Source organism: Adiantum capillus-veneris, chromosome 27 (assembly GCF_014529385.1).
Source record: "Adiantum capillus-veneris isolate H3 chromosome 27, ASM1452938v2, whole genome shotgun sequence".
NCBI classification, from domain to species: Eukaryota; Viridiplantae; Streptophyta; class Polypodiopsida; order Polypodiales; family Pteridaceae; genus Adiantum; species Adiantum capillus-veneris.
In genome coordinates this window covers 60,244,065-60,388,243 of record NC_140957.1, presented here as the reverse complement: position 1 = coordinate 60,388,243, position 144,179 = coordinate 60,244,065, and the positions used below count along the sequence as shown (strand labels likewise).

At 41.2% G+C, this 144,179-nt stretch overlaps 1 protein-coding gene across 8 annotated transcripts; it reads left to right on the top strand.

Annotated features, from left to right (window-relative positions):
* Window positions 1–58,727: 58,727 nt before the first annotated feature.
* Window positions 58,728–122,669, top strand: LOC147422065 (ATP-dependent caseinolytic (Clp) protease/crotonase family protein). Of its 8 annotated transcripts, none has more exons than XM_086503622.1 (11): window positions 58,730–58,921; window positions 77,562–77,663; window positions 77,976–78,043; window positions 78,204–78,338; window positions 78,442–78,538; window positions 100,764–100,893; window positions 100,983–101,161; window positions 101,671–101,798; window positions 101,884–101,985; window positions 111,411–111,503; window positions 122,631–122,669. In XM_086503622.1, the coding sequence occupies exons 1-11, from the start codon at window positions 58,825–58,827 to the stop codon at window positions 122,652–122,654; spliced, it is 1,155 nt and encodes a 384-aa protein (XP_086359748.1). In that variant the 5' UTR covers window positions 58,730–58,824; the 3' UTR covers window positions 122,655–122,669. The 8 variants fall into 8 exon arrangements, 7 of the variants coding, with proteins under 7 accessions (XP_086359748.1, XP_086359746.1, XP_086359750.1 ...); XM_086503620.1 differs by lacking the exon at window positions 122,631–122,669 and adding an exon at window positions 113,658–113,928; XM_086503624.1 differs by lacking the exon at window positions 122,631–122,669 and adding an exon at window positions 113,691–113,927.
* The last annotated feature ends 21,510 nt before the right edge of the window (window positions 122,670–144,179 follow it).

The window sequence follows — 144,179 nt, the reverse complement described above, 5'->3', positions numbered from 1 at the left end:
TCCAAATGTCAAGAGAAAATTTAAAATAGTGAAGTTTATTTGTTAGCCATAGCTCGGTAGCTATTCTTAAGCCTACAGTAGCAACCATATACTTACCTTCAGAAGTAGCAATCCCAAGGTTTCATAGGCCTCTCTTTAAACAAAGAGATGTCATGTCCGACTTTATTAGTGTAAGATGCCTAATTATCCTATTGTTCATTAACCAATGGTACCTAGATGAGGGTTGTGAATACCTCCCTTTTTACAACCATAAAAAAGATAGGATAACCAGTCAACAGAGTAGCGAGAGTTCATCTTTACCAAGAGGGACCTTATATCACGAGCCATAGCTCAGTGGCTATACCAAAGCCAAAAGTGTCATCCATATACTTACCTTCAAAATCCCAAGATTTCTACAAGTCATTAGCATCATAAAGAACGGTAGTGTCTGGCCCTGTTTGAGTAAGATGCTTTACTGTTTCAACAACAAAAAAGGTACTAGATGGGATAAATAATACCCCAAACTTTTACCTCATATGAACTCTCGAGGATAGTACTATACGCATGCCCAGGTGTGGCAACATTCTAAGAGAGAATGTTTTAAACAAGTAGTTTCCAATCATGCCAATCTTGCCTCATGTTTATGTTGTTTATCAGAAAATAGATCAAGAACCATAGCTCGGTTATTATGCCAAGAACCCAAAGTAGATGTTTATATACTTACCTTCAGAAGTAATAGACCCATGATTTCATTATACCAGCTATTAGCATCCCTTCAAACAAAGAAAGGTAATATCCGACCAAGTTTGTGCAAGGTATCAGTTCATTTTTTCCATATGTGTACAATTGAAATGACTCTACTTCCTAATGAGAAAACCAGTTAAAACAGTGTCATAGCCAGTCTATATGCCGGTTTATGCAGTGTTTTGTAGTAGGTACATCGGAGCTATAAAACCCAACCAATCCTCAAATGTTGCCTCACTTTATTTAGTCGAAAAAACCAGTTCCCCGTTTAATCAGTATACGTGTCCAGATGTAGCAGATGTTCAGAACAGCCATGCTATCAAGCCAAACCATCATACTCACACACACATATACACGCACATACACACACTCACATACATACAAAAACTTATGCAAGGGTGAATTCCTGCAGCGGCTAAAAAAAGAGCCGCTTATTCCATTCTATAGCTAACCCTCGATTTATGCAATCATTCCCTTCACTAATATAATCAACAGAAAAATCACAACCAGGCTGTCCCAAGGCCAAACATAATTCCCAGGCCTAGAAAATCTTACTATGTACAGTGTTTATACACTATTTAGACTTTCAATGGAAACAAACGAGAGCTTGGTACACCACAGTACCTGAGGTGTTTGAGCGGCAAGCTCCATAGCTTTAGAAACTTCATGCAGTAACTACACAGAGCAGAACAGAAAAACTAATCCCAGGCTAAGTGAGGGCCAAGGTGTGCCCTCACCTTAGTTTATATAGATTGGTTTCCACGCATCTAGAGCAGCCAATATGAAAGGGTCAAGCCGCCCACTACTGTGTGAGCACCTCTTGTGTCAGCAGATACCATCGCCTGGGGAGAGGGCGGGGGTTCATGGTCCGCGGGTGGAAGGGGCCTCCTTCCTCGTACGATGATGGCAGAAGATTTCGACGCCCTTTTACAAGGCACTTATAATTATTGTACAAGGACATTGTCCCATTACAAGAGAGGTTTTTTATACGAGCATAGCAAGAAGCCCTTTCATGCCAATAGGGGGGGGGGGAACTGTATGGGTAAAAATTTTGACTTGTAGTAAGCATTTTCTAGTACCTTAGTGTGTGTGTGTGTGTGCGTGTGTGTGCGTGCATGTGTGTGTGCGTGTGCGTGTGCGTGTGCGTGTGTGTGTGTATGGTAAGAGAGATAGAGAAGGTGTTGAATTACATAGAATTAGAGAGAGAGAGAGACAGAGAGAGAGAGAGAGAGAGAGATTGAGGGAGAGAGCCTATTTGAGAGGTGTGTGTGTATGTGTGTGTGTGTGTGTGTGTGTGTGTGTGTGTGTGTGTGTGTGTCTGGTGTGTGTGTGGAAAGAGAGAGAGAGAGAGAGAGAGAGAGAGAGAGATGGTGAGAGAGGTGTGTGTTTGTAGAGAGAGGGAGATAGAGCTGAGCATGGCGATAATGGAGAGGGGGGGGGGAGAGAGAGAGAGAGAGAGAGAGAGAGAGAGATTATGGTCGCCTGGCTAATGAAGCACGAGAGAGAGAGAGGGTTGTTTTTCTTGATAATCAAGGAGAGAGAGAGACGGTGGCGCCAAGCTGGGGAAGAGAGAGAGAGGGTGAGCCAAGGGTGGCGGACTCTCTGTGAGTGCAAGGACAAGGAGGGTGGTGGTGGCACCTTGCGGCAACAACCAAAAAAAAACGTTTTTTTATATATTTTTTTTTAAGCTCCCCTCTTTGGGGTTAATTCTTGGGGCCAAGGCTTTTGAAATCTGGCAATCAGTACTATCGATCGTTGTTTTTGTCAATTACCATTGCGACACATCTCTATGCCGTATCTTCAACCATCTTTGTGTGGAGAGAGAGAGAGAGAGAGAGAGAGAGAGAGAGAGAGAGATAAACTATGGATGTGTGTAGGGGCGATAACTTTCCAAGACCTTGCACTATCTAAGTCTACCATAAGGGAGTTTCTCCGCCCCACCACGTCTTCCTTTTTGAGGAGAAGTATGTCAACAATCTTTGTGTGGAGAGAGAGAGAGAGAGAGAGAGAGAGATAAACTATGGATGTGTGTAGGGGCTATAACTTTCCAAGACCTTGCACTATCTAAGTCTACCATAAGGGAGTTTCTCCACCCCACCACGTCCCCCTTTTTGAGGAAAAGTATGTCAACAATCGTCATCGAAAAGTAAGCCAAGTATGGCTGCACCATGCAAGCAATCCCATCAAGATCGTGAGTGTGCCCTAAAAATGAGGAGTAATTATGAAAAAGACAAGCTGCAAGCCTGGCCAAGCCGCCAGCATCATTAGAAAGGGAAGCACCACTCGTAGAGCCTGTTGAGTGAAAGGAGGGAAGGGAAAATGGTGACAGGAAAAGCCTCGCGGCGGAGTTATGCCAGGAGGAGCCATAAAAGGAAGGGGATTTTTTTAATAAAACTTTTTACCTTTTAAGGTTAGCACCTCAAGGGATAGTTCCCACTGATTCCTTATCCTAAGGGTTAAATCCACAAGGGAAAGCTCCCACTGAGTTAGGCTTTTAATGGTACTCATTCAGCCATGCTAATCAAGATAGCATAGTAGGCCAGCAACACTGAAATCAAGTAACATTTTAGAGTTTTCCTACCCAAGGTGGAGAGCATTATTCTATGAGTAGGCTACTCATCAATACACGAGGTGTATAGTAAAGCATATGGTAAACTTCCATATGGCAACAGCTTAAGTCTAAATTGAGTGCATACAATTAGATGTCATAGTTTTTAGTCAAATAAAGTGATTCAGATCACAATCAGAACCCCTTTAGATGCTATCATGGTCAGTTATTGTGACAAAGTGTGTGTGTGTGTGTGTGTGTGTGTGTGTGTGTGTGTGTGTGTGTGTGTGTGTGTGTGTGTGTGTGTGTGTGTGTGTGTGTGTGTGTGTGTGTGTGTGTGTGTGTGTGTGTGTGTGTGTGTACCCGCCCTATCCCACGCGCCATACACAATGGGTTTTGGTAGTATATGGGCCTATTGCCTCATTAGAAAGATGAGTTTTAAAATTCCTTAGCATAGAAGAGCTAAGTAGGAGTGTCCCTGAAGAGGGAAGAAATGTATGTACTAGTACAATATCAGATATAGTCCTCAAGGAAGACATTACTCCTGTAGGATTTTTAAGGCTTTGTTAGCCAGTTTGAAACAAGTATGGTTGTCATTGAGTAGCCATTGGATGATAAACGTCAAGCTTGTCCTCTTGTTCCAAAAAGTCATTATATGAGTAATAGGTAGCATGTACCTTTAATTGTCAAAATAAAATTTTCTAAAGCATAGGTAAGTAGAATTGGATTAACCTGCTACTTAAAACCGGCTGAGCCATAAAGACTACAATAGTCGTGAATAGGAATCCAGCCTATAGTCAAGAAAAGACCACCTAACACCTGTCAACCAGTCAAGGAATTATAGATAGTGGGTCAATCCAAGCCTATATACAAGAAGAATCCAAAGCCAGCGTCCTGGTCCACCCAGTTTCCTAGGAGGGCCTGGTGTTTAGGTGTAGGTGTGTGTGTGTGTGTGTGTGTGTGTGTGTGTGTGTGTGTGTGTGTGTGTGTGTGTGTGTGTGTGTGTGTGTGTGTGTGTGTGTGTGTGTGTGTGTGTGTAGCTATTTTAATTTTAATAAATACACACCAAGGAACAAGGCGTTCAAAAGACGATTGGCTAAAGATTTTTAGGCAAAGATTAGTACAAAAAAAACTTAGTCTTTGATTCATAACTATACAGCATAATAAGAATGAAGTATCATTCCAAATGAGTTTATACAAGAGTATCAGAACTATCCGAATTGAATCATCAAGTGTTTTCAAAGTCGGACTGCAGCAAGATAAACCTTTTTAAGCCAAGATAGAGTTCTCACCTGCATCCATATAGTCAAGACAAAAGGTATGTTAAACTTGGCTACGTATGGCAGGCTTCAAAGAACCTATCAGTTGTTATCCATGTCAAACTTAAAAATTATTAGACTAGCTATTGTCCTATACATTAAAGTAGATAATATCTCGAGGTTTTTTTTTCAAAGTAATCCTACCAGGATTGCTTCAAATGTTATAAAAGTTCTTCTTTATAATAATCATTTACTGTGAGAAGAAGTCGACTACTGCATATCATTCAATGTATTTCTTTAGCTAAACATTTTATGAAAAAAACCCCGTAGGTCAGCCACCAAGAACCTGTGTTAAATGAGTACTCTTATACTTTTCAACAGGCATGTTTACTTATCAGCATCTATTAAATATCATAAAGAGTTTTTCTTTGGTAACAAAATAGCTGCTGGATTTATCAGCCTAGGAAGTATCAGCCAGAGCCAAAAAAAAAATGGAGCTCATCTTTTATGGTAAAAATACATTCAAGTCACCCCTTAATTAGTGCTTATGGTAAAAATACATTCAAGTAAAACTTCAACTCTTCAGTGCGCCAAAACCAGGTAGTAAAGTACCACCAAAAAAACAAGATCAGTACCTATATGTTTTACGTATCAAAAAAAAAGATCAGTATCAAAACCAGATTGGTAACAAAGCCAGAATATGTATAAAAGATTTAAGCTAGCCCTAAGCTAGATCTAAGCCAGATATCCAAGCAACATGCTGTAGGTTTGATTAAGGTAGTAAAGTACCAAAAAAGCCAGATCAGTGTCAATCATAATTCACGTCAACAAGAGTATGTATGTATAAAGTTTGCATACATTATAAGGTAGTACCCCAAAGAGCCAGATGATTTAGAATATTTTATGTATGAAAATAGTTTTACAAAGAAGATCAAATCTTAGCCAGATATCCAATGCCAACCAATAACCAGTCCCAGGTTGTAGGTAAATCAAAGCAAACAGGCACACTATCAATGTGTAAATATAAGTTACAAAAAAAAATCTTATTTTGTGCTTCAAGCCATTAGTGAGCATGCAGTTTCACAAGTCCTAATGTAGTAGTTAATAATACTAGCATATATCAATAGCAAAATACATTATCTCTTTGCCTTCAGCAACCAAAAGGGACAAAGAGCATCCCCCTTTTTTGGAATCAAAGTTCCAAGGTAAGAACCAGAAGTTGTACTACAGTCAAAACAGTCTCCCCATATTACAATATCAACAAAGCCAAGAAGTGAAAGATCCAGTAGAGTTAGCATGACAATGATCAAAAGGCTCGAATCAACTAGGAATATCCCAAGACCAGATATAGTCCAGACATCAAGAACCAAAAGTTTCTGAGTATTCCAGTACTCTGCAGCAGCAGGTATGCACACTCATGAACATTCCATCAAATGCCATAAAAGGGTTTCCTTTTGAGTTTTAAAATAATAGCTGAACTATCAGCCCATAGAAGTACCAGCTAGAGTCAGAGAAGCACTAGCCAGAGTCAAAGCAAGAGACAGCCATAAAGCAGGCCACCTCAAACTATACCTAGATGTAGTCAGATATGTATCCATATCTCGGTCGGATTCTATGCCAATTTTTCAATAGAGCATCAAAACCAAAATATATATGTATGTATAAAGTTTACACATAATTTATGGCAGTACCCCGAAGAGCTTAGTTGTAGTAAGATCAGGACGACCCTAAAAAGCCAACCAATAATCCGCAGCGGGGCAATATGTAAATCAAAGCAAAACAGGCCTCCCCACCTTAGTAGAGAGATAACAATACACAGTCATGGTATTATCTGCAAATTGTATGAATAATAACCAGATTAGAACCTACAATTTCCAAGCTTATATTTTAGCAGCAAATTACTTCCAATGGTTTTGTATGTAAGCCGAAATCATTTCTCAAAAGAATTCCCATGTAACTCTCTACAAGAGTATGAACCACCACATAACCATCCAGAATACAAACCAGTGTCCAGTAATTCACCCACCTTAATAGATAGATTGAGCCAGATAACAATAGATAATCATGGTATTATCAGTGAGATGTATGTATGTATTTCCAGTAAAACCACAAGTCCTTTAGAACTAGATTACCAAGTGAACAGGAGCAGGAGCAAAAAAATCAGAGTTTTATCTATGAAGAGGCAAATCAACCCCGAGGTAAGAAAGTTTTCCAATCATTCAAACCCACTAACCACTCATACAAGCAAATCACTTTCTTATGGTATTGTAACTCAAAACTTGAAATCATTTCTCAAGAAATCCATCTAATCTTCCAATACAGAGTAAGAGATTATCTAAAACATAGATTTTGAGTTTAATAAAGAAGCTGTGAGTAGAAGTAAATCAATCTCCAAAGTGGCAGGGGAAAGCCAAGCACAACTCCAATGTCTTCCTATTCTCACTTTCCCCCTTCTTTTTTTAACCCAGTACCACCAAGTCAAATGACACTATGAATTTCTTGTCATGCCATTTGGTCTGACAAATATAGAAGCCAATTTCAATCACATGATGAACATAATTTTTATTGACTCTCAATATTTTGTCATTGTATGTTTTGATGATATCCTGGTGTTCAGTAATTTTGAATAAGAACATAAAGGAACATTTAGCATGTATGTTTGAACTTCTTTCACAAAACCATCTATATTTGAATCTCAAAAAGAGCTCATTTTTCCAATCTAAAATTAAGTAAGTGCGATGCATTGTATCAAGAAATAGAATCCATATAGAACCCAAGAAAATTAAATCTATTCATGAGCTATGTCCTTTCAATGTTCTATGCAGTTACCATAGGAATTTTGTTCGTAATTTTGCTTATAAATCTCATTCTCTGACTCTTTTGTTAAAGAAAAACACTCCATATGTATGGAGTTATTTCACCAAAAAGCTCATTCACTACACTCAAGAATGTTTTAACTAATGCATATGTGTTACAAATTGCCTTATTCCGATTGACCGTTTTTTCTTGTAGTCACTGATAATAAGTAAAAGGTATTGGTGCAATTCTTATGCATGATATCCATCCTATCATATTTGAAAGTTGTAAATTTAAACTTTTTGAATCTAAGTTCAGTACATATGACAAAAGAATTGATTGTTGTAGTGCATGCTGCTTTGGAAGTGTGGAAACATTATTTAATGGGTGTTGATTTGGTAATCAAAACTGAACAACAAAGTATCAATTATTTACCTGTAGCCACATAGAATCCTTTGCCCATCATCATAGAGTGACTAACTGCAATCTTATTGAGGAGCACAATCGATTGCCAATCTTATAAACCTTGGTTTGGCATTCATTTTCTCATAAAGTATAACACCACTAATTTAGTATAGCATGCTTCCAAGCTCTCTAGAGTTATCTCAGCATTAAAGTCCATATGCATTGCAAAGTCATCCAGGTCCTTATTCTAGCTAAACATATTAACATATTTGTACACCGAGCAAAGCCAGTTTCAAAGATTTATTGTGGCTATATGCACTTGCGCAATTTACAATGGCTTGCTTTTACTCTTAGCAAAGAACACAAACCCTTGATTTGTTGGAGTTGATGCACTGGAATCTCCTTGATGCTACGCATCTTCATGTTGCTCAGAAGCTCCATACATTCCTTGCTCTAACTTCCATCCCGTTGTAAGAGTTGACTCATTTTTTAGTGAAGAAACCTTGCCCCAATAGGCACCCTTCATCAATCTCCATTCTCAACTAGACATGCAAACAACTACTTAAGTTGAGAGCACCGGAGAACAAAGACAAAGGGAATATCAATATTTTCAATTGAGATGCTCCAATTTAGACAAGTACTTGGATATTCTCTTGGGTAAACAAAGACCTTGGATATGAAGAAAATGAGCCTATGCTAGCAAACGACAAGTTCACTTGGTGCTTTGAAAGGATTTTTTCAACAAATGCTTTGAAGAATGAATATATTACTACCTGTGAGCCTAACAATTTTGTTTTTAAAAGGCGCAAGCATGCACAATGTCAGTGCATGACACTGAAATAGAACCTAAGAGGCAGTCAACAAACAATTAACGTATTAACAGTCAACATGGTGTCCACTTCTATAGACTATAATCAAAGAAACAATGGGAGGCAATAAAAAAGATTATGTACTATTGATCGTTGTTTCATAATAAAATTAAATACTCAACTCCACAAGAGGTGTTGTGGAGTTTGGAGGCTAGGATTTTAGGCCATTCTTGTGTAAGATTCTCCTATGTGATTTTTATGCTAAGCTATGTGTACAAAATTCATGTTTACATCTGCTTCTCTAACATGCTTTCAATATCTAGTCTATTTTGTGTGTGTGTGTGTGTGTGTGTGTGTGTGTGTGTGTGTGTGTGTGTGTGTGTGTGTGTGTGTGTGTGTCCTTGTCTAGTTATGAGTACTGGGTGTTGAGAGAGATGGTGAGAGGTTGATGGTTATGTTTGTGAGGGAAAATTAAATAGTTTAAGCTTTCATTCTCCCTAACTCCCAACAGCCACATGTAGTAGAGAGGCAACCAAAATCCTTCAACGATCAACATCTTGCTCAACCTTCCAACAACAGTAAAAAGGTGAAATGTTTTAAATGTTTTCAATTTGGCCACTATGAAAATAAGTATCCAAACAACGTAGCTAAGAGCAATGATCATTCTAATGGCCAACCCAATGGAGTCATATGCAATCACAACCAAAGACCATTCAACAACAACCGCCCAAATGGTGCACAAGTTAACCTCATCAAAGATATTATTCCCGATGATAATGAAGTTGAAGTCAATTACATTGATGGCTATGATCTCAAGTATGATGCCAATGAAAACCCTTCTCCAAGTATTCCTATATCTCCACACACTTTACTCATTTAAGGGTGAAGATATCACAATTCTCTTAGATGATGGTAGTAGCAATGATTTCATCTCTGCACGATTGTCACAACAACTTTCTCTCTCTCAATTCTCTTCACTGCACAAAGTAAAGACTATTTTTAGTATTAATGTTTCAACTATAAAACTCAAGTCACAATTGAAGTTAGCATTGGTAATTTTCATATACACTTACATTTTTAGTCGCACCAATTCATGGAATTGATTTGATTTTAGTGATGCCATTTTTACATGAATTTAATCCACCATTCAATTACAAAACACGAATTTTGACTCTCACCTATGAAAACAAAACCTACTCCATCAATCCTAGAACATCAAAAATTTCCACGTCTTTCTCGCACTCAAGCCAAACAAGCAATTAGAAAGCAAGGAAAACATACCTAGTGCTTGTAAACCAACTCTCTATTAAAACTGAAACTCCACATCACTCCTCACCTGATTATTTTTTCTCATAGTTTAAAGATTGTTTCATGCATGATTTGTTGAGATGCGAAGTTTTGATGCATCTCTTGTGTGAACAAACTCTTCTACCTCATGTGTCAAACCATGTGAAGAACCTCTTCCAACCTTTGTGTAACGACTAGCCACTTGTATTTGTGCATAGGCAGCCACATCTTGTGCTCATGTGTCAAAAGGTTGTCTATTTGTATAAGCCTATATAGAGGCACATTCTTTTGAATAAATGTAAGCTTTATCATTTGCAATTATACCCTATTGTATTGTGTAATATTTTCTCTCTCTAGCTCTACACTAACCTCTCCAAAGCATGCCATTAGCATGAATGGCACATTAACACACCCACCATAACCCTACAACTGGTATCAGAGCCATAACGGAGATTAACATCTCCCTAATCACAATTAGATCCTAGGCATCCGTCTAAGCTAGATTGCATTGGCACATCTCTTAGCCAATTGCAATTCCTAATCAATTTCTTTGCACTTGCATTTAGATAAGCACTAATCTATTTGCCAATTACTCATTTTCTTGGGCACGTTCATGGCTTATGCATAGAGCCACTACCCTTGCTTAAGGAAATTGCGATAGATTTATATGTAATTATTAAGCATTCATGCCCAATTTCATGCATTTTCATAATTAGCTACTAAAATGGAGCCCTCATCGGTTCAATTTTTAGTTGATTACACTTTATTTTTCATTTTTTTTATTTTTTTTTTGCTTCACTTCATTGCATGTTTTCAATCCCCATTTCAATTTCACAATTGTGTGCTTTGAATGTGCTCTACGAGAGCTTTCAAATGCATGTTCAAGCTCTAAAATTGGAGGAGATTAGAGCCCCTAATCTCACTCACTAATTTTAGGTGTGTGTGTGGGGCTATAAGGACAAGGAGTGGATCCACCCCTAGCAATCAAAATACTAAAAAAAAAAAAACAAAAACTGGTCATTTGGAAGACGTGGAAAGTTGTCCATGTGCCTGCTCGTTCATCAAGCCCTTTCCCTCTCTACCCGTTTGCTGCCTCGTCCTCGGCTCGCTCATCCACTGATCCAGGTCTCATCTCGTCCTCATGGTGGCTAGCCCACATCACCCGGACATATGTGCTCGTTGCCTCACCCTCGGTGGCTACCTCACACCGTCGTCAGTAGCATGTTCAACAGGCCAGCACCTCGCTACCCCATCTGACGCATCACATTCTACTGCCACTATTTCCATTGAGCCCTAAACTTGCATCGATACCCCTCGGAGGACCCGCTTCCACTCCGCAGCTGCAGCTGATCAAAGCACCACTGTGATGTTTTTCTACCGCCCCTGCAACTCGGCCTCCACTGTCGGGCCAACTCACAAATTCTTGCAATCAATGCACGTACCTACTCCGAGCTGCACCTACCTCCATCCTCATCATCAACCTGCATACATTGCTCAGCTGACGCTTAGTAACATCATGCTACCTTAGTCAGTCAGAGCCCTCTGTGTTGCACCTCGCTTGTAGCCACAATACCTGCTCAACAACTTTTGGCATTGTCCACCGCTTGCTACACTACCCTCACTATCGACCTATCAATGCTTGTGCACAACCCACGTCACTACATCTTACCTTGGTGTTGAGAAAAATCTAAGTCCAAAGGGCCCCTTCATGTCTCCTTTGCTAGAGGTCAATTCACACGAATGGTGCTATTTCAACTATAAGATCTCTCTCCCACTAGTTGGTCCAATGCTCCGGCTATATTGTCAGGGGGCCTTGTCTTTTGTGTACCTTAAGGGTTCTCTTCCCACACAACAAGCATTGTTCCTAAGAACCCCTTCACAATCTATATGTTACGGCTACGCATGCATCAGTCATCTGCGATGCACTACATGTGACTAGGATAAGAACATCACTAAATCAACAACAAAAATCATCAATGAGCACCACTAGTACAATGTATGTGTATTGTACCCCATTCGCCATGGAGATTGCATCTTTGTCAGAATGAACCAACAACATGAATGATGAAGATCAACATCAACATGAAAATGATGAAGAAAGCGTTGACACACGACAAAGCTCACAACATCAAGACGAAGGGATAGCAGTTGGGGGATGTTTTCCAACGCATTCAATGTAATTTCAAAGTCCTTTTGCATAGCATAAAATAATTCGAGGGCTTTTTCCCACATGGTTTTTCCCTCCATTGTACATATATGTGCATTGTGTCTTCCTTTACATTGTGCATTGGATCAAAACATTGACGACAACAACAGCATTGTGTCTTCCTTTACATTGTGCATTGGATCAAAACATTGACGACGACGACAACAGCAACATCAAAATGTGGCAAGAATACCGACAACAAAGTACAACACCTTTTGCAGATTTGTGCGAGGGAGAAAACCCTCCAACAAACAACAACCAAAATGTGGTTAAGCATTCTCTCTTGTGTACCTTACTCTCTATTTGTGCCGGGGGAGGCATTTGTGTGCCTACACCCTGATGTTTTGTGTGCCTACATCCTTTGTCTCTAGGGGAGGAAACTTTGTGTTCAAGGGGAGCCTATTGAATTGTGTGCCTCACCCTAGTGTGTTTTGAGGGGAGGATTGTGTGAGTGATATGCAACCAAAACCCACATAGGGGAGGATTGTTGGGATGCAAGGTTTTGTTGCATCTCTTGTGTGAACAAACTCTTCCAACTCATGTGTCAAGCCATGTGACCTCTTACAACCTTTGTGTAAAGACTGGCCACTTGTATTTGTGCATAAGCATCCACATCTTGTGCTCATGTGTCAAAAGTCTGTCTATTTGCATAAGCCTATATAGAGGCACATTCTGTTGAATAAATGTAAGATTTATCATTTGCAATTATACCCTATCGTATTTGTGCAATAGTTTCTCTCTCTAGCTCTACACTAACCTCTCCCCAAAGCATGCCATTAGCATGAATGGTACACTAACACACCCACCATAACCCTACAACCCACCTGCATAACCCTACATGATTTTCCTCCTAAATATCACCACCACACCCTGAAGAGCATAAAATTGATATTATCCCAGATAGTCAACCTCTGTGGAGCACCCTACCATGTAAACCCAACCACACACAAAAAAATACAAAACCAAATAAAAGGTTTTACTTGAACGAGGACTTATTAGACCTATTAATTCACCGTATAAAGCTCAAGTAATTCGTGTGAAGAAAAAAAATAGAACCTTTCATATGTGTATTGTTTACACATCTTCAAACAAGATCACTATTCAGAATAGGTTTCCTATTCTCAAAGTTGATGATCTATTAGACAAACTGAAAGGGGAAAAATTTTCAAAAAAAGTGACCTTAAATTGGGGTATCACCAAGTCGAAATGTTTGAGAATGATGTTTACAAAACTGCATTCAGAACACAAACATGACACTATGAATTTCTTGTCATGCCATTTGGTTTGACAATGCAGAAGCCAATTTCAATCATATGATGAACATAATTTTTATTGACTATCAATATTTTGTTATTGTATGTTTTGATAATATCTTGGTGTTGAGTAAATCTAAACAAGAACATAAAGAAACATTTAACACGTATGTTTAACCTTCTTTCACAAAACCATCTATATTAGAATCTCAAAAAGAGCTCATTTTTCTAATCTCAAATTAGGTATTTGGGATGTATTGTATCAAAAAACAGAATTCATATAGACCCCAAGAAAATTAAAGCTATTCATTGTTACCATATACATGTGGTAGTGATGTGTGTGAACACACTAGGACCGTCGGGGCATTTTTTTCCTCTTTAGGAGGTTTTTTCCCCCCGTGCATTATATATACGCCCATCACTCTAAGGCTATCTATCTTTCCATTGCACACTAGGTAATATAATCTCTATTGTGTGCCTTGAGTTTCCTTCATCTTCTCCAAGCTGTGTGTGTCTCTCTTCAACCCTAATTCCAACAATTGGAACCAGAGCAGGTTGCGTCCTCCCGGGCTAGTCGCCAGCTGCTCCAGTACACGCCTGCTCACTTTCTTCGATTCCAGTGAGCTTTGGCGAGCGTTTGCAGGTCGACAAATATTTTGGGTGAGCTCATAGAGCTCGGTCTCCTCATATTTTTTATTTGGGCTCATTTCAGCCTCCGTTTCCACTACAGGTAGTACTGCACATGCTATTTCGTCATTTTGTGCAGAATTTCTGCCAGTGCCATTTTTTGCATAACAGGTGCCTCATAGTCTTCTACGGTTTGTGCTATATAGCATGTGTTGTTCCCGCTCCATTTCTCCTATTTTCGGGCAGTTTTCACATCACGTGCAGCATTTACCATGGCTGACAACAACAACACATATGTGTTCAAGATGTTTGTTGTGCTGAGGACAGGTTGGATGGGGACAACTACCCTATGCGGGCTTATATGATGCAACATGTTCTTGTGTCAAAGGGCGTCTGGAACATCGTGCAGGGCATTGATGTACGTTCTGGTTCTGAGGATGTAGGCGATGTTGAGGATGTTGCAGGTCTTGCTGCAAGGATTGCAGCTATTAGAGTTGTTTTGCCTACGGCAGAACAAGATCGTTGGGATGTTAAGGATGCGCAGGCTCATACATTGATTGCGTTGTCTGTGAAGCGCACCATTGTTCCTCACATCCGTTTAGCAAAATCTGCAAAACAAGCTTGGGATATTTTAGCAGGTCTTTATGCAAGCCGCAATGAGGCTAAAATTGCTTTGCTGCGTAAAGAGTTGGAGTCGAAGATTATGCATGAGGAAGATGATATGGACACTTTCCTTGCTAGTGTCAAGGATATCAATGAGCAGCTTATTTCTGCAGGTGAAGTCATTTCAGACAGTTCCCTTGTGCAGACTGTTCTTGATGCCTTACCAGATTCCTACCAGACTTTTGCTAGTACTTGGAGACTAATGACCCAAGGAAATCCTGAAGTTGTCAAGTTTGATGCATTATGCACATTGCTGTTGCAAGAGTCACTTTCTAGAAAAAACAGGACTAGGCAACGTGCAGTTGAATAGGCTTTTATTGCTTCTCAAAGAAAGGGTGGTAATAGTAATGCAACCACTTCTTATGGTTCTGCTGCGAGTGGCAAAAAAGCTGTTCCTAATGCTTCTGTTGGCAGTACTTCGTCTGGAAATTCTGGTGATAAGGGCAAAAAGAAGATGCGTTGCCATTATTATAAAGCCAATGATCACTTGATCAAGTCGTGTCCTAAGTTGAAGGCCAAAGAGGCTAAGAAGAAAGAGGGTGGTTCCACTGCAAATGCTGGTTCCACTACAAATGCAGCCATTGTTGAGTCTTCTGTGAAAGGAGATTATGATGCTGATGTTGATGCAGAATGGGCTTTTAGCGCAGAGTGCACTTACAATCCTGTTGTCCATGATGCATGCTTGTCAATTGCTGCAGATTCACATGTGTGGTATTTCGACAGTGGTGCTACAAAGCACATTACCTCACATCGTGTTGGAAAGATTGTGCTTACTGCTGCAAATGGTAGTTCCTTCAAACTTGTTGATGCACTTTATGTACCTGGGATCAAGAAGAATCTCTTGTCTGTATCCGCACTTGCTAGACTTGGACTTGTAGTCAAATTTGTGGATGACAGATGTATAGTTCATGATCTCAGTTTTGTGATAAAACTGTTGCATCTGGCCTTTTGTGCCGTGGGTTGTATAAGCTCACTTTATATCACAAGTGTGGAAAAAATTTTGCAAATGCTGTTGCAGATTCAAGGGCTATTTCAGATGCAAAACTTTGGCATGCACGTTTTGGTCATCTGAATTTTTCTAGTTTGCTGCGTTTGCAGAAATCTGATATGGTTGCTTCTTTGCCACCTCTTGAAGCACCTGTCAAACATGTTTGTGAAGGCTGTACTTTGGGTAAGATACAGCGTTCTAAGTTTCCAAAGAATGGTTTAGTTCTGGCCACATGCAGGTTGCAGCTTGTGCATAGTGATGTTTGTGGACCCATGCAAACTCCGTCCTTGGGCAATTATCTATACTTCGTGACTTTCATTGATGATTACTCCAGGCATGCATGGGTATTTCCGCTTAAAGCGAAGTCCGAAGTTTTTATGTGCTTCAAAACAATTTCTGGCTATGGCTGAAAATGCCTCGAAATGTTCTATGGGCACCCTCCGTTCCCATCGAGGGGGGGAGTATATGTCTCATGAATTTAATGCATTTCTAGCTAGTCGTGGGATAAAACACCAATGTGCAGTGCCTTATACACCTCAGCAAAATGGTGTTGCTGAGAGGAAAAACAGGTCACTGATGGAAATGGCACAATGTATGGTCAAAAGTCAAGCTTTGCCGCATTCTTTTTGGCTTGAGGCCATCATGTGTGCCACTTATGTACTTAACATGTGTCCTACGAAATCTTTGCAGTCTATTACTCCATATGAAGCATGGCATGATAGAAAGCATTCTATTGAGCACATGCGTGTTTTTGGATGTTTGGCATATGCTTTGGTGCCACAAGAGCAGCGCAGAAAATTGGATGATAAGGCTGTCAAATGTATTTTTGTTGGTTATAGTGCTGAAAGCAAAGGTTACAGGTTGTATCATCCGCAAACAAAACGTATTATGGTTTCACGGGATGTAGTGTTTGTGGAAGATTCTCTTCAGCCCTTGTTGTCATGTACTAGAGACAGTACTGTAAGTCACAGGACATTTATGACACTTCGTTGCCTCTTTTTAGTGGTGGAAATACGAATGTAAGTTCCAATGAGGCAAATGTACAGCCTATGGCGGTTTCTGAAAATGTTACAGATCAGCCTATTACTTATGCAGATGTACATGATGTACTTGATCAGGAAAGGGATGAAAATGAGCAGGCTAGAGGCTATAACTGATGTAGATGTACATGATGTACTTGATCAGGAAAGGGATGAAAATGAGCAGGCTAGAGGTATGCCAAAATGGCTGGTGCGCACTTTGCGTGACAGTAAATTGGATGCACCTTTGTCTAGTCGTACTCATTCAGGCTCTCGCCATGCATCTTATGCATCAAATTGTTATGCTTTGGCTGTGTCTAGTTTACATGATGTTGAGGAGCCTCTGTCTTTTGATGAAGCACAGAATTTAGAAAATTGGATGGCTGCCATGCAATCAAAATATGATGCACCTATAGAAAATGACACATGGACTTATATGATTTGCCTCCTGGAAAAAAGGCCATTGGTACGAAGTGGGTTTCCAAGTTGAAACGCAAGCGGGATGGTGAGATTGATCTCCATAAGGCTCGACATGTTGTAAAGGGTTATGCACAGCAAAAAGGCATAGATTATGAAGAAACTTTTGCTCCCACTTGTCATATGACTACTGTGCATTTTCTATGTGCATTGGCAGCTCATTTTGGTTGGGATGTACATCAATCAGACACTGTTACTGCTTTCTTGAATGGTGACATGTTTGGGAAGTTTATGTAACACAGCGTAGTGGTTTTGTCATAAAAGGACAAGAGGACAAAGTGTGCAGATGTAAGAAGGCTTTGTATGGGTTGAAGCAATCTCCTCGTGCTTCGTATGAGAAAGCTGACACTCATTTGGTTAAATGAGGCTTTCATAACAGTCCAACAGAAAGCACATTGTATGTAAAGCGTGAGGGTGATGTACTTCTCATTGTGGTTCTTTATGTTGATGATTTGCTGATCACTGGACCAAATGAGAGACATATTGTTGAATTTAAGGCTGATTTGAATGCTACTTTCAAGATGAAAGATTTGGGGCTGTTGCATCATTACTTGGGTATACAGTTTAAGCAGTGTGATGGTGGTATTGCCTTGTCTCAGAAAAGTTACACAGAGACATTTCTATGTAAGTTTGGACTTGAGGATTGCAAACCTATTGCCACTCCTGTGGAAACAGGTTTGAAATTGAGTCTACATGATGCTGGCAATCCTGCTGATGTCACTCTTTACCAAACTGTTGTTGGCTTCCTCATTTATGTATGCAACACGAGGCCAGATACTCAGTTTGCAATCTCACAGGTCAGCAAATTCATGTATAGCCCAGGGTCTAAGCATTGGCAGGCTGTCAAGAGGATTCATGCATAGCCCAGGGTCTAAGCATTGGCAGGCTGTCAAGAGGATTTTCCACTACCTTAGTGGCACTTTACACCTTGTCTTTTTTTATCCCAAGGGGGGATCATTGCCGCCAGACTTACATGCTTTTTCGGACTCAGATTGGGCTGGTTGTTTTGACACACGAGTGTCCACAAGTGGTTTTTGTTTCATGCTTGGCAGTTCATGTATATCATGGTTGAGCAAGAAGCAACCTACTCTGGCCACTTTGAGTTGTGAGGCTGAGTACAGGGCAGTCTTCACAGCTACAGTTGAGTGTGTATGGCTCAGACGCCTTATGGCTGATTTGGGTGTTGGACAGGACACTGCCAGCACTATCTACACTGACAGTCAGAGTGCATTGGCAGTTGCGAGGAACCCAGTTTTTCATGCTCGCACAAAGCACATTGAGGTGCATTACCACTATGTCAGGGAGAGGCTCTCAACAGGAGAGATCAGCTTGGCTTATGTGCCAACACAAGACAGCCTTGCAGATCTTTTCACAAAGGCATTGTCTCGTGAGAAGCTTGAAGCTTTCCGCAAAGCTTTGGGCTTACTCCCCTTTGTGGACTGATCATGTCCTCAGGGCACGGCACTTCCCTTTACTCATGTGCCAGCTCTCGTTCACCGCATCACTCGAGGGGGGATTTGTTACCATATACATGTGGTAGTGATGTGTGTGAACACATCATGTGGTAGTGAACACACATCATGTGGTAGTGATGTGTGTGAACACACTAGGACCTCCAGGGCATTTTTTTCCTCTTTAGGAGGTTTTTTCCCCCGTGCATTGTATATACACCCATCACTCTAGGGCTATCTATCTTTCCATTGCACACTAAGTAATATACTCTCTATTGTGTGCCTTGAGTTTCGTTCATCTTCTCCAAGCTGTGTGTGTCTCTCTGCAACCCTAATTCCAACATTCATGAGCTATGTTCTTTCATTGTTCTATGAAGTTATCATAGGAATTTTGTTCATAATTTTGCTTATAAATCTCATTATCTGACTCTTTTGTTAAAGAAAAACAATCCATATGTATGGCGTTATTTTACAAAAAAGCTCATTCAATGCACTCAAGAATGTTTTAACTAATGCACATGTGGTACAATTTCTTGATTCGGATGGACCGTTCTTTGTTGTAGTCACTGATGATAATGGAAAAGGCATTGGTGGAATTCTTATGCATGATAACCATCCACTCGTTTTTGAAAGTTGTAAATTTAATTTTTTTGAATCTAAGTTCGGTATATATTACCAAAGGATTGACTGTTGTAGTGCATGCTTTGGAATTGTGAAAACATTATTTAATGGGTGTTGATTTGATAATCAAAATTGATCAACAAAGTATCAATTATTTATCAGCTCAAACCTTGATAGATGATAGATATATTAAATGGGTTGCTTTTATTCAAAAGTTTTCAACCCAATATTCAATACTAACTTGACAAAGAAAATGTTGTAGCTGATGCTTTGAGTCAAAGACCCTCTCTTAATAATCTATCAATCATTATAGATACTTCATTTGATTCTATGCATGATACTTATGCACAAGATAATGATTTCAAAACCACATGGTTGCATATGCTTGACAATTCTATGTACAACAGAAATTGTGTGTCACAAAGCCATTTTGTATTTTACTCATTGAAGAATTGCATAAACCACCATATGATGGACATAGAGGATTTGCTACTACTTTTCAAAATTTTATGTTGTGATTTTTACTAGTCTACTATGAAAAGTGACGTTAAACAGTATGTTCTATCTTTCCAAATTTTATGTCATGATTTTTATTGACCTACTATGAAGAGTGATGTTAAACAGTATGTTTCATCTTTTTTGATTTGCCAAAAGATCAAAGCGGGAACAAGTAGAAAATTGGACCTTTGGCACACTCTTGTCATTCCTAAAAGACATTGAAAACACATTTCTATGGATTTTGTTACTAGTTTCTCACTTACTCTTCACAAGCATGATATAATTTGGACTGTTATTGATCGTTTTCCTAAACAATCATATTTCATTCCATGCAACAAACCTCTCACTTCACATCAAGTTTCACTTCTTTTTCTTAAATATTTCTTTTCTCATCATGGTTTGTCAAAGGTAATCATATCTAATAGAGATTTCAAAAAAATTAGTGCCTTTTGGACTACAATTTTTAAAAATCTTGGTACTACACTTCCTTTCATTTCTTCATTCCATCCTTAGTCTAATGGTCAAACAAAAGTCACTAATTGCACTATCATTAATTTATTGACAGCTTATGTTTCTTCTCAACCAATGAAATGAGATGATTACCTGTATATTTTCTTATAACAATATTACTCATTCGGCTATAAGTAAATCTCCATTTGAGATTGTATATTGTCACTCTCTTCCTACTCCTGCTTTACATCTTTCTAACATTGTGCATGTTGTGGACACTTTTACAACAAACTTTCATGATATTTATGCAAGTGTTCATTTTCCTACTAAGAATTCACAAGAATATTATATTGAGCATGCTAATAAGCACTACAAAGCACATGAGTTTAAAGAAGGCGATTATGTTATGCTTCAAATTGAAAAGCGACGAATAAAAATTGTTGATATAAATATTTTTGTAAAGTTTGCTCTTTGTTTTTGTGGTCCATTCAAGATTTTTGTTGCTATAATAAATGATGTTTCATTTTATTTAGAAGTACCTTCACATTGGCACATGCACAATGAATTTCACATTAGTCTCTTACAACCTTTTCAAGGACCCCTACCTACACATCACATTTATGAGGATCCATCTACACTTGTAGATCAAGAAGAACAACTTATCCCAAACCAAATAATTGATCATGAGATTACTACCACACGCATTGACATTGGCATTACAACTGTTATCTTTTCACTTTTAAAGGCCACCCTAAAAAAGATGCTATATGGATGCCTGAAATTTTTATTTGAAACTTTCTAGATCTCTCCACACTTTTCATCACTCATGCCACAATGCTAGGAAAATACATAAAGCTATACATGAAAGCCATGGCTCTAACATTTGTTTCATTGGTTTTGTATATATTATCAATTCTTGCTATAAGCACCACTTTTGAATTATACGTACTTGAAATTTTGCTATTAATAGAAAAATGGGATTGTCATTTGTCATATAGGTTGATGCAACGAATCAATTTTTTAAAGGCCCCTCTTGAAACATCATTGTAATGAAATGCCTTCATCATCTATGTATAGTATAGGCTGAGGTCGTGATCTCTCTCTCTCTCTCTCTCTCTCTCTCTCTCTCTCTCTCTCTCTCTCTCTCATTCTCATGGGCCATTTTGTGTGTGCAACCACTAAGTTTTGACAGCTTCTCTCTACAGAATTAGGGGTTGCTCTCAAGAGCTGATTGAGGAATATGTGTGTGTGTGTGTGTGTGTGTGTGTGTGTGTGTGTGTGTGTGTGTGTGTGTGTGTGTGTGTGTGTGTGTGTGTGTGTGTGTGTGTGTGCGTGTGTGTGTGCGTGTGCGTGTGTGTGTGTGTGTGTGTCTCTTTCTCGCAAATAGACCCGGATAACTCTGCTCTGCCTAGCTTGGCGAGGGTTTCTCTTGGAAGTAACTCACTGCTCAAACAGATTTCTATGCCTTTCGAATATTTCTTCAAAATCCTATAGATGTTTTACGTCTCTCGATTTCAGGTCTGTTTCAAGCCTTGGTTGGAGGCATGAGCGACCTCAATTGCCTCCTTCTCTCTAATAACCAAACTAGTGGGGCCTTTCCATCCTCTTGCAACTCTATGGGCAAAGATAATATTTTTTATGTTTATATATTTCCTAGTGTACTCCATACACCTTTGATAGTAATATAGTGACAATTAACTATGGGCAGGCCTGTGATTTTATCACTTGTTCTAATGTCAGAAAGGAGCTCTTTTCTCATGAGTTCTCAAAATAGGGTTCAACACCATCTGATGTTGAGCCCTATAGGCACTTTTCTCATGAGTTCTGAATATAGGGCTTAACATCATCTGATGTTGCGAGGGAGGGAGCACATGCCTAGCTAGGTGCAATTGGGGGCATGGGAGAGATGGGTACCGCACCTAGCTACCCATGTGCTCCTTCCCTCGTAATAGCTCGTGGTGGGCTTATAATGAGAATTTGTCTAAAACTTATTGCGAATGGAGAGGAGATGTGTTAGGAAATAAGACGTAGCTAAATAGATAATTGAGTAGATTACTTAATGGAGAGAGAGATAGATTTCACACACAAGAGATTATAGAGTAGAGAGAGAGAGAGAGAAAGAGAGTACACACGATATACGTGGTTCACCCAATGTAGGCTACGTCCACGGGAAAGCAGCCACTCAATGGCTTTAGCACTTCAAAAGAAGAAGTAGTTTACAAAGGGATTAAACCCTTGATAGAGCTCCCGCCTTGCTTCACTCTCACCACCTCACACTCACCTTGTTGCATCAACTTCATACTATGAAATGTGTGTAGAAATGGCCTCCTTTTATAGGCCAAAAGGGCTGCCCTCTCTTATGAGAGACAGCCATGTGTAGCCGCCCTTGTGCGAATAAGTCCAAATCGGACCCTCCAATCCGCCCATGTGTGGCCGCCCTTGAGAAGACAAGTCCGCTTTTGAATTCGGCCACTGGCCATTGAATTCGGCCACCGGCCATTGACTTCCGACCACCGGCCATCGGCTATTGACTACCGGCCACCGGCCATCGGCCATTGACTACCGGCCACCAGCCAACCGACCGGTTGTTTTCCGACCACTTTCCGGCCGCCGTCCGGCCATAATATTCCGGCGAAAAAGAATATTCCGGCGAAAAAAAAGTCTCAGGGGCCTCCGTCCCCGAGGCCTTTAAAGTTGCCCATGATTCTTGTCCGTGAAAATTTTGGTTTCCGGTGAGTGATTTTCCTTCACGCACGATGGCTTATCCTCATAATGGGGGCCTTACAAATGTGCGCTTTTACCACAGAAAATTACAAGGGTAAATCAAGCTCCATACTTAACAAGATGGATGTTCAGGAAGGAAGGGATTCTAAGATAGTAAAGAGGAATCTTCAATTGGAATTAATTTTTTAAAAGTTGTACTAGTAGGTAATACCTTTTTTATGACAACTATAATAATAACAAGTAGCCGAACTATAGCAATAATGTTAGCATGACAACACATTGTATTTCACCACACAACCTTTTTCAAGCAAAGGGTACAACAACTTGAAAGAATTGTTGGACGGATACGCCGCGACAGACGTCAGCACAGCGAGAACTCACCTAACAAGATTTGTCAGCTAAGGACGAAGCTCGACCCGCAGGCGCGTGGAAGCAAGCATAGGGTGTCAACCTACACTCGACCAACTCCTAACTAATTCCTACAGAGGTCTCTACCCAATGTCTAAGCTACAGCCTTCAAGAGTGCATAAGAGGAAACTTCCTACAACGCTTTCTAGAGCCAAATACCCATCAAACAATCTCGAAACACCACAGAACTTGAAGGAGACCCTACTAACACCAATAGGTCGCTCTCCCTAAGGTCTATGAACCAAAATCCCAACCCAAAACACACGGTGCAAAATCACGTAGGATGTCTGGTCGAAATTTGCAGGTCTTCGTTTTCGAAATCTAAAGTGCCTAATGTGTAAAATCAGACAATGTATGCTCACCAAATCACCAGATGAAGCTCGTAGAAGGAGCTCGCAAAACCAGACCGTACGCGTGCAATGTAGGTATTGGCGCGTACCCCTCGTTGGGGGCAACACGCTGCACTTCTCCGCACTCGATTCCAACCATCGGTGCGCACGTAGCGTCAAGATGAAGCTCTCACTCTCTCTCTCTCGTACACAGTACACTCACTCACAGACTTCAAACTTTTTAAAATGACAAAAAGGTTTTTTCATTAAGGTCAAAAAGTGGTATAAATACCTTACAATTCTCAAACCCTAATGTTGCATTTTAACCATCTACTCAATCTAAATGTCAAAACTGGGATACAATCTGGAAACTTCTATAAGCCCCAATATTTACAAGGTGAAATGTTGGGTTTTCTCAATAAATGAATAATTACAAAAAATAATAATCTGCCGAGCAGTCATTTTCGGTAGGGTGTGTCCAGCTTCTAACACTCCCCCCCTCCTTGCTCATGTCGTCCCTGACATGGTTGTTGAGCTACTTCTTCATCTTAGGCTTTCTCTCATCTTGAGTAGCGACTCATATCTTGCATGTTGAGCCAGGAGTGTCAAGCCGAATATGTCAGTGTTGATTGTGAAGAAGCCGATGTAGAAGGCTTCTTCAAAGGCCTGAAGGTGATAGGATGGCAAAAACATGATCCTTTGATACAATGCATGTATCACCTCCTTGGAAGGCTGACCAGACAAATCATATGCACATCTATAAGTATCTTGAAAGAAGAAGATATTGTCTGTCGCCTGGCCCGGTTTGAATGTCTCGAAGACTACCAAAAGAGTTTTGCAGATCTTTCTCATCATAATGCAAGATAGGTCAGGCGAGGCAGTGAACAATTTGATGGCGCCCATTAGGATTTTCACCATGTATTGAACACTTATTCTCTCGCCTGCCTTCAAGCCTGGCAGCTTTGGATAGTTTAGCCAAGTCGGTTGGCTTCTTTGCAGTAGCTCATGGGCCTTCCACGTCCGCATCCTTGGTAGAATTGAAAATAAAACTTAAAAGGAACTTGGAAAACTCTGCATGTGCTGACAATGCAATTCTGGCAAAATTTTATCATTTAGACATCCTACGCGTAGGATGTCTTTTTCATCAGTTTGTAGTGATACTTGACATGCTGGTGGTCCTTGGCCTGTGCAACATGGCTATGTGATTGGAATTGGGTTTGGGCAAGTGCATTTTTGGGCAGATTCAGGCTTTAGGCTCACAAATTGGTTAGGATGTCCACAACAGGTGGCAAATGATATCCAAATGGGTTGAAAATTGATATATGGGCTCCTTGCACCATGGTAATGGATCTCATGATGTCACTTTTTGCAGAGAAGGTCAAATTTAAGCTGGAGATATCCTACGCGTAGGATGTCTTTTTCCTCAAATTAGCTTGAGATTTGTTCTGTGGGTAGCTCTTGGCCTGTGGAACATGACCATCTCTTGGATTTTGATTTGGACAAGATTTGATGTTGCTAAGCCCATGTGTAGTGCTTTTGGGCTCAAAAAGTGTATCTTAGAGGTGTTGGCTTTGGAGATGAATTGCTTCATTATTTTTAGACATAATTGCCCTCTTTTGCGAGGTAATTTGTGACAAATTACATGCTAAGCACTCAAAAATGGATCTCAATTGTCAAAAAGGAATAAAGATTAGAAAATCTTGAACAATAGAGCCAAAATAGATACAAGGGTATTTTGGGAATTTCCACAAATTAGCGGGGTATTTTGGTAATTTTTCCTATTTTTTTCTTAATGCGGGCCCCATACCTACAATAAATTAATCATATATATTATATAGACTAGCTTGCGCGACCCGCCTACCGGCGGGTCTCGCTCGCTCTTACTACCGTCACATGTGTGTGTGTGCACGCACGTGCATGTATCCTTTTACATCTGTCCATCACACACACATGTGCGCGCCCAATAAACACTTTCACTAATAACCTACAAATACTTGTTTACCCATGCTCAAATGCTAGTTTGTCCCACTCCATCTTCAATGCGCGCACACACAGAGAGAAGGTTAATGTGTACATTTTCTCTTTTGTTTATCGTGTAGTTGTGTCAATACAAAAAATTGATACAAATTATTTTTTTCTCCTTACATAGATCTTTGAGTCCCCTTAGGATTACTCCTACTACATCAAACCTTTTTTGCTTCTTTCTCTTCTCCTTCCCTCTTCTGCCTTTAAGGTGAGATAGAGAGAGAGAGAGAGAGAGAGAGAGAGAGAGAGAGAGAGAGAGATCACCCCTCTTCTACCTTTAGTGCGATATAGATAGAGAAAGAGATCACCCCTCTTCTACCTTCGGCGGGTCTCACTCGCTCTTACCATATAGAACACATGGTATTTATAAGGTGTGAAAAAAAAACTTTCTTGGTCATACCTTGGTTGGACACGCCCTATGATGAGTGCAATCCAAAAGACGACATTTTGCATAGCAAGTTCATCAAGAACTTCCCACATAGAAAGTTCATCAAAAGGACACCGTGTCTTTTTTTTTTTTGTGCAAAACTCACAATTGTGAGTGAATAGTATTAAGAACAAAAATATACACCAATCCTCGAGCTCAGACCGAGCCTTGAGGGTCGAATGATTACAAGTTATCAGCTTGGTAGAGAAACCACTCTTACTCCTCGGCTTTACTTATTACAAGATGTTTTGTATTGTTCTAGACCAGTCCTCTAAGGTTCGTTTGCCTTCTATCATGTGGATCATCACTCTGCTCTCTTGCATGATTTCACAAAAGCTTGCCACAGCTAGATCCCCCTCAAACACGCGACGGTTCCTTGCTTGCCAAATATGGTGTAAGAAGTAGTACCTGATTATTTGAGTACAGACGAGAAGAGAAGGACTTCCCATCCTGTTTTACTACCAAAGAGCAGATCATTCTTGAAGAACTTAATTTTCCATGTCCTTTGAATCCACTTGCATATTTTCCCAGTCATGCCCTTGATTGCCTGGCATCCCATGGAAAGGTGGGCTAGGTCTTCACTGGCTATTTTGCACCCCAAGCAACGATCGGACCCGATGCCTCTTTCTTGTATCTTTACGCCCGTCTGCAGAGCACCCCACATCACTTTCCACAGAAATATCTTCATATACTGAGGTAGTCCTGGCTTCCAGATGTTCTCCATGACTCCCTCCCACCGTTTCTCCATCCAATGCCTCTTCCATAATTTGTTGAGGGGGCTACACCAATTAGCCTCGTGCATTAATGCATGGTAAATGCCTTTAGAGTGTGGTTTCCAAAAGAGGCTACTCCCGGGCCATCTCCAAGCGTCCCATTCAAAGTTGGATTCACAGATTGGCATCACCACCTTATCAAGCTCTTTAATCTCCCCATAGACTAGTAAGATCTCAAAGCCATTCAATTGAAATTGGATGGCTAAAGAGTCAGCAGTTTTCCAGCACTTCCTGTTGACATCCCAGAATTGCTCCATTCGAACGAGCCCCTTATTATTCACCTTCCTGGCCATTTCTATCCAGTAAGGGCTTTGCGGCGACCCCAATATTTTAGATAGCCAATGCAATATGGAGTTCTTAATGGTTACTTCCCCCCATTCCAAAACCTTAGCAGCACTTTTGCACTTCCTTATCAGCTCCCCTGAGAGTCCCCTAGATCTAATAAAAGACCACTTCGGGGCGAGAAGTTTGTCGTGCATCACAACCCCCTTCCACTTTCCCCCTTTCGATCCCAGTTTTGTTGTATCAAGCATTTCCTTGGTCATGATAGCCCAAGCTTGGTCCTTTTAGCCAATGAGACCATAATTTGGCACAAAGGGCCTCAGCATGAGATACAGGGTTTAGAATGTCGAGTCCTCCTTGGTCTACTGGGCGAGCAACTACCTCCCATCTAGCCCGCTGCCATGGTCGGGTGGTTTTCGTGTTGTTCTTCCAAAGAAATCTTTTCACTGGTTTTAAGAATTCTTTCCAGTTACACTTAGCCATCTTGAGCACGGGACTGAGGAAAGCAATATACGGGATCATAAAAGCATTGATCACTCTAATCAGGCTTTGGAAGGGTAGGAGAACAAACTCCCACCTTCTCATTTTGGCGCTTATTTTTTCAATGACCCGTTGAAATCTTTGACTGTGGGTTACACCCACCCATACGGGGGCTCCAATGTGTCTAAATATACACCCTTTTGAGATTATCTCTCTTGTCCAGACTGCAAGGTCAAAAGAATCATTCTCCAACAGGGAGATTAGTCTTGACTTCTCTATATTGCACTTGGATCCGGAGGCCAAGGCAAATGTTTGCACAATCTCCAAAGCTCTCCTGACAACTTGAGGGCACGCCTTCAAGAATAGGAGCCAATCATCTGCGAACATTTTGGCCACTAGCTGGTTGTTGTCCGGCAATGACAGACCTTGAATCTCTCCCCGCGCTACACTGGCTTCGAGCATTGTAATGAGAGGATGTGACCCAATGGCGAACAGCAAGGGAGCCAGGGGACATCCTTGCTTAATAGACCTTTTGACCTAAAAAGATCCCACAATCCTGTCATTAAACAAGAGCTCTGATTGGCTGCCACTGCCTAGTGTGCGAATTAGGCGACAAAGGCGATGCCCAAAGCCCAAAGCTCCCATGACTTCTTCTATATAAGACCATTCTATCCTATCATAGGCTTTGTCAAGGTCCAACTGCAGCAAGATGCACTCTTGCTTGGAGAAGGATGCATACTCTATTCCTACCATTGCTGCCAAGATATTGTCATATATAGATCTCCCTTTAATGAACCCGTGTTGATGGGGAGAGATGATCCGACTCAGGAGGGGGGCAAGTCTGAGAGCTATCGCCTTGGCAATAATTTTGTATGCTACTGAAATCATCGTAATGGGACGCCAATGTTTAAGTTGAGAGCAGCAGAATTGTTTGGGGATGCGCTTGATAAGCCCTCTCTTAACACTTGCATCTAACGACTCTTCGGACACAGCTAGATTGGCCATCCGTGTGACTGGACCCTTGAGATCATCCCAAAATTCCCTGAAAAATTCAGCCATCAGTCCATCCCAGCCGGGGTACTTTTCATTGCCAAGAGCTTTAAGTGCCACTAAGAATTCCTCCTCAGAGAAAGCCTTTTCCATGCGGTTGGCTTCCTCCTGGGGAACCTTCTTTTCAACACTTCCAAGTATACATGTCAATCAAAGACTAACAATCTGATCTTGATTATATTTACCCATGTTAGCCTCTTGCATAATGCCATGTAAGGTCTCCACCTTTCTAGCTGTAGGGAATGAACTCAAGCTTTAGGAGAAAGCATTGATCAGGCATTCAGGTTAAAAACACTATCTCAAAAGCAATAAAAAATGGTATTTTTGGAATCTTAAGCTCAGCAAACCCCGAGCTAGAAATTTTCAGAACTGAATTCCGATAAATTAAATAAATAAATTGTAAGATTTTGGTAATCATTACTAAAAGACTTTTATCATAAAATCCCTAGATATTTAATTGCAGATATTTCCAAAATTAATCATGAAAAGGGTCAGATAATAGTAGAAAATTGATTTTGTGTATCTGGAAAGCTCTGTGGGGAAGTAATGAACTTGCCCCTGCTGGAATTAGCAACAGGGGGCTTGTGGAGCTGTAGGGTTGCCTTGGGATGCAAGTTATTGCCATTTCCAACCTGTGAGTGCCCAGAAACCTATAAATATGACCCCTTGCTTCACAATTTCAGACAAACTCGGAGTCCTGGCCATTTCTCTCATACCAAGAGAGAACTCTACTCAAAAATCACTAGAGAACAAAAACTCTAGTTGATTCTCCCACGGTAATTAGCTTAACCCTTTTTAATTAGCAAAATTATGCTAATTTTCCTATATTTTCCTACTTAATCCAATTAACTAACAAGATTAAACTTATTTACACTCTAAATTACTCTCTTAATTCTTAATACTCTAGTGATTACTTAGATTAAAGTTAGGGATATCAATTTAAATAATTATTAAGCCATATTAGAGTTGAAATTAATCTTTTTAGTCATAAATTAATGATAATTATACTAATTATACTTAGATTAATATAAGATAATTATCAAAGCTATATTAGACTGTCAAAATGCTAAGGAAATTGTCTCTTGATTTTTTGATTAGTTTTTGTAATTAATTAGGCAAAACTTAGCTGTATTTATTCAAAAAATTGATGAAAAATCTATTTAATTAGCTCAAAAATTCTTAAGTTAATTATCACAATTAGAAAATATTATTGAAAACATCGATAATTAATAGATAATTAATCTAAGTATTTAATTAAGCTAAAATTAATTTTTCTTAGCCATAAATTAAAGGGGGAAATTAAAAAAACATGTTAAATAATTATGTGCTATTTATTAGAGTTAGTTTACCTATTAAAAAAGCTGTGATAATTATCATAGCCACAAAAAATTGGTTTAGCTAATTATCTTAGTCAAAAAATCATGTTTTTGAAGGTAAATTAAAGGGGGAAATTAATAAATTAGATTAGATAGATTTGGGATAACTTTCAGAGCTACAATACATCATTAAAAATCCATGATAATTAGATTAACCACAGAATATTGGTTTAACTAATTATCTCAGTCAAAAAACCCTATTTTGACAGTAAATTAAAGGAGGAAATTAGTAAATTAGATTAAATAACTTTGGGATAATTTTCAGAGTTAGAATACATCATTACAAAGCTGTGATAATTAGCTTAGCCATAGAAAATTGGTTTAGATAATTATCTTAGTCAAAAATCCTTGTTTTTGAAGGTAAATTAAAGGGGAAAATTAGTAAATTAGATTAGATAGCTTTGGGATAAATTTCAAAGTTAGAATATACCATTAAGAAATTAGAATAATTATCTTAATCATAGATAGTTAGTTTAGCTAATTATCTTAGTTAATGTTGTCTAATTTTTACTAACAATTAAAAATCATGTTAGATGATTACATGCTATTTATCAGAGTTAAATTACATAATAAAGAAGCCGTGATAATTATCTCAAGGTTAGAAAATTAGTATATATATTTATCTAAGACAAATTATACTAATTCTAGCTTAAAGTTAAATGTGGAAATTAGATAATTAAGTTGAGAAATTAAAAGATATTTACCAAAGGTCAAAATTATCATTATCTACTTGTGATAATTTTACAATAGTTAATTAGTTAGTTTAGAAAATTATAATTGACCAAAAGTTCTATTTTTAGAAAAAGATTAATGAAAATAAATGTATGTTGGGATCAAAAGTTTTTACAAAAATTACAGCAAGGGTAAACCAGTGATATAAAGTTGAGGAAATGAAATCTTTAAGAGAGTAAAAAGAATAAATATTAAGCTCAAAGTAAGCAGATTCCAAACTTAAAATTCGATGGGGAAATTAGAAAAAAGATATAAAAAATTATAAGAAAACTAGGAGAGCTTATAAAACCCTTAGGAAAGCTTTGAAAAAGGTTATTATATCTATATAGGCAAATAAGAAATTATTAGGTCAAGAATTTACCAATTAAGACTACAAATTTAAATTTAACCTTGATTGGGTTAGGATTGAATACAAAGGTTAAGTTTAGCTTTAAGATAATTTACCTAATGATTAGACGTCCTTTTTTATAAGGATAAGAATTTATGGCACCCAAAAGGACCCGAGCAAATCCTACATTTGATGATGAGGACATAGCTCTAAAACGAACTAGAGCGTCGCATGACGACGGAGCGAGCCTAGTAGTAGGCCTGCAGAGGAGAGTCTTCAGACGCGAGCACAACAGCAGATGGCCGATCAATCCCAGGGGGTTTCATTATTCAATTAAGTCTTCAAACAGTTAAAGTTCTTTTACAAGTTAACATTGCATACATAAGGAGTGAGTAAGAATCAGAAAAGGAATAATTGGCCGGAAATGGAAGGTAACTTCCAAGAAACCAACGTGCATTGTTTGTGATTAGGAAAGAATTGTTTGGGCTAAGATTGGTTGAATTAGGAAAGATATGATTGATAATCCTTAAAACAGCTTGTCTCAAGACACCTCTGACTCCTTGGTATATTTTGATGAATAATGATGGCTTTCCAGCCCACAGATAAGTCGGTTACCCTCATGAACGATGAGTTTCTACTCCGTGTCATGTCTTAATGTTTCTACATAAGTTGGGATACCGTTTTCATCCTAGGGGAGCCGCCCGGTTATATGGGCAACAAGTTTGGTGTATGGGCACCCCGAACCTTGGGTGGGGGTTTATCCACCCCGGATTGTGAACAAGAAATGGGTGTCGTTTTTCACCCTTAGGTGGGGGTTTATCCACCCCGGATTGTGAACAAGAAATGGGTGTCGTTTTTCACCCTTAGGTGGGGGTTTATCCACCCCGGATTGTGAACAAGAAATGGGTGTCGTTTTTCACCCTTAGGTGGTCTTGAGACAAGAAGAGTACTGGTCATGGTTATTATGGACAATGTTTTGATTGACAGTACCCTGTCTTAAGTTTAAAGATTTCTGTTTGCTAAAAGAATGCTTTCCAATGTTGTCTTTAATACTTGATTGAAAAAATTAATGTGGCAGAAAGTTAAAAGAAACCATTATTTTAAATATTAAAACAATGTGATAGTAATTAGAAAACAAAAGAATCATGTGTGAGTGCGGGGTGGTAAGTGGGGATTGACTAAGGTTGTCAATCATGGATGGGTGGACCACATTAGTCAGGTAACTATCCATCCCTATGCACTAAAACTATTTAGAAAACTTCTCCACTGGGAAGAGGAGTCCACCAGCGACTGTGCCCTCATATCTGTTAGGGGGAAAAAACAGATGAAAAAATGGCTTCAAGAGGTAACATTGACTGCTCCTCAAGCTTAGTGCAAGGCAATCCCCGGCAGCGGCACCAAAAATGTGTGCTTTGCCGCACGTGTCAAAGGCTGGGAACTTGCCTGTGCAATGTGTGCGATCCTCTAAAGGCTATAAGCACACAACTAGAGAGTCCTAGCAACCTCAAGAAACAATGGTGTTTCACTCACCGCTTAATGCTTCCGTCGTAAAGGATCCTGTGCTGCGAAGAAGAGGGAGCCACCATCAATGCTGCTCTCAACCGCCTCGCCGCCGTCGATGCCACCGCAATGCTCAATTAAACTCTCTCTCTCTCTCTCTCTCTCTCTCTCTCTCTCTCTCTCTCTCTCTCTCTCTCTCTCTCTCTAGCATACACACACAAACATACACACGTGAGCATACGAAGGAGAAGGAGACAGAGATGGAGAAAGAGCACTTCTTAGCTTACACCTCCAAGAATGAGGATTTTTAGGTCAAATGGACCTTTTATGAGAGTTTGACCCATTCACACATGGGCGCCCACACTGGTCGATCATCGCAAAACTACTATGAAAATAAGATAAGTAGTGCGCCTCTCATCGGCGATCACCTACACACTTATTGGACCGACAAGCCCGGTCCATGACTTAATCAAATAAATAATATGCATCCGTCGAACGTGATAGGGTGTCTGCGAGGGTTAATATTGCACACATCCCACATTCCAAGAGGCGACATTATGGACAGGAAGCTCCTGAATCACTTTTTGTGCTTTCTCAAGCACACCACATTTGGCATGCATATCGACCAAGGTAGTGCCAAGCACGACATTTTTCTAGCCATGTTCCTATTGTGCGTAGAGCCACATGCCTTCAAGATGCATGCGTAGGTGATTGCATCTGCTAAAAATAGGCTAGAGCTTTCTCTTCTGGAAAATCTTGCAATCAATGCATTTGAAGAGTCCACACTCCGAACTCTTGCGTTGCTCTTGTTGAGCACATCCCGCAATCAATGCATTCCAAGAGCGACATTTCGGAGGCACTGCCAAGCACGACATCTTTCTCAAGCGCACCACATTTGGCATACATATCTGGAGAGAGGCCCTCCCTTTGCGTGCATATCGACCAAGATAGTGCCAAGCGCGACATCTTTTTTCAACAGCCTCTGACTAACAATCTAATTGTGAATTTTTGTGTCCATATCAGCATCTTGCATAGAGCCACATGCCTTCACAATGCATGCATAAGTGATTGCATCTGGAGAGAGGCCCTAGCTTCCCATTTGCTGAAAACAGACTAGAGCTTTCTAGACCTGTCGTATGGGGAAAATCTTGCAATGAGTGCATTCCAAGAGTCCACACTTCAAACAGAAAGCTCCTCAAGCATTTGCATGGAGCCACATGTCTTCAAGATGTAAGCATAGCCTTCAAGACAAAAGTATATGTGATTGAATTTGAAGAGATACACGTGCTTTGCATCCGCTGGAAACATTGTAGATGGCACTGCTCTTATTGCGCAGAGTTGCTACTGCGTTGCAACTTCTGGTGGGCTATTGTTACCCTTCATACTACTAGCTTGCGCGACCCGCCTACCAGCGGGTCTCACTCGCTCTTACTATGACACAAATTAATTTAATTTAATGATACTTGTTTACATGCTGTCAAATGCCGGTTACTCCATATTGGGTGAGAGAGAGAGAGGGATAGAGAGGGGGGGGGGGGGGGAGTAAGAAGATTATTGTGCATTTGTGTCGTGCATTTCATACGAATTGTCCTTTCTCCCTCTAGCTTCAATGAGAGAGAGAGAGAGAGAGAGAGAGAGAGAGAGAGAGAGAGAGAGAGAGATTACACAAAAGCACATCAATAAAGAGAGAGATTTCAAACCAAAAAATATTTTGTAACTTTTCAATCAAAAAGATTTCAAAAATTACATCATTGCCAAAAAGGCTCTAGAATATATCTACATAGCACTCTTAATCATGCTATTTCAACAGGATCAAGATATTGAGATGGAGCTCGACATACTTCTCTTAAATCTATTTTTTGGATCCAACTCAAGTAAATCTTGTAATGAATAATCAACCCAAGCTCTTGCTTTAAGACCATGAGCCTAAAATTGGGAAAGAAATAGGGATCAAGCAACCTAATGTAAATTGTATACAACTCTTCATCTATATGTGACCCCCATTCAGTGCAATTGTGTTCGATCACTTCCCATGCCCATTGCCATCCCCACTCAGTAGGTAACAAAATTTCTTCAAAGGCATCAATAATGAGAGTTTTTACACTTGGAAAAATATTCACAATTTCGTGAGTCATTCGTTTGGCTGCAAGAAAAGAGGACAACGTTAGTGTTCAAAGCTGAAAAGTGTGGAGAGAGAGAGAGAGAGAGAGAGAGAGAGAGAGAGAGAGAGAGAGAGAGAGAGAGAGAGAATTATTTACATGACCACTTGCAAAACATACACTTAAATACTTGGAAAAAAACATAAGCATGATGCTAAAAAGTATAAAGAGCTCCATCATGTCAATGTTTACAATTATCTCAGTGTTTATGTTTATATTGACTCATATTCTACTCTAGAGTTGGATGGTTGAGGATCACTCCAATAAATCTCATTAATAAACTTTCCAATTAATTTCAAAACTTCAAACTCTTTATCTAAAATATAAGACTTATGATTGTGATATATCTTTCAGAATGGAATATCACAACCATAAGCATTCACATAATAAACATCGACCATATGTAGTTTTTGTAGCGCTCTCATCATTTTTATCTCGCTCAAGGTTTGTGACATTACAAAGCAAAATGCTTAAGCGTCCACACTTTCCATACCATCCGTCTACATACGAATAAACCCAATGATACCACCAACACCATGCACCATTTCCTTGACAAATATACTCATCTTTAATTTTCAAATAAATAAGCATATTTATATTTATTGGAAGAATAACCAGTACATCATGACCCATGTTAACCTACATTACCAATAAGTAAAGCTCTCTCTCTCTCTCTCTCTCTCTCTCTCTCTCTCTCTCTCTCACACACACACACACACACACACACACACACACACACATGTGTGTGTGTGGATGTGTAGTAGATAAAAAACCACTTCATTAAACCAACACATTAAAAACACATTATTCTTGGAATGTAATGACAATATATACATTTGATCATTTATTGAGAGACGTTTAGCCTACAACAAACTCTACTCAGGACTCTCAAGATCCAAGGTCCCATGCGTCGAACACTCTGACCGAGGCGTTGAGGTGTGTCACCCAAAGAATAGATTCTAAAAATCCATTCATTGATTCCATATGGACCATATGAAATACGGAAATTTATAGGCCGTTGCATACCTAATTCTCGTACATTGACATGCATGTCATCTATATCAAAGTCTATATGATAATAATCTACAATACTTCTAAAATATCGTGCTTCGTACAATGCCAAAATAGAATGTCTATAGTAATACTGAAGCCTGCAATGAAGATAACAACCCATTTAGGCCTTTAAAAAAACAACTTATTTAATATCATATTGATTCAAGTTCAAGCTATACACACCACAGGATCTCAAAATCCTCAGTAATGCGCACTATGTCCTCAGCATGTATGGGACCCCTCCACAATGGAGGATCTAAAAAGAAAATTCATGCGCATAAATGCATAGAATAAAGGCCCTAACTCTATCGAGGTAAAAGTAAATGTCAAAGATCATATTTTTCGTACCTCTAATATAAGAAGTTGCATCATTGAGGGTCTATGAAACCATTGGGTATCGTTCCATTCTTTATCTGCTCTAAAAATGGAGCTTTAAAAGTTTAAGAAGGAGAGAGAAATGAAATTTGCCGATCATAACAAAGAGGCAGAGAGAGAGAGAGAGAGAGAGAAGGAGAGCGAGAGAAAATACTTTGAAATATCATATAATTTCACTAATATGCATTGATAAAATATAGAATGTAACAAAGAAAATACAAAAGATCTATCGTCCAAAGTGTAGTCTGCGAGAGACAACATTAGGTATTCTATAAGTCCAAGGACCTATCTTATATACATTCTGCAAGTACGATGGGGTGTTTCAACTTGCATGAATATTATCAATTGATATGGTGTAGTGAAGTCTCCGACAACCCCCAACCTATTGTGTATGAACTGGTCTTTCATCATTCACAAACCAAATACTAACTTGAATTTGTTGAAGCTCTTGATCTAAAGAAGTGGTTACATGGTAGTATTCGAGAACTTCCATAGCCATATTAGTATCTCTATGTAAATATAGCATTTCATAAACTCCTACAATGAAAAATCCTCGATGATAACGATCTCTACAAAGACATCCAAAATTATGTAGCGTCGTATGAAAACTTAAAACTACAATTTTGCCATATAAAAACTCTTACAATATAATACGGGTCGTATCGAATAAGATCACCAAAAACATAGTTGGAACTCTTCCCTCCACTGCGGTGGATCTTCAATAAAATAATTCAATGTGTAAACCATTCTTCTTAAGAAAATAATAGGTCACCTAGAAAAGAAAAAGAGAAATACCTCGGATAAATTCAGTGATATGACCCAATATATATGATGCACTGCGTCGAGGATCCATCTGTGGAAAATACTTTGATCTAAGTGAAAGCCAATATGTCAATATTATACTTGATATTATGAATTTTCTAGTTGCAATACTTCCTTGAATACAATGTTTGGAGTATAGCATGACTTCACTTGAGTGTCTTCAGTGTTAACAACAATTCTCACAGCAGCTACACTTCACACATGTGACATTGCAACATATAGTTGTCCATGAGAGAAGACTAATGATGCAAGATATAGACCAAGAATTTCCAGTGTTTGTCCCTGTGCTTTGTTGATGGTCATTCCAAAAGCTAGCCTAACTGGATATTGACGACGCTTCATTTGGAATGGAAGTCCCTGATGAGTTCCAGCAACAAAATCTATCCTTGGAATAAAGACTCTCTCTCCAATATTTGATCATGTTATTATCTCTGCCTCAACCTTGCGACTGAACTCTTTGCATATCATTCTGGTTCCATTACATAACCCACGTCTTGGATCTAAATTCCGCAATAGCATGATAGGAGCATTTACTTTCAAGACCAAAGCATGAGGTGGAAAACCACCACCAAGTGTAAGGCTATTCACGTATTCCATTGTATACAAACGTGTGTTTTCCTCAGACATGCAAATTGAATCTACACTAAGTTACTCTTTTGAGTCTCCATACATTTTTTGGAATGCACAGTCATTGATTGAATCAACCTTTTTGTTCCGAGGAGCAAGTATTGCTCGTTCTTTGAAAAAGCTTGCATGATCTTGTACACAATGCAAATCTCCATATATAAAGTTGAGAAGGTCTATCAAGCTATTAGTCGGAAGCATCATGTCTGAAGGTATTTTGACTCTATGGTCTCCTCCATCATCCACATCCCCCTTGCCAATGTCCAGCACCCAGTGTGAAAAAATTTGTTGAAGCAAATTTGTTCCACAGTCAAGTATATGCATGTTTATGATAAGCCTCAGTATCTGTATATTTCCATATGTGAGAATGACAAAGTGAAGCATTTACAATGTCTATACGACTACCTTTTTGTACAACAGGTAGTATTTGTCGAAAGTCACCTCCAAGCAAAAGAACTTTTCCACCAAACAAGGTGTCTTGCTGCATAATATCCGTTAAGGATCTTTTCAATGCCTCAAATGCATATCGATGTGTCATGAGAGACTCATCCCATATAATTAGAGTTGCTTTCCTTAGAACTTCATCAAGTTGACTATTTACCTTTATATTGCAAGTTGATTTAGAATGAAGCTCCAAAGGTATCTTAAACGTAGAATGAGTGGTCCTTCCATTACTCAAAAGCAAAGTTGCACTACCAAATGATGCACATGCAAGAGCAATTTCACATCTTCCTCATACTCGTGATAGAAGTGCATGTTACAAATATGTTTTGCCAGGGCCACCGGGACCATCTAAGAAGAATATCTTTCCTGAATGTGTGTCAATAGCTTGTAGCACTTGGTGATAAGCATCTCGTTGATCTTCATTTAATGAACTCCCCATATGATCTACTACATTATACTGCTCATAAACATTCAACATTGTCTCTTCAACCATAGCACCAATTCCAGTTAAACGTGCCATTGTTGGGTCTCAGGCAACACATAATCAGAAAGCCTCTTGCCATGTTGTTGTAGGAAGCATTCTATGTGAAGCAAAGCTTCATTTTTTGCCAAATCAAGTTGTACACTTGCATTAGGAATACACATCCTTAAAGCATAAACATAGTCCTCACAAAATTCGTTACAAAATCGGTCCCATAGAGCACTTGGATGTAGTGGCTCACAAAAGACCAATATGATTGCAAAGAGCTGTCTCAATTGCATTCCATTTTGAAAAAAAGAGGCCTCCTGGAGGCAAAGTAACCATTCTTCATTATCTTTCAATAATCCTTTAGCTATACGTGCCTCCTTATATGTAGCATAAAAGTGACCATCATATGTCTGCAAGTCTTCAAAGCATTTACATCCCTTGCAAATATTTGTTGGAATTAGGGTTGCAGAGAAACACACACACCTTGGAGAAGATGAAGGAAGCTCAAGGCACACAATAGAGAGTGTGTTACTTAGTGTGCAATGGAAAGATAGATAGCCCTAGAGTGATGGACGTATATATAATGCACGGGGGAAAAAACCTCCTAAAGAGGGGAAAAATGCCCCGGCGGTCCTAGTGTGTTCACACACATCACTACCACATGTATATGGTAACAAATCCCCCCTGGAGTGATGCGGTGAACGAGAGCTAGCACATGAGTAAAGGGAAGTGTCATGCCCTGAGGACAGGATCAGTCCACAAAGGCGAGTAAGCCCAAAGCTTTGCAGAAAGCTTCAAGCTTCTCACGAGACAATGCCTTTGTGAAAAGATCTGCAAGGTTGTCCTGTGTTGGCACATAAGCCAAGCTGATCTCTCCTGCTGAGAGCCTCTCCCTGACATAGTGGTAATGCACCTCAATGTGCTTTGTGCGAGCATGAAAAACTAGGTTCCTCGCAACTGCCAATGCGCTCTGACTGTCAATGTAGATAGTGTTGGCAATGTCCTGTCCAACACCCAAATCAGCCATAAGGCGTCTGAGCCATACATACTCAACTGTAGCTGTGAAGACTGCCCTGTACTCAGCCTCACAACTCGAAGTAGCCACATTAGGTTGCTTCTTGCTCAACCATGATATACATGAACTGCCAAGCATGAAACAAAAACCACTTGTGGACACTCGCGTGTCAAAACAACCAGCCCAATTTGAGTCCGAAAAAGCATGTATGTTTGGCGGCAATGATCCCCCCTTGGGATAAAACAAGCCAAGATGTAAAGTGCCACTAAGGTAGCGGAAAATCCTCTTGATAGCCTGCCAATGCTTAGACCCTGGGCTATGCATAAATTTGCTGACCTGTGAGACTGCAAACTGAATATCTGGCCTCGTGTTACATACATAAATGAGGCAGCCAAAAACAGTTTGGTAAAGAGTGGCATCAGCAAGATCACCAGCATCATGTAGACTCAACTTCAAACCTGTTTCCATGGGAGTGGCAATAGGTTTGCAATCCTCAAGTCCAAACTTACATAGCAATGTCTCTATGTAACTTTTCTAACATAAGGCAATACCACCATCACACTGCTTAAACTGTATACCCAAATAATGATGCAACAGCCCCAAATCTTTCATCTTGAAAGTAGCATTCAAATCAGCCTTAAATTCAGCAATATGTCTCTCATTTGGTCCAGTTATCAGCAAATCATCAACATAAAGAACCACAATGAGAAGTACATCACCCTCACGCTCTACATACAATGTGCTTTCTGTTGGACTGTTACGAAAGCCTTGTTTGACCAAATGAGTGTCAGTTTTCTCATACCCAGCACGAGGAGATTGCTTCAACCCATACAAAGCCTTGTTACATTTGCACACTTTGTCCTCTTGTCCTTTTATGACAAAACCGCGAGGCTGCGTTACATAAACTTCCTCAAATATGTCACCATTCAAGAAAGCAGTAACAATGTCTGATTGATGTACATCACAACCAAAATGAGCTGCCAATGCACATAGAAAACGCACAGTAGTCATACGACAAGTGGGAGCAAAAGTCTCTTCATAGTCTATCCCTTTTTGCTGTGCATAACCTTTTGCAACAAGTCGAGCCTTATGGCGATCGATCTCACCATCTAGCTTGCATTTCAACTTGTAAACCCACTTCGTACCAATGGCCTTTTTGCTGGGAGGCAAATCACATAAAGTCCATGTGTCATTTTCTATAAGTGCATCATATTTCGATTGCATGGCAGCCATCCAATTTTCTGAATTTTGTGCTTCATCAAAAGTCAGAGGCTCCTCAACATCATGTAAGCTAGACACAGCCAAATCATAACAATCTGATGCATAAGATGCATAGCGAGAGCCTGAACAAGTACGACTAGACAAAGGTGCATCCAATTTACTGTCACGCAAAGTGTGCACCAGCCATTTTGGCATACCTCTAGCCTGCTCATTTTCAGCCCTTTCCTCATCAAGTACATCATGTACATCTGCATCAGTAATAGGCTGATCTAGAACATTTTCAGAAACCCCCATAGGCTGTACATTTGCCTCATTGGAACTTACATTCGTATTTCCACCACTAAAAAGAGGCAACAAAGTGTCATAAATGTCCTGTGAGCTTACATTATTGTCTCTAGTACATGACAGCAAGGGTTGAACAGAATCTTCCACAAACACTACATCCAGTGAAACCAGAATACGTTTTGTTTGCGGATGATACAACCTGTAACCTTTGCTTTCAGCACTATAACCAACAAAAATACATTTGACAGCCTAATCATCCAATTTTCTGCGCTGCACTTGTGGCACCAAAGCATATGCCAAACAGCCAAAAACACGCATGTGCTCAATAGAAGGCTTTCTATCATGCTATGCTTCATATGGAGTAATAGACTGCAAAGCTTTCGTAGGACACCTGTTAAGTACATTAGTGGCACACATAATGGCCTCAAGCCAAAAAGAATGCGGCAAAGCTTGACTTTTGACCATACATCATGCCATTTCCGTCAGTGACCTGTTTTTCCTCTCAGCAACACCATTTTGCTGAGGTGTATAAGGCACTATACATTGGTGTTTTATCCCACGACTAGCCAGAAATGCATTAAATTCATGAGACATATACTCCCCCCCTCGATCAGAACGGAGGGTGCCCATAGTACATTTCGAGACATTTTCAGCCATAGCCAGAAATTGTTTTGAAGCACATAAAAACTTCGGGCTTCGCTTTAAGCGGAAATACCCATGCATGCCTGGAGTAATCATCAATGAAAGTCACGAAGTACAGGTAATTGCCCAAGGACGGAGTTTGCATGGGCCCACAAACATCACTATGCACAAGCTGCAACCTGCATGTGGCCCGAACTGAACCATCCTTTGGAAACTTAGAACGTTGCATCTTACCCAAAATACAGCCTTCACAAACATGTTTGACAGGTGCTTCAAGAGGTGGCAAAGAAGCAACCATATCAGATTTCTACAAACGCAGCAAACTGGCAAAATTCAGATGACCAAAACGTGCATGCCAAAGTTTTGCATCTGAAATAGTTCTTGAATCTGCAACAGCATTTGCAAAATTTTGTCCACACTTGTCATACAAAGTGAGCTTATAAAGCCCACGGCACAAAAGCCCAGATGCAACAATTTCATCACTGAAACTGAGATCATGAACTGTACATCTGTCATCCACAAATTTGACTACAAGTCCAAGTCTAGCAAGTGCGGATATAGACAAGAGATTCTTCTTTATCCCAGGTACATAAAGTGCATCAACAAGTGTGAAGGAACTACCATTAGCAGCAGTGAGCACAATCTTTCCAACTCCCTGAACTGGATAAGAGGCGTTGTTGGCACAAGTGACTGAATTCCCATGAGGGACAGACTCGAGAGAGGTAAACAATTCACGATGTGAGGTAATGTGCTTTGTAGCACCACTGTCGAAATACCACACATGTGAATCTGCAGCAACTGACAAGCATGCATCATGGACAGCAGGATTGTAAGTGCACTCTGCGCTAAAAGCCCATTCTGCATCAACATCAGCAACACAATCTCCTTTCACAGAAGACTCAACAATGGCTGCATTTGTAGTGGAACCAGCATTTGCAGTGGAACCACCCTCTTTTTTCTTAGCCTCTTTGGCCTTCAACTTAGGACACGACTTGATCAAGTGATCATTGGCTTTATAATAATGGCAACGCATCTTCTTTTTGCCCTTATCACCAGAATTGCCAGACGAAGTACTGCCAACAGAAGCATTAGGAACAGCTTTTTTGCCACTCGCAGCAGAACCATAAGAAGTGGTTGCATTACTATTACTACCCTTTCTTTGAGAAGCAATAAAAGCCTGTTCAACTGCACATTGCCTAGTCCTGTTTTTTCTAGAAAGTGACTCTTGCAACAGCAATGTGCATAATGCATCAAACTTGACAACTTCAGGATTTCCTTGGGTCATTAGTCTCCAAGTACTAGCAAAAGTCTGGTAGGAATCTGGTAAGGCATCAAGAACAGTCTGCACAAGGGAACTGTCTGAAATGACTTCACCTGCAGGAATAAGCTGCTCATTGATATCCTTGACACTAGCAAGGAAAGTGTCCATATCATCTTCCTCATGCATAATGTTCGACTCCAACTCTTTACGCAGCAAAGCAATTTTAGCCTCATTGCGGCTTGCATAAAGACCTGCTAAAATATCCCAAGCCTGTTTTGCAGATTTTGCTGAACGGATGTGAGGAACAATGGTGCGCTTCACAGACAACGCAATCAATGTATGAGCCTGCACATCCTTAACATCCCAACGATCTTGTTCTGCCGTAGGCAAAACAACTCTAGCAGCTGCAATCCTTGCAGCAAGACCTGCAACATCCTCAACATCGCCTACATCCTCAGAACCAGGACGTACATCAATGCCCTGCACAATGTTCCAGACACCCTTTGACACAAGAACATGTTGCATCATATAAGCCCACATAGGGTAGTTGTCCCCATCCAACCTGTCCTCAGCAGCAAACGAACCTGCAAACGCTCACCAAAGCTCACTGAAATCGAAGAAAGTGAGCAGGCGTGTGCTGGAGCAGCTGGCGACTAAGCCCGGGAGGACGTGACCTGCTCTGATACCAATTGTTGGAATTAGGGTTGTAGAGAAACACACACATCTTGGAGAAGACGAGGGAAGCTCAAGGCACACAATAGAGAGTGTGTTACTTAGTGTGCAATGGAAAGATAGATAGCCCTAGAGTGATGGGCGTATATATAATGCACGGGGGAAAAAACCTCCTAAAGAGGGAAAAAATGCCCCGGCGGTCCTAGTGTGTTCACACACATCACTACCACATGTATATGGTAACAATATTCAGTAGCATTCGCAGGTAATAAACTTCACCAGCAGTTGGGACGATATTATACATTCTTCCAATAGAAACTCCATGTTGTCTTGGAGATCATATCTTTTCCGTTTTATTCCAAACCCAAGCACTTGAAAAATCTGCATATGTGAGACTATTTGCTTCTGGATAGTTTTGATTTGCAACAAACCATTCTATCAAGGTAGTTTTTTTATTTTTCTCATTATTCAGCAAGTCTGATATATCATCACAATCTTGGAATGTAACATATTCTTTGATGGAAGGTGTACTTGGAATCGTTGAATAGATGGCTTTTCATTGTGCATGTCAAAGCCAAATATTCTCCACATAGCCTCGGATGCAGAAACATAACGTGCATTGAGATAACTATTGATTTCATCAATAACTCCTTCAGAATCTTGAAAAACGACAGTGGCCCGATCATGTCCCTTATAAACATACTTATAAAGGTATTTTACAATAGTGATAGTTGAGCAAATCTCAACATTAATGTGGGCTTTGTACCTCAATGATAAGAGAGGGCTATAAGGAACAACCCAACAATGATCCAAATTGTAATCTTTTGATGGAACAAACCTTCCATCATCTCGTCTTAGATACACTGGATATCCACTTTCATTTATAGTCGTAGACGTACTAAATGTACATGGAAACTTGAATTTACAGTTTGCATCAACCATGCATGGACAATTTGGGTTCAAAGGACCACATGGTCCATGAACATTACAGTGGCTCACTATATCAAATAATTCTGGAAACACATTCTTATCAGGGAGCTCATCACAAAACAATTTATCATAGTAACTTGTATCTACAGGCTTGTATTTTGATGCAAATATCAACAATATATGAGCATGAGGGAGACCTCGCTTTTGAAACTCTATCACCGAGACATGCCCAATGACCTCCCCAAATACAGTTTTCTTGATGAGTAAATGCATCATATCTTGAAACTTCTAATAAAACACACGTGCAATGACTGTTAAGTATGGAGCCTGATTTACCCTTGTAATTTTATGTGGTAAAAGCGCACATTTGTAAGGCCCCCATTATGAGGAGAAGCCATCGTGCGTGAAGGAAAATCACTCACCGGAAACCAAAATTTTCACAGACAAGAATCAGGGGCAACTTTAAAGGCCTCGGGGGCGGAGGCCCCCGAGACTTTTTTTTTCGCCGGAATATTATGGCCGGACGGCGGCCGAAAACTGGTCAGAAAACAACTGGTCGAGTGGCCGGTGGTCGGAATTCAATGGCTGGTGGCCAGTGGCCGAATTCAAAAGCGGATTTGTCTTCTCAAGGGTGGCCACACATGGGCAGATTGGAGGGTCCGATTTGGACTTATTCGCACAAGGGCGGCTACACATGGCTGTCTCTCATAAGAGAGGGCAGCCCTTTTGGCCTATAAAAGGAGGCCATTTCTACACACATTTCATTGTGTGAAGTTGATGCAACAAGGTGAGTGTTGTTAAGTATGGAGCTTGATTTACCCTTGTAATTTTCAGTGGTAAAAGCGCACATTTGTAAGGCCCCCATTATGAGGAGAAGCCATCGTGCGTGAAGCAAAATCACTCACCGGAAACCAAAATTTTCACGGACAGGAATCAAGGGCAACTTTAAAGGCCTCGGGGGCGGAGGCCCCTGAGACTTTTTTTCGCCGGAATATTATGGCCGGATGGCTGTCGGAAAGTGGTCGGAAAACAACCGGTCGGTTGGCCGGTGGCCGGTAGTCAATGGCCGATGTCCGGTGGTCGGAAGTCAATGGCCGGTGGCTGGTGGTCGGAAGTCAATGGCCGGTGGCCGGTGGCCGAATTCAAAAGCGGACTTGTCTTCTCAAGGGTGGCCACACATTGGCGGATTGGAGGATCCGATTTGGACTTATTCACACAAGGGTGGCTACACATGGCTGTCTCTCATAAGAGAGGGCAGCCCTTTTGGCCTATAAAAGGAGGCCATTTCTACACACATTTCATAGTGTGAAGTTGATGCAACAAGGTGAGTGTGAGGTGGTGAGAGTGAAGCAAGGCGGGAGCTCCATTAAGGGTATAATCCCTTTGTAAACTACTTCTTGTTTTGAAGTACTAAAGCCATTGAGTGGCTGCCTTCCCGTGGACGTAGCCCACATTGGGTGAACCACGTATATCGTGTGTACTCTCTCTCTCTCTCTCTCTCTCTCTCTCTCTCTCTCTCTCTCTCTCTCTCTCTCTCTCTACTCTATAATCTCGTGTATATAAATCTGTCTCTCTCCATTAAGTAATCTACTCAATTATCTATTTAGCTACATCTTATTTCCTAACAACTGGTATCAGAGCAAGGTTTGCTCGTAGCTAAATTATCTCAAGGAAAGGATTCCTTGAATTGAGTGGGAGTTATGGCGGAGGAAGGGAAGCTCAAGATTGAGAAGTTCAACGGCAAAAACTACCAACATTGGAAGATGCAGATTGAAGACCATCTCTACCAGAAGGACCTCTATTTGCCACTATGCGGTCTTGCGAAGAGTCCTGCAACAATGGCAGATGAAGCATGGATTGTCCTTGATCGAAAGGCACTGGGAACAATCCGGTTAAGCTTGGCGTCAACGGTGGCCTTCAATGTTTCGGAGATGAAGACCACGGAGGACTTGATGAAGTCACTTGACGACTTTTACGAGAAACCATCAGCATCCAATAAGGTATTTCTTATGAAGCGCTTGTTCAATCTAAAGATGGCACAGAATGGTTCAGTTGCAGAACACCTAAATGACTTTAACACAAACATAAGTCAACTTCGATCAGTGAAAATCAATTTCGATGACGAAGTGCTAGCTCTCCTTATACTATCATCTCTACCGGATAGTTGGGACAGCCTTGTGATGGCTGTAAGTAATTCTATCTCTGGCACAAATACTCTTAAGTTTGATGATGTTGTGGGTGTTCTCCTAAGCGAGGAAATGTGAAGGAGAAGCATAAGAGAATCATCAAGTGTTGCACTATCAGTGGAAACAAGAGGAAGGCTTAAGGAGAGGTTCAAAAACCAAAAGGGCTCAAGGCGAAGCAAGTCACGCACAAAGTCAGTTCTTGAATGTTGGAACTGCGGCAAGAAGGGCCACGTCAAGAAGGATTGCTGGTCCAAGAAGAAGAAGGAGACAGAGTCTCAAGACAACAAGCCAACATCGGAGGCCAATGTGGCAGGTAAAGTAGAGCAAGATGCTCTAATTCTCTCATTAGACAATGTGTCTAATTCCTGGATAGTAGATTCTGGGGCTTCATTCCATGTGACACCACACAAGCAACATTTCCAAGACTACACCAAAGGTAATTTTGGGTATGTATACTTGGGAGATGATGAAGCTTGTGAGATTGTCGGCAAAGGTACAATTTCTGTCAAAACTGCTAATGGAAATGAATGGAAGCTTAAAGATGTTAGGCATGTTCCTTCTCTTCGCAAAAATTTGATCTCTACAGGACAATTGGACGATGAAGGTCACAACATTGCATTCGGAAACAAACGGTGGAAGATCTCAAAGGGATCTTTGGTGGTTGCCAAGGGTGAAAAAGTCGGTACACTTTACTTGTGTACTGTTAGCACGCAACCTTCAGCTTGTGCAGCAACTACAGAAGTTGATAGTGCGGTGTGGCACTACCGACTTGGGCATATGAGTGCCAAAGGAATGCAAATCCTTCAAACAAAGAAGCTTCTACCAGGTTTGAAAGAAGTGGACTTAGAGTTCTGTGAAGATTGTGTTTATGGTAAACAAAAGAGGGTAAAATTTCAAAAATCAGGAAATGAAAAAAAAATTAAAAAACTTGAGTTGGTTCATTCTGATGTTTGGGGTCCTGCAAGTACACCATCACTTGGTGGCTCATTGTACTATGTAACATTCATAGACGATGCGACTAGAAAAACATGGGTTTATGTCATGAAGAATAAATCCGATGTATTTTCCATATTTCAAAGGTGGAAAGCCTTTGTGGAGAATGAAATAGGTACCAAGGTTAAATGCCTCAGATCCGACAATGGAGGCGAATATTGCAGCCAAGCTTTTGAAAGCTTTTGTGCTAGCAATGGCATTCGGAGGCAAAGGACAACCCCAAGGACACCTCAACAAAATGGGATTTCGGAAAGGATGAACAGGACAATCATGGAACGAGCACGAAGCATGCGGCTACATGCAGGCCTACCGCTTGAGCTTTGGGCGGAAGCTGTAAGTACGTCTGTGTACTTAATCAATCGATCACCCTCAACGGCATTGGATGGGGGAGTTCCAGAAGAGGCATGGAAAGGTAAACCGGTGAATTATGCATTTCTCAAAGTGTTTGGGTGTGAGGCTTTCATGCACATAGATAGAAGCCTAAGATCAAAGTTAGATGCAAAGTCCAAAAAGTGTTTCTTCATTGGCTATGGAGAAGGAGACTTTGGGTATCGCCTATGGAATCCTGAAGATGGTAAAATCTTAAGGAGTAGGGATGTAATTTTTAACGAACAAAATATGTACAAAGATTACTTGGAAAAAAAACAAACAAAAGAAACCGGTGATGAGTACATGGAGCTTGAGGACGGTGAAGACTCAAGGACTGCAAACGGTGACAATGTGCAACAACGTCAACCAAATGAGGAGCCTCAACCTATTCCCCGAAGATCTACAAGAGCAAGTAGACCTCCAGAAAGGTTTGTTCCTTCCTTCAACCATCTCTTGATCTCAGATTCTGGAGAGCCGGAATCATATGAAGAAGCTATGCAACATGAATTCAAAGAAGAATGGACGAAGAGCATGCAAGTGGAGATGGACTCACTACATCGCAACCAAACATGGGAGTTGGTTGAGTTGCCTAAAGGTAAGCGGGCACTTCAAAACAAATGGGTGTACAAGCTAAAGGAAGAAGAAGGTGGGAAGAAAAGGTACAAGTCTAGGCTTGTGGTAAAAGGTTTTTCTCAAAAGAAAGGTATTGACTTCAATGAAATATTTTCTCCTGTTGTAAAAATGAACTCAATTAGGCTTGTCTTAAGCCTTGTGGCTGCTCATGATCTAAATCTCGAGCAAATGGATGTAAATACGGCATTCCCTCACGGTGACTTAGAGGAGGAAATCTACATGCTTCAACCAAAGGGGTATGAAGTAAAAGGTAAGGAGAAAATGGTTTGTAGATTAAAGAAGAGCTTGTATGGTTTAAAGCAAGCATCAAAACAATGGTACTTGAAGTTTGATCAATGGATGTTGGATCATGGATTCACAAGATGCAACTCGGATCACTGCGTCTACACGGAGAATTTGGGAGATGGGAAATTCATCATCCTAATGTTGTATGTTGATGACATGTTGATTGCAAGTGCTAACATGCAGGACATCAAAGACCTAAAAGAGGGGCTGTCCAAATCTTTTTCAATGAAAGATTTAGGTGCTGCAAAGAGGATACTTGGTATGAAAATATCAAGGGGCAGGACGAAGAAGACTATAAAGCTATCTCAAGAAGATTACATCAAGAAGGTACTAGAAAGGTTTGCAATGCAAAATGCAAAACCAGTTTCTACACCTTTGGCTGGTCATTTTAAACTAACGAAGGATATGTGTCCAAAGACACAAGAGGAGATAGCCTATATGTCTAAAGTTCCATATGCTGCAGCGGTAGGTTCTCTAATGTATGCTATGGTCTGGACAAGGCCAGACATTGCACATGCAGTGGGAGTTGTGAGTAGGTTCATGGACAACCCAGGTAAATAGCATTGGCAAGCTGTGAAGTGGATACTTAGGTATCTAAAAGGGACAACAACAAATGCTTTGTATTTTGGAGGAACTGATATTTTTCTAGAAGGGTATGCTGATGCAGATATGGCAGGTGACAAAGATACTCGAAGGAGCACTACTGGCTATGTGTTCACGGTTGGAGGCACAGCAGTAAGCTGGGCTTTAAAGCTGCAGAAAGTGGTTTCACTTTCTACCACGGAAGCAGAGTATGTAGCAATGACGGAGGCAAGCAAAGAAATTTTGTGGCTTCACAGATTCTTAGAAGAGCTTGGATTCAAACAAGACAATTGTGTCTTGTACAGTGATAGCCAAAGCGCTATCCATCTTGCGAAGAACTCAGCCTTTCATTCAAGGACAACGCACATTGAGGTGAGATATCACTTCATACGCACTCTTTTGGAAGAGGGACAACTAAAGCTAGGAAAGGTGCATACAAGTGAAAATCCTGCAGACATGTTTACAAAGGTGGTCAACAAGGAGAAGTTGAGCTTTTGCTCATCTTCAATTGGCATTCAAGGATAAGAAGCCAGAATGGAAAGCAGTCACAGGTTTGGTTTGGAGATCAGTCTTCAAGTGGGAGATTGTTAAGTATGGAGCCTGATTTACCCTTCTAATTTTCTGTGGTAAAAGCGCACATTTGTAAGGCCCCCATTATGAGGAGAAGCCATCGTGCGTGCAGGAAAATCACTCACCGGAAACCAAAATTTTCACGGACAAGAATCAGGGGCAACTTTAAAGGCCTCGAGGGCGGAGGCCCCCAAGACTTTTTTTTTCGCCGGAATATTATGGCCGGACGGCGGCCGAAAAGTGGTCGGAAAACAACCAGTCGGGTGGCCAGTGGTCGGAAGTCAATGGCCGGTGGCCGAATTCAAAAGCGGACTTGTCTTCTCAAGGGCGGCCACACATGGGCGGATTGGAGGGTCCGATTTGGACTTATTCGCACAAGGGCGGCTACACATGGTTGTCTCTCATAAGAGAGGGCAGCCCTTTTGGCCTATAAAAGGAGGCCATTTCTACACACATTTCATTGTGTGAAGTTGATGCAGCAAGGTGAGTGTGAGGTGGTGAGAGTGAAGCAAGGCGGGAGCTCCATTAAGGGTATAATCCCTTTGTAAACTACTTCTTGTTTTGAAGTACTAAAGCCATTGAGTGGCTGCCTTCCCGTGGACGTAGCCCACATTGGGTGAACCACGTATATCGTGTGTACTCTCTCTCTCTCTCTCTCTCTCTCTCTCTCTCTCTCTCTCTCTCTCTCTCTCTCTCTCTCTCTCTCTCTCTACTCTATAATCTCGTGTATATAAATCTGTCTCTCTCCATTAAGTAATCTACTCAATTATCTATTTAGCTACGCCTTATTTCCTAACAATGACATCAGGACGATCAGCAACATTTTGCCCAGGTAGTATAGCATCCTCAATTTCCTTCATCATGGGTTACATGTGAATGTAATGAAGAGATCTGGTTTACCTTTACTACGAACAATTTCCATTGCATCTTGGTATAATTGACACATATACCTTGGACCTCCAACAAAAGAAGAAGGCAATACAATTCTGACATTTTGACCTTCAGCCCTCTCTAAGTCATCTCTAGCTTCAACCATCACAACCAATCCTTGGTAAACTTCAGCGCGAAGTGTTCTTTGATTATTTCTTATCCACAATAGTCGTGACTCCTCCATAGTACTAAAGGCATCAACAATATATTGTTGTAGTAGCCTATCCCCTTGAAGAAAACATTTCATTGTATCATTTCTTATTTGTAAGCGAAAACTATAATATTGCTTTTGACTCACCTTTTTTCCATCGCTAGTCCCTAAATAAGGATGCCACCATCTTCTCCACTTGGAAACAGCAAAACATATTGGAGACTCTTTTCAAGTTTCCATGTTGAAAACTCAACACAATGTCGCGATGGCCAATATTCTTATCATCCCCTTCTCCAGGCACAATGGCAGCAACTTCAGAACCCCTTGGAGCAAGATATTGCCAACCATTACATCGGTGCTATGCAATAACCATCCTAATATTGGGAGCAATAGCATCTCCATACATAGAAGCAGCACATTGTAGAGCATTGGCATAAGGATTTACTATGTGCATCATAGATTGTATACACTCTAAAACACTACGATCTAAATTTGGAACATGATGCAATCTGTTATTCAACTCATGTTCAGTATCAAAAAAGTATAATTGGGCAAAGCTAGGACCTCATTGCAACCTTCAACTGGTGCCAAAGAACCAATATTATGATAAACTGAGCGTGCACCTTAAAAGTGTATATACCTCTCCCACCATAATTAATAGTGTCATCAATATGGGCACCAAGAGAATATGCAAATGCCAATAATTTATTATATCCCCGAATATTCTGTAAAAATTGTCTACTTCTTGTTGAGGGTGAACTCATCAAATATCTCAATTCAGTTGGTGGTTCATTCAATGGAAGTAGCCTAACTCTTCCAACTGAGCAACAATATTTGCCAACAAATGTTTGGATAGTCTTTCTTTTAGCCTTCCAAGCCTTTGCTCCACACTTAGAGCAAACAAAACCTAAGCTTCCCAAGTTGCGTAACACACACTTTTTGAAAAGAACAGATGCTAAAGAATTGTGATGTAGAAGAGGCAAAGTAGGGTAATCAAAGCGGGTTGACAAACAATACTTTGTTACTTTAGAATAGTTTCCCTCTTCAAATATAAAATAGGATTTATAGTCTCCTCATTACATCGAATTGTTATGTTCTCAGTCATATCAATATCCATGGATTCAGAGTCTCTTCTATGTACATTAGGTAAGCATTGTCCTTCAATGCACCCTAGTAAAGTACCAATAGTATTTTGAAGTGAATGCCTTGTTCTCTCTCATGCTATTTGGTGTCTTGCCCTTTGAGATTCATCACATAGTCGACTGCGTCGTGCATGACCAACTGATAATATATGTGGTTCAGATACCATCTAAGAATTCACATGCAAATAGATATGTCACATAAGCTACTTTGCTTAATAATAATCTATATGTATTCTTATACATAAATCAGCAAGAAACATGGCAAACAATTAATAAACATTGGAATATCAAAGTCTCTCTTCTACATAGAATTAAATACAATAGACGCATTGCTAGCATACAAATACTTGAAAACAAAGTTTCATGAGGATACAACTTAACATTATATATTTGTGGCATTGCATGGATTAGGACGTTGAGAAACTTGATGCGGCTTATGTCGACACAATCTAGCTTAAGCACTTAATTGATCTGAAGTAGCTCGGATTTCTGAAAGTCTTGAACCTTGAACCATTGTCAAGGCACCTAACTTGTTGACAGTACTCCTAAATCCTGACATAATGTGTTGCAAAGTATTATCTTGATTTCTACCTTTTCGTCCACATTGACTTCTTGAAACCTCTCTGTGCACATTCTCAATAGATGCTAATCATCTTTTGAGTTTCTTCAACTTTAGAAAGTTTCTCTCTCATGTATGCCTCACTCTCCAATCTCTGCACATTCGCTGCTTTTGCCTCTTCTCTCAATTTTCACAGAATTCCGCTTTCAATATCCAACATAGAGCCAAGCGTTTCAATCATGCCAGAGACATTGGTTTGCATTGTCTCAACTCTAGTGTAGGAGGCTTTGATCTCCTCAAGGGCGTCGATAATCTGGCTTTTTGAAATCCTTTTTATATTTCGGGCTGCTCTTTTTGCCGCACGTACATTACAAATAGGAGGAGACAATAATATATCCTCTTCATAAGGTAATGTAGATACTGACACTATTTGAGGAGTTGGCACTCCATTGGTTGCAATAACATAAGGTATAGCATGAGCAATCTCCATTTCAATGCCTACAAAAACGTATAGTGGTTGGGCAGATAAAACCTGACAATTAAATAGAAAAGGTTTAATGCTCTTTTATTTATACATCTATAATATCTAGCCATGTAGATTAGAAGTACTCTTGATTGAAAAAATAATGAAAATAGACAATCTCTTTCTAGCTTACTATCTACAACCATACTGGAGAGACAATAAGCAATGAGGTATAGCGAGAAATTACATGGAAATTTGCCATCAACCCAAGTTACTCTTTGCATAGCTACAATCAAATGAAATAGTTTTTGATCATTACATGATCAACCCCATCTACATTTGAAAATTGGGAAAGAGCGTTTCGCACTCGGACGCTTGAAAGCACTCTTTGTGATTCCCTATCTTTTCAGAGCTACAATGCTCTTTAAAGCATTGATTTTAATGTAAGCTTCACAAATAGAGCAACAACTTAACTAGAAATCAAGGTAGAGAGCATCCGAGTACCCCAACTACTCATAACTGTAATAGATGTAGGTTACAAAACCATTGACTGGGATCATTTTGAATTCTGACAAAAACCTAGCGAAAGGGTATGCCATCTCAAGTCATAGATGTAAGATCATAGCTTATACAAGCTTCCTCTATAGTAACGCCTGGGAAAAAACCTCAAACAATGCTTTGGTAAAAATCAGCTTCCTTCTCGGAGAGTAATGGATCATTATATGATCAAATACTATCTCCATTGCTTCAAATCCATGACCAAAGCATTCAGCAGACACTTTAACTGCCATGAGGTTTCTGCTTTGCAAAAACAAGAGACAGTATAAGTTTAACTGCTCTAGGATCCTTCGCACTAAGATATTCTTTTTTAAAGCAAAACTTGACGTTAAAATTTTTCTCTTTAGTAAATGCTCAAAGCATTAGAAAACTCTCTCTCTCTCTCTCTCTCTCTCTCTCTACTATCTATCTATCTATCTATGTATCTTTTTGTATATTCATATCTTGTTTTTGATTTACCATTGTGTGGGACTAATCATCCAGGAGACCTTTGGGTTTTGTAGGGTGTGAAAGTAAGCACAGTTAACTGGCATACCCTCCCACTCATAGTAACCAAAGGATGGTAGCATAATTTTTTTATCACCCAAGAGAGGTATTTTAAATGAGAGAGAGAATGAGAGAGAGAGAGAGAGAGAGAGAGAGAGAGAGAGAGAGAGAGAGTATGAACATGAAGAGGAAAGTGTAATATCCTATCAATCACGCACGTATATCTACCTATCTGTCCCTCTCTCTTTTGGTTTTAGGATCCCAAATGTGAAATGCTGATATGTGAAATGTCCCTTAGAGTTCCAGGATATTAGAGCTTTCTAAGAATCATGCTTATAAAGTGTGTACATCTTGTCTTCCACATATCAAATAGCACACTTGCCTAGCATTGCTCGAGGGGTAACAAAGCATTGGAAATTTCTCCACCTAGCCTCTCTCTCTCCCCCCCCCCCCCCCCCCCCCCCCCCCCCCCCCAAACAGTAGCCAGAGAGAGAATAAAGCATTGGAAATTTCTCCTATAAGCCTCCTCATCTATGTTGCACTTTCTAGACATTATTGGGATGTAACTTTTAGTATCGTAAGTTATTTTGGAATAGATTCTTAGCTTGCTTCTTTGTCACTTTCTCTTTGCCTATGTGGTTCATCGTGGATGTATCCTTTTTGTCTCATAAGTTATTTTGACCATTTGAAGACTTTAATATAAAAGTTCATTTCAATTCCTCTCTCTCTCTCTCTCTCTCTCTCTCTCTCTCTCTCTCTCTCGCTCTCTCTTATATATGGCGCATTGGGCACCCATTATATCGGTGATCACACATATCCCACACAGCTACACATGGTATCAGATTCACCAAATTGTAACAGTTTGGTCTCAATTATACACACAATTTCAGTGATGACACACACCCCACATAGTTTCAATAAGTAGCAACCCTACATTAAATATAGCATCTCCTTTTTTTAAGCGCAGACATGGTATCAGATTTACCCGTATGTAACGGTTTTGTTGCATTGGGCACCCATACAATAGGTGATCACACATACCCCACACAGCTATACATGGTATCAGATTCACCATAGTGTACTCGGACTGCTCTCTCTTTGGTTTTTTATAATCTCTCTTTTTATAATCTAGATTCATTTTAGAGTCTCTTTTTGTTATACGCAAACATGGTATCAGATTCACCAAATTGTAACAGTTTGGTCTCGATTATATTGTAAAGGACGCACATTGTACCAGTGATGACACACACCCCACATAGTTCCAATAAGTAGCAACCCTACATTAAATATAACATCTCCTTTTTTTAAGCGCAGACATGGTATCAGATTTACCAGTATGTAACGGTTATGTTGCATTGGGCACCCATACAATAGGTGATCACACATACCCCACACAGCTATACATGGTATCAGATTCACCATAGTGTACTCGGGCTGCTCTCTCTTTGGTTTTTTTTTATAATCTCTCTGTTTTTAATCTAGATTCATTTTAGGGTCTCTTTTTGTTATACGCAAACATGGTATCAGATTCACCAAATTATAACAGTTTGGTCTCGATTACATTGTAAAGGACACACATTGTACCAGTGATGACACCCCCCCTACATAGTTCCAATAAGTAGCAACCCTATATTAAACAACATCTCCTTTTTTTAAGTGCAGACATGGTATCATATTTACAGTATGTAACGGTTATGTTGCACTGGGCACCCATATAGTAGGTGATCACACATACCCCACATAGCTATACATGGTATCAAATTCACCATAGTGTACTCAGGCTGCTCTCTCTTTGGTTTTTTATAATCTAGATTCATTTTAGGGTCTCTTTTTGTTATACGCAGACATGGTATCATATTTACCTCTCTCTCTCTCTCATACGACATTGGGCACACATGTATTAGTGATCACACATACCCCACACAATACCATGCATGGTTTAGGGTTCACCAGTTCGAAATGGTTTGGTTGCCTAGGCAACACCGACCTCTTTAAGATGTTAATATATCATTTCATTTCTTTCTCTCTCTTTCTCAATAAATTTTAATCTCTATTTTCAATTCTCTCTCTCTCTCTCTCATACACAACTGTTAATACGACATTTCATTTCATCTCTCTTTCTCTCTCTCTCTCTCTCTCTCTCTCTCTCTCTCTCTCTGTGTCTCTCTGAATGAGAAAAAACCTAGACATGGAATCAGATTCACAATTTTGTAACAGTTTGGTCTCATAGGTCATTTTGGCCTTTAGAAGACATTAATATAACATTTTATTTCATCTCTCTCTCTCTCTCTCTCTAGCACAAAAACCACCTCTAAAGACTAATCTAGTGCACACATTAGAGCCTAGACCAAGAGGCTTATAAGGTTACAAGATTTTGGATGGAAGTATCTTTTACTTCAACCTCACCCCCCAATATATATATATATATATATATATATATATATATATAACTCCACTACCCCCACTCCACCCCTCCCTAACCGTGCACCCTTTGGGCTTCCCTCTCTTTGTTTTTGAGGTTGCACTCTTTTTTCTCTCTAGCCTATAAATATAGAGGTTTGGTTGTCCATTTCAAGGTGACATTTTTTCACAAACTAGCTGTCAAAAAAAGAGAAATCTCACCACACCCTCTCACCACTCTACTCAAATGGAATCTTCCTCTCAGGTTTGTAGCTTACTTTTGCTTTTGATTGTTCTTTTTTAGCTTGACATCTATGACATGTAGGATCATCCTATGACACCTGCCTTCCACCATTTTTTACTAACATTTTTATGTTTGTTTTGATGGTGATGGTGACAGGTAACAGGATCTTCCTTTGGCTAAAACATTGCAATCTAGCTCAAGCTACCAAAGTTTAAGCTTTCCTCTCTCTCCATTGTTTGTAAATAAGCATTTTTTAATTATAATGGCTTCCAATAAGAGTTCTATTGAGCATTCCTAACCTCTGTGTTTTAATGGTAAAAGTGGATCTTCATTTTGTAATTTCCTAGTAACCTACTCTCTCTCTGTGAATTAAAAAAACCAAAGCAACATTTTAATAAATAAACTAAAGATGAAATATAACTTACCTGGTTGAACCGACGATGAATAGGGTAGCTGGTTGGCCTAGCTTTTGAGAGCGCGCGCATTGTTGCCTATTGCATCTGCAAGGAGCGAGAGAAAACGCTCTCTCTCTCAAACACACACACACACACACACACACACACACACACACACACACACACACACACAAACAAACAAACAGTGCTCTCTCTCTCTCTCTCTCTCTCTCTCTCTCTCTCTGGTTGCACCATTGTGGGTGAGAAGATAATTGCTCTCTCTCTCTCTCTCTCTCTCACACACACACACACACACACACAAATGCAATCTCTCTCTTCCTCTCTTTCTCTTCGTGGCTACGGAATGAGTAACGTGCGCTCTCTCTCTGGCTGCGCAATGAGAAACACTCTCTCTGGCTGCGCCATTGTGGCTGATGTGCAGTGCTCTCTCTCTCTCTCACACACACACACACAGACACACACAGACACACACAGTGCACACTCTCTCTTCCTCTCTCTCTCTCTCTCTCTCTCTCTCTCTCTCTCTCTCTCTCTCTCTCTCTGTGGCTGCAGTTGGGGATTGACGGCAAGGCAGCGTGGCCAAGGGACGGTAGCCAGGGAGCTACTGCAGTGACCAAGGGACGACGGCTGCAATTGGGAAGCCCCGGCTAGTGGATTGGGTGGACTCATGTAACCAGGCATGGAAGAGGGAGGAGGGTCTGCTTGGTCACAGCTTGTGGGCTTTGGGGAGTCGTGTTGTCGAGAACGCGGGGAGGTGACTTGGGGGCAAAGGAGAGGATCCAATCTCTGTCTGTGCAGTTGGCGTGCGTGGTAGAAGGCTCCGGCAAGGCAACGTGGCCTGCAATAACTATGTGCACGCGCACGCGCGCGCTCTTACCCACACACACACCACATATGTGTTGCTCATCTGCAAGTGTTGCCGATGGAGCTCTCTCAACTCTCTCTCTGAACTGTTTATCAAAGTTCGAACTGGCTGGAGTAGCGAAGGTTTCAGATTTGTGGGCTCCAATCGTTAAATGTTGGCGAATTGTGGGCTCCAATCATTAAACGTTGGAGAATGCTCTGACGATGATGATTTTTGGACTCTAGCCCTCCGCTCGCATTTTCCGGCAAGTGTAAAGGGAGCCCAGGATGCTTCTATAGAATACATATAGATTCAAAGAGTGAAGTTGCTAATAAAAAAAGCCAAGCTTTCGATGTTGCCGTTATAAAAACCCAGCCACATGGAGATAATCAAGTTTTGCCTGTTCCTCATGCTCGGGCGGGCAGTCTGAACCCAACCTTAGTTACGGTCACTACTTGTAATTTCAGTCGACGGAAAGCTTTCAGCTGCAGGCCCCTTTGTAATTCATTTACTGGAGCTTCGTTGGCATGGCAGCACAGCAAATGGTGCAGGCGACAGTAGCAGATAATGGGCTGGCGGTCATCACTCTGGACAGGCCCAAAGCTCTCAACGCCATGAACTTGGGTTCTCTCTCTCTCTCTCTCTCTCTCTCTCTCTCTCTCTCTCTCTCTGTGTGTGTGTGTGTGCGCGCGCGCGCGCGCGCGGGGCAACGCTTCTTTGAATAATTTGGCTCGATCTTCGAGTCACAGTTAGTCTTTTGTGTGTGTGTGTGTGTGTGAGAGAGAGAGAGGGAGAGAGGGAGAGAGCTTTGACTTCTTCGACTTCACTTTGGTCAGTTCTTCTCCATGGTGGCCACCACACTTGCACCGGGCAAGTCACGGCGACTGCGCACGCACCCTTCACTTGGACATATGACCCGATTACGGAGGACCTAGCCATTATTGAGGCGGCCACTAGACATTACCTGGGCTGGACACTAGTTGGGTGCATGGTGGGCCTCTCCCCTTTACGCGGCACAGTTTGAGAGTGGCTCCAGTCTTCCTTCGGTGGCTCCGAAGGTAGCATCTTGGAGCTCATCAAATTGGGCCATGGCATCTTTTAGGTACAGCTGTCAGACAACCGCTGTGCCTTGTCTCTCTACAAATGCTCTTCTATTGTTGTAGGGATCTGGTTGTTGGTTTTAGAGTGCTGGACACCAGACTTTGATGTTGAGGAGTTTGATTATCACCAAAGGATGCCTCGTTTTCCAGTCACTCTCTCCTTTCCATTGCTCCTAGTCCACCTTTCAGATTGTGTTGGTGTAGCCGCTAGGTGGGGCGTGGTTATGCCAGGTTCACTGGCTACAAAGATCGACACACCACAAATACATGTCTAGACACGTATTTCCTGGATATAGTACGACTTCACGATCTTACCACAGACCAGGTCGTCCGGATCAGTGTCTTAGATGCCATCAGTTTAGGAATGTCCTTCCCATCCTCCGCGTAACTCTAAGCCACATCATTCTCCACCTCAAGGCGCAATTGGTGGTTGGCAGAAGGCTCCTTGTCACCATACTTTTCGGCAGGCGCTTCCTCCAGCAACACCACATTTGAAACCCTTAATGCCTGATCTCATCCATGCTTTGCAGACAGGTTTCGTGCAGACCGGTGTATCTTAGATAACATCTTCACTTTCTATGGAGCAATCAAGTGGGCTCGTCAGACAGATTAGCCTATAACTTTCATGCTTCTTGATTTTGAGAAGGCTTATGCTAGAGTTGATTGTGGTTTCTTGGAGGGCACTATTCAGAGGATGGGTTTTTCCTTGCACTGGATCAGAGGTGCATCTGCATTATACTGTACTGCTTCGAGCACAATCACAATTAGAGGCCACATTGGATGCTGCTTTCCTCTGTCTCGTTCAGTTCTGTCTCTCATCTTCCGCCACAGAACCCCATAGTTGAGAGGTCTTGCTATACCGTTGGCTGACTTGCCAAATTTGTTGGATTAAGGATATGTTGATGACACTATGCTCTTTGTTCGATATGAATAATGACACACCTACCTTGGACAGTCTACTGGACGCTCTTTCTACCTTCTGCATGGCCAATGGTGCTCTTATAAACTGGCACAAGCCTTTTGGCTTTCTAGTAGGAGTAGACGAAGATTGTCAACGAGTGCACAAGATAGTTTCACTTGGCTACCTAAAGGGCAGACTTGTAGATATTTGCTTTTCTATGTCGGGATTGATGTGTCTGTTGAGCAGCAGTTTGCGCCCGCTACAGTCCATTAGGAAAAAACTTTGCCATTTGTCATCCTTGCATTTATCTTTGGCTGGAAGAGTTCTGGTGGTGAATTAGGTTCTTCTTGTGACAGCTTGGTTCACCACATCCTGTATGACTCTTCGCTCGGGCATCATGGCGCTTTTAAGGCGCCTTGTATGCAAATTTTTGTGGGGTGGCATGAATGGTGTAACAACTTTGGACACTCCAAGCGAGAAATCAATAGCAACACACGAATAGAAACTTCATAATCATGATCTTTAACAAAGAGAGAGTCGACACGGCCCGATGTAGTTCCGTGCCCAGAGAGATTGGCCTCAAAGACCCTTTCGGTATTTCTTTTTCATTACTCATTGCAAAGTACAACTCTTGCGGGTCCTTGGCTCTTAGGCTATGCGTCCAGATGCCTTGAAGAGGCCCTTGGGTTCCTTTGATTTTTACAAAGGGATGCCAAAAGCAGAGCCCCAAAAGTAGTTAAACGCAAAAGCAAGGGATCCCAACAGCAACCGGCTCGAAAAACTACCCAAAAAAACAGCCAGCGCTCCAAACATCCCTGCCACGTTAGCAGTCAGCATGAAACGCGGAAATCCGCACAATCTGCCACGTCAGCTTGCCAACACGTTTTGCGGGATTTTGTACTGTCGCCGCGTGGCTTGCTGTCCGTATAGGTTGCCATGTCATCAATCTGTCCGCGAGTGGTTATGCCACGTCATCAGTTTGTGACATACCCCCCTCTTGAAAGTATTGTAATCGCCCTCGATTATGCCTGCAAAATAGACAGAGGCCATAAACCAATTCAATAGACGCTGACTCTAAGTACCGATGTACTAGACACGACACATCTAGCACTTGTACAAAGACGACAGTCACATCACTTCACATCACATCACATGACATATCAAATCAATCACAGAAAAATTCATTCCAAATTTCAAGCAATGACTACCAACAACGTATTTATTAGTAATTACATTTAGATCTATCCCAGATCTCACTGATGTCAGATAACTAATCCTTAGTGCGATCATGTCTATAGAGATATTCAAGACCGAAATGCTGCAGTCATTTTGTCTTTCAGTCCTGCACTGAAACACAGCCACATGTTAGAGTGTTCATCAATCAGAATCAGTCCCAGGAATTCCCATGTCGAAATACTTCTTTCATAAAGTCATCCAACAAAATACTGTTATCCCATCAGTATCCCTGAAATCCAAAGGAAAATCAGTGACTTTATTCTTTCTAGGTAATTTGTGACAATAAAGCGGAGTAACTCCTCTCTTGTGCAGTCCTGCGTGCACGAGATTCAACTTGTTGATCTCTTGGAACTCTTGGAATATAGCACCTCATTGGAAGGAGGAGGGTCTCATAGCTGAGTTCTTGGCAGCCTTTTGGGAGAGGTTGTGGGACTCCAGACAGTCGAGGCGAGTCACTTTGTTCCAGTGGTTGGTCGCATACAGAGCTACAGCAGTTGGGAGCTGGCTTGTACATAGGTCTCTCAGCCGCATATGCAGCTTGTGACCATCTTTGCAGAGTCAGCGTCACTGTCTGTGGGACTGTCCTGTGGCACAACAGGTGTGGCTTTGTGTTCTTCGGTTGATGCCTGCTCTTTCCACGGCTCGGCAGTACACTTGGGGGGCAGCTGCTTGGTCCACTCTCGTGGGCCCGGCTCTTCAGTTTGAGCTATCTTCCACCAGCAGGATGATAGTGATTCAGGGGGAGCGACCTACACTCCAGCCTGCCACAAAGCTTACTCCACAGGAGTGATGCAGTGAGAGAGGAGTGCTAGGAGCTCATCAGTGGCCTGACACTCTGGTTCATCTGGCGGGCCCGTTGCTTCCGCATCTTTGAGGCTCGCCCTGTACCACCAGCAGAGACTGTTCGTGATCTTTGGCTAGAGCTGATCCATACTCTCAGAAGACAGCTCGAGAGACTCGAGGGCAGCTCCGACCGCATGCGGGAGCGTAGAGAGGCTTTCCTTCGACTCTGGCGTAGGCCGGCCTTTTTTCACCATGGTCCAGGGTGTACTCAGATGGCACTACCGTCCACCTGTATGGCTTTTCCCTCCTCCCATTTCTTGATTTAGCCTCATTGTACATATGCTGTTTTTTCATTGGGAGAGTCTCCCCATTATGATTGTTGTAGCCCTCTCTTGAAGAGGTGGTTGTAGCCCTATGGGCAATTTCATTAACTAATAGAATGATCTTTTTCTCGGAAAAAAAAAGTTTGGTAAGGCCAACACGAGTCCAGTAGTCAACTTTTTCTTTGAGAGTCTCAAAGGCTGCAATCTCTGTTGTTCCCAAATAAAAGGAGCTCCTTTGTGAGTCAGCATATGCAATGGAGAAACTATCTTTGCAAATTTTTGAATGAATTATCGATAATATGAGCACACGCTTAGATAAGCTTCGAACCTCATGAACATTCTTCAAATCAGGCCAATAATGTATAGTCTCAATTTTGGCCGGGTCCATCTTTTACCTCTACTGCTAAGACGATATGTCCCAGGAAGTGTATCTCAGGGAAGAAAAATTCCCTCTTTTCCACATTTATAACCAATTTATGCCTCCGCAATGCTTGTAAAACTCTCTGAAAATCCCAAAAGTTGTCTTGAAAGCTGTCTTGTAGACGTCTTCAGGAGCAATTTAGATATGATGATAACCACTCTTCATATCAATTTGGCAAGTAGAACCCTGAAGTCTGTCGAGTATATCATTGATCCTCGTAATGTGGAAATATGTTCTGGTTCATTGTTTCTTTATTTTGGCCTCAGCTAACTTTGTAAGGTGGCCGGTTTGGTGGTGTACTACCAGGAATCAATCATGTGATCTTCAGACATGAAGGAGGGAACTCTCCTTGTACGCCCTCAGAGAAACAGTCAGCCTCTATTGCAGAAAATCTTGTTCCTTTTTGAGTTTCTTAGCTCTATAGTCAACCACAGCGTTCTTCTTGTGGTACCAAAGGATTCCTAGGAGGACATCACACCCTTCCAAAGGCATGATATAAAAGTCCTCGTGCCCTAAATACCCCTGACAATGCAAATGAAGTTCGCCAATGACAGGTGTAATGGCAACATCCCGTCCGGGTGCCACTAGAACTGCCTCCGCTTGTGGCCTTAACCTATTGAGCGTAATTTAAAGTCGAGCCGCCAATAAAGTTGGCCTTGGCTCCTCCATCAAAGAAAATGAGGGCTTCCTGATCTTTCACTTGCATGGGGCAAAGTTTTGTGCTTTCCTTCATCTGATTCGGGTTGGTCCCCACGCAATGTGGTACCAATCCTGCTTTCATCTTTCATTTCTGCGCTCGGCTGCTACTCTGTAACTTTCTGGCTTATTTTTTGGTGGTCCTCTGGTTCGTCTTCTATTGAAGAGTTTGGTCCGGCTCTTCGGCGAACACAGGTTCCGCTTTTCTGCACTCGTCTGTCATTTCAACTTCCCTCCCGACCTGAGAGAAGAAGCAATGGTCTCACACCATCTCGAGTAAATCTCATTAATTGGGTAATTCTTTAGGTTTTTCGCAAGTCTCTGATCTTTGGAGTACTTGATCAATCTTTTCACACATGTATCAACCTGCAGGACGTTTGTACTCCACTTTGGCAAAATTTTCCACCAAGAATCTGTCCAAATCTTCATTCTTTTCTTCAGTTCCCGCGTCAGATTTCAACTTTTCTTTTGCATGAACACCTTAAGGTGTTATCTCTGTTAGATTCTCGAGAGAACCCATGAGTAATCTTGAATTCTTTATGGCTTCTGCCCTGTAAGAGAGAGCGATGAAGACGGGAGTGCGCCCGATGCGTGATGTACGAAGGGTGGGAGTGGCTGGTAAGTCCAAGTCTGGTACGGGTCCGGGACACGGAGATTCTTTAAAAGAAAAAAAACTATGTGTGCTGCCAAAAAAAAGGATCAGATCCTCTGTAGAAGAATCTTTCTGAGCTCTGATATCAGTGTAACAGACTTGGACACTCCTGTTAGACTTACACCACTCTGCTGCTTCACAGGTTAAGGGCATACATGTACGGCTAGTATGTCTCCGGGCCAGCCACCCATAGTCTAGATTGCTCCTGGTTCGGCCACCCGAGTTTGGGACCGGCGGCCCACCTTGTCCGGGCACCCTCATATAGATTTCTTTTCTTGTTGGGTCGTGGGGTATTTTCCAAGCATTTGCCCTACCTCCCCTTGGGCACCTATTTATGGGGCTTGGGAGGTACCCACTTCCTTCATCTGATCATTGTGTATTGGGTCTTCTGCTCATGGTAGTCATGGGGGGCTGATCGCCCCCTCTTCCACAACATCTTGCGTTTGTTCTCTCTCTCTCTCTCTCTCTCTCTCTCTCTCTCTCTCTCTCTCTCTCTCTCTCTCTCTCTCTCTCTCTCACGCTTCCACACATGCGCACTCACATGGTGTCAGTCGCTAGCGTTGAGGGCGCTTCTGCATCAGGCTCTCCTCCCAAAGGACCGGATCAGCCAACAATCTCTCTTCTGGAAGCTAGCGCTAGCATCTCTGCAACTTTCCGTCGCGGGAACATCACCAAGTTGCCTAGCGTTTTTCACATGACCTAGCGTTTTTTGCATGCTGCTGGCATTTTGCAGTTGCAAGCAAAGATCTGCATCTCCTACCCTTGGCGCCCCTCCTTGCAACAAGATCGCACCAAATCCGCACCAGATCTGCCCTGCGTTTTGGGACAGCTTGCGTATGTTGGTCCTTGCTGCGTTTTAAGCAAAATGTTGAGCTTTTGCACCTACAGGAGAGGCCTACACCGCCTAGCACTTGCAGCTCTACACTCTTGGTCAGGTATCTACACGAAATCGGCACTTTTTTGGCATTATTTACTTGGTGTTTTTTCTCTGTTTTCAGCTCTCCGATGGCTGAGAAGTGCGAGGATCCCTCACCCATAACCTCTGCGACGCTCTTGTACCGATCGGTGGCGTACATGCACGCTGAATTCTCTGTTACAGCAGCGTTTTCAGCCCCCTTTGCAGCGTTTTATGGGCGGACAGCAGGCTGATTTTTTTGCCTTTTGTGCGGTTGTTCAATCCCTTGCTTGTCAAGACACCATCCGGTGGTTGTCTGAGCGATTATCTTGGACTGCTACAACATTGGAGACGGTACCTTCTTCGGCTACTTGAGATCTTATCCATCGATCCTTGGGAGATTGATTCATTCCAACCATCATTCGGTGGTTCCGCACTGCAGAGGGGGTGGTGACTTGTGGTTTGCTATTGACACACCCATGCACTCATCAGCAGAGTTCACACGAGATATGGCCATGCTTGTGGCATTTGGGATTCCGACATTCCCAAAGAAGACACCACTATCTTGGGTGGACAGACACTTATCACTTGACCTCAACACGTCAGATCACTTGCTTACACAGGAGCATCTACATGGACTTAGGGAGAGGATCTTGGATCTCTTCTTGGACATGTTCATGCTTGGATCTACAGACTGGAGTGGTACTTCAGTGCTTTAGACTCTCTTGGAGAGTTTACCCGCGAGATGCGAGAGATCACGCATCCAGTGACTACATTTGGAGTCACCTGGAGCTTGGCTTGGATGGTAGTGCAGTTGCTCTTCTACACTCCTGATCATTTGGATTGCTACCTTCAGAGTTGCTTACACTCACCCTCAGTAACCTTACAGCAGACTTATCCCCCGACTTGGGCAGTAGGCCACTCCCGGCTCATTCACATTGAGAGCCACACCGAGTTGCGGCTTGGTGGCTTATTGCCCACTCCTAGCTCATTCACATTGAGAGCCACACCGAGTTGCGGTTTGGTGGTGTTGGTGCGGATTTTGTTTTGGTTGACACCGGAGGATTGGAGGCAAGAGATACAGGCAAGACGGCGCAAACAGATCTGTCTTGCCTTTCCTCTTCTTAAAGTATCTTCACAACGCACACTTCTTCTGTGGGGGAGCAGGAGAGAGAGCCCACTTGCTGTCCTATGCAATGAGAGTGAAGGAGAAGGGGAGAGAGGCGTTGAAGATGCTCACGCAGAGAAAACGTGAGAGAGAGAGAGAGCTCGTTAAAATCTGGGAAAAAGCCACGCTATTTTCTTTTGGGCTTCATATTTGAGTATATGAGTAAGTGACTAGGGGGCCATTCACACTTGGGCCCCCTCACTTATAAGTCTTTTTAACTTATAAGTTATAAGTACAAGGCACTTAGGCCTTTATTCCCTAACAACCTCCCACCTAAAGGCAATGTACCTTGGGAGATCAAAGAATCAGCTAACTATGATACAACAGCTGATCATGCACTTACTCATCCAACACCAATCATCTGATGGCAATATGCAAACCGCTCTGCTGGAAGACTCTTGGTCAAAAGATCTGCAGGATTGTCATCTGTGTGCACCTTGACAAGTGTAATGCTCTTGTCATCAAGCACACTCCTGATAAAATGATACTTCACCTCTATGTGCTTTGTCTTGGCATGAAAAACAGGATTCCTTGCAAGCATAATAGCACTCTGACTATCACAGTGTAGCACAGGAACCGGTGACTTAATGCCAAGCTCTTCTACCAAACGCATGAGCCACAAAGCTTCTTTGCATGCCTCAGTGGCAGCCACATACTCAGCCTCAGTGGTAGACAAAGCAACACATTTTTGCAGTCTAGAAATCCAAGAAACTGCACCTCCTGTGAATGTAAACACATATCTAGAGGTAGACTTCCTGCAATCTGGATGTCCAGCAAAATCTGCATCTGTAAAGCCATGCACAGATGTCTCACTCTTCCCAAAACAAATGCACAAGTCTTTAGTGCCTTTCAAGTATCTCAAGATACACTTCATTGCTTCCCAATGCTTTTTGCCAGGATTGCTCATGTACCTGCTTACCACTCCCACCGCAAATGCAATGTCCGGACGTGTAGCAACCATAGCATACATCAAACTGCCAACGGCTGATGCATAAGGAATCTTGGCCATTTCAGCCCGCATATCATCTGTGTTTGGGCAGTCATGTGCAGTCAGTTTTACATATGGAGGCAGCGGAGTACCAAGTGCCTTTCCCCCATCCATATGAAAACGATGTAGCACCTTATTAACATAATCTCGTTGAGATAGATACAGACGCCTGTTAGGTCTATCTCGAGAGATACGCATGCCCAAAATATGATTAGCATCACCAAGATCCTTCATGTCAAAGCGATTTTTTAAGCTTTGCTGTAATGCATCCAACTCCGTGACATTGTTACCCGCAATAAGCATGTCATCAACATACAAAATCAGCAATAGAAGAGATCCATCACTTGCCGTTTTGATATACAAACAGTGATCAGAATTACTTCTTTTGTATCCTTGAGACCTCATGAATGTATCAAACTTGTGATACCATGCACGGGGAGACTGTTTCAAACCATACAAGCTCTTCAAGAGTCTACATACTTTCTTCTCTTGCCCCTTTGACACAAAACCTTCTGGCTGCATCATATAGATCATCTCAAGCAAATCGCCATGCAAAAACGCTGTTTTGACATCCATTTGCTTTAACTCCATATCTTCAGAAGCAACCAGGCCTAAAACAAGACGTAATGTGGCAAGCTTTACAACAGGAGAAAAAATCTCATCAAAATCCACACCATGCTTTTGCTTGTACCCTTTAGCAACCAAACGTGCCTTGTACTTAGAAGAAGCATCAGATGTGACCTTGGTCTTGTAAACCCATTTACATGGCAGAGCCTTATGCCCTTTAGGCAAATCAACCAAGTCCCATGTATGGTTTTTCTCCAAAGACTGCATTTCCGAAACCATTGCTTTGAACCATTTCTTACTGTCTTCACGTTGCATAGCCTCTTTATAGCAAGACGGCTCACCACAATCAGTAAGCATGACATAGTCCAAAGACGGTTCATATCTATCGGGGGGCCTTGTCACCCGAGTAGATCTACGCACCCAATGATCCATAACAGGTGGATTTTCAGCCTGTAAACCATCAAAAACAGCAGGCTGTTCAGCCGGTTGCATCGCAACAACGGGCGGTCTAGGAGCATCAACCTGTTCCCCTACCTGTGGTGCATCAATGGCAACTTGTTGGGGTTGATTTTCAGCAGCTAATGGCTGATTTTCAGCACCATTTTCAGCATGTAAAGGCTGCTGAACATTGGGCCTTCTTGGCTGTCCATATGTAACATCTTCACGAAAAACAACCCGGCGCACTTCCTCGACCTTTGTGGGCTGTTTGTGCATGCAATCCTCATTGAAGATGACATCATTGCTGCGTATGATTTTCCGTAATGCGGGATCCCATAATCTATACCCCATTTCACCATCCTCACCATATCCTAGGAAAATGCATTTATGAGACTTTGGTTCTAGTTTGGTGCGCAGTTCACTCCGGATGTGAACATAGGCCTCACAACCAAACACTCTTAAATGTGCATATGAGGGTGGCTTGCCAGACCACACCTCCTCAGGCACCTTTCCACCCAAAGCCTTGCTAGGTGAGCGATTAATCAAGTGAATAGCTGTTTGTACAGCTTCTGCCCAAAAACCATGAGGTAATGCAGCATGTGACAGCATACTCCGAACTTTCTCTTGGATAGTCCGGTTCAACCTCTCTGCAACTCCATTCTGAGAGGGATTAAAAGGAGCCGTGAGCTCTCTTTTAATACCTTTAGTAGCACAAAAGTCAATAAATGCTTTTGATACATACTCTCCCCCATTGTCTGAGCGCAAAGACCTAAGCTTCTTGTCAGTTTGATTCTCAACAAACGCAAGAAACTTCTTGAAAGTATCCAAAACATCGCTTTTAGCACGTATTGGATACACCCACACCTTATGTGTAGCATCATCGATAAACGAGACAAAATATTTCTTTCCCCCTAAGGACAACTGTGGCATTTCACATACATCGGAATGCACTAAGTCTAACCTGTCAGACTTCAAAGAAAAAGACCTTTTGTGCGGTGTTTGACTGTGCTTACCATAAATACAGTGCTCACAATGAGAAAAATCAGCATACCTCAAACACGGCAAATAACCACAACGAGACAGAGTTTCCATTCCTCTTTTACTCATGTGTCCCAACCGGCCATGCCACAAAGAGACTCTTGGCTGCTCGGTTACGGCGACAACATGGTCACGCACACTAGATACATGCAAAGGATACAGAGTGTCCGATTTACAACCCTTGGCTACAATCCGGGCCCCTTTACAAATTTTCCACTTGCTATCACCAAAAGTGGTGTGATAGCCTGCATCATCTAGCTGCCCTGTACTAATCAAACTCTTCTTGAGTTGTGGCACATGACGCACTTTGTGCAAAACAAAAGTCATACCATCAGCAAAAGAAAACTGGACACTGCCAATACCTGCAATGTCACATGCATAGTTGTCTCCCAAATAAACAGTGCCCTGCACCTCACCTGAGTACTGTGTAAACCAATCCCTATGAGGTGTTACATGAAAGGAGGCACCTGAATCAAGAATCCAAGTATGCATGTCCACATCAGAACCCATAGCAAGGGTATGTGCATCCACAGAAGAGGCATTGAGTACATCAGTGCTGCTCTCACTGTCACAACTACTAGCAACATTGATTTCCTCAATCAACACAGCGCTCTTCTTGGCATTCCCCTTGTCCTTTGCATCAGTTTCAGCACCCTTGTTCTTCTCTTTCTTCCACTCATAGCATTCCCGTTTATAATGCCCTTTCTTTCCACAATGATGACACACAACATCTTTCCTACGAGATTTGCTGCGTGCCCTGTCCTTACTGTCAGATTTCTCCCTCTGTTGAGACCTGCCTTTCAAGTGCAATGCATTAGAAGACCCACCTGTGGTGTTCTTCCTGTTCATCTCTTCCATCAAGAGAGAACTCTCTACATCTGCATACTTAAGTGAAGCACTTGAGTTACTAAGAGCTGTCCGGAATACATCCCAACTCTCGAGCAATGTGCATAGCAGAAAAGTAGCTTTGAACTCCTCATCAATCGTGAATTTCAGCTCTGTCAGTTGGCTGAAAATAGAATTGAATTCATTGATGTGCACTGACATGTGCGTGCCCTCCTTCATGCGGAGATCCATAAGCTTCTTAAGCCAATACACTTTACTGGCAGCACTCTGTTGTGCATACAACTCGTCTAAACGCTTCCACATGCCCCATGCTGTCTGCTCATTCTCTACATTGAAGAGTAAATTGTCAGACACCGAAAGCATGATCGTGGAGCGAGCCAACTCGTCCACTTCTTCCCATTCTTCAACCTCCATATCAACCGGTTTCACACCCTGTAACTTAATAGGTTTCGCCTGTTTCTTCTGCAACATCACATTATAACATTGCTTCTTCCATATAGCAAAGTTATGGGCACCTTCAAGCTTGCGAATGTGCAACAAATTGCCACTTTCACTGCTAGAAGCCATTCTGAGTGATTGCAAACACTGAAACCCTGTTTTGCCGACCTAAACACGCCCAAATGTGCGCAATCGGGCAAAAAACAGCTTGCTGTTACAGAAAAACAGCGAGCAAATTTCACGCGAAATCACCCCAAAACGGCGTACATTCACTGCCAAACCCTTACCAAAGGTTTCCACAAGGTGTATACATCATTTGCTTGCTGAAATTCCCTGTTTTAGGGCAAAAATCAGACCTGTAAACACCTGTTTTACTGAATTTTCAGAACCTCGTTGGTGGAAACACCTGTAAGATTGACCTGTGAGACTTGCCCTAATGAAATTGCATCAAATTGACCCCGAAATTGGTCAATTTCAGCAGAAATAGGCTGCTGTTCGCCAGTTTTTGAAACCCTAATTTTGGGGAAACTGTCACCGGAGGTCGATTCTACACGGTGAGAGGATCCCTTCGCGACAAAGTTGATCGAAAACGGTTGAATATCCTTCCCGCAGCGAGCAAAAACAGAATTCTGATCTGTGTTGCGAAGATGGCTCTCTTGGAAACCCTAAAGCTCTGATACCATGTGTGGGGGAGCAGGAGAGAGAGCCCACTTGCTGTCCTATGCAATGAGAGTGAAGGAGAAGGGGAGAGAGGCGCTGAAGATGCTCACGCAGAGAAAACGTGAGAGAGAGAGAGAGCTCGTTAAAATCTGGGAAAAAGCCACGCTATTTTCTTTTGAGTATATGAGTAAGTGACTAGGGGGCCATTCACACTTGGGCCCCCTCACTTATAAGTCTTTTTAACTTATAAGTTATAAGTACAAGGCACTTAGGCCTTTATTCCCTAACATCTTCATCTGGCTTCCCTACTTCTACAGGATGATTACAGTGTAGACAGCTTTGTTTGACCACCTCTTCTCAGAGGCCCTTCACAGCATAGACTGTTGAGTCTAGCTTTCCCCTCATCTTGGATTACCCTACCTACTGACAGGACACCATCCGGTGGTGGTTCGTGCGGTCTATCGGTGACTGCTGCAACTTAAGGTAGCTTCTACAGTGCAGACTGTTTAGTCTGGCTTTCCTTGTTTCGGAGAACGTTTACGACGCAGATTGCTACATGTGGCCTTCTTGGAGTTTTACATAGCTTAGCCACCTGGCCACACTGGGTTACAGGTTCATGCATTGACAGGCTTCCGGTCATTCTCATGACAATTCTTAGGCTTCCTCATTTTCTCCGTACGGTTTGACTATAGACATCGCAGATCCTATTGGGTAGGACACTTGCAGGTCTATTGGCACTTGTTTTACAACAAGGAGTTGTTTTCACACTTAGTTCGGGACCTTTACTCACCCTGTATTGGCGGGAGTGCAAATTATAGGGAGTACAACAATTTGCTACATTGCTCGTGACGGCACTTTACCATGGAGATTTCTTAGAGGTTGTGACACCCCAAACTGCTGCAGACATCGCAACAGACATCTTCATCATTTGCCTCACATCTTCGGCTTCACGCAGCATCAGGTGTTGAGAGGGGGTGTTAGACTTACACCATTCTGTTGCTTCACAGGTCTAGGGCATACATGTACGCTAGTATGTCTCTGGGCTGGCCACCCATAGTCTAGGTTGCTCCTGGTTCGGCCGCTCGAGCTTGGGGCCGGCAACCCACCTTGTCCGGGTGCCCTTATATATATTTCTTTTCTTGTTGGGTCGTGGGGTATTTTCCAGGCATTTGCCCTACCTCCCCTTGGGCACCTATATATGGGGCCAGGGGGGTACCCACTTTCATCATCTGATCATTGTGTATTGGGTCTTCTGCTCATGGTAGTCATGGGGGGTTGATCGGCCCCTCTTCCACAATATCTTGCGTTTGTTTTCTACTCTCTCTCTCTCTCTCTCTCTCTCTCTCTCTCTCTTCCGCACACGTGCACTTACAACTCCAAGCGAGAAATCAATAGCAACACACAAACAAAAACTTTATAATTACTGATCTTTAATAGAGAGAGAGAGTCGACACGGCCCGGCGTAGTTCCCTGCTCAAAGAGATTGGCCCCAGAGACTCGCGTCCCTCTCGGTATTTCTTTTTCATTACTCATTGCAAAGTACAACTCCTGCGGGTCCTCCGCTCTCAGGCTCTGCGTCCAGATGCCGTGAAGAGTGAGGCCCTTGGTTTCCTTTTATTCTTACAAAGGGATGCCAAACGTAGAGTCTTAGAGCAGTTAAACTCAAAAGCAAGGGATCCCAAAAGCAACTGGCTCCAAAAACTGCCAAAAAAGCAGCCAAGGCAAAATACGGAATTCCATATAGCCTTGCCACGTCAGCAGCCAACGTGAAACGCGGAACTTCGTACAATCTGCCACGTCAGCCTGCCAACGCGTTTTGTGGGATTTTGTATTGTTGCCACGTGGCTTGCTGTCCGTACAGGCTGCTACATCATCAGTCTGCCGCGAGTGGTCATGCCACGTCATCAGTTTGTGACAGATGGCTCTACTAACACTCGACCACGAGTCCATTAGGACACAATCATTTTGCCTAGAAGAAGAAGAGGAAGAAGAAAAAGAACAAGAAGAAGAAGAAGAAGAAGAAGAAGAAGAAGAAGAAGAAGAAGAAGAGTATTTTAATGCCGTAGGAAACTATCCCGAGAGACCTTAAAGATTTATCCGACGAGGAGAGTGGGGATTGGGATTTTTGATCCAGAGATGCAGAGCAAGGCACTGCTTATGAAGCTCATAGTACACGGATTGTTTCTAGGGGCAGAGCCTTGGAAACAGTTTCTACATCATGTTACCTCTCCTTGTTTTGGATCTCTAGATGTTGTCGGTGTCTGGCGCCCAACCATCAGATTCTTCTTCACAGATGCACCCTTGGATACGTCCCATTCGTCACGATTTATGCGTTGCTTGTTGCGTATTTGGAAGGACTTTCGTCTTGCTTTGATCCGACACCTGTCTTTTTCTGTTGACGAGGGAGCGAGGCAGCCATTTGTATGGAATACATATGCAACAAATGCAGAAGGCCGTCAGCTAGGTGAGAGGACTCACATTGATTGGGCTAGATGGGATGACGAACTGGCAAGCTCTTTACGCGGTTGGTCAGATGCGTCCTTGGTTGGGGCACAGGTTATTGGAGCAACCGACGGGGTTGCAGAGGGCTTATTGCCCGTATGAGAGAGATATCGATGAACATACTACTTTACCTTCCTATCAAGATGGTGGGTGTAGTTCGATCCCATCTTAGGAGACCCGATTGTTGCTTAGCGGGGGTCTCTAGTCTTTAGCATCGTCGAGACTGGCCATCATGGACGTCACATTAGATTGGACTTTCAGGGTGAGGTTTCACCTGATCAGAGGTTGATTGCCCATTGGCAGTCAGTTAGAGTGGTTGGCTCTTTCCAGAGGAGATCATGTGACGATTGTGTTTTCACTGTTGAGGAGGCTCTACTTTGGAGACTTAAGATTTGGCAAGGCAAACCCCTTGTTCAGTTAGAGGCTACATGTATGATGAATTCCTGCCAATAGGCTCACAAATCCATCCACTTTTAATATTTATGCATCAGAAAAGTGTTTGGGACATGAACAATGAATACTATTTTGGGTTCTTGTGCTTGTAAGAGTTCAGAAAATAATACAAATCTCCTTCAACCCAACGTTTGTGCTTGGTGGTAGCCGGCATATAGCGAGCACGAGGGGAGGGCAGCCTCCCATGCTAGCGTTTTTGGGCAACCAGCCTTGAGCAGAGGACAGGGATGTGTGCAACAGGAGGGGTAGCCAGTCAGGCATGCGGTCGCCCTTCCACACCCTCGTTGCAGTCTTTTCCCATGCACCCGGAGCGCCTTTCTAAATCCCGTGATCCTCAAGGCATTCCTACCTTTGCCAGGAGGAGATCTATTCTTGCCGTCCTCGTGCTTACTCAGTAGTTTCCCAGTTGTTGCCAGTGGTCTTGTGTGCAGGAGCAATTGGCAGTGTTAGTAGTAGTCGTAGTTGTGTGTACCTCGAGTCTATCCAATTGGCATGCTAGTTCTATGTCGAACCACCCTTGGTCACTTGTATGAGCTGCTTGCTATCAGCATGGAGAGCCTTTCCCAAATCTCTCTCTCTCTCTCAGATGTCCTGTCTCTTTCTACCTCAGTGATCTCTCTTCTCCATAGCTGTGCCTTGTTCTTGTATGTGGCATTGCAGGTGTTCTAGATCAGAGTTGAGGTGTCCACCGGATCACGAGCCAGTTCTTTTCTTCATTGCATCTTCGGTTGCCACCTTTGACACCTTTGACATGACATTTATAAAAGTATGTAGGGCAAATTGCGAAAGAACCTATATAAGCAACCCATTGGTCCCCATTGGGAGCATCAGAAGATCAGAAGATTAGTACCCAGCAGTACTCTAGCGTTTTCCCTCATCATCCATCAGCGTTTCCATCGCCAGCACCTTCAACATCAGCAGATCAACCCTACCGTTTTTGCACTAGATCAGCCCAGCCAGCGTTTTTGCATCAGATCCGCCAGCATTTTTGCACGAGATCAGTGAGCGTTTTTGCATCAACATCATTGTCTAGAATTTTTTGCAGATCATCAATATGGAGCACTCAATATTCAGCATTTAGCCATTGTATCAGCATCTATGTAAGTAATTAAAGCAAGTACTTGCTTTGGCAACATAGTAAGGGGGCCCTTGAGGGTGGTTGAGACCCGACATGCGGTGTCCTCTCTCTCTCTCTCTCTCTCTCTCTCTGTGTGTGTGTGTGTGTGTGTGTGTGTGCCTCTCTCTCTCTCATTGTTTCAGTTCTTTCAAGTGAAGTAAAGTAACCTTGTGTTTGTGCGGAGTACTAGATCTGAGCTAAAATCCTTCCCTTCCGCTGCACCTTACACTGATACCAGTGTAATAGGAAGACACCACGTGCCAACTGAAAAGAACAGATTGAAATAGACTTTTAGCACTTCAAAACCATTGAATAGAGAGAGAGAATCCACGTGGTAGATACAGGGTGGCAGAGTTCCACTCCCAAATGCACTGGCCCGAAAACCTTAGCGCCCCCTTTCGGTATTTCTTTTGGATTGCTTCACAAAGGTACAACTATAAAGGCCCTTGTCGTAAAAGCACCTGCTTGAAAAGTCGTGCCCTTCAAAAGCTGTCCCCTCCAAAATTTGGTGCCCTCTGGGCTGTTCCAAAAACTGCGAAAAATCTGTATAAGTGACACGTCAGCAAGCTGTTCGCGATTTCTAGGATGCGTTCGAACTTCGTACATAGGCCATTTTAACAGTTTTTAGGGTTTTCTTATTGTCTAATGGCGCACCCAATGTTGGGGTCTTGTAGTGGCCCTAACCCCCTAAGGGTTGCCACGTCTCCAACCTGTGACATGTTTAGGTTATGTATTTGTGTTTACTTTTTTTGTGTTTGAACGTGTGAACATTGTGTGTATGGTAAGCATGCTGAATTAGCTCATGCAAGTTTGTCGGGTAAGAAGAAGCTTGAGACATTCTACATAGTGTAATTAGATGTGTGTGTACCTATGCGTAAGGAGCCATTGGGTGTGCTACTTATCTTCATAGATGATGCAACTTGTAAAGGTTAGGCATATCTAGTAATTTGTAAAGCACAAGGATTATGCTTTTTGTATCTCTTGGAAATGGATCTAGTACATTGAGAATTAGCAAGACAAGAAGGTTAAGTACATAAGGACTAATAAGGCAGAGAATATTTCTCCAATGACTTCTTAAGTTTTTGCGTTAGTAATGGTATCAAGAGATAGCTTATTGTTTTCCATACACTTGCCTATAGTGGAGTTGCTGCACAATTTAAGAGAGAGTTCTCAGTATTTAACTCATGCTATGCTTTCAAATGGCTTTTGGGCCAAAGCTATGAAACCATAGCTAATGTGATTAATATATCACCAATGAAAGGCACAAGTTGATGAGCATAAGCCTATAGTGGACGTAAACCTTCATATGATCATTTGAGGGTCTTGGGTTGCAAAGCCTTTCTACATGTGCCAAGGAAGCTTAGAAAGAAGCTGGAACGAAAGTCGTAGAAGTGCATTTTCATTGGCTATGGAGAAAGTGGTGAGATAGGATATTGTCTGTGGGATCTTGCATCTCATAAGGTTATTTTCTAGTGGTGATGTCCTCTTCAATGAGAACAAACTCCCTCCTAAAGAGTTCAAGATGTGTTACTTTGTAGGATGTGTCACTAGTTTCTGAGCATAGACAATAGGCTGTCTAGGTGCCACAAGGTGAAGATGTGCAAAGCGCTGCGCCTAGTAGCTTTGACCATATGTTCTTACGTTGGTAGACATTGACTGCTAAAGTTATTCTGTGATCACATGGGTGTGGTTTACTCATAGAATGTCCCGGAGATAGGTGGGGGGACCTTTTGTTGTTTGGGAGAATTCGGTTTGCAGAATGTTATTAAAAAGGAAATAAAGAAAATTGTGAAACATTGTATTGGCCAGTTAGAAGTTTTTGTATTGCTCAAAACACTGATTAATCTTGAAATAGAAAGACCAGTTTAAATGATAGAGGTGATATTTCTGGTGGTTGTGGGATGTGAAAAACTGCATGTTTTGATAAGCATAATACATTGTTTATTCCTCTTGCTAGATAGCTTGGCTTGGCCGAACTTCGTTCTCAGGCTGGGTTGCTTTCATACCTCATTTGCGTTAAAATAATTGTTCTTTCTATGCAGAGATGGACATGGCATATAAAAGCTATATAGAAGCTTGGGAAAAGAGTGCAACAGTGAAGGCTATTTTGGTGCAAAGCAGTTCACCTCGAGCATTTTCAGCGGGTATGCTTTCGGCTACTTTGGCACTTTTATTGAGAAATGTATTTCAGCAGGTCATCTATGTCAGTTTCTTATCAGCTTAAAACGACACTGTTTTGTCTGTGTCACACTGCCGATGGTTGTTTGCACCATGTTTTTCTAAATAATGCAGGAATGGACATAAAAAGTGTTGCTGCTGCTATTCAGGATGACAGGAAAACACCCTTTGTTTCAAAGGTTTTTTTCTGAACAGGCTCAGCCAGGGATGGTAACTAGGAAAATGCATTCAATTTTGATCATAAGAGGTAATAAACCATGCATTATTCAATCACGCAGGTGGGGATGTCAAGTGGATGACTACAAATGGCTACAAAGAATTTGGAATGCATGCTGTTGCATTGAAGGTTGTTTGGGGCATGGCATGGGTTCTTATTTTTTCTAATTATTGAAGTAGTATTGATCCCTGTATAGATATGAGATACAATCATATGTAGGTGGATTTACATGCATAATATGTCTGTTGCGATTTTCCAAGATTAAACTCACACAATTATGTTTTTGCAGGTGTTTGAAGCAGAATATACACTTATTTGTAAAATTGCGAGGCTGCAGAAACCTTACATTTCTATTATGGATGGTATAACTATGGGATTTGGCATTGGTCTCTCATGCCATGGTAGTTATCGTATTATAACAGAAGTAAGCCAAGAGTCTACCTTTGTATAATATGTATTCGGTTTTTTCTATTTAGTTTTAGTCTTTGTATGGGCAGCCAGTAACTTTAATAGAACTTAAACTGCAGCGCACTGTTCTTGCCATGCCTGAAAATGGAATTGGTCTATTTCCAGACGTTGGTTTTGCACATGCAGTTGCAAAAAGTCCAGGCAAAGGTGCTCTCGGTAAATTTTCTGCTCTCTTTCCTTTCTTCATGTGTATATAAAGAGTGAAGATCAGAGTATGCTAACATTTTTGGCTTCAATATCAGTTATATCTATGTCTGAAATGAATCATGATTCATTTAAGATGGATTCAAGCACTCTTAAATGATTCAAGCACTGGCATATGGTTTTCTCACACTTCTTAAACGGTTCTGCTCAATGTTGTCCTTGCACCTGTGTTCATTGCTTAATTGTTATTTTGTACTACTATGCGTGGTACTCTGTTTTTAAATGATGTGAACTCCTGCTATTTTCATTTGTTTCATTAGAGTGCTTTCTTGGCCTGGCCAAAGGGCATGGGCTATAGTGTTGAGTATCTGAAACGAACACGTGGAGAGGATCTCCCGGCTACATGGACCTCCTACAGACACGCGTCGAACTAACCACCCGACCATAGCCACCATCCGATAGCACTCTCGTGCTGGGGCAGCGTCCGAGGACGTAGGCGTGCACCTGTAGACGGAGCGTCCCATACCACTCGGCCTCACCTCCTCGAGGTGACCTCGTGCACTCCTAGCCACACGGGCTAACCCACTCGCACTCTGCCAGTGGGGGCCCGAATAAGAGAACCAATCAGTTTTCGATACTTTGTAGCATTTGCTACATCTGAGGGGTCATACCATGACAACTTCTGATTGGGATCCATAGGGGTTGAGATAGGTTTACACTCGGTCATATCAAATGCTTCCAACAACTCTTGGATATAGCGCTTCTGAGAGAGAAAGATGCCCCCCTTTTGTATGCATATCTCCAATCCAAGAAAGTAATGAAGCAAGCCAAGATTTGTCATCTCAAACTTCTTAGCCAAGGTCTCCATAGTACTGCGGATGTGCTCAACATGGTTACTTGTGATCACAAGATCGTCTGCATAGAGGATAACAAGTGTCACCAATCCTCCCTCACTGAAAATATATAAATCTGGGTTTGTAGAAGAACGTCGAAAGGAGTGTCGTAGGAAGAAAGAATCTATCTTCTGGTACCACGCACGAGGGACTTGCCTTAGGCCATCGAGAGCCTTTAATAACCGACAAACCATGTCTTTGAAATTGAGATCCTTGAGCTGTGGAGGTTGGTCCACATACACCTTCTTCTCTAAGTCATCGTTGAGAAAAACTGAAACTACATCCATCTGAAAAACCGACCACCCAAAAAAGGAAGCAAGGGCAAAAACTGTCCGAATGGTTGCCATCCTTGCAGTCTGCAAAGGTCTCGTCATAGCCCACACCTTGTCTCTGAGAGAAGCCCTTGGCAACAAGCCATGCCTTGTGCTTGTCCAAAGAACCATCAAATTTGTACTTGGTCTGACACCAATCACCTATCGCTTGGCAAGCCTCGAAATCAATTCCCAAGTGTTGTTCTTCTTGAATCAAGTTATTGTGGGAGTTACGGTTGCATGGATGCACACACAGCTTGGAGAAGATGAAGAAGCTCAAGGCACATAAAAAAGAGTGTATAGCTTAGTGCACATTAGAAAGATAAGTTAGCCCTAGAATGATGGGCATATATACAATGCATGGGGGAAAAAACCTCCTAGTGAGGGAAAAAAATACCTTGGTGATCCAAAGTGTGTTCACACACATCACTACCACATATATGGTAACAAATCCCCCCAGGAGTGATGCTGTGAACGAGAGCTGGCACATAGTGTATAGGAAGTGCCATGCCCTGAGGACATGATCAATCCACAAAGTGAAGCAAGCTTAAAGCTTTGCGGAAAACATGAGGTAATGCCTTTGTGAATAGATTTGCAAGGTTGTCCTGTGTCGGCACATAAGACAAACTGATCTCTTGCAGAGATTCTCTCTTTGACATAGTAATATTGCACCTCAATTTGCTTTGTGCGAGCATGAAAAACTGGGTTCCTCGCAAGTGCCAATGCGCTTCAACTGTCAGTGTAGATGATGTTGGCAATGTCCTGTCTACCCAAATAAGCCATAAGATGTTTGAGCCATACACACTTCACCGTAGCTGTGAAGATTGCCCTGTATTGAGCTTCACAATTGGAAGTGGCAATAGTAGGTTGCTTCTTGCTCAACCATGATATGCATGAGTTGTCGAGCATGGAACAAAAACCACTTTTGGACACTCGCGTGGCATAAGAACGAGCCCAATCTGAGTCTGAAAAAGCATGCAAATCTGGCTCCCCTTGGGATAAAACCACCCAAGATGTAAAGTGCCACTCAAGTAGCAAAAGATCCTCTTGACATCGTGCCAATGCTTAGACCCTGGGTTGTGCCTAAATCTGCTGACCTGTGAGATTGACTCAGTTTCAAACCTGTTTCCATTGGAGTAGCAATAGGTTTGCAGTCCTCTAGTCCAAACTTAGTAATGTCTCTATGTAGCTCGTTTGACACAAGGCAATACCTGCTTAAACTGTATGCCCAAGTAATGATGCAAAAGCCCCAAGTCTTTTATCTTGAAAGTAGCATTCAAATCAGCCTTGAATTCAGCAATGTGTGTCTCATTCGGACCAGCAATCAACAAATCATCTACATATAGAACGACGATGAGAAATACATCACCCTCACGCTTGACATACAAAATGCTTTCAGTTGAAATGTTACGAAAGCCTTGTTTAGCCAAACGATTGTCAGCTTTCTCATACCAAGCACGAGGAGGCTGCTTCACCCATACAAAGCTTTCTTACATTTGCACACTTTATTTTCTTGTCCTTTCTTGACAAAACCGTGAGGCTGCATTACATATACTTCCTCAAATATATCACCATTCAAGAAAGCAATAACCATGTTTGTTTGATGTACATTCCATCCAAAATGAGCTGCCAATACACATACAAAACGAACAGTAGTCATATGACAAGTGGGAGCAAAAGACTCTTGATAGTCAATGCCTTTCTGCTGTGCATAACATATTGCCAGAAGTCTAGCCTTATGGCTTACGTTTCAACTTGTAAACCCACTTCGTACCAATGGCCTTTTTGCCAGGAGGCAAATCCCATAACGTCCATGTGTCATTTTCTATAAGTGCATCATATTCCCAGTGCATGGAAGCCATCCAATTTTTTGGATTCTATGCTTCATCAAAAGAAAGAGGTTCCTCCTCATCACATAAACTAGAAACAACCAAAGTATAACAATCTGACGCATAAGATGCATGACGAGAACCTGAACGAGTAGGACTAGACAGAGGTGCATCCAATTACTGTCAGGCAAAGTATGCACCATCCATTTTGACATACCTCTAGCCTCCTTATTCTCAACCCTTTTTGCATCATGTACATCTGCATCAGTTATAGGCTGATCTGTAACATTTTTAGAAACCCCTATAGGCTGTACATTTGCCTCATTGGAAGTTACATTCAAGTTTCCACCATTAAAAAGAGGTAACAAAGTGTCATAAATGTCCTGTGAGCTTACATTACTATCTCTAGTATATGATAACAAAGGCTGAACGGAATCTTCCACAAACACATCATCTTGTGCAACCAAAATACATTTTGTTTGTGGATGGTATAAAGTGGAACCTTTGCTTCAATACTGTAACCAACAAAAACACATTTAATAGCTTTATCATCCAATTTTGTGCGTTGCGTTTGTGGCACCAATGCATAAGCAAAAACGCACGTGTGATCAATAGATGGCTTCTTATCATGCCATGCTTCAGTCATAGATTGCAAAGCTTTAGTAGGACACTTGTTAAGTACATAAGTAGCACACATGATAGCTTGAAGCCAAAACGAATGTGGCAAAGCTCGACTTTTGACCATAGATCATGCCATCTCCGTAAGCGACCCGTTTTTTCTTTCAGCAACACCATTTTGCTGAGGTGTATACGGCATTGTATATTGGTGTTTTATCCCACGATTAGCTAGAAATACATTAAACTCATGAGATGTATACTCCCCTCCTCGATCTAAACGGAGGGTGCCCATAGTACATTTAGAGACATTTTCAGCCATAGCCAAAAATTGCTTGAAGCACATGAACTCTTCGGAGTTAGCTTTAAGCGGACACACACATGCATTCATGCAGTAATCATCAATCAAAGTCATGAAGTATAGGTATTTGCCTAGGATGGAGTTTGCACAGGCCCACAAACATCACTATGCACAAGTTGCAACCTGCATGTAGCCCTTACTGAACCATCCTTTGGAAACTTCGAATGCTGCATCTTACCCAAAATACAATCTTTACAAACATGCTTAGAAGGTGCTTCAAGAGGCGGCAAAGAATCAACCGTATTAGATTTTTGCAAACGCAACAAACTGGCAAAATTCAGATGCCCAAAACGTGCATGCCAAAGTTTTGCATCTGAAACAGCCTTTGAATCCACAAGTGCATTTGTAAAATTCTGCCCACACTGTCATACAAAGGAAGCTTATACAACCCATGGCACAATTGCCTGATGCAACTATTTCATCACCAAAATTGAGATCATGAACTGTACATCTGTCAAGTTGACAGCAAGACAAGGTCTTGCAAGTGCAGATACAGACAAAAGGTTCTTTTTGATCCCTGGTACTTAAAGTGCATCAACAAGTGTGAAAGAACTGCCATTTGTAGCAGTTAGCACAATCTTTCCAACTTCCTTGTCCGGATAAGAGGCATTGTTGACACAAGTGACCGTATTCCCATGAGGGACAGACTCAAGGGAGGTAAACAAGTCAGGATGTGAACTAATGTGCTTTGTAGCACCACCAACAAAGTACCACATGTGAATCTGCAGCAATTGACATACATGCATCATGGATAGAAGGATCATAAGTACACTTCGCACTAAATTCCCACTTTGCATCTTCATCAACAATACAATTTCCATTCCCAGAAGATTCTACAACAGCTGCACCTGAAGTGGATCCAACCTCTTTCTTCCTGGCCTCTTTTACATTCAACTGAGGACATGCTTTATCAAGTGATCATTAGCCTTGCAATAATGGCATGCATCTTCTTCTTGCCTTTTTCATCAAAATACCGAGACAAGGTATTGCCAGCAGAAGCATTAGAAACAGGTGATCTATTACTCACTGAAGAACCATGAGAAGTGGCTACATTGCTAGTACCATCTCTTCTTTGAGCAGCAACAAAAGCCTGCTCAACTACACGTTGTTTAGTCGTGTTCTTTCTTGAAAGTGACTCTTGCAACAACAATGTGCATAATGCATCATATTTGACAGCTTGAGAGTTTCCTTGGGTCATAAGTCTTCAAGTACTAGCAAAAGTCTGGTAAGAATCTGACAATGCATTGATAACAGCTTTGCACAAGTGAACTGGCAGAAATGAGTTTGCCTGTCGAAATGAGTTGCTCATTTATATCCTTGATACCAGCAAGGAAAGTGTCCATGTCATCTTCCTCTTGCATAATCGTCGACTCCAACTCTTTATGCAACAATGCAATTTTAGTCTCATTGCGACTTGCATAAAGATCAACCAGAGTATCCCAAGCCTGTTTTGCTGATTTTGCTGAGCGAATGTGAGGAGTAATAGTGCGCTTCACATATAATGCAATCAATGCATGAGCTTGCACATCTCTAACATCCCAATGAGATTCAGCCGTAGGCAAAACAACCTAGCAGCAACAGACCTGCCAGAACTTGCAACATCTTCAATAGAGCATGAATCCACAGAAGGCGGACGTACATCAATGCCCTGCACAACATTCCAAACGCCCTTTGACACAAGAACATGTGTCATCATGTAAGCCCACATTAGGTAGTTATCCCCATCCAGTTTATCCTAAGTAGCAAACATCTTGAAAACATGTGTGTTGTTGTCACAACCATGGCGAGTGATTGCACCTAATGTGAAAATTGCCCGGAAAGAGGAAAAACGAAGTAGGTGTAACACATGCTATTTAGCACAACCCAAAGAGGACTCTAAGCGACCTGTTATGTGAAAAATTGTGTTGACAAAAATTTTGCACAAGAGGACGAAATTACTTACACAATATTGCCTGTAGTGAGGCCAAAATGAGCCCGAATCAAATTTTGAGCACACCATGCTCTTTGAGCTCTCCCAACCTGCTGACATTCTCACCAAAGTTCACCCAACTTCAAGAAAGTGAGCAGGCGGGTGCTGGCGACACTGACGACTATTCTCGGGCGGATGCAACGTACTCTGATACCAATTGTTGGAATTAGGGTTGTAAGAATGCACACACTGCTTGGAGAAGATGGAGAAGCTCAAGGCACACAACAAAGAGTGTATTGCTTAGTGCACAATAGACAGATAAGTTATCCCTAGAATGATGGGCGTATATACAATGCACGGGGGAAAAAACCTCGTAGTGAGGGAAAAAATGCCTTGGCGGTCCTAAGTGTGTTCACACACATATCACTATCACATATATGGTAACAATTCTTTTTGCATGGACAACTTCCACTTTGGGTGTGAAAGTGTCTCCTCAATCGTGAGAGGATCTCTGTTCTTGATCACTGTCGACATAAAAGCATAGTTCACCTGTAATAAAGTCCCATCTCCCTTAACAAATTGAAGTCACTGAGATTGTTGTGTAGTAACAGCTTCACGCCAATCTAGTGGAAAATCCGCAGTTGCTGTCACCAGCGTGTGACTACTATCTATCCTTTTTGTTGATTTCTTTCTTATTATCTATTTACTTTCACTTTTTGGAAACACCCTCGGGAAATCTAACTGCCCTGCATTGCATAGCTAGTGTGGAACTGTCCAGAGGGAGTCCAGGCCTGAGGGCAAGAGAGCACTAAGGTTGGACAAGGACTATGGTTAGCCAAGTGGGGTCATTGACTAGCCAAAGTGGAATCCTTTGCTACAGAGGCTACATTTCAGTTCTGGATGTGGCCGTAGTGTACAAAGAGGGTCGGATGACCTAGAAAGATACAATGGCAACATCTCCTAAAATTTAGGGAACTGCTATTTTGGGACCTGAAAATGTGTTGACGTCGGAGGTAATGACAAGGGGAACATTTTCTTACTCTGCCGTGAAGTCAACTGGGCAACCGATTGGGATATTTTTAGACGGCAACCCCGAAACGGGAAAATGCTTATAAATGTGCCAAGTGGCACCTTCTGGTGCACTTGCCTCATGCAACAAGAAGTGGCGCTGAATTTAGGAGGGGGAGAGCCTCATTTTCAGATTTGTCACAGGTTAAGAGCTATGGAGTGCTTGCTTTCCCTCTTATGCACAATGCGGTGTCAGGAGTGATGCCCTGCACGCTACGCACTGCCCTCTCTCTCCCCTTTGGCAGTATGTTATGCCCCTCTAGTGGGCTCTTCATTTGACCAATGTACAGTTGTGTGGGTTCATGCGCGATTGCCGAGGCAAGAGCCTCTTGCACAGGTACTGGATTAGCTAGCGGCTAATTCCCCCGCAGGTATAGGTGAATTCGGAGAGGTTTCACGCCAGAAATCTCGTCCGATTCAAAGGGCAAGTAGCCCTACAGGTGCGGGAGCTCGAGGACTTGCTACGGATGCGACCGGCACGCGAAACGGAGCCCAAAACAGTAAATTACAGCCTGCTGTGTATTTTGCAGGTTTAGGGTTTTGGCCCTAAACGGACCCTAATACCCCCAGGAGGTTCGGGGATGCAAGGGGACCGTTGTACAGGTGATCTGGCGCATTTTCAGGGCTGAAAACAGAGAATTCAGCGTGCTGCAGATTCTTGCCAGGTTTTGCAAAGTGCCTGTATGCGTCGGGAAAGTCAGTCAATGCGTGGGAATACTGACTGTGAAGGGTCCTAGTACAGTTATGTTGCCGAAATCAGGCCGGAACAGTTGAAATTCAGCCAAGTTTGTGCGGGGCAGCTTGTAGGGATCCACAACATTTATTCCCTCTTTTAAAGAATAAAGAAATACCGAAAGGGGCGCCTAAGTTAGGGGCCAATCTGGTGTCGGTCTTCTCATACAGGTGCATTCTAGCATCTGTATCCCATTCCCCTCTCTTGTGTCACTATAGCGCAGGTAAAATAGACGACTAATAATGGGTGAAAGCTAAATCAAGGTTTAAAGTAAAGTCTACCGTCCTTTTTGGATTGTACAGGCCGGTTACAGTTGCTGCGTCTCACAAGGTCTCTAACAGCCACTTCGGTAACTTGTTTGACTTGCTCCCTGAGGGAGGAGCTAATGGTATATGTGGCTCTAACTTTGCACTATGATGAGAACTAGTGTCATTTGCATCATCTGAAACGAGTACATCCTCCTCCGTAGCGGGCTGGAGAAGAGAGTTCATCAAGAGGCAAAACATAATGTGGATCTCCAAGTATCGGCAAATCAGGGGTCGTCGTGGAGGACTTGGGAGCGAAAGCCCCCTTTGAAGGTAAACACTCGTCGAATACAACATCATGGCTGAGTACAACATCCTTCTTGTCTGGATTATAAAGTCAATATCCCTTGAAAGAGAATTGTAGCCTCCAAAAAAAATTCTCCTGGACTTGGGATCAAACTTCTTGTAACAAACTTGGACACCCCATGTCAAGATTCTACTGCGACACAACAGAGATTCACTTCAAAGCAGTCCACAAAGACGACACGGTGCCCGGCGTAGTTCCGTGAGTGCCAAGAGGTATTGGCTCCAAAGATTGGCGCCCCTTTTGGTATTTTTCTTTATATTAATCTGTGTGTAGAGTACAAAGAGAGTCGGCGGGGACTCACACTCAGACTCTGCGTCTAGATGCTCTGAGTAATGAGGCCCAACCAACTTATTTATTGGTACAAGGGATGCCCAAAAGTAGAGCCCCAATAATTTTAAATTCAAAAGCAAAGTTCCCAAAAATAATTGGTCTTCCAAAAGCTTCTAATAAAAAACAGCCAGCGTAATTTCCGTATAGCGTACGGACTGCCACATCATCAACGTAATTTACGGAAAAACTATACGGACAGTCCAACGTAAATTCCAGCGGGATTTCTAGGCTGCCACGTCAGCATTCAGCCACGTCAACATTTCAGGGGCCCCTCGTCATCTGGCCATAAGGTGCCACGTCATCAGTTTGTGACACTACCTCCTCTACTCCTTTGCTACGTGGATGTATGCATCGCTCCCAATTATCCGAAAATGAGAGATGTCGGGCTTCTTACCAAAATAAGCTTCGAATGGGGTCTGCCTAGAGCTGAAGAGGTTGGAGATCAGTTTATGGTACGAATTGTCGTCGGAACTGCCTCCGCCCATAAATACTTTGATAAGCCTCGATGCTCAAGCATGGACTTTGCCATTTCCTCTCCACAACTCCATTCTCTGAAGGCGATCCGGTATTTGCAAGCTCTCACTCAATACCACTGTCCGCACAAAACTAAATGAATGCTTTGGAGGGTAAACTCCCCGCCTTTCTCCAATTGAATAGTCTTCAACACTTTATTACTCTTCTTATCCACAAGAGTGCACAAATTCTTGAAGAGGCCAAATGCCTCATACTTGTGTTGTAGAAAATATACCCAAGTAAAGCGGCTGAAATGGTCCACCAACAACATGAACTTGCTGAGGGAAAGAGTCTGCATAGGTCCACAAAGGTTGTTGTGAACTAACTCCAAAACACAATAGCTTGGCGTGTAGCAAGCCTCTTGATAGTTTCTTGAGGTTGCTTCCCAAGAATGCAAGTAATGCCTTTCCCATGCTTACTTTCAACATCTGGTAAGCCTGTAAGCATCTAGCCGAAGAGCATTATTGTTCAAATGAACAAATGTGTAATGCCAAAGATCACCTCTAGGTATCCTGATTGCTGAAGAAAGAGCATGGAGCCTATAGAGTCCGTTCTCCATTGAGCTCCCTTTGACCTCCTTACCAAGGGATGTTTCAAAAAATGGTATCTATACCTTAAAAACCAATATGGACACAAAAGTATCAAGGGGAGGAACATCCAGCAATCAAGAGGAATTTGGCAAAACAGGAGCAAAAACTGTTAACTTAAATCAGAAAATGTCTGCTATAAATTTTCGTGATGATTATAGTTCATATGACAAGAAGTTACTGAAGCTAATTTGGAGAACAAAAGGATTTAGGAGTAAAATCAAACATTTACGTCTGAAACTATTGAGGATGTCGAGGGGCAGAGTTTGGGAAGAAGAGTTTGTCAGGTCCCCATCCTACCCACTCAAAAGCCATGATGGGATCCTTGATAGGTCTCTAGGCCTAATGAAAAAAAATCCCTAAAAGCAAGGAATAGGCCCTCACCATTGACAATGGCTCGAGTCTATAGCCCTAGAAAAGACATAGTTCTATCTTGCTAGTGAAAATGGGATTAAAACCTAAGAGCTCTAAAACCTTTTTGGCCCTATGTTATATAACCTCCTCATAGGGGCCAAGGAATCCTCTTCCAATGTTTTTTTTCTGTGTGTGTGTGTGTGTGTGTCTATGTGAGAGCACAACCATTTCTGGACTCCTCTTCCAATGGAGAAGTCTTCTAGAAGTTTAATGCGGTGAAGATAGTTATCCAATTGATCGGATTCACCCGTCCGTGATTGACAACCTTAGTCGATCCCCACTTACCACTCCATACTCAAACATGATTCTTAATCTCATAATTACTACCACATTATGTTAACACTTAAAATGATGGCTTTTTCATTACATTATTTGTAAAAAAAGAAAAAACCATTCAAGTAGCATTGCAAACATTCTTTATCAAACAAACATCTTTAGACTTAAGATAAGGTACCTTCAACTAAGCCACCATGTCTAGTATTCCACTTGTCTCAAGATCATCTATATAGAGGTGAAAAATGGCACACATTTCTTTATTCAAAAAAGAAGACATCATCCAAAAGTTTGGGTGCCAATACAGCCTAACCAGTTGCTCATACAATCGAACGGCTTTCTTAGGAGAAAATCAATGGTATCCTAATATATGTAGAGACATAGACATGAATGGAGTAGAGACTCATCATACACAGGGGTGCCAATTGAAAAGTTGCCACATAGCCGTCATTGCTTAACACCTAAAGTGAAAAATATATCAAGGAATCAAAAGTGGTCTTAAAACAAGCTGTCTTAAGGATGATCAAACAATTCTTTACTAAATCATCTAGACTATTCAAAGCACTTCTTTCCTATTTATTCAAGCAATTGCATGGCATTTCTTGGAAGATATGCTTATGTTCTTGGTAAATTCTATCATTTATTAAGTATCTTTCTATTTTCTTACGTGATAACTTAAAGAACTTATACTATTATAGAATTTCAATAACTAAAGACCAAAATAGATATCGTATCCTCTGTAAAAATCACCTCCATGCCAAGTTTGCACACCTTGTGCACAGACATAAGATGAAATCCAAGCTTCGGAGCATAAAGTACCTTGGAGTTATGCATACCTCCTCTGCTGCGGCAATCAACTCAATAGATCCCTCACTGTGAATAGGAATTTCAAATTTGTCGCCAATAAAAATGGTACCACAGTATCGCCGCATGTTGGACAAAAAATCCTTCGAAGGTGTCATGTGCGATGAGGCACCACTATCCAGAATCCAATCACAACCATCTTGAATCGCAAGAGTCGACGCAACCTTTGATGTCCCTGGAGCTACTTGTGATGGTAGAATCTCCAAATGAGCAAAGGCTGGTGATTGCACCACTGTTGCCGAAGAAGTTGAAGCATCTCCAATGCGCCAATAATGGCCCTTGTCTCCACAATGATTGCAATGCCGTCCCACCTTCAAGGCTTCCTTTTCAGCATCACTCTTCTTTTCTTTGCTGTTGCTTTTCTTCTTACCCTTTTGCTTCTTGTTGTTGTTGTTGGAAGAATTGGTCAAGGCTCTTTCAAGTCTTTGAAATTCTACTTCATTTTAGAAGTAAGCTCGAAATTCTTATACATTTTAGAAGTGCAAAAATATTGACATATTGGTTTGCTACATGTTTATAGATCATAAATCCATTATGATCCATTGATTAGCATCCACGTGTCTTCTTGTGTAGAGTGTCACCCGACTCAATAAATAATGCTATGTACTGCCCAAGATCTATCTCCCTTTAACGGCGACTTTCACTCATCTTTAATGAGATAATACGAAATATGAATGTAATTTGGTATTTGTCTCATAGGCCACATAGACCTTCTGTAGAAATTAATATAATCTCTCTCTCTCTCTCTCTCTCTCTCTCTCTCTCTCTCTCTCTCTTTCCATCATGCACCACTAGAAGAGTTGATCTAATGCTTTATTAGCATTAGTTTAGCATTGAAGATAACAAAATTAGTTATTGCAAAACTTCTATTCTCTTGTATACATTTGTGCACAATTTTTATTCTATAATTGTGCACAAGTAGCACATGATTTAGCAAATGCATGAGTAGTGTACTCTTGCTGCTCCACTTTTTTAACCAAAATGTTAAGAGTACCTTGGGGAGCACCACAATTTTAGTTGAGTAGTGTACCTTGAGGCTCCACAAGGATATTTTCTTAATGTGGATAATTTCTTGATTACTTTGTACTACTTTTAGTCTTGCTCTCTAAACCACATCTCATGTAGCTAAATTTTTTTAACTTAGAAAAGGTTGTAACAATACTTTTTTTCATAATCATCTTGCCATGTTGCACATTCACTTTTAGTTCAAGAAGTGCTTCAATGGAAAATAGAAAACACATGTGATCCCTAATGCAAGGAGAATAGTTCTTTGCAGTTTGTGCTAGTAACAATTGATTTATCCACTAAACAACACCATCGCCAATACTTTTTTTCCCATCATCTTCTCTCCATGTTGGCCACTCATTGTCATTGGGCAAGCCTCCTGATTTTTTTAATTATCACGGATCGCTTGGAGCCAACATTTGAAAAAAAAAGAATGGATGACATCAAAACCACGCATTTGAAAGTAAGCATGTGAATGTATTGAGAGAATATTGAAGATCTATATCAAATTCATGGAGCATAATAACTAGGGAGTTAGAACTAGTGCACGTGCTATGATGACTTGCAAAGTGGGTATGTGCATGGCACGTCTCATGAAATTTTCAATTGTTCTATCTAAGGTATGAAAACTGGTAAACGCCTAGTCAAGACTATGCTCTACCAAAAACTTTTTTGTCCATCGCATGGCTGAAAAGGAGAAGGGGTTCTAGGCATACGTATAGAATCGTGGTGAGAGTATAGACTGGAATAGCCGGCCCCTTCGTAGGAATATGTTTATTCCTCCATAATTACAATAGTATAGGTTGAAAAGTTCAGCATGGAATCACCAACAAACAAGAGCAAACAATAAATTTTGGTTACCGCTCGCTTGCACGTGTGGTCTCACCCACACACGTGCAAGTGTTGGAATAACTCACTCGTTTGTGTGCTACCCCAAAGGCCTTCCAATGGGCGCAAAACCCATCGTCTTCTCTGACGCTTTGTACGTGCGGGAGTGGAGTCCTTTCGTGCTGAAATTTCAGCAATTAGTCTTCAATCACTTGCCTTCTCACGATCAATTTGAAAGCTCTTCGTCATTGTGCGTGTGTAGAGAGCTTCTACATTCTTCAATCCTTCATGGAAGCATGAGAGAGCAGGTAGGCACGCTATCTCTCTTTGCCAAAAAGCTAGAATGAGAGAGGAGAGCTTCTTTATATAGAGGTAAGCTCGCCATTGCTGAAAATGAAAGGCTGTGTTGTGTCCCAGTCCATATAGGGAAAGAGATGGCCTCCATGTAGCTTTCCTCTTTGGAAATAGTAAGAAGGTATTGTAACTTGAGTTTTATTGAAAATCAAGGTTCTTGCTGAGCTGTTCAGGGCGAGGAGATCTGTTGTGCATCATCACCTTACTTGAATTTTTTAAATAATTTATTTATCATCAATATTATTTTTTTGACCCTCGGGTTTTTGACCATTCTCATCTCAAATTCGGTGTTCATTTCTACAAATTTTGAATGGAAATGTGAGAAGCAAGCTGCACTAAGAATGTTGAGTTAGTGCTCAAAAATAGCGTTTTAGCGTAATGAATACTTATCTTTTTGCAAAATATAAGTTTCTTGTTAGCAAAATATAAGTTGCTTGATCAACAAGCAGCATTCGTGCATTCATTGGACGTTTTTACGCATGAATACGTAATACTCGAAGCATTTCCAAAATAGCTATCAATGCATGCCATCATGCATATTTTACTATGTGCACGTAAGGTAGATTCCATCCGTTTCATACACTTGTATCCATCTATATCTCTCTTTAATAAATTAAGAGGATATAGTCCTTCATGCTTTACAAGCATGTCAATGGCCATCCATACTTATCTACAGTAGGTCTAATCAATCATGGTTCTGTAGACACAAGAACATGTGTCCAATTATGTAATCTTTCAATCAGAAAAACAACATATATAATTGCTTTGATAGATGGGTTTCGTACACAAAGTTGATGACATACCTCTAAATTTGAGTTGTCCTCAATTGAAAGGCTTTTAGATAGGGGTTTAGTATTTTTGGATAGTTTATCAAATCATTAGCATACATCCATTTAGCATCACGAATTGAATAATTCGTAAATTTTACCAAGAATTTTCAAACGATCATGCCTTTGGGTCCTCTATTTTCTGTGAAAGACAATCTGTTTTGGTTGTAGGACTTCAATAGATTCTTCATGAAGTTGAGGTGGATCTTTCATGAAAGGAGAGGATGGCTCTTCTCTATGGTAGGGTTTCAATAAACTCAAATGAAAAGCGTCGTGAATTTTCCAATGAGGAGGCAATTGAAGTCGAACTACTACATCATTAATCATTTGTTTAATCTTGAAGGGTCCAAAATACCTATTGGAGAGATTGATGAATTGACTCTCTCTACCCTTCTCTTCTTTAGGTGTTTCTCCTCAAATTTGAAGATGACGTGGCACCCCTAAGGGGTTAGGGCCACTAAAAGGTCTCCAACTTATGGACGATCGGATTAGGACCCCAAAGATCTAAAAACTGTTGTCGTGGATGCTCTATGGACCAACCTGTGAATTGCGGAAGGTGCTAGCGTGGCACTGTACGGACACCCGCAATTTGCGGAACAGCCCAGAGTAGCTTTTGAATAAGGATCTTTTAGGAGCAAAGCTTTTCAATTAGAGTTGCTTTTCGAGGCTAGGGCCTTTGAATATGTAACTTGGGGGCTCTTTTTGGCATTCAGAGTCTGGAAGAAGCAGAGAAAAGCCTCAATAGTTGTACCTTTGTGAAGAAATACAAAAGAAATACGAGAAGGGGCGCCAAGAGTTTGGCGCTAGTGCATCTGGGAGTGGAACTCCGCCACTCCGTGTCCACCGCATGGAAAACTCTCTCTCTCTCTCTCTCGCTATGTTCAATTGTGTTTGAATTGCTAAAGTATGTTCCTGTCTGTTCTTTTCAGTTGTCACGTGGTGCCATCCCGTAACAGTGGTATTATAGCTTTACGCGTCTGCTCTTTTGAGAGCACACTGATCCCTTCTGGACAAGATGGCTTTCTTGATTCTACAGAGTATGTGCAGTTCCTCCTTGATGAACTTTGTGACATACTCTCAAAGCATCCTATGTAGAACATCCTGATTTTGTAGAGCTTCCAATGGTTTTTGAAATACATGTTGCCACCTATGTTACCTCAGACTTTTCCTCCTTCGGCACCAGAAAGTGCAAGGGTCTTCTCTCGACAACCTACGCAGTTTTCTATTCCAATTGGGGGAGTTTTCACAAACATGGTGCAACCATCCGACTTCTACCCGGTGCAACCTCCTTTACCACCGCCGTTTTGCCAAAACCTCCCCCACTGCCACCTCGGTATAACGATTGGAGCCTGTATGCCTACCCTTATTATCCACCACCACTTGGACTTGCACCACATTAGCCCAAGGACTTCAAGGATGGTGGATCTACGATAAATTTTTTTTACTTTTTCAAGAGTGTGAGATCGGAAGAAGGCTTTTCAATTCACCCAACTATATAGAAGAATAAAAAATATCTCGAGCCGTCGCTTTTCTCAAAGACAACGCCATGCAGCGGTGGAGTTTTATAGCTACCAAGCCTCACGCTCCAAGGACTTGGCAAGCTTTTAAGAATATTTTTTGGGTGGAGTAACATGACATCCTTGTCTGAAGTGCAACTTCTGGTAGAATGGGGTAACTTGAAAATTCTAGGCACAGAGACTATGGAAGACTACAATGAGAAGTTTTTAGACATCTAGCTCCCGATGTCTTTCTTCAAGCTGATAACCTTGGAGGACTGGTCTGAGCGGTATACCATAGGACTGCCATCACCATTATAGGAGTAATGCTTGTTGAAGCAAGTCTTGACAATCCAAGAACTCATGGGCCATGCTGCAGATGCCTACAAACTTATGAAGGGAAGATTGGAATTTACCACTGATGATCAATTGACAAATCCACAAAATCGTCGACAACAATGCACAAATTATTGAATTTCTCACGACAGCTATGTAATATTTTTAGATACAGCTACAGATTAATGAAAATGATTCTTTGTGCACACAGAATAGATTTATGAATATATTGATACCAATTAATTAATTTAAATGAACGGGTAAATTCTTTGGTGCAATGTGTCATCTAGAAATTTATCCGTGTCTGGAGAGTATGATAAATAGAATAGTAGCCGGACACAATGCAAAATAGATTAGAACAAGCACACGAATAAGATGGTGTCCCCAGTCAGCTCAACAAAATCATAATTTAATATGTTCACTGTGGCAACCCAAGAAAGTGGCCGGTCGAACACATTGTAAATACGTCTCAGCGGGACCAGACAGACTGAGTTGGGAGAGGCATGAAATCGGCCAAGATAATAATGGTTCAGATTGGTCAGAAACTGGAGTTCAAACGCTCGTTTTTAAGTGTAAGGTTTAAAACCTATAAAAATGAGTGGTTGGGCTGATCTGAACGTGGTCAAATTTAATAACATTAAAAAATCACCAACTAGCATGACAAAAAGAAAGAGACCAGTTTTGGGAATTGGCGAAGCTCTCATCTCCCTCTTGTAGCACCTTCTCACAACTTTTTCACATGCTATGTACAAAAGCAGGTAGCGCTACCATTTGCAAGCTCTCAACATTAGATTCACACACACACACACACACACACACACACACACACACACACAGAGCTTTCTCTCTCAACTCCCAATTCAGCCCTCTCGCTCTCTCCACTTAGTTTAGCCCTTTCTCTCCCCCACCAACAATTTCTTGCTCAGAGCTCCTTTGAGGGCCGTGTAGAACCTACGTAACTTGCAACGAAGGTTACAGACATCCATAGAAGGCTTGTGCGTTCCCGTAGGGCATAGCTGCACTCAGACAAGCGTAGTATTGGCTGTCGGCTAGATTTTTAGCACTCTGTCGAATTTGAGTCGTACATTTCAGCCAAGGTGCACCTGCTCGGGTGCCCCATAAGTGAAGAGACAGCCGTAGAGATTGCTCCCGTCAAGGAAACTGCAAAACGAAGCAGAAATAGCCGTTCTTGGCTACAAGTATGACAAAATTCAGTCAATAGGCGCATGAATACATGCATTCTTATGCATCAGAATAACCTCCGAGACAGAGAATAGTGTGAGCTTTTCCAATTTATGTGCTTGCTACTGTTCAAAACTAATAGAAAATCTCCTCAAGGGGGCAGCCGGGGGGGGGGGGGGGGGGGGGGGGGCAGCCTACCTTCTAGTCCCTAGTGCTATGTTCTTTTTTTGCATTGTTTTCTAATCATTATTCTGTGTGGAATCCTACGTGGAATAGCTAAAATTAACTCTAAAGTATCTGAGTGCACGCTTCCGTTTCTGTGACAGTGGTATCAGAGCAAGGTCTTCTCTATTCCTTTCCTAGGAAGAGACGATTCTTGGCAAAAACATACCCGTCATGGCAGTACAATCAGAAGAGCTTGAGCACCTCATGAAGCAGATGACATATCTACAGGCCGCTCTCGCTGAGCCAGAAGTGCAACAAAGTGCTTAACACCCTTGAAAAAGGAAAAGCAAAGATGGTTGAGGAGCCACCTTAGAATCCCCCAGAGCCGACTTACGATATACCAGAGACTGGGGCTCCAACACAGTCCCAGAGGGATAACCTCCTGTTAGCATGAAGAAGATCTTTCTTCCTCTCCTAGTTACTCTCTTAATTACTCCTTTATGAAGAACTTGGACAACATAGTCCCTGACAAAGAGTTGCAGCTAGATCCGGAAGAGGTTGTAGAGCAACCAAGGGAAGCAAAAGAACAAGACCCGGATTGAAGGAATAGTCGACACCGAATTTCCGTTCATAAAGATTCCAAAGATTCCGGTCACGACACCAAAAGAACGAGAAGAAGACAAAGCTCGAATGCTACAAGGAAAGGAGTGTTGTCAATAAGGCTCTAGCTTTTATCCGTCAGTTCAAAGTGGCCTTCGCAAAAGGCAACTTCCAAATTGCGCAATGTTAGCATGTATCTTAAGGATACAACTTGAAATTGGTGGCTTACTACAATTTTGGAAGGCCAAAGACAGGGAGGAGTTCAAAAAGCACTTCTATGCTCAGTTCCTTACCCTTGATCTCGACACAGATGTAAAGAAAGAATGGGAATTGCTCTCCCAAAAAGAGCATAAAGGCTGTTTTTTACTACGTCGAAAACAACTACGTCGACAAGTTTTGGGAGATTCTTCTCAAGGTCACTTCCTTTATGAAAGTCTCTTATGAAGAGAAGATGCGGAAGTTTGAAGGTGGACACCAGTTCATACTTTACAAAAGTATGAAGCTGTACCCTACCTAAGATACACTCCAAATTATGATGCAATCTGGTCTAGTTGTTGGAAATTTGCATTCGAAAGAAAGTCCTTGCAAGCAAGAGTTTAGTACCTTTCATGCAAAACTGAAGGCTCTCTCTACTGAGATAGAAACTCCCTCTTGAAAATGGCCTTCAAATCAACCCAAAGGCCAAGGGAAGTGTCACAAAGTGATGATGTGGCATGCCCAACTAGAAGAGAAATGATCGAATGGACAAGAGAAACTGAAATATTGAACCTAGAAGAACTTCTCCATCGACGGAGGGCCTAACCTTAAAAATCCCAAAGCTTGAACTATGAGAAGGATTCCCCTAAAATGCATTGACGTGGCATATTGTATGGACTGCTGACGTGGCAAAATTGTACTGAATTCCGGAATTTGCACTGCAATCATGACGTGGCAAGTTGTTCGGATTTTCGCAAATTGCGTTGGTAGTTTTAGGCTGTTTTTGGGCGCAGCTTTTGGAAACAGATGCTTTTGGGGTTTAGTGCTTTTAAGGAAATTGCTTTTGGGGCTGTGCTTTAGTGCCCCTAGGGCCTCACTCGGTAGAGCATCTGGAAGTAGAGTTTGAGAGCAGAGGACCCTCGGGAGTTGTACTTTGCTGTGAGCAATAATAAAGATATACCGAAAGGGGCCAGTCTTTGGGGCCAATGCATGTGGGTGTGGAACTTTGCCGTGCCATGTCGACTCTCTCTCTCGTAAAGCTCAACGATTTTGCGTTTTCTGTTCGTGTATTGCTATTGATTTCTCGCTTTGAGCATCCAAGCTTGGAAGAGTGGTATTAGATCTTTCTTTTACGGAGGATCGGATCCCTTATGCAGCACACAAAGATTCTCCTCGACAAAGATTCTCGAGGAGAATCTGACAGAACAGTCAAGACTTTGTCAGAGAATCTGTGTCCTTGCCTTGGACTTATGAGCCACTCCCACCCGTAGTCCATCACACATCGAGCGCGCTCCCGTCTTCATCAGTCTGTCTTGAGGGGCATAAGCCGTAAAGAACCTAAGACCACACATGGGTTCTCATGGAGAATCCGACGGAGATAATACCTCTTAGCGGGAAGGAGAAGAAAAGTTGAAATCCGGCGCGAGAATTGAAGTAAAGAATGAAGAATTGGGTAAATTTTGGGCGGGGAAGTTTGCCACAGCGGAGTACAAACGTCAACTGCAGGTTGACATGTGTGTGAAAAGATTGATCGAGTACTCCAGAGACCCGAAATTTGTGAATCACTTGAAGAATTACCGATGGATGAGATTCACTCGAGATGGCGTGAGGCCATCGATTCTCCTCTTAGGTCGGGAAGAAAGCTGAGAGACAAGCAGAGTCAGGTATTGTCTAGAACAGAAGTCTGACTCTATTCAAAAACTTATGGGACATGCTAAGCAAGGATTTGGGATGCATGTCGGCTGATCGACTTATCCTACGGACAAGACAATATCCACCTCAATAGGGCAAGAGTCTTCCAGTGAAGAGAATGAATCAGGGGAACCGGATGGACAACTCATCACATGATTCCGGAGCAATAAGAGAATTAGATGGTAGCACATCCGAGGGTTCCGACGAACTAAGGGAACCAGATGCAAGCTCAACAGAGGATTCCAAAGAAAAACAGGGATCAGATGGTAGTGCGTCTCAAGGTTCCGACGATTGAGACCGACTTGCCAGAGGACAGGGGAGGCTAGCGAGGCTACCCACAGGTCCGAGGGCACAAGGAAAGAAAGGAAAGGGAAAACTGGTAGATCAGAGAATCCACAGATCTAGATTGAGGTGCCAAAGACAAGGAGGCCAGCAGGGCTACCAACAGGTCACAAGGCACGAGAAAAGAAGAGAAAGGTAAGCCCAAGGGTACTTTTTGGCCCTTGATGCAAAGTGGATGGAGGGAGAACCTTGCAAATTCTCTTAAGAGAGACCTGTATCGTGAAGCTTTTGGGTGCTTAACAGTGCCTATGTCAGTTATCGATGAATTAGCAGGTTGAATTTGGTGCGGTGCGGACTGCACAAGAGGGAAGCCACTCCACTCCTTTGTCACAGATTTCCTAGATTGAATAAAGTCACTAATTTCTCTGTGAGATTTTGAGGTATTGATGGGCTGACAGTATTTTGCCGAATGACTTTATGAACTGTGTGCACTGAATTGGAAATTTCCTTAATTGAACTGAAGGCATGTGCTCTTTCATGTGTGTATTGTTAGAGACATGTAGAGAAAGATGAAATGTTTGCAGCATTTTGTCTGATGAATGATTTGAACTTAGTGCATCTAGAGTACTATGAACAGGCTCCCAGTTTTGTTGGACATCATCCCTAGGCTTTGCTAGACTCACCTTGGCTTTGGGGCAGTTCTATATGGCACACAGCTGGTGTGGATGTGAATGTGTACCATGCCTCAAACCTGGTAAATCTATTTAACTTGGCTATCAAAAGGAAAATATGTCATTCTTTAATAATTATCCAAATGGGAATAAAATTTTTTCTCTCGGAGAGCTTGGAGCAATAGGCCTGCACAGATGGATGTGAATGAGTCCTAGAATTTCTCTGGCTTGAAATTCAGCTTCACTTGGAAAGAGCTCTCAATGTTGCTTTCCTTTTTTCAAGCCTCATGAGTCACACGTGTTACTTGAGATAAGAGAGGTAGACTGCTCACTATGTTGTCATCCTTTGTGTGGAAGCAAAAGAGTTGATGCTCCAGTCCCATACCATAGGAGAGAGTTTATTCTTTGTCAATAACTTGAATGCAGTCACTCTATACAAATTCACAAAAGCATGCATTGAAACATCATATTGTCGTAGTGATTTGATCCACAGACAACAAGCTTCTAGACTGCTTTGGAACAAGAAAAATTTACTTTTCAGTACAAAAATCTTTCACCCAATCTAATAACTGCGGTGTTTGCTTGTAGGATATGAAGCTCTTTAATTTTCTGGTTCTGAGCTCTTGCTTTGAATTTGTCATGTGAGAGGTCTTTTTGTTTACCTTTCTGAGAGAGAGGACTTTTCTTCTTGTTGCATTCTCTCTTCTTTTTTAACGTAATTTGGAGTTGTGTGTCCCCTCTTCCTGCATAATGACAGGTTCAATCCTGGAGGCTGGCCCAGCCCTCTCTTTTCCCTAAGAAGTCTTATAGTATGTGGAGTTTTTAGCTGGTTAAGGCTAAGATTCCATAAGTTTAGACATTCAACAGATCTACAGTTTGGTTTTGGATACTGAGTTTGGCACAGGCCCCGTTTGGGTCCTTGTTAATAACATTGTAAGCTCTTATTGCAGAGTGGAGTTTCTTTTCTGTCTCTTGTTTGTAACGAGCCTTCAGTCAGAAGGCCATTCAGACCTTGCACGAATGGTCTCTCAAAATCTCCTTGATGGCCCCTTTGAGCTTCCGCACATTACTGTCACATATCACACCCACACTGGATCTTGGAACGACACTGTATTATGATGAAATATAGAAATTCTTATGATCCATGCTAATTTGAATCTTGGCTGCTTATGACTCTTGCTAATTTGGATAGTAAAAGGCTAGATTGGTGTTGTTCAAATGCCTGATAACTCAGGTTAATGGATTTTTACATTTAATGTTCTCCCTCTGAACTGTGGTTTATAGTGCTGCAGGTGCTTACCTGGCGTTAACTGGCACTAGAATCAACAATCCTGCAGATGCGCTATATTCAGGAATTGGAACACACTATGTGCCTTCAGAAAAACTGGATTTATTGAAAGAGGCTCTACTTTGCATGGACTTGTAAGAACTTACCTCCAAAGTGTTTTCTGCTGTGAAAGCAAACCTCTAGTGCATCTGACTAACTGCCATTTGTCATATTTGGTGTGAAGTGCAAGTGATGCACATGGATCTCTGCAATCTGTGCTTTCAGAGTTCTCCCCAGGTTTAATGTCCACAGCGTACTTGGAGAGACTGCTTCCATCGATTGTTTCCTCCTTTGGGGGTGGGAAGTCTGTTTCAGAATCCATAGCAGATTTGAAAGAAAAGGAGGCCTCTAGTGACCCTGAAGGTGAGAAATTTTGAGCTGTTGCCATTTCAAGCTGATCTGCCCTGTGCAGTGCTAAGTAAATATTCCAATTATCTGTATGGAAAACAATTGACACAGAATGAACTGGAAAATACCTTCTGTAGTGGTTGGTAAGTATGCCAGTATTTTATCTGCAGACCTGCAGATGTTGACGAAGAAATTCTGAAGTCTTTAATTATCCAAAGTTTTAGTCATGGTGTATGCCATCAACAATACAACAACAATTCTCTGTTAGCTTAAACACATTGGTAAAATGAGATTTAGTAGTGTCTATGTTTAATTTTGCCTGATTCAAGACACAAATGTCCAAAGTAGTCATATCAGCAGTTGAGCTCACCTCCTAGGATCTTTTTGCTTTCTTTTTGGAGACCTTCAATGTGTGTGCATTTTCATCAGCTGCTAAACGTTTTTTGTGTACATTTAATGCTTTGGAAAATTCTCCACTTGCGTCAACACGAACTCAAATGTCTCTTTTGTTTTCTTTCTTCAAGTGGCTGAGTGGGCCAAAAATGCCCTGTTGGGAATCGCAAAAGGCGCTCCCTTTACTCTTTCCGTGACACAACAGCATTTCAGTTCTGTTGCTGCTGCAGCACTCAATCTGGAAAGCGAGTTGCATGAGGCAAGTTTTCATGTCAGAAATTGATAGATAGATACGTGTTGTGCTGTCTTGCTAATGCATTCTTCTTTCATGTCTAGCTAAGCAGATTGAAAAGGTAATGAAGACAGAGTATGGCTTGGCTTTGCGAACTTGCCTTAGGGATGATTTTATTGAGGGTGTACGTGCTGTGGTTATTGACAAAGATCAGGTCTGGGTGAATTGCAAACTTGCAGTTTTTCATCAATTGTACTTTTGATTTTTCTGGTATGCAAATAAAAAGGTCAATGAATAAGTGAGCCATGGTAAGGGAAAAGTTTGGAGAATGAGGTGGTGAAGCATTCATAAGAAAAATGATGATGGATAGTACACAAGTCGGTACTGCATGGCTGCTATGTGGCAAAACTTGCTGATGACTTGGTTTTCAGGTGATTCGTTGCCTCCCCAGCAGTTAGCTCTTGTTTTTGTTTCCCTTCAGTTTTCCGCTGGCAAGTAGAGTGGTCGTGCTCAGTCAGGGACATGGCCTGGTATACAACGTCCTATTGGATGATGCATTGTCCTATTGGATGTTGTATTCAGTGAAGGGGATCGGGGAGCACCACAGACGGAGAGTGAGAGAGAGAGAAGGAGACAGACACGATGTGGGTGGGGAGACTCAAAGAGTGAGCAGCCCCCTATACGCTTATGCTATGTATAAGGTATACAAGTCAGTGGGCGCCCAGACTCTGGGCGGCCGGGCAAGGCACAGACGCCTATACCCCAACAACCTCCCACTTAAAGGCGATTGTGCCTTTAAGCAAGGGAACCTAGTCTAAAGACTACAAAAGGTGAGAGAAAACCGCTCTCAACCGATGCCCACTGGCTGGCTGTGATCGTGTGCATCCGGCTGTCCTGCTCTCGTGTAAGTCCATACACCACCAGACGTACCGCACACGTACTGCAAGTATGTACGCAATACCTGCATATCTCCCTCGTGCACTATGCCATCATCAGTCAACAAACGACTGACAACCCCAACTGCAAATGCTCCCACTGCAGCTGCGATATCCGGTCTCAAGATCAACATCTCATACATGAGACCACCGAATGCCGATGCAATGCTAGCGGGCCCTGCTAGCTCTACGGAGCATGTATCAACATATATATCCCTGGCAATAGGCATCTGTGACTGACAAGGCGTGTCAACCACATGCATCTCCTGACTGTCCACAAAAGACGCATCAACCTGTCGTGCAACCTCAGAGCAAACTAGCTGCTCTAAGTGTCTGCTGGAAGACATATCCTGCACAACTATATCCCCATGCTCACTGTCGAGCATAGAAAGGAATGATTGCATAATCGTTGACGTCTCAGTCTCCTTTGCAATCATCCACTGCAAACATGACCACTCAATCTGTTGTGACTCACTAGAGCTCTCATGCTCTAACTCCGTATGCATAGACTCTTGCACAACGTCCTCCTGTCGTGACTCACTAGAGCAAGACCGCTCTACCTGTCTATCCTGCATAGAAGTATCTCGCACAACTGACTCTCTGCTTTGCTCAATCACTAGCAAAGCATGCATGTCTGACTCTATCACCTCTCTATGTGACTGCTCAAGTCGTGCCCCAACTGTGTGCACAACGAGCTCACTACTCTGCACTCCATGCAAAGCATCCTGCAACCCACAAGCAAAAGAGACTCGCCTGCTCTCTCGCTCTCTACCTGGCTGCATGATCACAGAGACAACACCGTCTCTCCCGTGATCCACATGCAATGGGTAACCTGTACCACTCCTGGCACCTCTCGCAACCACTAGCGAACCCAAATGCATCACAAAATCTCGATCTCGAAGCGAAATCTGACATCCACTATCCCGTAACTGTCTGACTGAGATCAAATCCCGTCTCAGATCTGGCACATAACGCACATGACGCAGGGTAAGTCTCATACCACTGGGCAAGGACAAACATACGTCTCCTGTACCCTCAATGTCATACACAGCACCATCAGCCATGTGCACACAACCAAGTCTCCCACTAGAAAACGTGCTAAACCACTCACGATGCGACGTGACATGGAATGTAGCATCTGAATCTAGTAACCAATGTGAAGACAATGTGCAATCCGATATGCAATCCGTAGACATAAGATCGTCTGAAGACAAGCTAGATGTAAATGTGACATCGCCGTCACAATCATACTCAGTAACCACCGCACTGATCTCACTAGCATCTGTCATGCCCAAATCTGCATCACGCATCTGTCGCCTCCGTTGTCTCAAACGCCTGAAACATCGACGCCTAATGTGCCCTCTATGTCCACAATGCCAACATGTCAAGTCTCTATGCCGTCGAGACTTGCGTGTGGGACCAATCTCTCCCATGGACATAGAAGTGGGACTAGACTCCCCTGTAGACATGGATGTCGCGTACATAGCATGTAAACTTTGCCATAAAGCATGAGTTGTAGTCTCCCTCGAGACCTGCCAGTCAACAGACTCAACCAGATGCAAACGAATCGTAGACATTGCTAACTCATCAAGATCCTGCCAATCATCATCACGCATAGACTTGGGCTTCGCCGATAAACCACGCAAGGGTTTATCTTGCCCCAAATCCGCCAATGCAACAAGCATATGCTCCTTCCAAGCAACAAAATCTGCACCATCAAACTGTGTCAGACCATAACGCTGGAAGTCAAATGAAAAATCAGCCATAATGCTCGCAAAAGAGCAACCAACAATGAGTAGCAAATGTCAACCAAATCAGCCCTAAACTGGCTCGAATCACATCAACAAAATTCTGCAAATATGGCTCAAAACCTGATGCAAAGTTGCACCAATAACCGTGCAAAACCTTGCACAAAATCACAAGTCAATATGACTCAATCGCGCATAAATATCTGACAAAATTTTGGCAGAGTCTCCTTTGTAACTGGAGCAAAATCTCAACAGTAAACCTCAAAGAGACAATAATATATGCCACAATGGCCAATCCGGGAATAAACTCGACCGGAATCACCTCACAAAGTCATACATATGAGCATACCCGCTCTTGCCGGAGTACCACTCAACGGCACCTCAAATGACATACATGTGAGTGATGATTGTTGCCAAAATACCTTTCAATCGATGAGCAAATGTCTGCCATATAACTATAGCAACATTTCGCAAAACCTTGCAAGATCTGTCGCTATGCGCAATACGAAATACGGCACACAAGGGCATACACAAGTGACTCCAAACTCCAACCAAATGATGACTGAAAATCACTTGTCAAAGTGGGAGTAAACTCAACCACTAAACTGTCAAAGAGCAACCTACGGATACGTAGAAGCTATGGCGAGAACCTGGATAAAATCCAACAGAGTTTCTTCTATAAATTGAGCCAAATCTCAAATAATCTCAGCCATAAACAAATACACAAATCCATATATGGCATACATAAACTGCCAAGACCATGGCAACATAGCTCACTCTCGCATGAGTGGCTCTCTGGACAAATGCATATCCAAAAACCTGTGTACACCTATGAATTTGCTGGTTGCTGCAGAAAATACTCCGTGTGTGTGAGATATACCAAAAACAGTGTTTTTGGGACCCGAAAGTGCACAAATAAACTGCTGCTGTACCTGCTGTAATTCAAAGCATAATTTCAGCAAATAGACATCACCATCGCGTCCGGAGCGTGCCAAAACCCTGACCTAGACTCCTGGATCATGTAGATCTGACTCTGTATGACGGAGCTACGCAAAAAACTGCGTTTTAGAGCCCGAAAATGGCAAAAACGAGTTGCACACAGTCTTGAACCTGCTCCTGCTCCACTCTGCGTGATGCAATGTCCTCTCAATGCAAGCTCCAACACAAGAGCTCTGCCACAACAGCATCCAAGCACTCGAATGTCAAGCTCTCCTCCACCGAGCACTTCTCTAACGAGCTCCACTGAGCTCAAAAGCTCCTCTCACCAAGGAATCCGCAACCGCCTCCTCGACCAAGCTTGACCACACCAAGCTCCTAAGCTCCAAAGACAATGCTCCTCAAGCTAAAATCGCTCTCCGTGAAACTCCGCGATCGAACTCCACCGTCGAGAGCGAGCGAGCTATCGTCTCGAAGCTCTCAAAGCCGTCGTGCTCTCCGCGGTCACCATAGCTCTGATACCAATTGAAGGGGATCGGGGAGCACCACAGACGGAGAGTGAGAGAGAGAGAAGGGGACAGACACGATGTGGGTGGGGAGACTCAAAGAGTGAGCAGCCCCCTATACACTTATGCTATGTATAAGGTATACAAGTCAGTGGGCGCCCAGACTTTGGGCGGCCGGGCAAGGCACATACGCCTATACCCCAACATTCAGTAGTTCTTTCCTAGCTGAGGCATTTTAGTCTGTAACTTTCTTTAGGCTGAGTCTTCTGGTACACACATTGCTTGGGCTCGGCAGCTTTGCATATATTGATATTGCTGAGATTAGGAGAAGGATTGGAGATTATTGGTTTTGATATTGAAAGTAAAGTGTTCTTAGCCAAGCTACCATCAAAGTATGCTTTTGGCAAAGCTTTTAGTTCATGCATTTGTACTGACTCATCTCGGGTACACTTGTCTCCTTTCATGCGCTGCAGTATGGGTGTGTGCCCCCCTTGTGTCAGGGTTTGCTGTGATGCAGTGGGAGTTGGCTCTTTTGGAGGTGATTAATAGGCAGCCATCAACGTAAGAATCCCCCTGCTTGGAGATATAGAAAGTGGCCAGATTTGGGTTGGGTGATGAGCTGGGATGTGAGATGCTGCTCAAGTTTCCCTAATGGACCATGATTTGCTACCTCCAAGCATATCTTATAGTTCAGCTGTATGATAACACAGAGTCAGGTCATGTTATTCCTGAGAGTTGGGACATGTATCCACGGTGATAGGATGAAGTTACAGCTGACTTGAATAGTTGGTGGGATAAAATTGAGCTTTGTGGTTTTCCTTGTTCAGTTGATTATGGTGACGGCCTTCACATTTCACAATAGTGCACGACTTTCATATCGTCTTATGATTAATGTAGTGTTTCCTTACCTCAGTCTTTGACCTGGGAAAATGAGGCCAATATTGGCCAAGCCTCACTCAAATTCTTTTGTGAGCAGCAAGAACAACTCTGAGTGACTTAAAAGTTAATTCTAGCAATGCGGGATTTACCTCTTTGGTTAGAACTCAACAAGGTAAGCTAGTTCACCTTGCTTTTATTAGAGGGGTATTGGTGAGAAGGCTAGAAGAGCGCCCACCATTACAAGGAGAGAGAAGGAATGGAGTTGTTTTGCAGATATGCTGTAATCGCGGACGATTACTCTCTTTCAAGAAGGGGAGATGTCACAAATTGCTGACGTGTCAAAGCCCTGAACAATTAAGCCAACTTATAGATGCCGGCCGAGGGGCCTAAACCCTAAGAAGAACAAGTAACAGAAGAAGAAGTCCTACCAACTTATGGGGACCCCGTCCGATGGAGTCCCAAGTGACATAAAGGAAATAAAGCAGGACACACACACACACACACACACACACACACACACACACACACACACACACACACACACACACACACACACACACACACACAAGGAAATTGCGTAGAATTTGATGACGTGGCAGGTTGTACGGAATTCCGCGCTTTGCATTGACTGCTGAAGTGGCAGCTTTACGGGTTTCCGTGAATTATGCTGGCAGCTTTTTGGCATTGCTTTTGGACCAGAAGCTTTTGAGTTTGAAGGCTTTTCATGTAAACTGCTTTTCATAGGCCAAGGGCCTTTAAATATGTGCTAAGGGCTGATTCTCTGGCATGCTTCCTGGAGAAGGTGCAGAGTCTGGAGTTCCCGCTTGTACTGTGTTGATGCAATATAAAGAAATAACGAAAGGGGCGCCAAGGTTTGGGGCCAATACTCTCTGTGGTGGAATTCCGCCACTCCGTGTTGTGTGTGGTCTCTCTCTCTTTCAGTTTAGTTGTTATTTGAAGTGCTTAAAGTTGTTCAGTCTATTCTTTTCTATTGGCACGTGGTGCCCGTCTTGTGACTGGTCCCACGCACACTCGGTATACCTTCACGAGGGAGACGGATTCTTTGTATATGGATGAGATATACAGGCAGCTATGCACTCAGGAGCCGGGACGACCACTAGATGAACTCACTCAAATATTGACAGAGACGCTCCATGATTCAGCATTAGAGGCATACCCCCACAGCCAGCCTACATGGAAACGATCTGGGAGCATGCCCCAGAACAATTGGTATGATGAGGAGTGCAGAGAGACGAAGATCAAATTACAGAGGGAAGTGCTCATGGGTATTACCACACATAGAAAGTCATGGATTATCTTTCGCCACTAGTGCGACGAAAGAAAAGGGCTTATCTATCTCAACTAGAGCGGGATCTGTATCAGCTATTTATGAGTGAAGACTCAGGCGAAGCATGGAGGCTATTCCACGAGCATTCACCACCACCAGCGATCACCTCCACAGAGACATGGGGAGAATATGCCACATCTCTACACAGCATCAGGGCAACCACCTTTGCCGGACTGACTAGAGACATGCCCTGAGACATGTACTTTCTTTACTACGGAGAGTGTAAAGAAAGCCATTGACAGGATGAAGACAAGGAGAGCATATGATCATGATGGTCTGGTAGCAGAGCACTTCATCCATGCTAGAGATATGCTTGCAGAACTTCTTGCTATGATGTTTAATCGAGCCATGTACGAAGGCTTTCTTGAGACTTGGAGTATGTCTACGATTGTGCCTATTTTCAAGTCAGGAGATCCCATGATTTCCGGAAATTATCGCACCATCATGTTTGGTCACACGTTGGCTAGGCAGTATGCATCCGTTCTTGAGCAGGAGCTGAGTAGATGGGCAGAGAGAGTAGGTATATGAGCACTAGGGCAAGCAGGATTTAGAAGAGGTTTCTCCACTCGACCAAATTCTGACACTCAGAGCTATTATTGAGGAGGGTAGACACCATGGCAAGAGGATGTATTGTAGCTTTGTGGATTTCCGCAAAGCTTTTGACACAGTGCCGAGCATAGGTGGCTGTAGATCCCGTCTATGTATACAGAATCCGTCTCCCGTGTGAAGGTGTAGCGAGTAGGGGCTGCTACCCGTGGCCTGTGTGCTACATTGAACTGGAAGGAGATGGTCATCGACATCGGAGCATGATCCATTGCCACCCCGACCGGTCTGGGCCCAACTGTGAGATCTTGGATACTAGAGATGAGATTCGGCTGTGCCATGACATAGTCCACTGTGCTGGCTCCATGTCTGTGTGAGAAGCATGTGAAACCTCCCGCAGCAGGAAATCTCTGTAGGCCATTCAAGATGGCCAATCCATGTGCGGTGCCCATGTCTATCAGATGTCGCCCGTACTCAGTATATTCCACATCGTGTGATAGTCTGGACAGGCCTGTCTCTACAACATCTAGCTCTCTTAGCATCTCCTTTGAAGTATCATAAAACACTGTCTAGTGATGGGCAGTCCTAGCATTGAAGTCCCCTAGAATGATAATGTCACTATCTCTAGAGAACTCCCATATGTCATCATCCAAAATAGAGAAAGGGGCTGTCCTCTGGGTGATGCATAAACTGATGTACTCGGGGGAAAGTAGCAAATAGCAAGGTAGAGATATCTGCCCGTCTCTGCTTTCAATCTCACCCACATGTACCTAGCTTGCTCATCCATGCGGGCTATATGTATCAATGGCTGCAGATCCTCTCTAAACTACCACTCCCCCCGAGCCCCGTCCTCTGTGCTCTGAGCGTGTCTCCTGTCTGTAAGCTGTCTCCCACCTGTATCCATTGATGTGAGGCATGGATTGCCCCGGGGCCTGGTGTGTCTCAGAGTAAAAGATGATGTCTCTTCCAGTAAAGCTATCCTCAAAAGCACCCACATCAAGACGCATAGATCCATTACAATTCCAGGCAGCCACTTTGAGTGTGGTCCCATAAGTCTCGCACCGTCATGTGGCGTGTCGCTCTAGTATGACCACTCTTCCATCTCGGTAAAAGGCAATCTTGCCTTTTCCCCTTGCCGCTCTAATCTCCGGCATTACTTCCTGCATATGAGCGATCTGCGAGAGGGTGAGATCATCCCCGAGAAAGATGCCCGTCTCTTTAAGAGTTGGTCTTTTCTTCAAGAAGGACTTCTTCGCTTCCATGGAGGGAAAACGGAGGATGAGTGCTCTTTCTCTTGAGGTTTCCCCACTGCTTCCATTTTTCTTTATGTTGCCCACTCTCCATGCTCTTGTGTGCGTCGGCTCATGAATCCCCATCAAGGCTATGAGTTCTTTTACCTCTTCGTCCACATTGCCTTTGTCTTTAAGACGGCAAATTCTCACATGTAAAGCGCGCACCCGTCTTCTTTCCTCCTCCTCTAGTGTCTGATTAATGATAGTGGGTGTGGACGTGGGCGTTATCTCCTTGCCTTTTCCTTTCTTGGCCACCTTGATCCATTTCTCGGCTTCATCCGCCTTCTGTTGAGTTTTGGTAAGAACATCCACCCAAGAAGTCGTCATTTCTTTGTGTTGCTCTTCTCCCTCTTTGATGGCCCGTACTTGCTCTTTGATCGTGTTGATTTCTTCGATTACTGAGGGTTGCAATTCGTCCTCTTCCAGTGTGTTTCTTGATCGTGCTTCGGCGAGATCTTTCTTGAGTGACGCAATCTCTTCATCCTGAGTCGTCACTCGGTCTTCCAACGTATTTATCTTGCTCTCTTGGATCAGCACGCGTCCTTCGAGCATGTTTATTGTGCCCAAGAGATTGCGGTTCATCTTGGTAATGATCTCCCTCATTTCCTCTTCGCACTTTTGAATGGCATCCTCTAGGGGGTCGGCTTTATCATTCAGCTTTACCATGCTTGAGCGCCGTCCGAAAAAGAGCCACTAAGTGCACGTGTGCATCCACATTAGCAGCGAGCGTGGTAGCTGGGCGAGTGGGGGAACGCGAGGAGGTATGGCAAGGGAGGGGCAGCGATAGAGTACGGATGAGAGAGAGAGAGAGAGAGAGAGAGAGAGAGAGAGAGAGAGAGAGAGAGAGAGAGAGAAGCACGATAGAGTTAAAAGTTAGAAACGTTAAAAACGTTAGAGTTAAAAAAAAAATGTAGAGTTAACAAGTTAGTAGGTTAAGAAATTAAAAGGAGCGATAGATAGAGAGAGAGAGAGAGAGAGAGAGAGAGAGAGAGAGAGAGAGAGAGAGAGAGGCAGCGCGATAGAGAGAGGAAGGGAGGGGGGGGGGGGGGGGGGGGCGCGGGGTAGGGGAGGGAGATAGAGAGAGAGAGGGAGCAGGAGCACAGTGGGTGCGGGTGCGAGGCGGGAGAGATTCACCTGTGGGTGCGGGGCGAGTGGAAGCGGGAGCGCAGGGGCAGCAGCGGGGGGCGAGAGGAAGCGGGAGCGCGGGGGGCAGCAGCGCGGGGGGGGGGGAGGAGAGACCTTGCAGAGCTCTCACCAAAGCAGACCACCAGCCTCCTGTGGAGAGAGAGAGAGAGAGAGAGAGAGAGAGAGAGAGAGAGAGAGAGAGAGAGAGAGAGAGAGAGAGAGAGAGAGAGAGTTCATGGAGATCAAAGGGGCTTGCATATGATGTGAATAAAGAAAGGGGAGCGGAGGGCTTGTTTCAGTTGATGCTTATGGTTCTTCTTAATGCAGTGTCCAAAGTGGAGGCCCGCCAGCTTGGAGGCTATCGACCCTTCTGAGATTGATGAGTGCTTCAAGCCCTTGATAGGTTCTGAAGGGCTACAGGTATGATATCTCAAATTAGAGATATGCAGCCAATCACTAGAGATATGTACACTGAAGAAATTGATGTATCTGAAGAATTGTCCGCATATAGACCAAATAAAGAAATAATATTTATAATAAATAATGCAAAAATTAGCACGTTTTTACTGTTTTCAATAGCCAATTTGCAAGTAGATCGTTTTCTTCAGTGTGTAAGAAATTTTGTTAAGTTATTCTAGTCTAGATGTAGCTGTACCCCCTGAGCATATAGTTTCACATCTACTAGAGATAGAGCTCCATCCCCTCAGTATACTGGCACATGTATTACCCCACGGTCCCACCTCTTATCTGATTACTGCAGCACTGTACCACCTCACCTCTAGTCTTGTATCACTTTAGTTCAGTTCTTTTTCAGCACTTTTATCCTTTTTTGGATACCCAGAGGATACACACATGTACATGGTTTTGTCTCATAGGCCGGACTAGAAGACGTTAATAAAGCTTTCTTTCTTTCTTTCTTTACCCTTCAGAGTTTTGGTGTGGGGTCTTGGTGCCTTACCCTCATCCACATCCTCAGCTGCTCTTTCATATATATTTCTTTAGCTATTAGCTATCTAGTGGTGGCAACCGACACTAGTTAGAGGCGTATAGCCCAAAGGGTGGAATTTTAGTTCTTCAAGGTAGTAGCTACTACCAGCAGTTATTCCGCGGCTAACTATCGTGGCACACTGAAGGAGTGAAAAATTTTCATTGAAAGTCAAAATAGTGATAATACTAATTTTAGGCTCTAAATTGCATTCTATTTTAAGTTAAAAATTTTCATAGACAAGTCACCTTGTAGCTTCTCTCTCTCTCTCTCTCTCTCTCTCACACACACACACACACACACACACACACACACACACACATACACACACACACACTTTGGTCATTGATTTTCCTTAAAAATTCCTCCATTGGATTATACTAAAGAATTCTCAGGTTTTCGCCCCCCTTAGCATAATGGTTTCCCCTCCTGCTCCCTTCTCTCTCCCCTCTTACCTAGCTTACTAAGCATTAGGTCTAGCTTTTGTACTACTTGCTTTTTGTGTGGGAACCAACCTTGGTTTTTACAGATTGCTATAGTCTAGAGGGTGTTATGCTACCCACTTTTTGTGTGGGAACTAACCTTGGTAGATATTTTAATTTACTTTGTGCCCATCTGGTGGGAACTCTCTATACCACTTTCCGCATTTATAACGGGCTACTAAAACTGATTTATTGCTAGTACTATTTTCCTTCCCCCCTGCATTGCATTTGTGTCGAACCCGTCTGAGTTCGATGCCTACATAACTCTTTGTACTCAAGTGCGATGCACACATTGTCCATATCTCCTCAAAGTGTTATGAGCCCTCCCTGCATATTGATTATTTCCCCTACTGACGCAAAGGAAATACTCTATGCATCCTGCCAAAGTCTAGCTCTTGCATACTCAGTCGGAGTGCAGATTTGGTAGCTGACTTGCTAGGATATTGTGCGGATTTTGAGATCTCTAGAAGATGTTGCCCTTCTGGAGTCCTCTTACCAAGTGCTGCATATATAAATGATGAGGGATTCTTACTTTTCTCACTTAGCCTTGCATTATTGATTACTAAGAGAGGGTCGTTGAGCTTTGTGCAACATGGAAATCATGGAAAAAACTGATTCTTAGGTTATTTATTAACAGATTTTTTCGAGTGTAGATAATTACTATGACCTTCGGCTATGCATAAATGGTTTTTTGGGTGTTAAACTTGTTATGTGAACCCTTGTCTGATTGTCACATGTCTTATAACTAGTATTTTCCAATAAGGGCTTGATCATCATAGCCATGGACTGTTTCTCTAAATTTTTTTCGCTTTCAAACCTGATTAAAAAACCTAGGGTAATTGCTACTCGGTCGTTTTGGTTTACAATAAATGTAACATAATGCTTACTAGCATATTCTGAGCTTGATAGAACTTGAAACTACCCCCATAGATAAGTGTTGGTGCTCATTATGTTCAAAATTGCTGAAATTTAACTTTTTTTACGTTGACTAATGTTGAAAAGGACATGTTGAAATTACAGTTATGACGTGATTGTATGATTGGTTTTAATCTTATGCTTTGAGGCTATGTAAATAATGCTTAATAAACTGAAGGGTAGTGACTGTAGGAAATATTTTTGGATCTTGGTTGGGAACACCAGGTGTAAACTAATGGGTCTCGGATGTTCTCGGTTCGTGATTTGGACTCCTGCTCTAGCATTGGTTGAGATATGGTTTACCTATGGTATTTTTCCAGCATAATGGTTCGGCATGGCTTGGAGATGGGAATCTTGGCCCTCCCTCTTATAAGAGCTTACTAAGACTTGGGACTTGATGACAAAAAGATGAGAGCTTGCTTGCTTACTTGTTATGTTACTTTTTATCCTTCAATTAATAGGTCATTAATTAAAAAAAACATGCGTTACATGAAATTCGATTTCTAAATTAAAGGAATGAAATTTTTGACACCTTGTTCTAACTAATTCATTGTATACTTTCACTATTTGGGCTTGGTAAGAGGGTAGGCTTAGTTTATGGCTCGAAAGTACATAATATAGCTTCTCAAATCGCTTTAAAAACATAATAATGGAGGTTTTTTGCATGTATCTTATAGAAACTTCTTGGAGAATATGGGTTAATTTGGATTGAGCAAAACTTGAAACATACTTGAGAGTTGTTCACAATTTGTAAACGAAATTTACTTTATCATACAAACGAGTATAGCCACTTGCATCAGAAGATGTGACGGCCTTTTGATGATTTACAATATTATATATTCTAAACTTTTTTGGATGGTAGTTTAAGTTAGAATAATTTTAAGTAGGAAAAGTATAGCAATTGACAGGTTCGTTGCTACCAGTAATACGCATTTAAGACTAATGAATTTGTTATCTTATTTATATGGATGTAGATGGTAATGTTATCTTTACTTAAATGTGTTTTGGCTTGGTGGTTGTCCGACTTTGAAGATTTCGATTGCTTTTTTACATAAATGAGCTTCACAACTTCATTATTTTTATATAGAATTATCAAAATCATGTATTCTTATTGTATTATACAATAATGAATCTAATATTGAGTCAATTTTTCTTTTAAACATCGTCAAATTATCTAAAGCTAGCTATCTTTTGAATGTTATGTTCTTTTGTGTACATGTATAAATTTTAATACATCAACACATGTCTTAAATAGAAGGTCCTTCTAAGTAAATGGGGACCAAGACACTCGTCTAAGAGTATTTATGGTCTATAGGCCTTGATTGATCCACTGCTTATAGTTCTTTGTTAGGTTGACAGGCGTCGGGTGGTTTTTCTTTGACTATAGATTGGAATCTGCTCACGGGTGATATAGTCTTTTTGCTTTGTTGGTTTGAGTTTGCAGGTTAATGCAAATTCACTCATCCATGTGTAATCTATTTAATTCTTGTATGAAAAATATCTTACAATGTTTAGAGAAATATTCAACATAAAGCCCCTTCCTCTAGAACTAGGCCTTTTTTGGATAGAAAAGCAAAGAACAAAAAGATCACTTATTGTAACTAGCTACGTCTCTACAACTAATCCGTCACCTTTTTGATTCAAGCCTTAACCCTCTCCCAAGGGCTTGAATTGGGTTTTGAACCTATTTATGTTGTCAGCTCTCGTCCTTTGGTGTATTAGCAATTTGGAAGCTTCACATCTACTCTTCTTTATCATTAGAAAATAAATCTTCTATTTTGCATTTAATGATTGGGTCAAGATCCTTGTTGCTCTAGACAAAGAACTCGAGGATGGTTGTGTAAAGCTTTGAATTTATCTCCCAACTCTCTATTTTGACTCAATAATATAATCAAGAATTGGCCCATTTTTCCTCTTTCGTGTTGAACTTGTCAATTTTCTAAACGAGTTATTTTGTCTTGATCCGACATTTGTTAGCACGTCGTCTGCGTCCATTGTTCCACAATCACGTGGCCTCTTTTGTAGAGATAAAGCTACTTTGGCAGCTGTCAAACGATTCCAAAACAATCTTTGTACTCTCATCGATTCTACTCTTTTGGAGATGGCCCATAAGGTCTCAAAAGTGTCTTCTTTTCTCCCCATTATACAAATTGAAGTTGAGTTATTTGGTGTGAACAATCAATATTGGATTCATTCTACTAAAGCTTTTTTTTCTCCGCGCCCATACTTAGTGAAAGTTGGGTTTACCTTGCTAATTTACATGCATCCACCGTTGAGGATTGCCACTTTAAAATTCTAAAGGGGGAGCACTTTCTAGATAAAGGGGAACTCATTAAGGGTCCCTTCAACCTCAATTTCATTGATCAAGCTAATTGTGCTTCGAATGCAAGCCTCTATGTTCGCACAAAAGGGATCATGGATTTTGCCAAAAGTAATCTTGACTTCTACATAGAATCTATTTGGAATGTCTACGGGCTTCACCTAAAGTGTGCTTGCAAATTTTTTGACCCTAAGGCAACTTGTGAGTCAAGTATTATGTGGTTTGACCATGCTACATGGTACATTCTAAACCATCTTGAGCATCTTTTCCCTGGAAAACGAGTGCCCTTTCACCTTTCTCTATTTTGCTCTTGGCTTGGTGAACATGCTAGATTGGTTGTGTGATTGCACAGGTTGCATTTAATGCTTTTAGAAACACAATGCTCGATATTCTAAAAGAATTAAAATCAGATGAACCTCGTGCTTATCTTACTACATATGCCAATTATAAAGGGGTCAAAATTGCCACAGGTTTGCTTTAAGCCATGTATTGAAGAAGATAGTACTCCCTCTCTTAAAAGGCCAAATTCTCTTACTACACCCAGTAGCTCTTTTAGTTCTTTTTTAGTCCCTTGGGACTTCTACCAACCATAATAGAGGAAAGGATCGAAGTTTTACTAGAGGGAGAGGGAGGAATGCCCCTATTTGACACCTCCTTGACATGTAATTTAAACCAATATGCTGATACTTTTTGACTCGTGTGGGAGAGAGATTCTTTCCAAGAAGGCACATAAAAAAGATTTGGTTTATGTACAATGTTGCTACCACAATTAACTCCTGGATTGGTTTTTGCCTAAATCTATTTTTTGTGAATGTTTTGATGCTCTTTTTGGTCACCATGATATGCTAAACAATGTCATGATTGGATGGACTTATCATCATCCCATCAAAAATCTTATTTACAACAAGGACTTTTTACGAAATAATATTGTTCCTAAATACTTTTGCACACAATATGATATGTTCTATAAAGACTTTGATGATCTAGGCAAATATGTATGTACTTGTGACCTTAAGATTTCGACGATCCGAAAATTTGGAAAATTATTGCTTAAGGATTGAATCACATCCCAATGTTCCCAAAAAATCCATACCTTGCAATTTCAGCCTTACTTGGTTGTTTGATTGACTTGGTCAAAACTCTCGTATTGGAGATGACAATCCAACATGACTAAGCCAATCTAGTAAAAGATTCTTTTTACGAAAAACTGCTCTATTGTCACCTAAATGGTTATCCACTATAGACTCTTAGATTAGTATAGATATTGACAGATATCTACAAATGCTATCACAAAGATGGTTTATTGTGGGATTTGATAAGGCTTCTAACAATCCTACAATTTATGTAAAAAACTAGCCTAGATTGCTGTCCACATTTGACTCACTGGGCTTGAATTTACTCGCTTGAACTTATCTCCTAGTGCTATCTCCACCATTATCTTAGACTATTATGATAATATCGGATATTCTATAGAGCTGAATTAACTTCCAGTTTTATTTCCAACTTAAAATTTTCACAAACATAAGTTTAGATGGATTTCTATTGCCTTCAATGGTATTTATACAAATATTACAAAAGACATTACCGCTTGTCTTGATCTCATCCTCACCAAGTTTGAACTGGTTTGTGCTAAAAAAAAACAAAACTTTTACAAAGACTTTCTAAAGGTTCGTTACAATCCGTTTTGGCTTATCAAGAACTTCATAGAAATAACGCTTAAACTCCTAGATCAACTCTATTGCCTTTTTTCAATTGGACATCACTAAATACTATGCAAATATTCCCATTAATAGTGATTAAGAACCTTTGAAGAGAAATGATCAAATTAGCATTTGATAATGTCCTGCTACAATTCTCAAAATTTTCATTATCCCATAAACCTAGATGGATTAGAAAATCTAATGTAAATCTCCTACACACTTTGATGAATAGGACCTTTGTAGCATCATTTCATGGGTACTTAATTTATTTATTTTTGTACGATTTGGTAAACAATGTTTTAAACGATGTCTAGGCATTTTGATGGATTTTTCCTGTACACCCTATAATGTGCAATATGTGTCTTGCCTATTTTGAATACAAATGGTTTTTAAAAACTATGGCAGATAAAGAGGTTCTTCACAAGCTCTCTCTTTTTACATACTTAAAGATACATGGATGATCTCCTTAGCATCAATTATAGATCCTTTCAAATGGATTTTTTAAAGTCTACCCTAATTGTTTAAAAATAGAGCCCATGCTTGGGTTTGGATTTGATAGTCCTCTGAATTCTTTTTTTTTTACCACTATACAGTTTCTAAACTTTTCTTTTTCATTGTATAGCTCCTATAATGGAAATTTTGACCTGTGATTTGTTCGAAAAAAAAACAAATCAAAAATCACCCTTATCGAGTTTGTTAAAAATAGAAGTAATAGGCTGGCTAAAGCCGCCATTGATACTTGTCTGACCTTACTCTACATGATTTTTTACCTTCATCCAACAGTTCTATTGCATGGGAAGAAATCAATTGCCTTGTTAATAAATTTTGTCTCAATGGTTTTAAAAGATGTGAACTATTAGACACCATTATCCATGCATTTTGCACAATAATAATTGGTTTGGATTTAAATTAAATCGCACTAATCTCATCAAATAGATGAGGCAATAGGTCCATACTCAATGGGCTTACTCTGTTGACTCAGTGAGTATGGTGCGTGGGATTGGGTGGGGGCACACACACACACACACACACACACACACACACACACACACACACACACACACACAAAAGATGTCACGGGACAAAAGAAAGCTTAGCTAAATGAGCTTTACTGCTACATCTCTATTATGCCGCCCATCACATGATCACACAAACAGCTATCACAATAGAAGCAAGTATTTGGCTGCTCTGCCAAAGGCACGATACGAGTTGCCAAGGCTACCCCATACTCCCGAGTGTGGTGAGTACAGTCAAAATATCCTCGTAGCTGATGACCATAACTACGCTATAGGAAAATCTTTTGAGGAGGTAGAAATTGGGTTAGCAGATATAGCCGATCTGAAAAACCATGCTTTATGGAATGCTCGATATAATAATATTTAGGCCCTAGACCCACTGCTTCAGTAAACATTGCCAATCGGATATTATTTTTGAAATGTTCACGACCCCAAAGTGTCACTCTGGTCACTCGATCCTGATATGTCCACCACTTTGTTTGACATATCACCACTTTGTTTGAGAAACAGAAGTTCCTAGCTGCGGGAATAGATGCTGTTCATAACGGAGTAATGTTGCTCGACGTATTGATTCATTTGACATAAAGAGATGAGTTGTTGCTATGAAAAGAACTTGGTCATGACAGTTGGCCATAATACACTAAGGATGCAAAATAGATGAAGAATGCCAAACTCTGGAATGATACTCTTTACTTGGGGCTTTATATTTGACCAACCATCTCTAATAAAAAACTTTTTTAGGAAAGTGTGCCTAATATGGTGGTGTTTCTCACATTTTAAAAGGTTTTTTTTCACATTATTGTGCAGGTGGAAGCCTTACAGAGGGCATGGATAGAATGTATAAATACCTACTATATACCCGAGACCTGATACTGCTTACTAAATATGGGTCTAGTGACCTGGGTATGAATACGGGAATCTCTACTATTTAAATTTTACCTTGGGGTGATGTAGTCTGCCTGACCGGGCTTTACAAATAAATTGGTGAAAACCACTTACTTCTAAAAGTCATGCTAGGATAGCAGGTAAAAAATACCTAATGGGGTGTTTATACCCGACACCGTATTTTATCATGTCTAGTGAATAAAACCGGGCCTTTTATGGGAATATAGGCTATACCATTGTGGAGGTGACTGTCCGACTTGGCTTCACAATATTTGGTCTCAGTACTAATCCTTAAAATTTCTGTAAGCGTGGCTTATGGTCCTTCTTGCATCCTCTGCATGCCACCGCGTAGGGTTTTTTGGAAAGGCCGGCGATGACAGACTTCCTCGCCATGTTTTCTTGAGCAATAGGGCTGATATTGTGGAAACTTACCCTCTAAACCTCTGGATTCTGCCTCCGGGCCTTAGGCTATGAGGATACTGGTGGACGTGCCTGGACTGACATCCTCGGTTGGGGGCTTAACCGGTCCAACTCAACTGTCGCGTCTGCTACAGAGGAGCATCAACTATTTAAACTTGACTTCTAAGGTGAGTTATCATACTCACATAGCTGCGTCTTTGTTATCATTTTCCTGCGTGTGTTATTTCAAAAACTTTGCGTATTCCATCTACTGGTGGCTGTGGCTCAAGCATGCCAAAAAAATCAGAGAAAGCCATTGTGGAGGCGTCATCGTCTCCTAATCTTCAGGTTAACAGAAAATTTCTGTCTTGCTCTAAGGGATTTCTTTATACACTAAGTTGCTTTGCTGAGACTTTTTTCTGGAAATTTCTTAAAATAAACTTGTTAAATTATCTCCGGATATTGAGCTTTCATGTGAATGGTGTATGAGGAGATATATACGATTGGCTTGCTTTGTCATCAATGCAAGTTATGGTTTTGCTTTGACTAATGTGTATGTCCGTGAAATGAGTGGATGGGGAAAGAAAAATCTGGTTTTTTATCATTTCTTGAGTGGTTGAGTCTGACTTTGTCGGAAATGGAATTAAATGACTTGAGCGTGTCTAAAGGCATGTTTATAGAGCGGATTGCATTTGAAAATGTAAAGCTAAGCTGGGTTTGATCAACTTGTTGATGTATGTCTTGTTGGTCTTTACATAGAGCCAGATATTCACAAAGATCTAAAAAAATAAATAGGCTAAAAATGGTGGGCTTATAATGTCAAAAACTTATGTCTGCTATAAATACTAAGGAGTCGGAGTACTGTTATTTACATGAGCTGACCTCAGACTGAATAGACTCAGATTACAGGTATCAAATTTTGGAATAAAGAAACTTGGAATAAATTAAAGTATGTTTTCTGATTTGATTTCTTGTGTCAAACTGAAATTATCTCTTGAGTTTGGCATGTGTTATCCGTTTGACTGATGGTGTTTGTTTTCATAAAATAAACAAAAAAATACATAGATATAACCTAGCTCTGGAATCTGACTCTTACTGGTAAAGGAAGAAGTGTGGATGGCTCAAGTTAAACTTAGAATTACCTCCTAAATCTTCAGGTTAACAAGATTTTTTTATGATTATGATACTTTGGGTTTAAAAAAACCAGGTAGGTAGACGGCTTTTTTTGCTCCGATGACTGTTCTTAAATTCAGAGGGAGAAAAGTATACGGAATGGGGTTTTGTTTGCTTCGACTAAAGATGTTTTTTGCTTTGTAAAAGTACTGGGAGATTGGCTCCGAAACATGGCTCTTCTTGGCATGAAGAATGCGGTAAAATAAACCAGTATCTACTGGGTAATGTTTTGATGGAAATAAAATTATAAAAATGAAGGGAGACTGTCTAACTGGTTTTTTTCTGTATGTCCTATATAATTTTTTATATAGAAAAAGGCAGATTACCAGGTGTATGTCTTATCCTTTGACTGCATAAAAATGAGGATAAAGGACATGAAAGGTATATATTGTTGACTCGGGTAATATTGTTACTCGAATGGGTAAGGTACTCATGAATGGTGTACTGCAGATCTGAAAATAACATGTCTTACACTAAATGAATGAGATTTATGTAAGTGGTTGGATTAGTTTGGTGACTTTGTTGAGGTAATTTCGAAATAAGGACTTACCCGGAATTGAATCTGTTACTAAAATTTGGTGTTTTTTTAAAAAACCTACTTGAGAGGATTCAAAGGACATTCAAAACTGTTTTTTCTGGAAATAATGGCCAGGCATATTACTTTACAGTAGGGTATGATAGGTTTCGCATACCCGACTATAAAGATTAAATAAGGTTTTTTTAACTCAACTTTCTTTACCGGTAGCCTAGTGTACTGAAGCGGCTAAAAAGGTTATTCTGTGTGCTGGCTTCGGGTATGGTGCCCTTGATGCTGACTTCACATACCGGACTAATGTTAAATAAAAAGCAAGTTTTCTAACTGGTTTTTTTCAGCATTGTCATAGAGGTAGGTTTTGATTAACCTATCACTTAGTTCAAAGAAGTGACAGATTTCTGATGGCAGAAGTTCGGTCGAATCGTGGCTTCTCAATTCCTTTTTTAACGTCTTCTGCTGGCTTCTTTTTCTCATTTAAAGTATATAGGCACTTAGCCTTACCTAACATCTTACTAGTAAGTTTGATCTCAATACCACAAGGTAAAACATATAGTGACCTTAAGTGATCCTGGCTGGTTAAATCTGATGTGTTTTATTGCAAAAGTTTTTTTTGGATTTAACTAAAAGGATACTCTGAATTCACAGATTACTTTAGTGTTACTACCCTAACTTCTGATAGTTGATAGGAAGGAATGCATGATATGGTGTTGAGCATGTCATACAGTTCCCTCTTGCTGGGCATAACTTGAGATTGGTAAAAACAATTTTTCCGGACCGAGTCTAAGTTGGCTCACTATGAATAAGTAGTCCAACATATTGTTGTATACATTTGTTAGCTGGAATATGGCAGCAGTAGGAATGACATAACATAAAAATAAGGAACTTTGGGAATAAGGGTTATGTTTGAGAAAAAATAAAACAAAATTTATGGCTACTCTATGGGATTGGGTACCGTCTGTATCAGATTGGCTGAGAAGCCAAGGATCTTCACTCTTACCATGTTAAAAAAAAAAATCAATTATTCAAGTTAAGAACTATGTTTTTTTTTATGGTGACATGGATAACAACTGGGATGCCCAGCATCACCTACGTATAGTCACGTGCTAACGAACTGTTTTCTTGTGGCTATGGGTGCAGGTGAGGGCTACCTTCCTTGATTAAAACGTCCAGTTCTTAACAAATGGTGGATCTCGTAGTGTGATACATGATTTCCCAGACATTGGGTTTAAGGATACTTGAGCTGTATTTTGTTATCTTCATTACCTTGTACATAATTTATTTTCAACTGCAAATAAATTACTGTGCAAAGCCACTGTACTTTTCTAGAATTGTTGTCTGTGAACAGTTAGTGTTCGCTTGCGTATAATTTTATATATTTAGAACTGCTACACACACTCACTGCGGTCATTGATTTTCCTTAAAATTTCCTCTATTGGATTATACTTAAAGAATTCTCAAGTCTCCCCCCCCCCCCCCCCCCCCAGCATACTGCTTCCCCCTCCTACTCCTTTCTCTCTCCCCTCTTACCCTGCTTAGTAAGCATTAGGTCTAGCTTTGATAGTACCCACTTTTTGTGTGGGAATTAACGTTGGTCTTTACAAAGATTGCTATAGTCTAGACGGTGTTATGCTACCCACTTTTTGTGTGGGAATTAACCTTGGTAGATATTTTAACTTACTTTGTGCCTATCTGCTTGGAACTCTCTATACCACCTACCGCATTTATAATGGGGTACTAAAATTGATTTACTACTATTACTATTTTCCTTCCCCCCTGCATTGCATCTATGCCAAACCTCTCTGAGTTTGATGCTTATATAACTCTTTGTACCCAAGTGTGATGCACACTATCCATATCTCCTCAAAGTGTTATAAACCCTCCTTTCATATTGATTTTATTTCCCCTATGCCTACACAAAGGCAATACTCTCGATGCATCGTGCCAAAATCTACATACCATCAGCTCTTGCATATTCAATCGCACTGCGGATTTTGTAGCTGACTTGCTAGGATATCATGCGGATTTTCAAAATTGGTAAAAAAAAACTATGGTAATTGCTACTCAGTCGTTTTGATTTATAGTAAACAAAAGGCTAGGGTAATTAATGCTCAATTATTCTGGTTTATAATAAATGTAACATAATGCTTACTAGCATATTTTGACCTTGATAAAACTTTAAACTACTCCCCCCCCCCCCCCCCCCGAGATAAGTGTTAGTTCTCATTGTGCTGAAAATTACTGAAATTTAACTTTTTCACGTTGACTATGTCTTGAAATACTTGAGAATATTGATGGATGTTGAAAAGAACATGTTGAAATTATAGATATGTTGTGATTGTATAACTGGTTTTATCCTCATGCTTTGAGGCTAAGTGTAAATAATGCTTAATAAATTGAAGGGTAGTGACTTTCCGAACGATGGTCTGTAGAATATGGAAATTTTTTTGGATCTTGGCTGGGAACACCATGTGTAGACTAACAAGTCTCAGATGATTGACTACGTATTGAATGGTTAATTGATGTTACCTCACTTAGATGCTCTGAAAATATCTTAGCACTCTATTTTTTCATGGAAAGGGTCAAAAATATAATCCCTACTTAAGTACACGATCGTTATTGATTCTTGATTTTTGCTTTGGACTCCTTTGGCATTGGTTGAGATATGGTTTACCTATGGTATTGTTTTAGCATAATGGTTCGGTATGGATTTGAGATGGGAATATTGGCCCTCCCTCTTAGCTTACTAAGACTTGGGACTTGATGGCAAAAAAGATACAAACTTGCTCGGTTGCTTACTTGTTATGTTACTTTTTGTCCTTGAATTAATAGCTAAGTATTGGTCATCATTAAAGAGCACATGCTTTACCCAAAATTTGATTTCTAAACTAAACAAATGAAAATTTTGACACCTTGTTCTAACTTATTCACTGTATACTTTTCATTATTTGGGCTTGGCAAGAGGGTAGGTCTAGTTTACGGCTCGAAACATGAAGAAATTGGAGTTTCTAGTTACATAATATAGCTTCTCAAATCACTTTAAAAACATAATAATAGAGGGTTTTTTGCATAGATCTTGAAGAAACTTTTTGGAGAATATGGGTTAACTTGGATTAAGCAAAACTTAAAAAATACTTAAGAATGGTTCACAATTTGTAAACCAAACTTACTTTATCATACACACAAGTATAGACACTTGCATTAGAAAGAGTGATGGCCTTCTGATGATTTACAACATTATATATTCTAAATCTATAAACAAATAAAACTTTTTCGGATAGGTTAAAGTTAAAATAATTTTAAGTAGCACAAGGATAACAACTAATAGATTCGTTGACACTTGTAATATGTATTCAAGGATAACGAATTTTTTGTCTTGTTTATATGGATGCATGTTAGAATGATATCTTTACTTAAAAGAAATTTGAAGTTGATGTCAGAACAACTTTGTAGATTCCGATTGTTTTTAACCTAAATGACCTTCACAAGTCCATTATTTTTGTATAGAATTACCGAAATGATGCTTCATTCTTACTATATTGTACCAAAATGAATGTAATACCGAGTCATTTTTGTACAAATCACTGTCTTTTGAACGTTATGTTCTTTTATGTATTTATATTAAGTTTGATACAACACACACACACACACACACACTTACTTCATTACTTGCCTGCAGGTTTTTAGTGTAAAATTAGGCTACAATAAACCATAGATTGTCGACACTCTGGCTTTGAAAAGTCCCACACCTTTTTACTAGATGGATATTCATTGTGGGATAGAACCCTTAAAATGTTATGATAGTTACAAAGCCCTTAGCCGGAAAACAAACGTGGCTAAAATATTACTTACTACCCTCATTTACTATGTCGTGAGGCGCTATGGTAGTGTGCTGTGCCGGACCGCATCACAGACGGCTACTCATTCTCGAGTCCATAGGAGGTGCTCGTTCTACTCAGTACGCTCTGCAAGCAACTAGCCACGAGTGATGGCGGCCTTCCTTCTTCTATTTAAGAGGTGAGGACGTATTTTGCCCCTCACTTAGATTTGTCTGCATTCTACTTGCGTTAAGTGTGAGGACTGTGTGTTTTATCTCTGCTGCACCAAACACGAAGCTTACAACACAACCAACTCAGGTTGGTTACTAAGCTTAGCATTAAAGGTGTCGTTTTTGTCCTTTTTTGCTTGATATAAATGGTAAGCACTTCGCGTAAAAAGCCTGATAAAGGTTAATGTTTGTGTTGGCTGTACTTAGCAATACATGATAAAATGTGGATGGTTGGTATGGACCACTATGTGGTTATCTTGGTTTTACAGTGAGAAACATTACTGAGGGGTGTTGTTCCTCATCCCTTAGCCTGGTAAGGCCCACTACAATGGTCGGGTATGATTGACATCATATGGTAGTAGTTGAAAGGTTTTTTTGGAGGCATGACTATGTTCTTGCTACTAGTTTTTTAGCTGCTCTGCGAAAACTGTTCATTTTATTGTTCATAACAAGTTGCAGGTTCATATTGTTCAAAAAATTCTTGGGGGTTAAAGGGGTTTTTAACCCGGTATTTTACTCTTTTTTACTTGCTAATGATGACGGTACATAAACACATGGTTGGAAAAAGTACTGGGTGGCATAACCTACCGCTTAGCTTGGTAAGTTTTTTGACTGTAACATACTTCTTACTGGTTTTTTGACTTAATAATGGTACTAGTTGTTTTTTCTTTCACTTAGCGCATGAATTAATGGCAAAAAAGGGGGATTTTTTGGCACGATTGTGTACTGACTTTCTGGATAATAGTTGTTCAATGGATTATTTTGGGTGGGGTCCCCCCAGCTGCATACTACCGCTAGACTTGGTGGTTTACTGTTTTTTTGGGGTAATGATATACTCTTTTAGCATTCATATGGATGGACTTGAAAAAAGCACATAAAAACATTTATTTCTTTTATTTTTTTCGAGTACCCAGTCTGGCTAGATACCTTGTTTACTGATATAAATGAGGACATGATTCACTTGGATTAGAAGGTGGAATGGCCTTCTAAACAGAATAAATGTATCACTAGACAAATCAAGATCCATTCCCAAGAAGGCCTATATTCCATATCAAGTCAACCAATAAGTTTGTAACAACCGAAGGAGTTAACAACCCCATGATTTTGCAAGCCAACGCCACCTCAAATAGGATCCAGTGATTCTAGTAAGATAGAAATTGCTATTCATAGAAACCCAAAATAATACCATTCTATATGGTACTCAAATATTAGAAAAGGATAAAAAACAAGAACCAAAGGAGACAAAACATTAAGATGTTTGAACAGGGTCTTCTAATCTTCTTACAAAGATTAGAAGGCAAGTGATTCTACCCCATGTTTAATAAATCCAATCAGCCCTCAACAAGAAAAGATAGACGATCTCTAAACATAGAGAGCTTCAATAAGTAAGGTGCATCAATGGGTTAGTATCAAGTCAAAGATCAAAACCAAAAGGAAATAATGAAGAAACAAAGTAAGACCAAAATAAGAAAGAGATGTACTTGGGAGGAAGCAAAAGCATCATCCATCTCCATGTTTTGCAAGGAAAATACAAAAGATTCCTTACATTTACACTAATACACTCAAGTGCAAGTACTTAGTAGGTTAAGTGTGTGCGAATTGTGCTTAGAGAGAGAGCTAGTATCCAAAGCTACGTGAGGGTGAAAAAACCTCACCTTGAATATGGAAAGCGGGTAGTGACCAAAGGTAGTCTCCTCTTCATGCTAGCTTCAAGCATGCCAAGCTATTGCATCGGTCTTCTCCATCAATGTGAGCCTGCAAGTCTAGTGTGAAGAAAGAGACCCATATCATGCATGGGCTATGGCAAGCATCATCTAGTGATCCAAGATGATAGAAGATGATACATTAGTGCATAAATGTAAGTAAATAGAATGTTACCATTACCATCAACAGAAAATACTAGTGAAAACTGTCAGTATAGCAAACCAAAGCAACCATGGGGATAATGATCCATAAGGAACAATGGCAAGGAACCGGAAACTTTGTTAGCATGATCCATAAGGAACAATGCCAAGGACCAGAAAAGTGTTAGCACCCAAGCTAAGAGTTCTACTATTTTCTATCATATTGGGCCCAAATTTTGTAATTTAACCTAATTTATGAATGCAAATCTCATTGAGTCCAAATGTTGTTGTTAACTTAGGACGACATTCTTATTAATTACCTTATATTGAGTCATGGACCACGGGCTTGTGAGTTCCACATGTGCATTGATTGGTGATCGTCGAGGAGAGGTGCACCATAAACTTATTTAGATAAGAAATCAGTGCTAACACGCCAAGCGTGGGCATCCATATGTGAACGGGATGACCCACATAAAAGGCTTGTAACTTAGTTTTTCTTTATTCTCAAAGTACCAATGTAGTGCTCTTTCTCTCCTTGTCTCTCATCTTATCCTCTTTCTGCCTGTGAGTGTGAGTGTGTGTAAGTGCAAGAGGGAGGACGTGTGCGATTGAACATCGATGATATGGAGATAGTAAGGCGGTCGAGCATCAGCTGCGAGCTTCTTTCTCTCTGCACGCACGAGATTTCCTCATTGACGGTGACATAGGAGGTGAGTGACACCCCGTTTGTCGTTGTGTAGAGCTTGTTTGTGCATAGATTGTGTGCTTACAGCCTTTGTATCTCACACATGGCACTAAGTAAGGTCCTAGTAGTCAACACTTTTTGCATCGCTTTCAGGAAATTGCTCTATGCCAAGCTCCAATTGCATCCTATGTTTTGTGTTGAGGTTACGTTTTTTGTTTGAAAAGAAGCGAAGGAGCTGTGTGTGAGTACAGACCTACATTTTGTGTGTTTTTGTTTCTGCAATAGGTTGAGTTGTAGCTCTATTTCACTTTAGCTCATAGAGTATAGAATTCTTAGATACATGTGGAAAAAATGGGGCTAGGTCTCTAAATCCCATCAACCAAAATAGGCACGCCTATTTTGAATTCACTCATCTGGGACCCAAATCTCATTTTTGACCACATAGCATGGTGGTATAGGCATTGTATAAAGCCTATCTTGCAAATTTGAAGTCACTTGCACCACTAGATCCAAAATGAGAATTCACTCATCTGGGACCCAAATCTCACTTTTGACCACATAGCATGGTTGTAGGCATTATATAGACCCAAGCTAGCAAATTTAAAGTCATTTAGACAACTAGATCTTGGGATAGGACCAAAATTAAATTAGGGGTAACTTGTGATTCTAGTGACCAAAAGTCAAACCTTTCCTCTTGTGGAAACTTAATAGTGTGTACTAACCTGGGATAACATCAGAAGGGGCAAAAAATTGCTTTTTGGTGTTTGCCAAAATAGGCACACCTATTTTGTGTTCTCACTTACGAAGACTGATTTGGAGCTATAGGTTGAGAGGAACCTACAAAACTGAGAAACTAAGTGAAACTTGACAGGTGAGTATAACTCCCCTGGAGCAACTAGAAGGAACCAAGACTAAGCCAAAAACCCTCAAAAACACCTCAACCAAAATAGACGCGCCTATTTTGGGCAGGAGCAAAAGACTGATTCTGGAAATTTCTATCTCTAGTAGGGAAGTGTTTCCAATTTGAAGTGAAAAGTGAATCTTGAACCTTTGTGGAATCACATACTACTTGAGTGCTAAATTGCAGAAGCTGGAGGAGTGAGAAAGCAACCAACCGATGATTACTACCCGGAAAGATTCTTCAGGCAACAAGGAGTCAATCACATGTTTGTTGTTAATTGAGATCTAGCAGACTGTTAGGAAATCTTAGCAAGATTGGTCAAAACTACAATAGAGTATCCACAGAGGAGAGCATGAACTAAGGGGATACATTGCCTACTATCCTTAAAGAGGTGCAAGACACGTACTCGGATACCCATTTAAAAACTTCTTCGATGTCTTTGGGAACATCTTCGGAGCTCGGGGGCTTGAACCCACCCCTAAGTATCATTACATATGGAATTTTTTGAAGCTAAATGATCATGGGACATGCATCTACCTAGATCCAAAAGATAGACCATGTGTAAAGGTAGATGACCATGAAATAGAATTTGAGTAGGAAGCAGCGTACAAATAAACAGGGGAAATCCTCAGAGATCCTATCATTAGGAAGAGAATGGGGTCTAGGAGGGCCTCTTTATTTGGCAGTTTAAGGAAGTCATACCTTTAGTATTAAGAAAGTAATCAAAGGACAACTTTTGAATTCAAACAAGAAAAATGGCTAGTTTATTTGAATTCAAATTTTCCCTCCAAAATGGAATTAAAAATCTAGAAGGTAGAACCATATCATGTAGAATATCTATGGAAAGAGCTCGCCATGTAGATTGAAGATCTATGATCTCTGCTCAGATTGTAGATCATATGTGGAAGTTATGGAAGCCCAAAAATCATAAAATTGTCCACCTCCTTTCGGGGGAGAAAAGTGCATCCTTTGACCACTCTTACACAACTCTTACACATCCACCATTCTTGCACACATGGTATACACCTATTCGTCAAAATGTTAATCACCTCCATAAGCTCATGGAAAATAAAGAGGCCCTCATACCCCATCCTCTTCCTAATGTAGGGATTTCTTAGTAGGAACGATGTATGTAATTGTGGAAAAATTTGGTCCTTTTAGCGCTAGAGAGAGAATGCAACGCGACCAATGGATTTTCCTTGTTTTTATCTCAAATTCCAACATTTTCAAAAAACATTCTAGTTGTATAAAACACCTTAACGATAATATACGCTGTGATTTGCTCGAATCTTTTTTGTCAAGATCGAATATAGGACAAATGTACCATAATTCACACTCAATGCAGTTGTGCGCACTTTTTTGATAGAAGAGACTTCATAGTATTCTCGCTCATTCTCATTCATTTGTGCTCAACTAACTATTCTGCTCGCATTTGACTATATTGTGTTTGCACTCAAAAACACTCCCCCTCTCATATCTGTATTGTGTATCTTTCCATAGAAGAATCACTAATAGAGAACAAAAGACCTCGACAACCATCCGCAAGTATTAAGTCTGTTGAAATTTTCAAAAGCTTTGATTTGGACAACGATCGATGGCTTTCCACCACCATTACAGTTGGAAGTTGGGTTCTCCTATAGACAAGGAAGAGAAAGCGCACGGGCAACTAGTTTGTGAACAATTATAAAGATAGGGTAAAATGCTTTCGCTTGTCACAAACATGCAAAATAGTCACAGAGGTTCTCATTGAACACAAATATATGCACTCAGAGTTGCGTCTACGAACAACGCCAACAGGATTTCCAACAAACCAACCAAATTGTAAGTTTTCTTATATCCACAATAGATTTTACTCTTCACTCGTGTATTGTGTGTTTAACCTGTACACAATACACAATACATTTACACAATACACGAGTGAAGATGAAACATGTACACATATATAAAACATGGATTTTTCAGGAATATATCCATTGCTAGTCGGCTAGTACATGTTTCAATCTTCATGCCTATGCATGTGTTCATCGACTTTTTCCATGATGAAGAGATTAGAAGACTGGAACTATGCTACTCTGCAAGACAGAGAAATGCCTTGATTTTTTGGATGAATCTTGGGATGTCCATGATTCTGATGGCATCTTATGAAAGGTAAATAAGAAGTCTATTGTGTGTAAGTGCATGATAGTTTCTCAAAATTTTATAGCTTTCTTCCACTACATAAGGTGGCATCGAGTGAATGGCATTTGGTAGCTTTGGACCAAGATTTAACCGATGACCTGAAAAATCCTTTGAGAATGCTTGAGGTATGGTGTGGACCTGATCTGCTAACTGTTCTTAGCATTCAAGACAATGTGACACTACGACAAGTGCGCAAGGATTTGGAGAATGAGGTTTACTCAGCTTGCCTTCAAAATTTCCTTTTTAGTGCAACATGCGAAAGGTATTATGTTTTGTATGTAAACATTAATGTTGCGTTAATTATTTTCCTGCTGGTTATCATCACAAAATATTGGTCTAATCTAACTGTTCGATTAACTATCATACATGTGCATCAGAGAAAGGAGAAGAAGACATTATGCGTAGAGATAAAGGATGACCGACTGTTTCCAGTGCAATGCAACTCTTGATTGAAGAAGACGGCTCACACAATATATCACATTGCTCTGAACTGCGAATATTAAAGAAAGCCATTGACAACAAGCTTGTAATCTATATTCATTCAAAAATGCATGTTAAGGAATTTCTTGCAAATAAAGTCTGAGAACAATTATCTTTTCAAATTTGACTCAAGTTGTCTTTACATTGGGTTTAGTAATGTACAATGTAATGTCCAATTAGATTCATTGATTAGTAGCTCTCATTTACAATTGAGGGGAGATCTCTCAGGCTTGATTATCATGATTGGAATGTAAAGGCTCACTTTGGGATGATATAGTGTTAGAGTTAGTAGGAATGGAGGTGAACGAGGAGGTTAATGATCAGCCTCGGCAGCTTCAGATACTGATGGTGCCGGGTCATGCTCAGCGGGTCATGCTTAGGAGACGGTGTGGGGGTTGGGTGATGGGTTTGGGGTTGAGGAAAGGATTGTGAAGTGGCCTCGTCTTCCTCGATAAAATCGGGTATCACAAAAATACTAGAGGTTGAGTGGACAAAAACATGAGGGGAGGCAGGTCTAGGCGCTTGGTGTGTCATTGGTTGAGATGCTGCTTCGTACCTCCAAGGTGGAGGCTGAGGTTGTGGTCGTGGTTGTGGCGGGACAAATGCATCGACGGCTCCTAGAGGATGTGTCTCCACAAGATTGATCATATTCTGGATCATCGTCGTCCAAAAAGCCTCCACAGATGTTCGAATAATCTACGAGGCTCATCGCCTACAAATGAATTCCCTAGATTTTATATGTAATTCAAATAAATCATGTGTGCAAGGATTACAAAAGTGAAACGTTGCACTTACACTTCTACACTACTCAACATAAATGCGTTCCAGAAGAAGATCCGCATTTGCAAGAACTCTCCATTCACAAGAATGTTGTTGTCTTGTTTTGGGACCTTGCAACTCAAAGTCAACATATCTTCCCAAACACTGTCTTGGGTCAATGCTTCCCATGCAGCAACAAGTTTTTGAACATACCTGCAAGACATAGCATATGGTGACCACACGTTGCATCGAAATTGCAGAATCAAGAAACAAGTAACTACGTACCTTCAGACATTCCCATGAAATCTTTCAAGGTAGCAACGCTTGTGCTCAATGTTTAGTCAAACAAGGCTCCAATGTGAACCGATTGCACAAAATAAGGAATTAGTTTGCTATTCATAGTATACAAAATATTGAAGAATAGCGAGATAAACAACACTTACTTTTTGTTTGTAAGCTAAAAGTAAAACTTTTGCCGTATCCATGTTGACTCATTGAAACCAATCAACAACTTCTATCAAGGAAGTGGACTCCAAGGAAAGCACGACTGACAGTTGTGCGTCCAAAACAGTTACCTTGGATTGTTGATTCCATGCAAGATTGGAAACCATCATGCTGCGAATCGAGAAAATTAATTGATGAGGATCTCCAATAAGCCAGAATCAAATAAATATGTTTGCAAAGATAATATAACATGCCAGAGACCGAAATTTATAATTTGGTATGTAAGCTCCCTCACACTATTTCAAAAAACAGTTATCTTCTGAGGGCCGAAACCAAATTACAAAATTTGGCCCCATACAAAAGGTGCTACGTCAAAATTTGGCCGAGGAAACGTAGGGTCTCATTGTTAGCTTGGTCAATTGCTAACAACATCTCCCGTTCATTTGACTTGGTTGAAGGCAAGTAGCTCTTGGGTCCGCTCCACATTCAAACGTGTGCCATACGTGTGCTGGGTGGTGCTCACATCGGACACCTTCACTTTGGTGATTGGAGGAATTGTCAAAATGTTGTCCATTCTCTTGTCAGATACATGGATTGGAGCAAGTGTCTTGTCGTAGTTGAAGCGTAACAGCCTAAGAGAATTGATATCCCGGGGCATCACTGTCACTCTGTGAGGACGTAGCTGTCTTGGAACAACTTGATTAGAAAGTCCTTGGCTGCCTCGTGGAGGAAACCCATCGCACTTCTGGCCCACCAAAAATTCAAATTCGTGCTCTCACAAATCTGGCGAACTACTCTTTGGAAGGGTAACTTAGGAATAGCCAGAGAGATATGCCTTTGGAGTTTGCGCAACTCAAGCAGAACGCTTTGGTTCTGCTCGTACCTCCGACTACGCATTGTTGCCCAAAGATTAGGCAGGGTTTTGCTTGCAACTCTTGAGGATGAAGGTTGGTTGTCTTGCGTGTAAATCCTCCTTGCGGTCTGCTTCGTGCGAGCCATGGAAACAAGTGTTTACTTTGGAAAAAGTTGTGGGGAAGAATAAGAAGAAGATTGAGCAATAAGAAGGTTAGGTTGCAAAAGGTGACTTTGAGAGGTGAGGATAGAGGTCAAATAGCAATGGGGTATACATAAATAGAAACATTATATAAGTGCCAAGGACATCATCATCATTAGCTACCTTGCTCTAACAAGGCACCCAAAGACAAGCTGTACCATTTTCTCTATAGAATTGGGCTTCAGCAGGTGGGAGTAGGAATTTAAGTCTATTTTCAACCCTGCCTTCTCATTGCAATAGTTTTTGGCTTATGCGTCACATTTCCTTGCAGAGTTTCATCAGACATACGAGCAATAGACGATCAGCGGCACATTTGAGTTTGGGGGTTGTCGATATGTTCATATGAAGGGTATCAATTCTGACTGTTTAAAGAAAGATATTTTCTACAGGAGCAGTCTCAAGTTGCCACTGCAGTCTCACATCAGATGTCCTGTACATAATCAAAAGGGTCGAGTTGCAGAATACTATGCTGGGTTCTTACTCTTTTTGAATGTTAATCTGGACGATCACCGGGACACAGCAGAGGACACCGAGAGCAGTCACCGTTCAGTCACACTGGTGATGAGTTGGTGCAACCACCAAGTGATACTTTGTGTGTTTCAGAAGGTGTTCAGCTTCTAGAGGGAGCTTTGCAAACAAATGTGCTCTCTACCGCCCCCATTGGTGATCATCATTATGTAATGCTTAATGACATCATGGAACTATTTGACTTGAGAGAGGAATACTGCCTTGCTATAGTTGCTCAAAATCTACAAGAGGATGGCAGTATAATTGGCCCTATTGATGACAAATATTCTATCATGGATGCTCATGTAACAACGGGTGAGTTTATCGAACCAACAGAGGCACTAAATAGCCGCACGTGCCGCGACGCTTCCAACGGAGTCGGAGTTCAGGGCGGCACATGAAAGGCTTGGATTCACAAAGATGGGGAGAATTGCTCCATCAACAACATTGGCACCGTCCTCATCCTCTGCAAATGATAGTACACCTGACTTATGGACTGCTGCATTACTCAAAGAAGATAAAAATCAGAAGGTATACTCGTGTGTAAATATTTTTTTGCTTCCCTGTATGAGAGTTTCATGTGTATATACCAACACTTGGGTTTTATTTCTCGTAGCTCGTAGTCTATGATGATAAGTTCATTCCTCGTCCCCGTGGATGAGGTAAAGGAAATTTGGGAAAGAATTCCTCCCTTTATCAATACTTGGAGAATTTGAACGCTCCAAACTTCCTCTGCTTCCATTCCAGCTTCTCCGGGGACAAGGCTGAATTCCCTCTTTTTGTATTGAAGACACTCTCAAGATATCTAGGAGGCACGGCCATCAGATGGAACGTAGACAAGGTGATGCTGCTAGACAAGCAAGCAGCAGTCTCAATTTTTGGTGTAGGGCCTGGCATGTATGGCCTGCGCAATCGCTACTTTTTGACACATGCTACGTATGGTCTAGCTTGTGGAATCACAGACCCACGCCAGTTGCCAAAATATGGAAAACATGATCTGCTGAAACAAAAGCAGCCAATCATTCAACTTATATAAGAGGCCCCGCAGGTTGAGGCAACTAAGGAGACCCAATTGCTCGTCCTCAACGTACTTTTTATGACTGATGCTAATGACGAAACGCGTCATTCAAAGAGACCAAGGCACGAGGAAGAGGGCCCTTCAAATAAGGACAAAAGGCCATAATATTTTATATCATTTCCAGATGACTAGAAATAAATAGAATGTGTTTGTTTTATGCATCAAAGTTAGATTGATTATGCAACAATGTATTGCAATGTATTTTTTGTTGCAACCATCATTCACATTATGAAAAGTTGAAATGATAGAGTATCAATGCCTTGCAATATTTTTAATTTTGTTGCAACCATCATTCAAAGCAACCATCATTCACATTATGAAAAGTTGAAATGATAGAGTATCAATGCCTTGCAATATTTTTAATTTTGTTGCATCCATCATTCACAATATTAAAAGTTGAAATTACATCGATTCTTCTAGATACATTAAGTTTGGTGTTTGGATCTTGCTATGGCTGAGAGTTATGGTATAACTTGCAATGGTGTTGTTTAAACCCTTCCCACGCCATGTTTTTGTAGCCTCCAATCCGCATGTTGTCTCGCCGCAGACGATAAATTCCATATCTCCTTTCTTTGCCGTTTTTTGGATAATCTCACCGCATGGTCACTCTGACTTTGTTTGACTTGTTCCTTGCGTTGTGACCTATGCATTAGTTTTTGATACTTCCATTGGTGTAGCTCTTCTAAGTTATTTTCTTTGTCGGCAACACCTCCATGTAGAGTGTGACTGAAATAACTAGTACGAGCTTGGTAGTGGGTTTTTTCCATGCCATGTGTAGATCAAACACCCAAGCTACCATATTGCCTTGCAAACCAATGCATGTGATTACAGATAATGTGTTGCACATAAAGCATGCAAACATTATAAGGATGAGTATTTGTAATTCAAAATATTATCATGTCATCAAACCAATTACAATACCATGTAGTGAGTAATATGTTGATTTGCCTATGCACTTATGAATGTCTTTTGGAAGGTCTCTACAGCTTCTTGGAATTTTGTATAGTCGCCATCAATCCACGAGTTCAATTCATAGAACTTGAACATTGCATCCAAGGTTTTCCATACCTTTGCTTTGCGAGTCCTTGCTGCACCATTGTGTGCATGGTCAACTACAGCATTGTGCAATTTTTTCCACCTGTTGTATCTTAATGCTCGTCTTTCTTGTGCACTTTGGCTTTTGCGTTTTCGTCCAGTTGTTGGGCACTGAAAGGAAGGGTCGGGCTTTCACACCACCAATGGACAGTTTCTTTGGAACATCCCGGCCATTTTTCGATTTCTTCTCATCCTGCTGTATCTCAACATGTCCTCTGTGCAAACCCATTTCTGAGAAGGCCTTCTCTAAGGCTGAGATTGCCCTTTGATTTGTAGAGAGAGGTCGAGTGGTCCAAGAAAAAAAGATGTAGAGAAACATTAGTTTTTATTTTATTCTACAAAGTGCATGCATTGTGCATATGTGTACTCTAGATAGTGGGATATCCAAAATGGGTCTAAAGTTAGGGTCGCGCAGATGCCTGTCCGGAGCTCTTCTCCAAGTGGTTTGTTAAGGATGTGAACCCCTCCCATGCAATACAAGCAAGGGCTTTAACTTGTTGCTCCTTTGGAAACATTGTACATGCATTTCAAGGTTTTTAGGCCTCTAGCCATGTGCCACTCCACATTGTAGGATCCCATGCCCTCCACATCTAATGTCTTTCCATTTTTATGTTCGCTTATTGTTTCTGGTATGTTTGTTTCATGAAAAACCTAATTCAATATATCAAAGTTCTTAGTGGTCACCTCCTTGAAAGGATAATTTTGAACTTTTTATAATGCACATTTGGAAGCATTCAACTGAAACATAACGATAAATTATTTTAAACATAACTTCTACGCACCTTGAACATTGCAAGAAGAAAAATGTTGTGCTCAAATTGCTCATTAAAGTTTCGAGGATCATCTGGTCCAATGTTTACATCCAGGGCTCTATTCATAAGTGTGATTATGAGTCGCTCAACCTTTGTCTCCTTTACAAGTTGGCACTCATCTAGCTTGATGACAAACTTCAGGACGCCATTGCACTCTTCATGAGTAACATCAAACAAATGCACAATGTATGACTCCAACGCGATCATATCATAAAAAATATTGTTATAATTGTCATAGACCATTTCTTCTCCTTTTGCCGATCTGTATGTCAATTCAATGTGGAAAGGATTTCCTACCTTTTGAAGCACCTTCTTGTTGACTTCCCGTCTTGTTTTTTGAATACAGAAAGGGTTTGGAAGTAGCGTGTTCTTGATGCAAAACTTTTTGACATGTCTTTGCGTAGACCTAAGTAAGAGGAGTTAGGAATCAAAACCCTTTTCTAGTGTAACAACATTGCAAATGATGCAAACCCCTTTTCTAGTGGAACAACACTGCAAATGATGCTACATACTTGAAAATGGCAACATATCTCTTATTGGATATACCAGCTTCATCCAAAATTGATTGAACGTCCCGTGCAGAGAGTTGGTTCTCCTTTAAAAGGTTGTCAAGATGTTTAGCAACGATCTTAAAATAGCACTTGTCATCCAAGAGGCCAGCTACGTTTTTGTGATTCAATATGAGCCCGTAATGGGCCGAGGAGGTGGTTGTGCTGCGCTCCACTTCCTTGTCAGGGTGAAACAAAGATCTACGTAAGCATGTTAGCAGTAAGAGATATGAGAGTTTATGAATATAAACTTAAGAAGGATAGATGCACTCACTTGATAGCTTGCACTCTTTTCTTGATTCCTCTCGAGCCAACTTTGAAGTCCTCGATGTCTCTTAGTTTTCTTTCTGTTTGGCGAAGACCTAGAGATTTTTTTTATCTCTGAGTTGTTGTGTAAGCTCCTTAATGGTCTCCTTGCTACCTTCAACCTGTTGAGCACATTGCACGACTTTCTGGTGTAAGCGGACATTCTCGCTGTATGAAATATCTCTCTCTTGTTGCAGAACATCATTTCTTGCAGCCAACTGCTTAGTGTAGCCACACAAGGCATGGTGGCCATCTCCAACATAGTTCACTAAGGATATAGTATACTTAAAAGGTGGAGTGGGGTTTGTGACGGGATGCTTTGGATACATTCTTCCGTCCAGCCAAAGGTCCACATTTTTCATGCTCTGTGATCTTAAGTTCTCCTTCGAAGCTTCAGAAAGCGTCTGCTGTTTTTTTTCTTGCAGAGGGGTTCATAATCTCGTGAGAGCTCTATGTGCATGTGATATACATCTCTCCTATTCCTCGTAGAAGCTCTTCGTGGAGAAGCTACAAGTGTCGATTGAGACATGACTGATTGAAACTGTGTGTAGAAGGAGTTGGGGGTGATAGAAGAATGGCAATTTAAATATCACGCGTACGTGAGCACGCAGAAGGGAATGGGGGGGAACAAGGAGAAGAGGAAATAGTGCTTAGTTTTCAAAAATGCAAAAGATTGAGATATTTGGCATTGAATTCAGTAGCCGCCGTGCACATTGAAGTGTTATCATGACTGGAATACTTTTTTGGTTTTTTAATAAACGTACCTTGCATGAATGAGATACCCAGATTTTAAAAAACATGTATGAAAAAGAGTTAAAATAATTTTTCTATTATCTCTCTCTATGCTGACATGGCATTTCTTACAAGGCCCAAATTTGAGTCCAAACGTTTCCTAATGTAAGGTTGAAACTCGGGCCCCTAGTGAGGATATCATAGAAGCACCACCTTCCATAGGACTACTGGATTTTAAACTCTTCAACTCAGGGATTATGAGACAATTGAAAACTAACAATGCTAGCTTGGGAGTTTACTATTGGGAGAATGTGGACTCTAATGAAATGTTAAAGGTAAAAAAATGTCAGATTGTCAACCCTATGCCTTCCAAGGGTTCCAATCATAAATTAGTTAATTTAATTAATTATTTTAGCATTTATCAAGTCCTCTCTCTCAAATTTGCAGTGAAGCATTACAAGCATGTGAAAGGATAAGTGGAGGGTCCACAAACTTCCATGGGTAGTATACACAATGAGAGAGGTTCAACCATAGGCTTCACGCAATTAGGAGAGTTGGATGAATTTCTATTACGATATTGGATCAATGGAAGAACCCAAGAAACACATTACATGAATGCAAATGGTGACAGCAAAACCAGGCACGAGTTTAATGAGACATGGATCGAAAAATTTCCCAAAAGTGGATGAATAAGTACGATGGGAACGGAGATCCGCATAACCACTTAGCCACACTTACACAATTTCTTAGAGGCGAGAAAATCTATAACTTCCATACTCAATGTGAGGGATTCGGATTGACGCTTATAGAAAAAGCTTTAACCTGGTTCTGGAACATGGATAATGGCACGATAACTGACCTACCCACTTTGGCTGGTAGTTTTGTAGCAATATTTTAAAAAATGAGAGTCAAATATAACACTATTGCTCAAATTTACACATTCAAGCAAACAATAGGGGAACTGTATGAGATTGCACGAGCAGATTTGAAAAATATGTTGCACGATGTCCTAGGAAGGAGTTACCTGGACAAGAAAGACTAGTATCCTTGTTTTTGGAGGTACTTCTCAACAAAAACTTGTATGCTTTATATAGTATGAACATGTGACATTAGATGTTTGCATACGTAATATGATAGATTTTGGAGATGATTGCATGATCTTTTCTAAACAAGAGGAAGGGTCCGATACAAGGAGTGAGTGGATGACTACAATAGACACCACCATTGACATGATCAAGAGGTGAAACCTTCTCACCGGGAAACTCTAATGAGTGAAGACACAAGTGCATCAGCTCGCTAGAATAAAAAATGCCTATCACCATGCGGGTTCAGCATTAGGGATTATTTTATTATATATTTTCTCACATTTTTACATATAGAAGGGTGTTGAAAAAAAAAAATTGATTTTTTTTTAATAGATTGAATAAGAAAGGGGTCCGTTCTATTGGTGAAACATTCACAGCTAAGAGGTTTTATAAATAGTCCTTGAATGCATGTGATATATAGGTTTTACGTAGTGACTCCCCGAGTGCATCCTCACTCTCACAATCTAATTGTCAACTACAAGGAAGTGGTAACTTCCCAAGCAAAAACTTCTTAGGTTATACCTACCCGAGGCCTAAGAATTTATAGAACAACCAGAAAAAACCATGCCAAGCTTCATGCAACCCATGAAGCCAAAACATATCTTAGCATAAGAAGCTTTTAAAAACTCCAATTGAGAATTATTGTTAAGGGTTTGTAGACATTGGTAAGAGCATTGAATCTCTGGTAAGACCGCCCTAGAATGGTTTCAAAAGAAGGAACATAGAAGTCTTGTGGTAACAACTTTCACACCTAGAAAACTAATATTAAATTTCAGTTAATGAAGAAAGGGCTATGGGAGATCATAAGGGAATAACGATTCTAGGCCACACACTCGAAAAGATTCAATTTAAGGGTTGAACTCTTTCGAGTTTCTATAGGATGCTTACATTCACCACATAAGGGATTGCAAGTTAGCCCAAGAAGCTTGGAATATTTTAGATGGAATCTTTGGGGCTACAAGGAAGGTATCAAATATTACTATATTCATCCAATTTTTTGGGATAGAGAAGGACCAGTCCACCAACATATCAACCCCTTAACAATTTCAAAAGCTTACTTGCACAACTAATTGGAATCAATAAACAAATAGAGAATGATATTAAAATAGTAAGTTCAATCAAGAGTATCTCTAAGGTCGATAAATACTCAAGTCTGGCTATAACATTGACAATTTGCTCGGACCAAAACTAAAAGAAGTAGAGGCTTTATTACTTGAAGAGGAAAAACGCCTCACCAAGAAGACAAAGGCTATTACTAGTAGTAGTTTGTACTCAGGTGGTAAAACTTATGAGAAGAAAGGAAAAAGTTGTAGCAAAAGTCATCCCCTTGCAATTACTATAGTAGTTTGTACTCAGGTGGTAAAACTTATGAGAAGAAAGGAAAAAGCTATAGCAAAATATTACTATATTCATCCATTTTTTTGGGATAGAGAAGGACCACTCCACGAACATATCAACCCCTCAACAATTTCAAAAGCTTACTCGCACAACTAATTGGAATCAATAAACAAGTAGAGGATGATATTAAAATAGTAGGTTCAATCAAGAGTATCTCTAACGTCGATAAATATTCAAGTCTGGCTATAACATTGACAATTTGCTAGGACCAAAACTAAAAGAAGTAGGGGCTTTATTACTTGAAGAGGAAAAACGCCTCACCAAGAAGACAAAGGCTATTACTAGTAGTAGTTTGTACTCAGGTGGTAAAACTTATGAGAAGAAAGGAAAAAGCTATAGCAAAAGTATCCCCTTGCAAAAAGAACAAGATAAAGCCATAATCTTACATCAAACCTTAGTCTAGCATAAAATGTACCTTTTGTAGTAAACTCAACCCACCGAGGAGAATTGCTTCCAAAAGCAAAACATTAAAGCACTTCTCGTAGAGGAACAACAAGAGGAAGAAGTCAAAGGACATGAGGAAACTGCAACAATAGTCGAAGATGACCTCCTTCAGTCGATGATGATTGGACATTCTAAATTTTACATCAACAAATGTGTTGATAGGTCTGTGAATGTCTGATGCCTTCCTTATCACCCTTTTCAATCTCAAAACCTGGAAAGCTTTATATATGTTGCATTCATCGATATTGAGAACCGTCCAAAGACATATTCATTGATAACCTTGGATGTTGTATCCTTGCCATCAATAAGCCTTGTATAACTCCCTAAATATGAGAATGAAAGCAAGATTGATAAGAAACACTCACACATTCTATGGCTAAAACCCAAAAACTTAGTTAATATTTAAGTGTGCACATATCTCTAAGCATAAATAAGCTAAGAGGTTTTTTTCTATGTTTATAGGTTTTTTACTCCTAGAATAGGTCGTACATAATGTGCATTTCATCTAGCTTAAATCACTCCCCCTACTCCTAAGTTTCTATTTGATAGTTTCACCTCTTGTTTCTCATTGGAGCATCTCATTGGAGCAGCACACTAGATTATCTGTCGTTGGTCCTTTGTTATAGGGTGTGACCACCCAACTAGGAGCACTTATGTAAAGGCCACATTTCCCTTTTGTATCTTGGCTACACAGGAATTCTACTTTACTTTGCCGTATAGTCTTCTCTTAGTTTATAGGAGTGTGTTCTTTGGTAATATTGTGTTAAAATAATGATGTTTACTTATGGTTTAGCTAAGTATGATTACTTCCTGACTATTCTAGCTAGAATAGCTACCTAATTCAACGAATTAGCAATAAGATGAGAAGGTGAGAGTACACACTCCTCTTAAAGTGAGTATGATTAACTCCTTCATAATTCCAAATATATCCTTTTTCTTGCCTATTTTGAAAATGGCTAAATGCAATTGGTAGGAATTTTTGAAACCCATCAAATGGTTCCTATGCCAAAAATAACACAAAATAGACAACTCCATGGTAGTGGGGGAAATAAAAATGGACAGCGATACACAAGGGCCAAGGTGGCATGGGGATACTGGACCCATGCTACACAACGAAGCCATGCACGCAAAACTAGTAGTCTCCTAAAACAAATCAAAGGCAGGATTCAATGATCATGGCTTGGGATATGATTGACAAAGTAGAGCTTTTCTTGCAAGGAGGCTAAAGTGCATGAAGAATTCTAGCTTCAAGCTAGATTTTTCTAAAGCTAGGAGGTTGCACAAGGGAGCTACTAAATGCAACAAAGCAACATCGTCATTGGAATGGAGGGAGACCTTTGCTCCATCTTACACTGGTCCCCTTGGCTCTCCAAGCTAAAAGGAGGATACCTTTTGGAGGGCAGTTTAAATAACAAAGGGATCTCCAAGGTGGCACATTTATGAGGCGATGACAACTTCGACCGGAAGAATGTGGACCAATTGGTGGTGAAACATAGTTTGAATTTGAATTAAAGACTATTGATTAGCAAACTCAGAATTTTTGTGCAATAGTCCAATGCTTGCAGCCAAGACAAAGCTCAACTAGAAAGCTTGACATTGACCCAAAGATATAATTTTTACACTTTTTAAAATGTTGAGAGCATATAATGAGCTTATTTATGAAGCATATTGGTTCACTCTCCTCATCAAATTGTTGAGGGTGAATTGGTCAAAAGAGAAGTGGTTGAAGAGTGTAAACAACATTTGGGAAGTAAAATGGCCAAGCTCAAAGAACATATTCATCTCGAAAACAATGGGCTATCCCAATTGGAAATAAGATTCTTGTTGGAGGGCTTGACACATACACTTGCTCTGGGTGCAAAGCAGCTTTGGAGGATCCCTTGCATCTGTTTAAAGACTTCCCTTCCTCACGAAGTCTTTTTTTGTGAATGGGTGCAGATGACATGGAAGGTACTCTTCTTTAGGAATGACTACATTATAGGAGGGAGAATATTTCAAAACCAAGAAATTTTGATGTGCACACAATTGGCCAAATCTGCTATCTAAAGCAAGTTTGAAAAGCCTTGAATCTTGGGATTTTTGAGAGAAACATTGTGGTAATTCAATTTAATGATACTGTTTGTGAAAGCATTATGCTTACATATTTAATAGGATGGTCAAGAGCCAGGTCAGCTCCGCAAGAAACCGAAGAATGGAAACACATACTAATAGCATCGAGACTGCTCAAGGTATACCCTCTAAGGGAGACCATCCCGTTGATCTACAACAAGAGTTGCTAGATGAGGAAAAAA

Bases quoted from the DNA above. Each gene is read 5' to 3' on its own strand.
- LOC147422065 (XM_086503620.1), top strand. From the start codon at position 58,825: ATGGCAGCACAGCAAATGGTGCAGGCGACAGTAGCAGATAATGGGCTG. The intron at 78,539-100,763 runs GTAAATTTTCTG...ATAGTGCTGCAG, and splicing joins TCCAGGCAAAGGTGCTCTCG to GTGCTTACCTGGCGTTAACT. The intron at 101,162-101,670 runs GTGAGAAATTTT...TCTTTCTTCAAG, and splicing joins GGCCTCTAGTGACCCTGAAG to TGGCTGAGTGGGCCAAAAAT.